General features: G+C 45.0%; 1 protein-coding gene across 4 annotated transcripts; it reads right to left on the bottom strand.

Moving 5' to 3' along the window:
• Positions 1-21,923: 21,923 nt before the first annotated feature.
• Positions 21,924-101,062, bottom strand: SPATA6 (spermatogenesis associated 6). Of its 4 annotated transcripts, XR_012220099.1 has the most exons (11): positions 100,874-101,062; positions 96,955-97,086; positions 88,733-88,796; positions 86,904-87,113; positions 86,576-86,663; positions 79,698-79,738; positions 52,698-52,873; positions 37,161-37,260; positions 28,879-28,946; positions 26,843-26,990; positions 23,506-23,639 (listed from the first exon to the last, which is right to left on the bottom strand). XR_012220099.1 is itself a non-coding variant. In XM_073544362.1 (10 exons), exons 3-10 carry the CDS (start codon positions 88,742-88,744, stop codon positions 23,444-23,446), a joined length of 891 nt encoding a protein of 296 aa, XP_073400463.1. In that variant the 5' UTR covers positions 88,745-88,796; positions 96,955-97,086; positions 100,901-101,060; the 3' UTR covers positions 21,924-23,443. The 4 variants fall into 4 exon arrangements, 3 of the variants coding, with proteins under 3 accessions (XP_073400463.1, XP_073400462.1, XP_073400464.1); XM_073544362.1 differs by lacking the exon at positions 26,843-26,990 and having other exon boundaries at positions 21,924-23,639; positions 100,901-101,060; XM_073544361.1 differs by lacking the exon at positions 26,843-26,990 and having other exon boundaries at positions 21,924-23,639; positions 100,874-101,059.
• Positions 101,063-112,615: the final 11,553 nt, after the last annotated feature.

Here is a 112,615-nt window from a genome sequence, read left to right as displayed (position 1 = left end):
AATAGTTCTTTAAAAATGTATCAATGTTTGGCATTTTTGCACCAGTTTAGAGCAGGTCTGCTGAAAGAGGCAAAACTGGGGATGAGCCAGGGCTGTATGACATGTGGTTATGCCCGCCCACCCATCCGATTATTTGAAAATAACGGTGTTTTGACTGGAGAAGCAGTTCTGGCAACATGCACGAGGGCTCATGCCACTAGGAAGATGTAGCGAATTCATCAAGTGGCATACACCTCTTGCTTCGAGAAAACTGATGTGCAAAGCGTCACTCTTAATGAATCTGCCCCTGTGTGTTCATTTACCCTCAAGTATCACTCTTTAGCCGTCTCTGTGGGCAGCTAAGCCTTGCCTACCTGGTAGATGCATAATTCGGTCACAGGAACGGGAAGTGCTACTCACCCCCACTTGCTAGCTAGATAACATGCAGGTATTTATTTCTGAGCCGATTTCCTCCTTCGTATCTGCAACGTCTGTGTGTGTGTGACCTCTACTAATGGGAAACAGGGTATTTTATGATTTTTGTAATACTTACAAGGGACAAGTCTGTGCTTAAGGTTCTGAACTCATGCTGGCCTTCGACCTAGCCTTGTCACCAACAACTTAACTCCTTGAAGACACAGCGCACCCTTTGCTCTTACTAGTGGCACTTTGGACTTCACCAATGTCACTCAGAGTAATGTGTCCATAAGCCCATTTTTACCATCATTACGTCATCATTTTTTTCTTGCATGAGAAAAAAAAAGATTGAGTTTTCTAGTTTTCTCAAGCTTCTCATAGCAACCAGTCATTGAAAAATGGTCAATAGATGAATGCACTCAGTAACATTACCACCTACCCCACATACACCTTGAACACCACGTCTATTCCCCCTTCCACCATTACCTTGCTTTTTCCCGCTCGTGTTGGATGTACCCTTCCCCTCTTTTAACCAGCTGTTTCCCAACCCTAGGCCCAAACCTGTCAGTCACCTGTCACTAAATTAAGAATCAGTATTTATTTGATGAGATAATGTGTCTGGATCACACTATTAGCACAAAGGACTATATGCTGAAGTGGCGTCTGGTCGTTGCACCACAGAATTAGCAGCACTACAGATTTATATGCAGGAAGGTCGATTTGACACAGGATTCTATCTATCTGAACTAGCTGAGAATAAACCGCCTAGCTAACTCTCAGAGTACTTGAAGCAGCCTCTCTCTGTTACACTCACAAAATGGCGCCGAACCAACTTGTCTGCTCTTTTTATGGCGAAGAACATGTGACTTTAGCAGCCAATGACACAAGCCCTTGTGTCTGGACAATGGATGGTTTCTGCACCCTGATTGGCTGCCAAAATCTCCACACATTGTTAACAAAATAAAAAAAAGAAATGCTCATCATACAGCACCACTATCCTAGCCAAAGTCCTAACAAAAGCGTTAGTGGAAACTTGATCATTTACCGAACTTTGGCCAAATTTTGCCGATTTTTAGGAAAATGCTCAGGATTCGGAACACAAATCCAAATGTGCTGCGTTTGTGCCGAATTTGAGATTGGCGAACGTTTCCCCAATAAGATTGCTCGTCTCTACTCACCAGTGTACCCTGCAATCAATTTTATATCAAAACCAAAGAAATGAGTTGGAATATGTGCAATGTATAGAAGCACATTCACACTGTGGCCATTCCACAGACCAAACCCAAGATAAAAATAAAATGAGCAAATACCACGTAGTAAGGAAATAAATAGTAATAGTACACGTAAATAACATAATGGGCTTAGTTAATGCAATTTTGATTTAAAAAAAATGTAAAAGCATCGGCTGGTATAAGTGGAATATGTAAGAGCATGTTCCCACTGTGGCCATTTCACAGCCAAGAAACAAAAATAAAATGAGCATATAACCTGTAGTAAGTAAATAAGTAAAAAGTAATAGTACAAGTACTGTAGATAACATAGGGGACTTAGTTAATACTATTTTGATTAAAAAAAGGTAAAAGTCATCCCACCGCGACAAGGTGACCCATCGGGACAGTCATATCTTCTAATATTAAAACCTCACTTTGTGTCAGTTGACCTCAATGTAGATAAAGGTATAGCAGGAAAGGGGTCCTTACGGTTCATACACCTGTCTAAACATTTCAACTATATAGCTTCCCATGGACAGGTGTCTGAACAGTCAGGCTTTAATTCTAGACACAGGATAGGACGGTCCCGGTTGGGTTACCTTGTCGCGGTGGGATGGCTTTTACACTTTCTTTTTATAAAAATAGTGTTAACTAAGTACCCTATGTTATTTACATGTACTATTACTATTTACTTACTATAGAGTACTTGCTTATTTTGAATTTTCTTGGGTTTAATCATATATATATATATATATATCAGAGTCCACCTAGCAACACCGACCTTTCTTTAAGGTACGCTGTCTGCATGTTATTTACATCTGGAAGTAGTAGCACAGCTATAGACTCTTAGCCCACATTTAAAATGATTACTTTTCTGTACAGATCTGATGTGTCAGTCATGAGAAATCTAGCATAGAAGACGATGGAAGATCAGGCAGGGGGTGTGTCAGTACAATTGAAGTGCTCATTCCAAATGCCCTGACACCCCCCCCCCAGTGCACTTCCTCCCTGATTTGCATCTTGTTTCTTTCTTAGATTTCTCATGACTGGCACATCGGATCAGTATAGTAATGGTATCGTTTTTATTGAGGGACAAGGGCCTATAAATTCTCATCACTGCTTCCCGAATAAAAACATAGCGACGTTCCCTTTAAGTCTCCATCTGTTGTGGATCGGGAGCCTGTATTTTGCAGATGTCTAAAGACCATTTATGTAGCCCTCTCTGGTGTAGTTGTTTTTTGTCCCTCCATATTTATGGTGCATTGAATCAACTGAATGAAACTTTGATCGTCCATAATAAAATTCATATCAGCCCTCTATCAAATGTACTATCAGCACGCTGTCAGCACGAGGTCTAAGGCACACCGCGGGAATTAACTATTTCATATCTAGTGTCAACTCTTATACTCCAGCAGAAAATAAAAAAAATCCATATAACCTTGAAAATTACCAACATATACATTTCTCTAGCGATAACCTGCAAAGCATTTTGGGTATGAAGAGGTAATTGCATCGGCCGTATGACTATGTTAGTAGGTGTTCGGGGCTGATTGCATTGGTGACCCCTCTGGCAGTAAAGGGACAATAGCATTTTACGGGCCAGTCTCTGAGTCTCAGCACAATCTGCATAAGGTTTTATTTGACCTTCATGTTGCTACCGGCTTGTGAATATAAGGATTGACCATGAAATATGGATTTTGTTTAACTTAACCCTAGCAGTGTAGGAGGATGGAAGTTGACGCTCGTTACCCTAAGTAGGTGGCAGCAGTGTTGGTTCCCCCACCAACAACGTGTATGTCTATTTTGTTCCGCCATGTTGGTGTTGACCTTGTTCAGACATTCCATCCCTTTTGTTTCTTAGGTTGCAGTTGTGTTTTTATTGCACTTGTCTTTGCTTTGTTGGGTGGTAGCTTGATGTGCGGAGAATACCCTTGACCGGTGGTCCTGGGTAGAATCTACAGAGGATAGATGAGTGATTCTAAGGAGGATACATGTGGATGTTGTTGAGAATTGTCGCACATGAGACACATGACCAGGGTGTTTTGCCTAATTCTTCCCCTGCTTGTAGTCAGTCACCAAAGGTTCATCACAGGTGTAAGACGCAAGACCAGAAACAATCAACAAGTAGTTTAGAGCAGAACCCCACATTTGCTAGACTGTTGGAGGGTAGGTTGCCTCCACGTTGTACGCATGGAAGACCATCCGCACATGAGGTGAAGCTCTCACCAAGAGATTGGTAATGGCTGTGGAGTGCAGCTGCCAAGGTAGAGTTGTCTGTTGACCGATGTGTATAGAACTGGAGTGAGAGGTCGGCACCATAAGAAAGAGACCGCTTGTATACTGTATGTGCAGAGAGTGGGGTGTCACATCCATTAAAGGGAACTTGGCACCACCTTTACCGCCTCTTTTACAGCTTTCGATTATGCTTTATGTATGTCCCCAATCCCCCCTGCATAGCAACAAGATGACCTTTTACTATATTGCCATATGGCGCGGTCCATGCAAGTAGTAAATCGTGGACAGGTCCACGTCATAAACCCAGAAGGTCTGTTGAGGCACTACCAGAGATCACTGTAGTACTATCTGTACTGAGTCTGGTGGAACAATTGGCTGAGCAGCTTGGGCTGGACTGTATAAAGGCTTGTGAAACCATACTAGGGAGTGCGAGTGAGTGACATAGGACCAGTTTGTTTGAAAGGCATCATCAACTTTGTGGGAGAAAGCCAAGTGATATCTATTTGCATATTGTATGCCACTTTTACATAAGCATCAGTCACTACATGATGTGTGCACGGTGTGGCACTATTATTTGTATGCTGTATGGAATTATGTGGGCACTATGGTCAGTGTCAGACTGGGGTACCATGGGCCCACCAGTAACCAACTCCAGGGCCTCACTTTTCAGCTACGTGCAAATGTGACATTATCCTCAATCAAATTTATATACCAATGAACTGGGTAGATTGTTAGATGAATAAGAAGTGCCGCCTTTATCAGTACATAGTGATTCAAGTATATTGTGCCAAGTACTGCTCTTATAAGAGGGTGGTGGCCACTCGTGCCCAGCGGCCCACTGGATTATTCTCCTGTTCTCCTGTGGGCCAGTCCACGCCTGACTATGGTAATGTTAAGACATGTAAAGCATGAGTATATATGAACAGATATAGCAACCGCCAACTTGTCTTCAACTGGACGTCATTATTAACGTAGGATGACCTCTCCCGGTTTATTTTTAATGGGCACCGTGCCATAGCGCTGCTGCTGAAATAAATACATATATGCGTACATCTCTTTAAACTGCAGCTTTTTCTTTACCCTTGATCACATTGGCAGCCTCAGGAATATAAATTAGTATGGAAACATCCATCGCGCCTTTGGTCTTGAATTTATTGGAACTTTTTAGGATTAATAAGGCTTCGTTTTGGCAAGGAAATCCACAAGTTGTTTAATATTTCATTTCATGCAAATATAGTTATCAAATGACACCGTCTTTCCAAATGGTCTCGGCTGAGTCCGTCGCTCACTGGGATACATGGAGTCAGACAGGAGGAAATTGCTGCGCGGTGCAAGTTATCGAAGCAGGACGTAATGTTCACAAACACTGGCAGCTGGAAAAATTATTCTCTCCGGTAGATGTTTCCAGGGTCTGTTAGAAAATGCCTTAATATTTTTTTTTTAATTTTAGGAAATTTTCTGTCTTTTTGGGATAACATGGTGTAAGTAACATGGCATTTCTATGTAGCCCGTACTGCAGACAGCGGCTGGCACTGATTAGTCTCTTAGAAAACACCATCACCGTCGAGAGCAGTGTTAGACTTTCCCACAAAATACATTCGAGTGATAAATGTATGATCACTAGAGGGGGTTGTGCTCATGTATGATCTCATGATCGGTGGAAATCCCAGTGATCAGACCACTAGTGATCATATAATGGATAGGTGATACATGTGCTGTATTTTATCGGAAAACCACTTTAAGCAGCTCTCAGGACTCTGGGAATCTTTGAGGAAAGAGGAATCCTGGGGGTGTAAACCACCCCCAATATATGGCATAATTTTTGCACATATTTAATGGATGTGATGACAATCTATGAATAAGCCCAAAATATGACTATTTGAATAAATGTTTGAATAAATCGGAAGTATACCGATAATTCCCGACCATCTGTTAGCACCACACCGGAATCCTGCTCTGACAGACAGGGTCTCTGGCGTGTCTCTGCACTCACCCATACTGCGGTCAGTTCCTCCCTTCCCCATGCTCTGCATGCTTCCAGCCGGTCCTCTAGCTATATCCTTAGGGCACGTGCGCGTGAACTCCCGCCCTCTTAAAGGGTCATCGTGTGCACTCGCTATTTCCTTCCCAACCAATAGCTGTGGGACATTAGGTATAAATTGCTTCCTCCCCACTGGGAGATGCCTGAGCAACCTTCCTATTTCAATCTAACTTGTGTAAGGTCACTGTAACGATAATGTAAAATATGATGTAAGATTCCCTTAATTATCACATTGCAGAATCTTCTATTCGCATACTGAGCTCTGTTATGTCAGTATGTGGGCTTGACCCCCCTGTTCTTTTCCCTTTGCCTGCATATTTCGGCTCACTGGCAGCCTGTAACCTGAGACAGCAGCCACTCACCCCCTTTTTCTTCCCCCACAGCTCACACACATGACCAGTGTAACCTAAATTACTAGTCCCTGGCTTCCTGCTTCCCAGCAGGGGGTCTCATTGTCTCCAACATGTGCAGCTACTCTCATAGACAATAATGAGAATCTAATCATTGGGTCATAAAATGCTGCAGGTTTCTGATAAAAATAATAAAGTTACATTTCTGCGGCTTGCGTCGACTAAGCTTCATAGCCCTGATTGTTTGGACCAGCCATAATGTTAAGTGAATAACAGTACAGACACAGAGGGCTAATAGATGCATAAAGCATGTGGGAACATGATGCAGGGAACCTGGTTATGGTAAAACTTTTGACTGTGTCACACAGGGATAGTTAGGTTAAAGTGTTGAGGCGGTAGGCCAGTCTGAATAAATGCGTTTTCATGGCACGCTTAAAATTGTAGGGATTGAGGACTAATCGTATTGACCTGGGAAGTGGATTCCAAAGAATTGGTGCAGCACATGTATAGTCTTGGAGACGGGAATGGGAGGTTCTGATTATTGAGGATGCCAACCTCAGGTCATCAGCAGAAAGGAGGGCACGGGTAGGGTGGTAGACTGAAAAGATTGAGATGTAGGGTGGCGCTGAGCCATGGAGAGCTTTGTGGGTGAGGGTAATAAGTTTGTACTGGATTCTGGAGTGGATGGGTAGCCAGTGTAATGACTGGCACAATGTAGAGGCATCAGTGTAACGATTGGTGAGGAATATGAATCTGGCTGCAGCATTCAAGACAGATTGGAGGGGGGAGAGTTTGGTAAGAGGAAGACTGATTAGAAGAGAGTTACAATAGTCTAGACGAGAATGAATAAGAGAAACAGTAAGAGTTTTTGCAGAATCAAAAGTAAGAAAAGGTCGAATTCTAGAAATGTTTTTGAGGTGCAGATAACAAGAGTGAGCCAGTGATCGGATGTGGGGGGGCGAATGAAAGTTCGGAGTCTAGTATGACCCCAAGTATGATTATTCCCATAGAGCACATCTGGGACGTCATTGGGCGGCAAATGCACAGGAAGCTGCCAGCAGAGGATGTTGATGATTTGACAAAGTACATTCAGCATGGCAGAACATTCCTCAGACGACCATTAATAATCACTGAAAGCAGCCGAATCTGTAAATGCGGGGATTTCTGGATGTGTAATTTAAGAGGGTAGAGTGTGTGGAAATGTATTTGGGAACACTGTATTTAGCGCTATTAGGAGTTTGTCTTAGTAAAGGGAAATGTAAAAATGAGAAGCCAAAAATATCCAGGGAGAGGAATTGTACATGGAAGAAGCAATTATGATGGTCTGGGCCAAACAGAGAAGAACAGAAAGTGATCCAAGAAGATGGCACCTGAGAGCCACCGTGTAAATGTTGGTTTTTGCCTTTGGATCTGATCAGTTTTGTATCTGCTCAAAGGATCTACAGAGAGATAACAGGTGAGACCACAACTCCCAGCATATCCATACCACTGCTCATACTCTTATATTACAAGGGTTAACTTCACTTGAAAACAGATCTCTGAGCTTGGATCTGTGTGTATGTGTACGAATGCATGCACTATGCAAACATGTCTACGTTCACGGCCGTGAGCTCCTTTATAAATTCTTACCCATGTAATTCGTTCTATTCCATAATAAAAAAATACAGACAATGCACAATCGTAATTCTGCAACTCTTCACAATGACCACTAGGTGGCAGAGTAAGATAAGAAGAAATTTGAATTCTAAAGTCTTAAAAACAGGAAAATAAATAAATTAAATGCTGGAATAAAGTATCAAAACTGGAATCTAAACGCACGGAATCTGGAGAAAAACGGAATATAATCATTAGGTGCTTAAAATATTTATTGTAAACTTAAAAAGTTAAATTATGTTTTGTACGCTTGTATAATTTATAATAAATCTTATTAAATTATTGACATTTTTCATGTCGATATTAATAAAATCATATCGGACTGTGGACATTGTGTCACCTTTTGCTGTTGAAAAGTTTCTATTTTAGCTGTATTATTAATTATTAGCATGCATGCTATATAAGACACCGCTCTAGCTATACTGTATAGATGGCATCTTGCACAGCTTTTGCTGCACCTGTAGATGGCGCTGTAACTACTGAACTTTCAGGTTCCACCAAGATCGGCTTCTGTTTTACAATCTGCAAAATATTTTTTTCAAAATGCCAGAAACGGTCACTGTGAACACTAGCCATTGCGTACTTCGAGAAAAGCGGACGATTTCTTCTACAAATATGAACATTCTTTCGCAGGGACTACGTGCGGTTTCGCAATATCAGACATGGACAACAGGGAGGGATTAGAGATTATTGAATTACCCTAAACTAGTTTTGGGCAGAGATGCTCAATTCAGCCTTCACCAAGACTCTGGTTTTGATTTGGCCTTACACGGTCACCCGAGGGGGCGATGCAAATCATTAATGTCAATGACCACATGAGACAAATCACTGCCTTCAGAGTCAAAACAAAGCCCTGTATGGAAGACCGGGGAGCTATGTTGTAATAAGGAGTCAGATGGTCTAGGTCAGGTGAACATAATCCATCTTATTTTAACCCCAGCGAATAATCAGGCAAAATGGTATCAAATCCTTGAAGGGAATCTGTCCTCCAGTTTTGGAAATGTAATATGAGAGCAGCATGATGTAGGGGGTGTGACCCCGATTCCAGTGATGTCTCACTTACTAGGCTTTGTTTTTCCATTTTAATTAAATCAGTGTTTTACCAACAGGAGATTATCACTACAGAACTAGGTTTCTCATGCTTCCTAGTCCAGCCACGCCCCCACCACTGATTGGCAGCTTTCTGTATGCAGAAAGCTACCAATCAGTGATGTGGGCGGGGTTATACAGAGCTCAGCATTCTGAGATCTGTAGCAGAGAATACTGCGATTCTATCACAACTGCTGTTAATTTATTTTTTTAAATCCTATTGTTGAGTGTCCACAGTTTGTATACAAACATGTCTCCATGGTTACAGACTACAAATCTATGTAGTCTAATCCTGGAATTATGTCATTCTCTACTCCCTTTATCTATTCTTCTTACTAACCTACAGATAGAACAAGAGGATTGGCTCTATTATCGGAACGGCATAATTTTGTATAGGAGCTTTACACAAAATGGTAGAACACTTACAATCAGGATTATATGGAAAATTTAAAAAAAAATGATGTAATGTTTATGTTTCAAAGAGAGGGGAAGGTGGCACTCTCTGTGCCATATAACACTTTTTCATTTAGCAATCCTTTAAAACATGGATGCAGGTACAAAGGATGGATGACAGCCATTTCGCACTCAATGGTGCTTTAACAGGTCTAAATACAGTCCTCCTTCTTTTGCACATGCATCCTCCTGCATCCATGTTTTAAAAGGATTGTTAAATAAAAAATTGTTTTATGGGACAGAGAGTGCCGCATTCCCCTCTCTTTGAAATTTCAAAAATGTCTTGAACACAAGATGAAGCCCCCCTAAAAAAGGTGTGTGCAGGTATTTTCTCATGTTGTGAGAGCCACGAATGGTGCCGGTTCGTTTCAGGACAACTTGCAGTAGAATGTCGGCCTCTAGCTCCTCCCCTTTCTCCATAGAACTTCATGAGCACTAACTGTCATCTTGCAATCTCTTATCTCAGAAGTTTTGAAATCTGTCTTCACCGAATACAAATTTTACCCATGAAACAAGAGTGAAAGATCAGCCCGGGATGAAAAAAAAAGATTTCTCTGATAAGATGTAATATAAAGTTGTCTACTTCCATGTGTACTATTGATAAAATAAAAATTAAAATGACGGTCACTAAGGTTTTAGCACCACTGAAAGAGAAAATATCACTGGTAACCCAGATGGAAGGGACCACGACTGTCACTTTTCCATTAACCTGAATGCACCATTGTCCCCAACCTTAAGTGAGATTACAATTATAATTTGCTGCTCTTCCCGTGGGCGGAAAGTTTTCCGCATTGTAAAGGTTAGTGGCATTAAACTTGGCAGCCCAGGTTATTTTCATATTTCACTAAACAAATCACATTCCCTGACAAAACGAGGAATAAATAGTCGAATGTCTCACTTGCCGCCTGACACTGGTAAAAAGTGGCTCAACGGGAAGAAATATAGAAGTCTTGATATCCCCATAAATAAAGCTTTGCTGTAACAGGAGCGCCTTTCACAGGCCGACTGCCCTTTCCATATAGACGTAGCATCCTTGAAATATTAATGTGTCGGCTGCGACATAATATAACGCTGTCCGGGAGGAACCTGGAATTTATAATGTATCGGGATTATATTTTAATACATGCCATGTTCATCGCTCTCACATCTTAAGGGGAAACGGTATATTATGTAGATGTAAGAAATAAGTCTTACTGCAGGTAGAAATTGTCTTTGATAAAAAATGTTATTAATTTCAAAGTAAATCCATAAAATGTATCTGGCTGGGGGAACTATAATTGGAACCAAAAGTAATGATGTAAAGGTTAAAACTACTTTGTTACAAATTTTCCTAAAAAATTCAAATTCACCAGAATCGGAATTCTTTGAGAATCAACTTGCAAAAATCCACTGATAAATATGGATTATACTCACCAGTAGAGTTGAGCGAATTTTTCAAAATTCGGTTCGGATTATGATCGCCGAATGACACTGGAGTCAATGGGAGTAGAAATGATCGAACATGTTCGGAAAAGATCAAAAAACATAAATTTGGCATAAATATGACAAATTCAGATTCAGCAATAATTTCCGAACAAATTCCCTCAACTCTACTCACCAGTCATAGGCTCATCCCTTCCAAGGACCCTAGTCCTCGTCCTCCACTCGCTTTGGATCAGTCGCCAATCTTCATCTTCCATTGCTGACTATGCTTCTTGCATAGTATGAAGTACGTTGTGAAGTATGTTGTGCCCCATGTAATCGTGTGGTCTATTGGCGTGCATCACGCTCCACATTCACACCTGAAGAAGATCAGGATACAAGACTGATTCGTAGCAAGTGGAAGACCGGGCAAGGAAGGTATATATGTCTTCAGGTCTGAAGTCACATTCAATTCCTAGCAATTTATTTTTCTGGACCAAATCGACTGAATTTCGGTAGATTTTCTCGTCTGTAGTCAAATTTCCAATTATTTTACAAATAATTACAAAAGAATCAACTCTATTGGCCAGAAATGAGACGGTTCCTGAAAACAGCCATCATTTGAAATGCCACCATGTAATACTCTACTGTAATATTTTAGTATAGCGTTTTCCCAAAGGTGGCAGGAGCCAGATCCCTGGCGATCAACTGATCGGCACACACAGTCATCCAAAGGGAGTTGTCTCTGACTAATCAACATCTGTAGAGCAAAGATCTAGCACACAAAAACATCACAAAAACTCTTAGCTCCTTATGTACAGCACTTTCTGAAGGATTTCTCTTCCAATAATTTGTGCTTCAGCCCTCTATTTTTAACTATAGGATAGTTATTATTGCCTACCATGATACAAATAGATTGGACCTATAGCTGCTGTCCCAACAAAGCCAACAAGCTAACATTTCACTCACATTCCTTCCCTCTCCCTTCTCCAATTGTAGTGACTGCTTGCTTGAAGCAGTGCAGAGGCTGCTGTAATCCCAGGGCTTTAGCAAGAATGTTTCCTCTACAAATACAAAAATTGATAACTTTGTCAGGTTAAGTTATGAGTTAATTTTTCATCCATCATAAAAAAAAACTTTTATAGGTAAAGTAAGTTATGCATTTACACTGCCCAATGCTGAAATGGATGAACTGTGCAGTCTGCAAGTGAATGAAGCCAACAACTAGCATACAGCACTCACTTTCTACATAAGAGGAACCCTTAAAATTCACTTAAATTTAGGTTTGAGAAAAATCTGATAAAGAATATTGCCTTGTAAAATGGAACGATTGGAGCCAAGTTTCAAGTGTCCTTCTCTGCTGTCAGCATAGAGCCCATGAAGATTGGACTTGAGTGCTCCACGTAGAAGATAACGGCCTTACCTCTTTGTGACTATACGCATAGTATGATAGAAGGTAAAGCAGTCATCTGTCAAGTGGTGGACTCAAGCTTCACCAAAAAACTCAATTGAATGAATGGATGGATGTATAGAATGAACACACAATAACAGAACCAAGTCTTCTACAGTGGAGAAGCTCTGTAATGCTAGATTACTGAGCCAAACGTAAGGATGATCTTCTCTGATGCGGGATCCATAGATAAGTAATGCCCTAGTTTTAGCTTAGATCGAGGTACGTATATAATATGTATGGATTCCCTTTAAAAGGAATCTGTCACCAAGCTTATGCTTCCAAATCTGAGGACTGTGTACAATAAGGACAAATACCCTGATTCCAGTAGTGTTATGGGCTCACCTGGTGAGGTGTATTTTTTACTCCATACATCAGGGTGAGCAGCAAGTGCCAGTACATAGGTATACTGGATAGCAGATGGATAATGACGGGAAGTACTAGTTACAGTTCACTTGATGTGCTGATTGTATAGGAATATCAGAGATGTTTAGGTAACTTGCTTGCAAAAATGAAGTTAAACACAAGGTTACAGATATGTTGAGGTTACCTGGTAACTTGCTTACAGAGGTGCGGTTTTTCATATGACTAGCAGAGTATCAAATGTGGATAATATCAAGATTGCGAATACGAGGTTAATATATGAGGATAACATAACTTGTCAATTCTTTTATGCCAATGAAATGACTGTTTATTCTGTCCGAGTCTACACATCAAAGCTGAAATGTGAGTTGCAGGAAACAGGGATGTCAACTGTAGTGGACTGAGTGGATTTTTATGCTTATAATGTGTATAAAAAAAACCTTCATTTTAAAGCTTTTGTGTAACAAACTTTCATAACACAAACTACACACATAGCGCTCTTAGTCCCGATGAGGCTGCTGTAATTTCTTTGAAAATTCAGGTAAGAATTGCTGTATAACCCTTTGAGTAAAATGAGCATTTCAAGAGTCTTGGCGAGATCCCAGCAGCAGAAAGGAGGACACTGAGGAGCTGTTAATCAGGTCCAATAGACGGAGATTCAACAGCAGCAGGGTGGAGGCACACTGAAGTGTTGAAAATTAGGCTAGGTGGGTGGAGATTGTTTTAAAAACTTCCAAACAGGATTATACAGCCATTCTGACATATATTTTCAAAGTAATTATACTGGTCTCTTTGGGTCTGAGAGATGTATTTAATATTGCATGGAGTTGGTTTGAAGAGATTTGGTAAGAGCCACTTTAAAGAAAATGCAATTTTTTAATTCAGTTTAAAAATAATAATAATAATAATAATAATAATACGATTACAAACAATAACTCACAAATGAATGGGTTTCAACAGATTAGGAACCAAAAGAAATACATATGGGGCTGACATTTTTGTAGCCATAACTTCATATTAAATGTAAGTGCTGCACAACCTAAATAGCAGGAATGAGCCATAAACTCCAGTGATTAATATCAGTGTTTTTAGTACAAACATCGGCAAACCCTACATGACGGATGGCCTTCTCTCTGCCGGGGCCGAGGCTTTCATTTAAAACATTCACGGCAAAGCTGCCCAATGAAACAATCTGTGTTTGATTTACTACAAATAAGATGTGCCGGAGCAATTTCTGTCCGAATTACATTTTAGGCCGACGAGAAGCCGTTTACATTACGGGAAGCCCAACAGCCGTCAGTGATATTACTGGCAAACTTTTTATTCTAATGTATGGCACCGGCTGGAGTATGTGCTCCATAGGGAGGGGGTAAATGTTTATCTGTGAGTAGGAACAAGAATATCTAACACATACAGAGAGTTAGACTTTTCATCAACTATTACGACTCAGATCCAAATCATATCAATTAGGTTTGAACCAAAATTTTCAGGCTATTTGGAATATTCAAACTCAAATTTTTTTTTTTTAATTTGCTCCACGCTAGTGATAACTTTTTAACCAATTCGTGGACCTACAAACATTCCAACAAAAAGGACGGCCTATAGGTTGCGAATCTCAATTTTTAGCTTAATTTGATTAGTTTAGAATCGATTCGCTCTTCCTTCTGAAGTTATCCCTTATCCAAAAGTATAGGTGATGGCTTGGGGTCCTACTATCGATCCAAAGGCTTTGAAGTGTACGATACAGAGTATGCACACCACCTTGGCTATTTCTGGCAATTCCACAGACAATGAATGAATGAACGGAACATTTCAGAGTCCCGTCTTCGGTAGCAGTGGGTATTACAGTAAGGTGCTGAATTTGAAAGTTAGGACCATCCTTTTAAAATGGGAAACTAGAGGATGCTGGCAGCTCTACTATCGCACTTCTAAAAGATAAACAGCTCCGATAATTATTGTGTTTTGATTTGAAAAACTAAATAAAACAATAGAAAGGGAAACATTTCACTCTCTTCTGTTCGATTTTACCATCTGGATGGGAAGAAAAGTAATCTCAATATTATCCCTAGGTAACCTAGACATTTGCATTAGAAATTTCAGTTTTGTTGGTGGAAAGTACGATGCAACAAACAATTACGGCTTATTACTGCGCTGAGTTCTGCTCCCGGAAACTATAATTATCCCTGCAGTTCTCAGCTGAATTTGTCTAAATCTGGCTATGAGCGCAGAATAGTAACTGGGTGTGTGTGTACTGGTTAACGAAGATTTGTTACTAAGACCTACGCTACCAGCTTATAAGACATAACCTCACACCAGGGCTGCCAAATTAACTTTTTATTTTTTCTTGACAACTTATTAAAAACTTGTGGACAGGCAATAGTTTTTATGGACACATTAGAAAACCATAATAAATTATTCCAATTATCAGAGATACATGTCAACAGCCCATAATTGTAAAATAAAGACATTTGCTGCATTCACTGTATTGATGATACTTACAGTCAAAATAATGTATACAAGGTTCTTAAGCTTAAAATAAAAATGGATCCCTTAAATTTTTTTTCTAACAGACAGGGCAAAAAGTGTCCTGTTTTTACGGACTGTCCTGGAGTTTCTAGACGGTTGGCAGCCCTGCCTCACACATTTAGATCAGTTCTCAGCAGTCTACAATGTTTTGGGTCCACTAATTTTTCTTATGTTTAATGAGAATCACCCAATAAAACTATATACCATATAACTTTGCAGGCTCCAATGTTGCTTTCTACCATTCGTTGCATTTTGAAGCTCCGCATACTTTTTTTTTTCTTTTTTGGTACACATTCATATGTAATGGAAAACAATAAGAGTCCTCATAAGCGTTACAGTGGGCCCAAATATATTTACACTTACATTATGCAATTGAAAGTTCAAGACCCTTTATGAGACCAAAGAGTAAAAGTTACAAAAGTTTTGAAAAAGAAAAATCACAAAATATAAAAATGTAAATCTATTTTTCCCCATCCATTGCATAAAAATATCTAAAGAAAAAAGACCAAACTAGTAAAATGTCACTTTATAAAAGAAAAAAACAGAATTGAAGGTAATCTCAACTGCACAAATAAATTATATGAAAAGCAACTAACAAGTCAAATGTACCCAAAAATTGTACCAATAAAAATTACATGGTAAATAAAAAACTACCGTATTTTTCGGACCATAAAACGCACTTAAAATTTTGGGGGAAAGTGGGGGTGCGTCTTATGGTCGCAATATACTCACTTCCGACCATGGCTGGAGGCTGGTGCGGGTGCCGCGGGGCTCTGTGGTGTGGTGGTGGTGGCAGCAGGCTGTGCTCCGGTGCAGGGGCAGCGGTTCTCTGTGCAGTGTGGGGGGCTCTGTCGGCGTTTCTTCAAAGCCCGGAGGCCCCCGCACATCCGTTGCTGGCTGCCGCCATGTTACGGTGGCCTCTGGGAACATGGACGCCGGGAAGATGGCTGCCGGTCCGGGGACGGCGCATGCTCAGGTTCAGATCTCGTGAGACGAGATTCAAATCTCGGCAACGAGATCTCGTCCTGAGATCTCGGGACGAGATCTGAACCTAAACATGGGCAGTCCCTGGACCGGCGGCCATGTTCCCGGAGGCCACCGCAATATGGCGACAGCCAGCAACGGATGTGCAGGGGCCTTCGGGCTTTGAAGAAATGCCAGCAGAGCCACTGCTCCTGCATCGGAGCACAGCTTGCCGCCACCACACCACAGTGCCCACCTGCCCCAGCACAGCCCAGCTTCCCCAGCACAGCCCACCTGCCCAAGCACAGCCCACCTGCCCCAGCACAGCCCACCTGCACCAGCACAACCCACCTGCCCCAGCACAGAGCCGCCGCCACCGCACCAGCCTGGACCACTGAATGAGCCCTGTGACCAATCCTCCACCTGTGCCGGATCGCTTCCCTGGTATGCTGAATTCGGACTGTAAGACGGACCCCCATTTGACACATTATTTTTTTCTCTATTTTCCTTCTGAAAATTTTGGCTGTGTCTTATGGTCCGCTGAGTCTTATAGTGCGAAAAATACGGTATAGCTACAGTGTTTCCCCGAAATTACGACAGGGCCTTATACTATTTTTTCCTCCGAGAGAAGGTGAAAGGGATTATTTTCAGGGGATGTTTTATTTGTTTTTTTATGAACAATTCACATTTATTCAACTATATACATGTCATCACACACTGCACAGACATACACATGTATATCCACACATACATATACACATGTATATACATACACACACTACACATACATACACACTGCATATACATACACACACTGCATATACATACATGTATATACATACACACACTGCACATTCATACACACTACACATACATACACACATGTATATACAACAGACACTGCACATACATACACATACATGTATATACATATACTGCAGATGCATTTACATGTATACACACACACTGTACATACCAGCCTCTCATTTTCACTTCCTCTGAATTCCCGCAGTTAAAGGACCTTTGGTGTCATCATGGTCACATGACTGTGATGTCACCAAAAGTCCTTAAACAGTCTAACCTCGGAATAGAAGCACCGGGTGCCCCTAAGAGAGTGGGGGCCCTGGGAAATTGCTTGGTTTGCCCTCCCTCCCCCTCAACGCTGACCTAGACTGTAACTAGGGCACATATTTCGAGCATACTCAAAAAATCCCATAAAATCATGCTGGGGCTTAGTTTTGAAATAGGTCTTATTTTCAGGAAAACACGGTAGTAGGACATAAAAAAATAAAACTAAATACATTTACTATCGCATTAACCAACTACAGACTAATACAGAAATGAAAAATTAAAAATGGTCTCGTCGGGAGGGAGGTAAATTACGGTCCACGCCATGAATCGAAGGGGGGATGGCTGTAGTTTGATCTCCTTGCATGCTCATCAGAATGGGTGGCCTAGAGGCAATGGATTCTGGGGAAGGTAAAGATACAGCGCAGTGATTTGATCTCTTTATGTAATAGACCAACAGAAAGATAGCTCTTAGTTGATGAACATTGCTTAGTCTTAGCGGTTAGGAGCTGTATCGTTTGGTCATGGGCTATATTTGTGAGGATGTAATAGTGAGTCAATGGACCTTGCACCTCATTTAAAACATATATCAAGAGTTGAAGCTGTTCAGCAGAGTGGCCCCTTCCATTCATGTAATTGATAGAAGTCTCAGCACCAACATTTACAACTTTTGGTCATCTTCTTTGTGAGTTTTGTAGCAACATGGAATAGCAATGACTACACATGTGGATGTTTTATAAGAGCACTGATGTTTAAGCATTACCTTTTAGAACATAGTAACATAGTTTTGAAGGCTGAAGGAAAACCTTATGTCCATCTAGTTCAGCCTATTTTTAGTGCAGCTGTTCTGCATTGTTGATCCTGGGGAAGGCAAAAAACCCACAGAGTAGAAGCCAATTTTCTCCATAGGGAAAAAATTCCTCCCCCTAAGCTGGGTCAACCATCTACCTATAATATTCTGTTATTCGTAACCTTCTATACTGTTACTCACAAGAAAAGCATCCATTCCTTTCTTACATTCATTCAGTGAGTTAGCCATCACCACTTCCTCAGGAAGAGAATTCCAGAGCCTCACTGCTCTTACTGTGAAGAACCCTCTTCTATGCTGGTGCAGAAATTGTCTTTCCTCCAAACGAAGAGAATGCCCCCTTGTTCTTGTCACAGTCCTTAGTACAAACAGTTCATTGGAGAGATCTCTGTATTGCCCTCTGATATACTTGTACATATATATTAGGTCTCTCCTAAGTCTTCTCTTTTCTAGAGTAAATAGACCTAATTTTGATAACCTTTCTGGGTATTGTAGTGAACCAACTCCATTTATCATACTTGTCAATTCTTCATGAAAGTCCAAGAGTCTCCAGCAAAATAGAAGACTCATCGACATCACGACACGACATCATGTAATATTTGTTTTATCACACGAAGATGGACAAATGTTGCATCTTTTCCTTTTTAGTCTTTTTCCGGTGCTGGTGGAGGCCATTGATTTCCGTTGTTGATGATGCTGCTGGATACGGTTTAATATGGCTGCTGCTCCTTCACTTCAGGGTTTTTCTTCCTAAAATAGATGGCATAACAAGGAACTTTCCTAATTCTTCCAGAGTCTTCGTTCATGCAGTTTATTGGCGTTCTGATCGGGGTTTATTTTGGCCGTAAAATAAATGCATTGTAGGCAGATACATCAAGAATGTTCTAAAATAAAACCATTGGCCACCGATTGGTTTTGTGCTTTCTTGTGTTCGTAGCTATTAGTTGATCTAGTGTATCAATTGCCCCTTTGGTGGAATCATAATCTAATATACGGCTTTTCGGCATCTCGACTACTTACTGCATTGCCATGGTGCATCGTGCTCATCGGGATGACCTTTCTTTGGGGGAATATAAGAAACCACTGTCGTATCTCCAGTAAAGTAATACGTTGAACTATGTGGATCTCTCTCTTATCAACGAGACCTTGCGGCAGTTCATTCTTGCTTTTTCTTAAAGTGCCCAGCATTGAAAATTTTCGTTTTAGCAACAGCTGCCCAAGTTGGTACGAGGTAAGAGTTTTGTCTCTAGTCTATAAGTCAAAACTGCAATGACTTGCATACCCAGATTCTTTTCAGGCTTTTTTCCTGACTGTTTAGAGCGTATGAACTGCTGCTGTCACAAAGTGTCCATATCTTGCTGCCGTACTTTGCTGGCTTACTCGATATATTGTTTGAACGGGCACTAGTCGTTCATCCACAGTGACATTTTCACCAGTATTGTATAATTTTGGAAGAATATCCATTTTTCCCAAACTTCTCGAATAGCGGCAAGTGATTGGAGACCTATCTGATGTTAGCAGGGGACAAATTACATGCCCGGTCAAAAGGCTGCAAGTTCCAAACTGCATTTTTGTTTTTCTACTGAATTGCTTGCATCAGAGCAATTGTCTGGGTATCGCGCCTCATCAAATTAGCGTCAAAATCATGATTTTCATAATTTCTTTCATCACTTATGTGGTCCTCATTTTCGACAACTTTCTCCAGTTGGACACCTTCTTCACAATCTGAGGCGTTGGCAAGCTTTCACAATTCAGCTTCACTCAATGGATGTCTTCGACACATTTTTATCCAACTTTCGAAATAATGGACACTCACGACTTCCACGACAACAAAACAATAGCGCTATATAGATAAACAATAATAAAATCACAGCAAACACTAAATAGTTTCGCAACTATAAGAGCTTATATACCACAGCAAAACAGACCTGCACAGACCTGTACTCAGGGCCCAACCATCTGCAGTAAATTGCAAATGTGTAGAGCGCACGGACCGGCAGGAACTGGAGGAATAAATAATCCACAACGATATTAAAAATCGTTAATGTGACTAAAAATATGGTGGGAGATCTGTATAAAACACTATCAAACTGACCCCAACTGTACATATGTATATCATTATTTCCATAAAAAAAAAAGTGAAAATAATAAAAATCCTGCAGCTTCACAAACTTTTTTTTGGGTTAAACAGACCCAAACAGTACAGCGGTGATAAGAGAGAAACAATATCTCTGTAAATTACAGGAAACATTTTTTATTAGATAAATTTATTAAAATACTGTACAAAAATTCAAAAGATGTACCGTGAGTAATACGTTTGAGGCTTAAATCCAGAATCTTCTGCGCAGTGCAAACTGTTTCTGGGAATGTCTTTGTGGTAGGTGTAATTTGGTTTCTTTCTATTCTCTGACATGACTGCTGTTTAATTACAATGGAAAACACTGCCCTAACAATAACAGGGATTCATACAGTGGGGAAAATCAATCACACTCCAACCTCTCCACCATGGCCAAGAACAAATAGTTGGTCTGGAGCGCCATGCAAAATTTCACCTCGTGGGGAAAGGATGATTCTGAGAAAGGTCAGGAATCAGCACAGAACTACACAGGAGGACCTGGTCAATAACCTGAAGAGAGCTGTGACCAGAGTCTCAAATATTACCATTACTAACACACTACGCCGTCATGACTTAAAATCCTGCAGGGCGCGCAAGGTCCCTCTGCTCACACCAGCACATGTCCAGGCCCGTTTGAAGTTCACCAATGACCATCTGGATGATCCAGAGGAGGCATGGGAGAAGGTTATGTGGTCAGATAAGACCAAAATAGAACTTTTTAGTATCAACTCCACTCGCCGTGTTTGTAGAAAGAAGGATTAGTACAACCCCAAGAACACCGTCCCAACCGTGAAGCATGGTGGGGGTAACATTATACTTTGGGGGTGCTTTTCTGCAATGGGGTCAGGACGACGGCAGTATATTGAAGGGAGGATGGATGGGGGTCATGTATCGTAAGATTTTGGTCAACAACCTCCTTCCCTCAGTAAGAGCATTGAAGATGGGTCGTGGCTGGGTCTTCCAGAATGACAATGACCTGAAACACACAGACAGGGCAACTAAAGAGTGGCTCCCTAAGAAGCATTTCAAGGTCCTGGAGTGGCCTAGCCGGACTCCAGACCTGAACCCAATAGAAAATCTTTGGAGGGAGATGAAACTCAGTGTTACCCAGCGACAGCCTCGAAACCTGAAAGATCTGGAGATCTGTATGGAGGAGTGGGCCAAAATCCCTGCTGCAGTGTGTGCAAACCTGGTCAAGAACTACAGGAAACGTCTGACCTCTGTAATTGCAAACAAAGAATTCTGTACCAAATATTAAGTTCTGTTTTTCTATTGTATCAAAAACTTATTTCATGCAAAATGTAAATTAATTATGTAATTATGTAAGAATCATACAGTGTGATTTTTTAAGATTCTGTCTCACACAGTTGAAGTATACCTACGATAAAAATGACAGACCTCTCCATTCTTGGTAGGTGGAAAAACTTACAAAAAAAGTAATGTGTTGGTGGAGAATGGTTGAACTTGATGGACCTAGGGTCTTTATCCAACCTATGTAACTATATATCAGATATTTATTTTCCCCACTGTACAAAGACTGCATATTTCAGTAGCTAAGCCAAACCCCTTCTATGTTTATATACTAACTACAGTAGACTAGGAGGCTGGCTTAGCTGATGAAATGAGCAGTCACCCAGCCCCTCCATACATTGAAGCATGATGTCTTGTGTTGAGCACCAGTCCAAAATCAACCGAGAGCCGGGGTTGAGTGACTACCTAACGATGGAGCACCTGGCCAAATTAAACTATATTAATAACACATATTATGTAAAGCGTATTTCTGCATATTTTCCTCATAAAACCTCTTTAAAAGTTTTATTATGTAATGTTGCTAGCTCCCCCGAAACATTTATTTACATATAGACAATTTTAAAAAGTATGTTATTGATACGTAAGGATATAAATATACGAGTGAAGAGGTACATAAAAACTAAAGGATGGAAAGTGGCGATTTCTCAGAACCCTGGACATACACACAAGTGCTATAATAGAAATGAACAAATCCATTCGCAGAGCCTTGGTTCAGTGGCTACAGTGGTCCATGTCCACCAGTCTGGAGCTTTGAAGAGGATTTTAAGTGTTTTTTCTGCACTGCTGGTAGAGATCAACATGAAGGATCCTGGATACACCAGGGTTGAAGCAATGCGGTTTTGATATTGACGAGTTTCGAAGTTATCAACTTCTTCATTAGGATACAGCCCCAAACTTGACTGGTTGGTACCAGCCTGGATGCTTAAGAACCGCTTCCTTCCTGCTGACATCCATGGCACCTCTTCTGGTTAATAGGCTTGGCGTGACGTTACAACAAGCCTACAAATCAGAAGAGGCGCCATGGATGCCGGCAGGAAGGAGGAGATTGACAAGGCTCCTCTGCTGTGGTCACGGTCTACTGACGTGATTGCTGGACCAGCACCCTCTAAATTAATTTGCTCATCTCTATGTATATCCATTATTTACCTGGATACAATAACTTTTATTATCGATAGGTCCAACATTTGGGTTTAAGCCCCCAAAAATCAGCAAGATCTACAAGCAATGGATCTGATGAAACCCAAAACTGGAACACTAAAATATTATGCAATAAATAAATGTGCGTTATAGACCCACTGGTTCAGTGGGAACCCTATGATTACTCTGAGATATGTATACAAATATACTGTACATCACAGTGATGTGGACCTTCTAGCAATCGGTGGAACTCTCAGCTCAGGGCTCCCAACCCCTCTTCACACACTAAAAGGTAAACCTTCTCTTTAAGGCCATCAAATGTGGTATGTTGCATAAAAGATCTCAAGACAAGTCATAATATCTAGCTTTGATCAAAGGAATTTCTATTAAAAAGAGGAAATCCAGCATAATACTTCTTTTGACAGGTTCTGGAGATGCGGACGTTATCACACTATTGATTTCATGAGCTTTGTGACAGGTTCCCAGTGATGGAGCAAAGGAGTTTAAGGGCTTTACTGAGCACTACGGGCCTATTTTACTTGGGTTGTTTCGACTGATAGCATAATCCGACCTGTCCCTGGGACACATCAGAAGTAATTAAGACGACTTTACCTGTAGAATTACAACTGAAGGAACTTACGCAGTGCCTACAGAAAAGTAAGACAGAAGTATGGCGAAAACAGATAGAACACGTATCAACGTCTAGCCTGGTAACCCCGTTTAGAAACATGTAGACCTTTTCTTTATATACATGTTCCATGTTTTCCCATAGAGGATGCTGGCTTTCTTAAAGCAACAACCTGAAGGTGCTTGACACTAGAATCTGAACCAAGAACGCTCCTGAGCATGAGTCACCTGTAGCACCCTTTAATTCACATAAGCTTCTTGGAGTGCTGTGACTTCCTATATGCGTTTGGGTCTACAGCATTTCTGTACATGTTCCTGTAGATTTTCTCCATGTTTTCCTCGAATATAATCCTAGAATTCTTTCCTTTGTATGTGGCTGCTTTATTGCACCACAATGCCCCATGGTCCAAGTGGACGGACTTCTCCTGCGGGAATGAGAGGCTGTGGATGAAAGATGGGAAGGATTACTCAGATTACTTCGATTCCATAAAATAATCATGAGAAAAATAAATACATTTTAGCTCATTTTAAATAATATTCCTACAAACAGAAATAAAGGCCTGCTGTTCTCTATAAGTAAATTACATTCATTAACGAAAATGTTTGGCTAGCTAGCAATTCCTTCCTAAAGTTCTGTACTCTAAAGCTGTTGGTTTTCCACCTCGATACACCAACAGTTCTACAGCCACTTGTCACACATGCGCAATGGGATCTTGTAAGCTCCTGTAGCAGATCTCTCCCTGTACAGTAACTGCGCACATGTGCTGTGGGATCCGCTATGCTTCTGCAGCAAATTTCTCTCTGTACAGTAACTGAGCCAATGTACTATGGGATCCATTATGCTTCTGTAGTAGATCTCTCTCTCTGTACAGTAACTGTGTGCATGTGCTGTGGGATCCGCTATCCTTCTGTAGCTGATCTCTCTGTGAACTAGCTCAGCACATGTGCTGTGGAATCAGCTATGCTTTTGCAGCAAATTTCTCTCTCTGTACAGTAACTAAGTGTATGTGCTGTGGGATCCACTATGCTTCTTTAGCAGATCTCTCTCCCTGTACAGTAACTAAGTGCATGTGCTGTGGGATCCGCTTTGCTTCTGTAGCAGCTCTCACTCTCCGTATAGTAACTCCACACATGCTGTGGGATCCCGCTATGCTTCTGTAGCCGATCTCTATCGCTGTGTACTAACTACACACATGCTGTGGGATCCCGCTATGCTTCTGTAGCAGATCTCTATCGCTGTGTAGTAACTCCGCACATGTGCAGTGGGATATGCTGCACTTTAGTAGCAGATTTCTCTCTCTGTGCAGTAACTGAGCGCACATGCTGTGGGATCCACTATGCTTCTGTACCATATCGCTCTGTGTAGTAACTCCAAATATGTGTGGTGGGATTCGCTATTCCTTTGAAGCCGATGTAACTCTGTGCATGTGCTGTGGGATCCGCTTTGCTTCTGTAGCAGATCTCTCTGCCTGTACAGTAACTCAGTGCATGCGCATTTTACTGGTGTCTTTGCAAAGGGCGCACATGTGTAGGGTAGAACACAGTGCTCGCTTAGTAGACCCATGGCTATCAGTAAGCATTGCACGGCCCGTGCTGACTGCCACAGCCTTGATTGTGAGCTAGGTTTAACTTGATTATTATGATATATAGCAAAATAAATTGGGAATTTTTTGCATTTTTTATTGCTGTGTACCCTGCCACCTTCTGCTTCATATGATGTTGAAGGAGCAACAGATATCAGTAAAGAAAAAAGACAGAGACAAGCCTAAAATCGGGAAGATGTGTAGAGCACATCTAGGATATGTACGTTCCCAGTCTACGCTGGCTTAGAAGGTGGGCACACAAGGTTTTTGAAGCGTACACGCTGTAGCTGAAATTTCTTTTTTAAAATTTCATTTCAGGGATAACCCAGTTCAGATCTATCTTCAGATTTCACAACAAAAACGGAATACATTATTAACTAGATCTATGAGGACAGAGGAGGCTGGTGTACTATCTTTGAAAATGTCAGAATGATATTATAAATATTCAAATTAAAATGAGCATTTTATGAATCTTACTAGAATGGGACTCGGGAAATACTAATTTTAATTTTAGGTGGAGGAACAGTCACAAATGATTTTATAGCCATTAGAAGTGAGTGGATCCATCTGCGGAAGATCAAGTTCGCGTCAAATGTCCTGACATTTGTGGTTACAATTAAAATTCAAACACTGTGATTCATTCAAATAAAAAAATTAGCCAGGTTGCCATTATGGCAATCATTTACCGCTTTTTTTTAACGATGTGCTGGCCCTAACACTCACCTTACCGCTCACCTCTCCGGCTGACCTGTTGCTCGCCTCAGTCCTCTTCTTTCCACCGTTGCGACTTCATCTCCAGTCTCTTCACAGGATGTCAAGACTTTTAGCCGCGATTGGGTCTTGGGGTTCACTGCGTGTGGTTATGGTCGCAATGTCGTGACATCATGATGTGCGCCACAACCTTACGAAGCGCAGTGACCAGGCTGGGAGTCCTGGCTTATAGTGAAGAGGATGGAGGTCTGGCAAAGAACTCGAGAATAGGAAGACCGGTCAGCTGGCAGCGAGCGGCGGAGTATCTGAGAGGTGAGGAATTAGCTGTTTTTTTAATATCTTACATTTAATATGCTACAAGGTCTCTCTAGACCCCCAAGGCCTAATAAGGAACATTCAATTTGCGGCAAACCAAATTTGTGGGGAAAATTCGACAGAGCTGGCAAATTCGAAACTAAATAATCTGCTTATCACCAATAGCCATTCTACATGGATTTTCAAAATAAGTACGTCATCAGTTCCAAGAGAGCTAGTAAAAAAAAAATGTTTGCAGCTCCTATTGTGAAAGATCCACCTTAATAAATGGTGGATTTGTACCCATGAAAGAATCGATTAACAGAAACTTTTTCAGTTTTTGTGTTCTGAACACACAAAGAGGATATATTACCGATGGCTGTATAATCCATTTCATAAGCTACATTTGGACTCGTAAAAAGATTATTTTAAAAATTAGGCAGGGAAACGTTCTAAAAGGATATTACAGCAATTACATTTTCTTATGTTTGTACATCGGCCTCCTTGAATCCAAGAGATCTAGTCAGTAGTGTATGCAGTTTGTGTTGAAAAATCTAGAGAAATCTGCTTAGGTTCACTAGCCTCTTAGAAGAAAACTTTTCAAGTCCACCTCGACATCGAACATCTTCTCCCACTTCCACCACTTCACCCTCCCAGCAGTCATATCAGGACCAAATAACCAGAACCAAATGAAGGAGGAATTATTGAAGTACACGGTTGAAGTTGGTAATATTTGGCTTCAGGAAGAGGACAACTCTTATGCTTCTCGAAGCTTCTTCTTCACATTCTCATCAACCAACCTGAATATATGGTTGGACTCTTTTAGGCTCAAATTATACTCATCTTCAGGGAGAAAAGATGATATTTGTAGAATGCGCAATAATGTGGGGTTGTCCTGGATTTTAGGACCTCGCACAGATTAAGGTCTATGTTCCTCGTTCCCATCGCTGGCCGATCTTTAAAAAGGAGTGCTCTGCTATCAATCATAACATATAAAGGGTTAAATTGATGGGATTGGAGTGAACTCTGATCCTGAGAGTCAACTGCATGTCTCACCCGCTGCAGATGTCCAGTCCTCATGTACGTTTATGTGGCGGTGCAAAAACTATCAAGCTATCATGGTGGGAAGTTGGTTTTTAAACGATCACATCCACTTTCAATTATGTCATGCCGGTTACACCAAAATTATTAAAATACTGTATATCTGAAAAAAAAAATGGATGAAGGGAAAAAAAAAAGTCTGTGAATGGTCTTCAGAAGCTCAAGAGGTCTGCTGGAGACCTTTTCCAAGTTTCCTAGAAGATCGGCCTGCAGGCAAATAATGTTTGCAGCTTCGCACTGAGCGCAGCTCTGCAGCATCCAACCTCCAGGTAATAAAATACATTTTTAGTACCAGTGGATTTAATTAAAAAGGAGTTGGTACCTAAATAGACTGTGCAAGCGGGAACAGCTCTCCGAGGACTGTTAATGTACTGTCCCACTACACAAAAAGTGTGCCCATGGGCGGACAGACTAGATAAAGAGAGAACGTGGCGGCGCGGCTGCTCAATTGCACGGCGCAGATTTGGCTCGGGGGTGGGGAGAACAGAGAGGGAGAGGGTTATTATTAGGCCTGTGTGTTAAATCAAGAGATGCAATTAATAGATGACTGAGAAAGCAGTAAATGAGAAAATCTAATGTAATATGGAAAAAATAGACCAAGGGGCAATGGTCACTGTCAGTAAAAGGGGTCCGGCAAGATCAACATCCCCATCGCATAGATGGGCATGCAGGTCTTTGAAATGTAAATCCATTGACCCCTTTATAGGATGCTACATTACTGAGGGATCAGTGTGAATGCAAATGAGTTATTAAGTGCTCTGAGCTTGATGGAGCACTTAAAGAGAAGAGCATCTGCCTCCCTAGGTTGTTTCCCTGCCCTATAATCGCTTCGCTATCTGGATTGATAGCTCACTGTCTTGAGTGACGTGAGGCAAAGAAATCAGACGATGAGCTACGAATCAAGCTAAAGAGGCTAGTGCTGGGTGGAGATACAGCCTAGGGAGGACGTGACTTCAAAAAAGTGCTCTGTCACACCCAGAGCACTTAACACATAATTTGCATATGAATTAAACCTCTGATTTCTCAGGAATGCAGCAACAGATAGAAGATAAAAAAAAGGTGTCAATGGATTTATACTTCAAAGATCTGCATGCCCAAATATGCTGTTGGGGGAGGGGGTGATCTTAGTGTCAAATTCCCTCTTTTGAAAAAAAAAAAAGCAAAAAAAAATTAAAATAATATGATCCATCCCCGCAGCCATAACATCATGTACGATCAAGTGATCGCTGACATCAGTGATCTCGTACTGTGTATACTAGCATTGGCTGCTGCTGTCACATGGCTGTCAGTGATGTCATCGCTGCATGTATGTAAGTAAAATCTGGAGATGAACGCAGGAGCAGCGGAATCTAAAACATTAAAAAAAATAATTATACTTAAAACACTCCTCCACCACTCCTTGTTTTCTTACAGCATTTAATATTACATTCTGATTATTTTTTTTATCAATGTGCCACTTTTGCGCTCAGTGATTGGCTGTAGTGGACAAAGAAATATATCAGAGGATTGCAGAGAGAAATTTTTTTTTTTAAGTGGGACCCCTCCTCTTTAATAGCAGTATGGTTTTACATGGAAATCATAAAACTGCGAGGCGATTAAAGGGGTATTTGGGCTCTAAGCACTTCAATATTGGTGACGTCACTTCTACCGATATCGGTCGGGTCCATATGCTCAATCAGCAGTGGTTGTGTCCCTTTCCTATTTTAACGAATACTACAGGTGTACAAGTGCATGATATCTTCTAATTAAGCACGTGACCTGTCAGGTTTCGGTAGATGTGACCTCACCCGCGTGGAAGTGATCGGAGCCGGAACAACCCTTTAACAAAAGATTTGAAAAAAAAATTTAAAAAAAATCGCAGACGCGCTGGGTTCCTGCCCTCTATCTGATACCGCACCTTCGCAGTAAAACCAGACCCAAAAGTTATCTCATTACAAAAAGGTCAGAAAACGCCAGCAACCGTCAAACCTTTAAAGTAAGTGAACCCTCACCTGTCCTGCAGTAACTCCTCATTCACTGCGTGGCTGTGATCTGGCTCCTTCCAGGACACATTCTTGTCCTGGTAACATAATTATAGGGTAAAACATACATAATATAAATGTAAAAAAAAAATAAATAAATTGTAAATATATATATTATATAAAGTTAAAAAAAAAAAAATATGTAATTTTTTTTTTAATGACTGATGATCACAGAACTGAGATGGTTATCGCTTGGCGCGAATATTTTTGTATATTAAAGCCGCTCTTCCTGGTAGAGAACATGTGGGCACAGTAGCAATGCAGATATGATCATAAGGCCCTTGACATACTATTTATCTCCCCAAAATGAGCTAGTATGCATGCAAAATAGGAGCATGTTCACACTGTGACCATTACACATACAAAACCTAAGACAGAATAAAAAAAAAATTAACACATACCCTGCTGTAAGTAAGTAAACATAATAGAGCATATAATAACAAATGTCAAAGGGTAGCAATTTGTACATTCTATTGACCTTTATTTAGGAGCGCCACCGATCTGCAGAATGATGGGGCCACCAAACTATAGTATGCGCCATTCACTGGCACCGCTGGTTGACCAACGTGTCTGTATAATCAAAGGGGAGACACAGCACTCGCTGGAGCATCAAAGACTCTTCCTTCTGCTGATCAGCGGTGGTCACAGGATCAAACCGGAAAATCCCTTTAAGGTCTCTTTCACACTTCAGTTTTTTGACGTCAGTCAAAATCCGCCACTTTTAGAAAAAAACGGATCCGCCCATATCTCTCTCTCTCCTCTTCCCGGACAGCGGTTCCTTTAAATTTTGCCCACATGCCGACTCCAGCGGATCCGTGCACATCACGGATCCATTGACGACCGTTTGGCCCACAACGGCGGCGGATCCGTTTTTAACAGCTCTGGCGGATTTGGCCTTCCATCAAGAAACGGAAATGTGAAACAGGCCTTAGTCACATGCACACACAGCGTATTTGCTGTGGATTTACCGCGCTGCAGGTAGAAAATCAGTAGTAGAGTTCAGCACCAACAGAGTAGATGACTTTTTTTTATAATCTCATTTACTGTACTCATTTTGGAAGTTTTCTATCTTGAAGTAGACAATGGGGTGCAGATTATAAAAATCCGTGCCTGGAATTCATTGCCAATTCCAACAAATGGAAAAATCTGCTACAAATGTGTGTTAAAAACTGCGTCACCTAGATTCACCCAAATTAGAGGTGGAAGATCGAAAAATCTGTGCGGTTTTTATTTCATTTTCAGGTATGTTCACATATGGCGGATAGACTGCAGACTATACATCCAGAAAAGGTAAGAAGAGGCTGCTCACCTTGTCTATCTGCTCTAATGTTGGAGATACCAGAAGTACTGAGGTAAAAGAGGCTGCCCACACTGCTGTCCACCCTTCTACCTGTTCTAATACTGGATATATCAGGAGTGCTGAGGTAAGAAGAGGCTGCTCACACGGCTGTCCACCCTTGTCTATCTGAACCTAATGCTGTAGATACCTGGGTTGTTGAGGTAAGAAGAGGCTGCTCACACTGCTGTCCCCCCTGTAATATCTGATCTAATACTGGAGCTGTCAGGGGTGTTGAAGTAACAAGAGGCTGCTTACACTGCTGTCCACATTGCCTATCTAATCTAATACTGGAGATATCAGGGGTGCTGAGGTAAGAAGAGGCTGCTCACACTGTTGTCCACCCTGTCTATCCAATCCAATACTGAAGATACCAGAGGTGCTAAGGTAAGAAAAGGTTGCTCAGACTGCTGTCCAGGCTGTCTATCTGATCTACAACTGGATATACTTGGGGTGCTGAGGTAAGAAGAGGCTGCTCACACTGCTTTGTACCCTATCTGATCTAATACTGGAGATATCAGGAGTGCTGAGGTAAGAAGAGGCTGCTCACACTGCTGGCCACCATGTACTTGTGAATGCTAAGCAGCTGTTGTGACGTAGAGATACCTTGATAGCACATAGTATAATCCATCTAGGTCACAGCAGCAGACTTTCCTACTGCACATGCTCATAGAATAATAATAGCATAAGTGCACAAGACAGGTTTCTGTCAGCATAACAAGGTGGTGGCCATTTTAATGTACTGTAGTGATTACCTCCCTAGAGACATGTGTGATTTGCTAATTAAAGGCATTTAGGAATGTATTTATTTTGACATTTGCTTCAGTTATTTTTTTCTATTGTCAGAGAAAACATTTAAGTCAGCAGCATATCAAATTATGCCTTGTTTGAATCCGCAGCAAAATCACTGACAGATAAGTATATAGTATAACTCAGATGGATTCTGCTGCAAACTTTCTCCCATTCACTTAAAACAATGCTTTACTGCAGCACTTCAAACAAAACAAAGCTCAAACAACGAGATATAAAAACACATTCATTAGTTCCGTAATTTTTTTTTTACTAACTAATAGAAGGGAGGTTTTAGCTTAAATTGAATGGTGGATTAAAGGAGCTTGACTGTATGTGCTGCGTCTACCTCCTGGTGAAATCTACAAGCTGTGATCAAGGTCTATCAGCGTGTTAGACGTGGAGATCAGTAATCAAAATCAGGTCAAGCTGCATCCACCGTGCAGAGAGCACAGCCAGCCTCACTACATGAGCAATGTATAATGGACATGTGGACCTGTAAATGCTGCAGTGCACTAATTATATGGTAAGTGTAGAGAGAAAGATCCTGAGAGGGGAAAATGATGAGAGTAATGTTCCCAGATCAGGGTAGAGATCTAGCGAGCGCTGAAATGTGACTGACCTGTCACTCACCATTAAGTTCTTATTAGAAATGAACAAATGTCCACTGGTAAGCCCTCAGCACATTAAGCTTTGCACTGGATGGCAGCCGCTTTCCTGCCTGAACGACGACGTGGCAGCCACCTTCCAGCCTGAACGACGCAACAGCCACCATCCTGCATGAACGACATGGAAGCCACCATCCTGCCTGAACGACGCCGCAGCCACCGTCCTCCCTCAACGACGCCGCAGCCACCGTCTTGCCTGAATGACGCCGCAGCCACTGTCCTCCCTCAACGACGCCGCAGCCACCGTCTTGCCTGAACGACGCCGCAGCCACCGTCTTGCCTGAACAACGCCGCAGCCACCGTCTTGCCTGAACGACGCCGCAGCCACCGTCCTGCCTGAACGACGCCGCAGCCACCGTCCTGCCTGAACGACGCCGCAGCCACCGTCCTGCCTGAACGACGCCGCAGCCACCGTCCTGCCTGAACGACGCAGCAGCCACCACACAGCTACCATTTTTGGCCATTGATATCATGCCAGTCGTTTTGTCATGTTGTCCTCTGAATGACATGGCATCATTCTGTGCTACATCATAACAATTTGTTCGCTGGGTAACATGACAAAAGTTCTGCTCTTCGTTACGAATCAGCCATTTTGAACCCCTCATACTAATGTAGCCATTTTGTGCTTTGGGTTACACAACAGACATTTTGTGTTATTGAGGACACGGCAGCCATTTGTTCTATGATTACATGGCAGCCATTTAGCCCCTGCTTAGTAATGTAGCCATTCTTTGCTATGCAGTCATATTGTACACTGGATAAAAACACAGACATTTATGACTATTCATTATACGGCAGCCATTTTGCACCTTACAATTGCAAGACGTATAGAATAGAAATATACGGTAGAATAATTTTATTAGCCAAATTTACAAACTTTCTTCAAGGGCAATGGGATCCATATCGATATTGTTCTTGGCTTTGCTGAAGCCGCCTTTTCAAATTCCATCAAAACATTTTCAGACAACGGTGACTGCTGCTACAGAATCTTCCAGGACTTCTTCTGAATCCACGCCTTGGTGGACTGTAAGGTATGCTTGAAATCACTGTCACGTTGGAAGGTACTTTGGGGCCCAGGGTTCAGCCCTAATACTTGATTGAATCCATCTTGCCTTACACACTCTGCATGATTTTAGTGCCAATGAAAACAAAGCAGCTCCACAGCATCACTGAATCACTGTCATCCTTCACTGTAGGCATCACTGAGCCACCGCCATCCTTCACTGTAGGCATCACCAAGTCACCATCGTGCTTCACTGTAAACATCACCGAACCACTGCCATGCTTCACTTTAGACATCACGAGCCTTCGGAATACTTCACAGTAGGCAGGATTTTTTTTCAGGTTCATTTTACCTTCTCCAGACATACCTCTCATGAAATGGGCCTGAGAATTTCTAGTTTTTCTTCATCGCTCCACAGTACAGAATCCCAAACTTTCTGCAACTTACTTACAAGTGTTACACACCTGTGTATCCCGGGCTCAGTTTCCTTCTCCTGGGTCTGTTGCCCTCTGCGGTGCTCTACCGCAGGTTTTGCATGTTGCCAAGAGTGGATCAATGACATCATCTCCCTAAATCTATTTAAGGCCCATTTAGACACACACCTGTTTCTTGGGATTGAGACTACCTCCATTACCTGCATTTATAACTTGCATTCATCCCTTCTGGGTTCCAGTCCTGCTGCTACTGAAATTCTTGTGTGTGCACTAAGTCCTTCTGTCAGGATTTGATTCCAGCAGCTCTTGTGCACCAGGCAGCAGCTCATTCCGCTCAGCTATTCAGGTTGCTGGACAGTTCCTTGATAAACCTGATACTAGTACCTGTGTGGTTCCTGATTGTCTCCACCTGATTGGCTCAACCCTGTGATCGCCCGATTCAACACCCTATTTAAACCTGGCACTGCACTTCTTTCTTTGCAAGGTTATTGAGCTACTAGTCTTTAGTCTAGTTTCTTTCCACCTGCTGTTTATCCTCCCAACTGTTGTTCAGTGTATTGACCTCTGGATAAATCCGGACTGTGTTACCTGCTTATCCTCTCAACTATACTGCGGATCTGTGTACCGACATCTGGCGATATCCTGACTATGTTACCTGCTTATCCTAAAGATTCTACTGCTGCTCCGTGTACTGACCTGTGGCTACTTCTTGATGATGCTACCTGCCAATGCTGCCCTAGTGTTTGCAATATCACTACTCCAACTCAGGTCAGTCCGTAACACCTTGCTTGCCACTTTCCTTCTCGATCGCTGCACCAATCCCTGGGGTCTGTTTGTCCACCCAGATCTAAGACCTAGAGGATCCACCTCACCAGGTGAGCCTAATATGATTTTAAGCCATTGGTGCCAACGTTTTTTTGTGCTTTTGGGTCAGTACAGAGGTGAAGTCTTGGAGAGTAGGCATGGAGACATTTAGCATGCGCCTTACAGTGTAAATTGAAACCTCAATGCTTGCTAAAATCACTTGCCTCCTCAGGAATCCGGTGGCAGCTAGCGACAGCTTCCTGCCACGTGTAGTGTAGCCGGTGATCCTATAACATTGAACTTGTTTATCTCTAGAAAGTCTCTCTCTCTTGCTTTATCTTCAGCCTAGTTTATGCAAGGATATCTCTTTTCTTAAACTTTTGAAACATTCCAGACTATTAGTGATTGGGAGGCCATTGCTCATGAAGAATTTATTTAATCTTACAGCACTTTACAGACATCATCACGGTCCACATTGGGGCTCACAATCTAGATTCCGTATCAGTATGTCTTTGGAGTATGGCAGGAAACTGAAGTACCAAGTGGAAACCCACACAAACACAGGGAAAACGAACTCCTTGCAGATGTTGTCCTAGATGGGATTTGAACACAGAGCCCCGGTGCTGCAAGACTACAATGCTAAAATCACTGAGCCACCGTGCTGCACATATGAATGCACTAAGAATCCTCATAAACGTTGTCAGAAGCCGGTGTCTGGCTGTGCATCACATTTACAGAAGGTTATAACAGCCAGAGGGGATCTACCAAGTACTAAAGATGCTTGTCACGAAATAGTTTAATAATGCAGGAGTCCGCAAAAGTGTCATTTTGTGGTGAATTTGGAGAAACCACTTCTATTAAATTGTGTTCATCTATTTACATTGGAAACCTAGTTTTCAGTGGCGGCTGAATAATTTTAACTCACAACTGCATGTTACTTGGCTGCCATTTGTGTTACAGAGTTCTTTCACCATTTATAAAAATGTATTAGAAAATTGATATTAAATACAAACTATGTGGCGATGGGTGAGCAGGTAACAAATACCAAGATGTCCTTTACCCATTAAAGTTGTGTATTTCATCTACAATCCCAACAATGAAAAATGTTTCTCGTCCTTGACGCACGCTTGGATTTCCATCATGTTATAGAATCAGAGAAAGGGGGAAAAAAAACGGTGATGTGAAGTAATGAGCCACAAATTGATGAATATTTTTAATTAAATGTTACTGAATTGAGAGAAGGAGAGAAAATTCCTGTGGGTTATCAATTTGAGAGAATCTAGGGAGGCCTTGGAATCGCTGGTGCTTGCCATTCACTGCTCATGCCTTTAAACTCCCATGGCAGCCGAACATTTGTAAAACTCAACATCAGAATCAAATTTCAAAGCTCAGCGAGCTCTCCTGCTAATATCTTCTTGTTAGACATCTGATCATTTGTACTGGTTAGCTGTAATTACCGGCTGCGCTCACAGATTTCGGATTTTTTTTGCTAAACTTTTTAGTCTTTGCTTTGTGTTACTGAGCCCCCACACTGCAAAGCGTAGGCTGGATTATCAGATGGGTACAGAGAAGTCTTCTGAATTCACTTTTGGAAAGAAGGCGTAGTGACACTGCGCTCCGTGTTCTCTGCCTGTGTGTCAATAAGGCTCCATTCCCAGTTCTTCTTGCTTTATGGTAATGCGGTGTGCAAATGATAGTGACCACTTAAAAAATAAATCAGGAATAAGGCAAAAGGTTTTTTTTTTTTTTTACATATGTGATGTGGCCGATCGCTGCAAGGGAAAAGGCGGAAGGTCGAGTCGCCGCCAGGGGAAAGGCGGAAGGCAGTATCGTCGCCAGAGGAAAGGCGGAGGGCTGCGAGACCACAAGGGGAAAGATGGAGGGCCGAGCATCGAAAGGGAAAAGGCAGAGGTACGAGATGCCGCAAGGGGAAAGGCGGAGGGCCGCGACGCCGCAAAGGAAAAAGCGGAGGGCCGGGACGCTGCAAGGGGAAAGGCGGAGGTTCGAGATGCCACAAGGGGAAAGGCAGAGGTTCGAGACGCCACAAGGGGAAAGGTGGAGGTCCAGGATGCTGCAAGGGGAAAGGCGGAGGTACGAGACACCGCAAGGGGAAAGGTGGAGGTCCGAGATGCCGCAAGGGGAAAGGCGGAGGTCTGAGACGCCGCAAGGGGAAAGGCAGAGGGACGGGACGCCTCAAGGGCAAAGGCGGAGGGCCAGGACGCCGCAAGGGGAAAGGCGGCGGATGTGGCGGGACGCCGCAAGGGCAAAGGCAGATGTGCTGGGACGCCGCAAGGGAAAAGGCAGATGTTCCGGGAAGCCCCAAGGAAAAAGGCAGAGGATCGACTGCTGCAAGTGGAGAAGTCGTACGATCATCTCATGTCAGCTATATCCTTAAAATATCAAACTAGTGCATGTACAACAACCAGCACCCATACTGATCTATTGTTTCAGCTCTGGCATTATAAGGATGTAGAAAGTTTCCATAGCTGGAAAGGCACGGCTGAGAATGACCAATTCACAGGTACACTGTGTATTGGTCATTCTCGGTAAAGTGAATAGAAGCTAAGCTGCAGTACCCGCTACACAGAGAATGGAGCTGTGCCCAAGATGTGACTAATTCACTAAGAGCTGTGCTATACTTTATAAACTTGCCGCATTTTATTCCAGAGCAGGTCAGTTTAATACTTGGACATCATACTTAGTAAACAATTTCTCTAGGGGGTATTCGCACAGTCACCATAATGTGCATTTACAGAGGACCTGATCACTTGTCATAAATATGTAATTTTTTTCCTGGTGTAAATGCGGCTGTTGTCCTGAATCTGGAGAGGTTTATCTTTTGTTCCTGCGATATGGCCCCCTATTCTCCATATGTAAACGTACTGTAATATTTTTATTTAATTGGGTGTCATCCTAAACACTATGTGCCTTTTCTTGAGGACCACGCCCCGTTGGCTAACGAGATAAGATTTACATACAGGGAAGAAGGGGCCATATCTCAGGAATGGAGAGGAGCAGGAACAAAAGAATAACATCACCGGATTCAGGAGAACATTTACACCAAATAAAGAAAGATTATATATTTCTGGCAACTGAAAGGTCCTCTTTAAGAGATACAGCACAGCGTATAATCATAGACTTTGGGTTACCTTTAAGTCAGAGATATTTGGCTTCTAAATGAATCATATAAATGAATCAGTAAATATCCAGAAACTCACATAATGTAGCCTCCTCTGGACACTGTGTGTACTTAATATACTTCTGACTCGTTCGTGCGTTTCCTTCCAATTAGCTGATGCTCGGAGATCGGTCTGGAACCTACAAGAATCAGATTTACAACGTATAATGATTATTCGATGCTACATTCCAAATTCTGCTAAATCACTGGAAACAGTCTACAAGCTTGTCGTCAAGCACTGCTCTAGCAGCTTAGCTAATTTCCTGTGATGCCAGAGGACGTATATTTCTTCCTATCGAGTACATGGTGTAAAAACTTCACTATCCAGAGCAAAATCAGCACAACAAGCTGTGTGCAAATACAGTCAGCTCTGGAGTAAAACGGTCAGGGTTCCACTGCTCCATGTGTCTTGTATGCAGTGAGTGACAACTCAGTCATCCAATCTAGTGCAGGGGCGTACTGTGCTGTCGATATTTTGATTGACAGCTCAGTCGTCCAATCTGGGACTGGGAGGTGCTGAGTTTCCTTCAGGTGTTCCCTGTTCCAAGTGATTACCCAACTACTTAGAAGTCCCAGATAGCTGACAGTCGTAACTTTCTGCTCAATGCGGTGTGTTCTCTGAACTCAGACATTCTGATCTTCTGTTGCCGGACCCTAGATTTGCCTATTGACTACCTGCTTGTATTACCCCTTTTGCCTTGACGTACTCGATCTTGAATTCTGACTCTGGACTGTGACCTGATTATTGCCTTTGTCTCTTCTCACTGTTAAAGACGTACCCTTCCGGCTCTTGACTGTAGACTCATTAACTACCCTGACTCACAACTTGTTGGCTAAAAATAACTTAGCATCATAAAAACATGGACAAGTCGGCCTTGTGCATGTGTCAGGCAGCAATGATGACTTCACACCAGGCCAGCCAATCAAACAAAACTGGGGATGCCAGTAGTTTGTCGTGTTGCAGAGATCCCGTCCGGCGGTCAGGAAACACCGACAGAGGCAGTTGGATCAGGGTCCTGCGAAATGATCACGAGATCACAGCTCAGCCTTCCTGTGGCTTTTATTCCACGACGCGTTTCGGGATCTTTTTCAAGAGTAATAACCACCTGTATTGAAAAGGACACTTGAAAAAAAAAAGATGCCAGTCCGGTGTCGAAACGCGTTGTGGAATAAAACTGAATTAAATAACTTTATTTCGGTAGCACAGCTTAAAACCGTTATTTGTCTCCTGGTGAAGTTCATACCCCAGCCCAGGGAAGCAGTAACCGATATGGAGCTCTTATAGGAGTTGCATCTTCACAACTCGCTCAGGTGAGCACATTACCTGTATCATTTTATAAAGGCATTACCCTATCTTGTGCGCTCTGCTTCCTTACAGTTTTTATCTATCATGGGATGGATAGCAGAGCACAGAAGAGGAAGGAGTAGAGTGAAAACTGAAATTCTAGATGGACTCTTAAGAGATGGAAACAGTGATCTAAAGTGAATGGAAGTAAAGCATATATACGAGAAGTGCAGGGTGTGATCAAGGGGTGCAGATGAATTATACAAATGTAAAATACAAGGGTTTAAACCAGGGACCCCAAAAATTGCATTTTGAGCAAGTTTCGTCATTAAGCAGTTACACCATCAATGGTGCATTACAGACCTATTTAGTCCAATGCAGCATAACGAAAATGATCACAAAATCTAGAAAAAGGTCCAGAAGTGACTTATCTAGTGACCACACTGATCCATCCTTACATCCACACTGCGCTGAATTTTCATTTTGGATAGCACTAAGGCAGTAAGTAACGATGTGTAATTCTCCGGATGACGCCACTAGGCTGCGCTGTCACCTCGCTAATAAAACAAACACATACGGAGTCAGCATCAGACGGGAAATAATTAGCCGTCCTTTACGGCACAATCTTAAAGCATGGAAATAAAAGGGATTAGAGTTAAAATGTGAAGTCGTAGAGTCATAAATTGTAGGCTCACGTTACGTAAATTCATCAAGACCGCTGCGCAAAAACACGCTCGCCCCAAGTGCTTAAGCCTTAAACCGTGGAAAACCTTGACGACTGTGCCTGCATATGCTCAACACTTACCCACATGGAAAATAAACTTTTCTTCAATCAGATAAAGAGAAAATGCAAATAAATTCGGAAAAACTGCCACTGTAATTAACGGAGAAGGAAACAAGTCACCAAATCCTATTGGTCAGGACTGATGTTTACAGCAAGGGCAAATTCTTTATTTGTCCTGGCTTTATTTAAAGGGAATCCATCAGCAGGTTTTTGCTACGTAATTTGACAGCAGCACGATCTGGGACAGAAATCCCGATTCCAGCAATGCATCACTGTCTCCTGTATGCAGCAGATGTGATAGAATCTTAGCTTTTTATCTGCTGCAGATCTAGCAGAGCTCTGAACGCTGAGCCCTGTATAACCCCGCCCCCAACACTGATTGGCTGCCTTCTGTGTACGCTGTATATTGAGAGAAAGCTGCTAATCAGTGGTAGGGTCGAGGTTGGACTAGGAGGCATGAGGCAGCGTATCTCCTAGTGATAAAACACTGATTGAATTGAAACAGCAATAAACAGTCCACTAAGTGACACATCGCTGGAATCAGGGTCTTTGCTCCTACATCATGCCGATATTGGGTAACACCAGTTTAGACCCCTTGCTTTTCCAAGCTGGCAACATATTTGCCATTTATCTCCCCCCACACACACACACCAAAAAAATAAATATTTTTCAGATGATGCCGTGACCAATTCTTCACTTGCAATCAGGTTTATTAGCAAAGTGACAAACTTTCTGTGGTTTGCAATAATCCACTGTAAATAGCTGGACACAACTAACATCACATGTGGATTCTCCAAAACCGCAACAAAAGGCCAAATTTACCGTAGGCCTACCGCTACTTAGCTACTGACGGTGCCGTGTCTCAGTCGCGTAAGGTCTTCCAACACATCGACCTTTGATAACTACACGCTGATCATTCTCAATCACTGTTCTGGTACCTTTATCGATATCAGACGTGACTTTAGAAGATCCTTTCCGGCGGTGCCGCTTCTCTGACCAATCAAACTTACAGTTTAATCAATGGCATAGGAAAATGAATAGACTTACCGAAGGTCAGAGGACACCGGCACCGGAGCCGAAGCCTCCGAGTCCGACATGCCTCTGACTATCACTGCTCATCAGGACAGCCCCCTGCAGATCTCTCCGACATACCAGATTGTGGGCAAGACATGGTCCTGACAACTTCACATGAACTTTGAACATCATAAAAACTTCTTGGAATCATTTGTGGATTGCTATTTTAGACATAAATGACTGTCACAGCTTCCCGATCTTTTCATGCAGATTCTTGTTTACTTACAGAAGCATCGGTGAGCGAATGGGGGAGTACATATGTATATGTATTCCTCCTCTAAAATGGTGCAAAATTTGCACAAAAATTTCAGGCGTACGTAAAATCACTCCACGAGTGCAGGAATGGAGGAGGTTGGACTACATTTACCCAGAAAAAATAGCAACTTCAGTGCTATGAAGTGGGACAGTATGTCTATTTGGGGTGCTTGCAAGGTGTCCATCCTCCTCCTGAAGGGATACAGATAATGTATTTTCCCTACAGGGGTTGTTCTGGATGTCACCTGCATGAAGTGTTTCCCATGCTGGAGGAGTCATCGTGACTCTGTATTGCTAATACAGGGTGGGCCATTTCTATGGATACACCTAAATAAAATGGGAGTGGTTGGTGATATCAACTTCCCGTTTGTGGCACATTAGTATATGGGAGGGGGGAAACTTTTCAAGATGGGTGGTGGTCATGGTGGCCATTTTGAAGTCGGCCATTTTGGATCCAACTTTTTTTTTTTTCCAATGGGAAGAGGGTCATGTGACACATCAAACTTATTGAGAATTTCACAAGAAAAACAATGGTGTGCTTGGTTTTAACGTGTCTTTTATTCTTTCATGAGTTATTTACAAGTTTATGACCATTTATAAAATGTGTTCAAAGTGCTGCCCATTGTGTTGGATTGTCAATGCAACCCTCTTCTCCCACTCTTGACACACTGATAGCAACACCGCAGAAGAAATGCTAGTCTAAGGGGGTCAGATTCCTTGCAGGAATGCTCGGACCTGACACCCATAATGTGGTGGTGCACCATCTTGCTGGAAAAACTCAGGGAACGTGCCATCTTCAGTGCATAAAGAGGGCAACACATCCTCATGGAGCAATTTCAGAGATCCGGTGTCATTGAGGTTTCCATTGATGAAGAATGACCCCACTATCTTTGTACCCCATACACCACACCATACCATCAATTATGGGTGTCAGGTCCGAGCATTCCTACATGAACAGTTTCCTGGAAAGTGGATTGGTCGTCGTGGGCCAGTTGAATGGCCACCAAGGTCTCCCGATCTGACCCCCTTAGACTTTTATCTTTGGAGTCATCTGAAGGCAACTGTCTATGCTGTGAAGATGCGAGATGTGCAGCATCTGAAACAACGGATACTGGAAGCCTGTGCTAGCATTTCTTCTGCGGTGTTGCTATCAGTGTGTCAAGAGTGGGAGAAGAGGGTTGCATTGACAATCCAACACAATGGGCAGCACTTTGAACACATTTTATTAGTGGTCATAAACTTGTAAATAACTCATGAAAGAATTAAGTTATGTTAAAACGAAGCACACCATTGTTTTTCTAATGAAATTCTCATTAAGTTTGATGTGTCACATGACCTGCTTCCCATTGGAAAAATAAAGTTGGATCAAAAATGGCCAACTTCAAAATGGCCGCCATGGTCACCACCCATCTTGAAAAGTTTTTCCCTCCCATATACTAATGTGCCACAAACAAGAAGTTGATATCACCAACCATTCCCATTTTATTTAGGTGTATCCATATAAATGACCCACTCTGTAGAATGAGAATCATGTAATACCACTTTTATCCAGTAGTGGCCACTGCAGGAGAAAAGTGCATCTGACTCGAGATTCTTGAAAACGATCACCAGGGATTTCAGCTTCCTGACCATGGGACAAATTTTTTTGTAAACGAGTGTTTGTTCAGATGGGACTATCCTTTTAAAGCCTATTTATACAACAAAATGTAGTAGTACTGTACTCATTTCACAGCTGTAGTATAAGAAATATCAGGGTAATTGGCATGTTTCCGTTTTCCACCCAGAGTTTGGGTAAGTTCCTCTCATACTTCAAAAAAAATACTCTAATTAGAGTTGGTGTAAATTGCTTTTCAAGACCCAGTCTATCAACCACGTGAGTAATCTGTGGCTGCTGAATGGGAACCCTGAGAACCGTCTATTACCTGATGGTATCCGTGGGTCCTATTTTAATTAGCGGGCCTGGTGTAATGTCATTGTTGCCGTGTCAGGAATGTCATGTCGTGCCAGGTCGGCTAATCAAAAGAAGAGCCCTCAGGGAAGTGTTGGTTCTCAGGACTCCTGTCCTGACGTGGCTCATGGACCAGGTCCTGCACACCAACTCTAACACCAATATATCAATTGATATGCAATTTAATTTTTTTCTTATGGGTTTACAAACTTACAGGAAGGACGTTGCTATCTATCTACTTGTTTTGCCCGGTGCCAATTTCAGCCAGCTAAGAGTGGTCACGGACCGCTCCTGCAGGCAATTCTGAGGCTTCCGATGAGGTCACGTCGACAGAGGAGCCGTTTCTCTTCTACTCTGTTGACAAGGCAAGACTTCCGATCTTATGCGGATTGATAGTCGGTTACTCGCTGCCTAATTGGGGAAAGTCCGCTATCCATCAGAATGATGTCGGCAGTAACGCCCTGTCAATTTTTAGCACCAAAAGGAAAAAATAAATAAAATTGTCCCAGTAAATGCCCTTTATTTTCACTTAGAATACAGTTAGGTCTATATATATTTGGACAGAGACATCATTTTTCTAATTTTGGTTCTAGACATTACCACAATGAATTTTAAACAAAACAATTCAGATGCAGTTGGAGTTCAGACTTTCAGCTTTCATTTGAGGGCATCCACATTAAAATTGGATGAAGGGTTTAGGAGTTTCAGCTCCTTAACATGTGCCACCCTGTTTTTAAAGGGACCAAAAGTAATTGGACAATTGACTCACGGACAGGTGTGGGCAATCCCTTCATTATGTCATTCTCAATTAAGCAGATAAAAGGCCTGGAGTTGATTTGAGGTGTGGTGCTTGCATTTGGAAGGTTTTGCTGTGAAGTAAACATGCGGTCAAAGGAGCTCTCCATGCAGGTGAAACAAGTCATCCTTAAGCTGCAAAAACAGAAAAACCCATCCGAGAAATTGCTACAACATTAGGAGTGGCAAAATCTACAGTTTGGTACATCCTGAGAAAGAAAGAAAGCACTGGTGAACTCATCAATGCAAAAAGACCTGGGCGCCCAAGGAAGACAACTGTGGTGGATGATCGCAGAATAATCTCCATGGTGAAGAGAAACCCCTTCACAACAGCCAACCAAGTGACCAACACTCTCCAGGAGGTAGGCGCATCAATATCCAAATCTACCATAAAGAGAAGACTGCATGAAAGTAAATACAGAGGGTTCACTGGACGGTGCAAGCCACTCATAAGCATCAAGAATCAAAAGGCTAGACTGGACTTTGCTAAAAAACATCTAAAAAAGCCAGCACAGTTCTGGAAGAACATTCTTTGTACAGATGAAACCAAGATCAACCTCTACCAGAATGATGGAAAGAGAAAAGTATGGTGAAGGCGTGGTACAGCTCATGATCCAAAGCATACCACATCATCTGTAAAACACGGCGGAGGCAGTGTGATGGCTTGGGCATGCAAGGCTGCCAGTGGCACTGGGTCACTAGTGTTTATTGATGATGTGACAGAGGACAGAAGCAGCCGAATGAATTCTGAGGTATTCAGAGCCATACTGTGTGCTCAGATCCAGCCAAATGCAGCCAAACTGATTGGTTGTCGTTTCGTACTACAGATGGACAATGACCCAAAACATAAAGCCAAAGAAACCTAGGAGTTTATTAAAGCAAAGAAGTGGAATATTCTTGAATGGCCAAGTCAGTCACCTGATCTCCACCCAATTGAGCATGCATTTCACTTGGTAAAGACTAAACTTCAGACAGGCCCACAAACAAACAGCAACTGAAAACCACCGCAGTGAAGGCCTGCAGAGCATCAAAAAGGAGGAAACACAGCATCTAGTGATGTCCATGAGTTCAAGACTTCAGTCAGTCATTGCCAACAAAGGGTTTTCAACCAAGTACTAGAAATGAACATTTTATTTACAACTATTTAATCTGTCCAATTACTTTTGGTCCCTTTAAAATCAGGGTGGCACATGTTAAGGAGCTGAAACTCCTAAACCCTTCATCTAATTTTAATGTGGATACCCTCAAATGAAAGCTGAAAGTCTCAACTTCAACTGCATCTGAATTGTTTTGTTTAAAATTCATTGTGGTAATGTCTAGAACCAAAATTAGAAAAATGTTTTCTCTGTCCAAATATATATGGACCTAACTGTATATGTGAGATTAAAAAAAATATTCTTGACCCACCCAAGAAGACAAGAACATGGCATCTGTGCATTGCCGCTATACAAAAAGCAATGGATCGAGACATAAAATCCAGTCATGTGAATAAGGTCCAGTATCGAAGGAGACAAGGGGAAAAAATGTCATTAGGAGAACCCTTTGCTCCGATTATATAGAAAAAGCCACTCCACTAGAGCGGTATTCATTGTCATACTTTCCATGTTCCTCGTCCCGAACAAACATTCTGCGGCTACACCGGTTTAAATTGTTTATTGATTTCAATAGATTGTATAAACACTTAGGAATTATTGCTCAGCGACCTGAAGAAAAAAAAAAAAAGCCAGATCAATGGGAGACCTTCTCATAATTCATTTCAAAGATGCTCTGTCAAGTGTGATCAACCGGCCCAGCTCTCCGGTGTGGCGGGGAGGCACGCTTCACCTCTGTTTGCATAGCGATAAAGACGCAAATAAAAGGGAAGAGACGAAAATAAAGAAAGCAAATAATCTTCTCTCTCAACAGAAAGATTTCTTGATTAGCTGGAGTGACAACGACGAGACTCTCTACGGGATTAAAGGCCGGTTACTACAAGCTGAAACACACACAAAAAAAAAAAATTAAAAAAAAAAATTCCAGAGAACGATTCACGCTCTGACGGTTTATCATTCGATACAAAGTCCTGTCTCAAATGTCAAACAATTATCTTTTTAAAACAAAGACATGCTGGCAACATCTGTGGGGACCGCGCCGAGAACGGAGGAAAAAAAAAGACAAGACACACAGAATCCCTGCAAATACATCACTCAACTTTTCCGGCTTCCCCAGAGGGTGCGCATATAGGAGGGAGAGAAATCACCGGACGGGACGGTCTGACTGCTTAGGTTATGAATAACGTAGTGTCTATGATATACAGAATTTACATTGAAGTAGTTCAAATATGTCGATATCTGATGTGAGTTGGGCGTTGTTTCTCACTCTCCAACAGGTGTCATGGAAGAGAAGGATGTGATCTGTCAAATATCGGTGGCATATCCTTTTGTTTTGCGGAAGATGAGCCGCTGTCTGACTAGTTCTCGTATAGAATACAAGAGGAATCAGTCGTGTCAAGTGTTGCAGTGTCAGGAGATATAGCCGTCGACCAAACAATCTAATGTGTATGGAAGCCCAAAGCCACCATCGTGACGTCTCATTGCAGTAAGATCCTGTATAACACGACCACTAGCCATTAGAGGAAGCTGAATGGCTGCAGGGTTCATATAACGTCTCACAAGCCCCGCGAAGACCCGTGACGGCAACAGAGAGAAGTGCAGGTTTTTGACCCTAGTAATATAGGGTGCAGAATTGTTCTGTTTTATTTTCATTGGATGATTGCACCTTACTGATGCTCCCCCACTCCCATGTTTTACTGATGCTCCACCACTCTCATGATTTACTGACCCTCCACCACTCCCATATTTTACTGACGCTCCAACACTCCCATGCTTTACTGACGCTCCACCACTCCCATGCTTTACTGACGCTCCACCACTCCCATATTTTACTGACGCTCCACCACTCCCATGCTTTACTGACCCTCCACCACTCCCATGCTTTACTGACCCTCCACCACTCCCATGCTTAATGACCCTCCACCACTCCAATGCGTTACTGACCCTCCACCACTCCCATACTTTACTGAACCTCCACCACTCCCATACTTTACTGACCCTCCACCACTCCCATACTTTACTGACCCTCCACCACTCCCATGCTTACTGACCCTCCACCACTCCCATGCTTACTGACCCGCCACCACTCCCATGCTTACTGACCCTCCACCACTCCCATGCTTACTGACCCTCCACCACTCCCATGCTTTACTGATGCTCTACCACTCCCATGCTTTACTGACCCTTCACCACTCCCCTGCTTACTGACTTTCCACCACTCCCATGCTTACTGACCTTCCACCACTCCCATGCTTACTGACCCCCCACCACTCCCATGCTTACTGACCCTCCACCACTCCCATGCTTACTGACCCTCCACCACTCCCATGCTTACTGACCCTCCACCATTCCCATGCTTACTGACCCTCCACCATTCCCATGCTTACTGACCCTCCACCACTCCCATGCTTACTGACGCTCCACCACTCCCTTTCTTCCTTACGTTCCACCACTCCCATGCCACCACTCCACAGGTCCCCTTCTCCGCATCCTGATGTTCTGCATCCAGAGCTGATGTTCTCACACAAACATGTGACTGTTGCACCTTATCACCGCCTAGAGAAGACATCACTGTTAAACATGGTGTTTGGCTGCAGCGGTAATTTTTCATGTTCGAAATGTGCATATATGTGTTGAAGGCTGTAAGGCTAGGATGCAGAGATTGGAACCTTTGCAGTAGCCTTTAGGACAGGCTACCTATATCAGATTAGAGGAGATATGACTGATAGAACCCCCACAGATCAGCTTATTAAAGGGGCAGCGGCATCCAGTGAGCGCTGCCATTATATGCGAGGCACAGCTCCTTACATTTTGAAGCGGCTGTCCCAGGTGCTGCAATGCATTGCTGCATAATCCCATTTAAGTGGGAGGAAGGATGACCGCAGAATCAGGGATCATCTGAAGTTACCATGGAAATGCATAAGTCTGCATAGGAGCTGACGACACAAAACATGAGGATTTTTTTAACTTAAATTTGGAATATTTGCAAAACAGCTTTATTACAGATGCTCCAGAGTAATAGTAATCAGTTGCCTTTACTGTTAGACGGGCTCCTGTCTGATTTTTGCACGCACAATACATGTATATATTTGGCTTCTTCTAAGGGGAAGAAATAAAAAAGTGAATTCTTTTTTCGTATGTCTAATTCCAGCAGGAAAGCTTGGCTCGCAAGGATCGTTGTTTGTTTAACAGCGTCCCACCCGTTGGAGGAGAGATCTGACTTCAGACTCTGTCATTAGAATTTTTATAGCTCTGTGCGGCTGGATGAACCGAAAGTCATTTTTTCTGACATCCAGATATGTCTTGGCAGCTTAAGTGAGGAAAAGTATGACAGGATAGTGCGGCACAGATCAGAGCGAGCGTGGTAAATAATACAAGGAATTAATAGCGGGGGGAAAAAGCAGATAATTTGTGTGTAAGTTTTAGTCAATGGATTAAAAAAAATGCAGATTATTTGTGCTCATTAAGGACAACTTGTCAGCGCGTTTTACATATGGGAGCAGTGGTATGGCTGTACAGGCGCTTGTCTTTCAATAAAATTGATACCTTTTTTGTAATTATAGGATGTACCAGTCATGAGAAATCTAGAATAGAAGCAATATGGAAATAAGGCTGGAAGTGCCCGGGGGGCGTCAGTGCAGCTGAACCGCTTACTCCATGAGCATCGATGCAACCCCTGTGCACTTCCAGCCTGATTTCCATATAGGTCCAAAAAGAGAAGGGAAGAGATGCTGGGGGGAGGGAGAAGACAGAAGATGCAGTGGGAGAGAGAAAACGCGGTGGGAGAGAGAAGACAAGACGCGGTGGGAGAGAAAAGAGGGAAGACAGAAGACACGGGGGGAGGGACAAGACAGAAGACACGGGGGAGGTAGAAGACAGAAGACACGGGGAGGGAGAAGACACGGGGGAGGGAGAAGACACGGGGGAGGGAGAAGACACGGGGGAGGGAGAAGACACGGGGGAGGGAGAAGACACGGGGGAGGGAGAAGACACGGGGGAGGGAGAAGACACGGGGGAGGGAGAAGACACGGGGAGGGAGAAGACACGGGGAGGGAGAAGACACGGGGAGGGAGAAGACACGGGGAGGGAGAAGACACGGGGAGGGAGAAGACACGGGGAGGGAGAAGACACGGGTGAGGGAGAAGACACGGGTGAGGGAGAAGACACGGGTGAGGGAGAAGACACGGGTGAGGGAGAAGACACGGGTGAGGGAGAAGACAGAAGACGCGGGGGAGGGTGAAGACAGAAGACACGGGGGGAGGGAGAAGACACGGGGGAGGGAGAAGACACGGGGGAGGGAGAAGACACGGGGGAGGGAGAAGACACGGGTGAGGGAGAAGACACGGGTGAGGGAGAAGACACGGGTGAGGGAGAAGACACGGGTGAGGGAGAAGACAGAAGACGCGGGGGAGGGTGAAGACAGAAGACACGGGGGGAGGGAGAAGACACGGGGGAGGGAGAAGACACGGGGGAGGGAGAAGACAGAAGACGCGGGGGAGGGTGAAGACAGAAGACATGGGGGAGGGAGAAGACGCGGGGGAGGGAGAAGACGCGGGGGAGGGAGAAGACGCGGGGGAGGGAGAAGACGCGGGGGAGGGAGAAGACGCGGGGGAGGGAGAAGACGCGGGGGAGGGAGAAGACGCGGGGGAGGGAGAAGACGCGGGGGAGGGAGAAGACGCGGGGGAGGGAGAAGACGCGGGGGAGGGAGGGAGAAGACAGAAGACGCGGGGGAGGGAGAAGACAGAAGACGCGGGGGAGGGAGAAGACAGAAGACGCGGGGGAGGGAGAAGACACGAGGGAGGGAGAAGACACGAGGGAGGGAGAAGACACGAGGGAGGGAGAAGACACGAGGGAGGGAGAAGACACGAGGGAGGGAGAAGACAGAAGACGCGGGGGAGGGAGAAGACACGAGGGAGGGAGAAGACACGGAGGAGGGAGAAGACACGGGGGAGGGAGAAGACACGGGGGAGGGAGAAGACACGGGGGAGGGAGAAGACACGGGGGAGGGAGAAGACACGGGGGAGGGAGAAGACACGGGGGAGGGAGAAGACACGGGGGAGGGAGAAGACAGAAGACTTGGGGGGAGAGAGAAGACAGACGATGCGGGGGAGGGAGAAGACAGAAGACGCGGGGGAGGGTGAAGACAGAAGACACGGGGGAGGGAGAAGACAGAAGACGCGAGGGAGGGAGAAGACGCGAGGGAGGGAGAAGACGCGAGGGAGGGAGAAGACGCGAGGGAGGGAGAAGACGCGAGGGAGGGAGAAGACGCGAGGGAGGGAGAAGACGCGAGGGAGGGAGAAGACGCGAGGGAGGGAGAAGACAGAGGACGCGAGGGAGGGAGAAGACAGAGGACGCGAGGGAGGGAGAAGACAGAGGACGCGGGGGAGGGAGAAGACAGAGGACGCGGGGGAGGGAGAAGACAGAGGACGCGGGGGAGGGAGAAGACACGAGGGAGGGAGAAGACACGGGGGAGGGAGAAGACACGGGGGAGGGAGAAGACACGGGGGAGGGAGAAGACACGGGGGAGGGAGAAGACACGGGGGAGGGTGAAGACAGAAGACTTGGGGGGAGAGAGAAGACAGACGATGAGGGGGAGGGAGAAGACAGAAGACGCGGGGGAGGGTGAAGACAGAAGACACGGGGGAGGGAGAAGACGCGGGGGAGGGAGAAGACGCGGGGGAGGGAGAAGACAGAAGACGCGAGGGAGGGAGAAGATGCGAGGGAGGGAGAAGACGCGAGGGAGGGAGAAGACGCGAGGGAGGGAGAAGACGCGAGGGAGGGAGAAGACGCGAAGACGCGAGGGAGGGAGAAGACAGAGGACGCGAGGGAGGGAGAAGACAGAGGACGCGAGGGAGGGAGAAGACAGAGGACGCGAGGGAGGGAGAAGACAGAGGATGCGAGGGAGGGAGAAGACAGAGGACGCGAGGGAGGGAGAAGACAGAGGACGCGAGGGAGGGAGAAGACAGAGGACGCGAGGGAGGGAGAAGACAGAGGACGCGAGGGAGGGAGAAGACAGAGGACGCGAGGGAGGGAGAAGACAGAGGACGCGAGGGAGGGAGAAGACAGAGGACGCGAGGGAGGGAGAAGACAGAGGACGCGGGGGAGGGAGAAGACAGAGGACGCGGGGGAGGGAGAAGACACGAGGGAGGGAGAAGACACGGGGGAGGGAGAAGACACGGGGGAGGGAGAAGACACGGGGGAGGGAGAAGACACGGGGGAGGGAGAAGACACGGGGGAGGGAGAAGACAGAAGACTTGGGGGGAGAGAGAAGACAGACGATGCGGGGGAGGGAGAAGATGCGGGGGGAGGGAGAAGACAGAAGTCATGGAGGGGGGAGAGAAGACAGACGATGCGTGGGAAGAGAAGACAGAAGACGCAGGGGAGAAAAGACAAGACTCGGGGAGAGAGAATACAGAGGGCTTGGGGGAGAGAGAAGACAGAAGACGCGGTGGGAGAGAGAAGACAGAAGACGCGGGGGCAGAGAGAAGACAGAAGTCATGGAGGGGGGAGAGAAGACACAGAGGGTTGAGAGAAGACACACAGTGGGGGGAGAGAAGACACAGAGGGGGGGAGAGAAAGGGGGACAGAAGACAGAGGAAGGGGGGAGAGAAGACAGACGGAGGGGGACAGGAGCCAGACAGGGGGGAACGAGGGGAAGATAGGGGGAATGGTGGGTGGGGTGAAAGAGACGAGGGGAGAGAGGAGGGGGTGGCGAAAGAGTGTGGAAGGCAGACAGCAGAATCACTGCCCAATAGCTAAGCTGTGTAACTATACATATGGCAGGTTTGTGTCTATGGAGCTCCTGTAAATCTGGTGCCAGCTGACACCTAACTATAAATACAGTGGTAGAAGTCATCTCTTATCTTCGCCATTTAACTGCCTGTGGCCTAGTCGTTAACTGCAACATTTTATTGTTCAGATGGTGGGGAGGAGGGCTCTGCCACACAATTGCAATACTCCATAATGTGGAGGGGGCTGTCATATGGGCAGGGGACCTACTGAAGGCCCTTGTGTCTACCATCCTCTTGCTTCTAGGAGCATGGAGATTACTTAAAAGAGTGTCGCCTCATGTTTTTAAATATGTAAAATTATAAAAAAAAAGAATGAAGGGATTTTTAATTCTAAAGTGTATGACTCGATGCCTAGGTTATCGATAAAGTTCTGCAATTCAGGGGTGTCCAGTACCCAAAGGAGAGCGAGCTTGTAAGCTTAAAAGTGCTGCTCTGAAGGAATCTGACCAGCTCAAGGGTCACATTGCTCCTCAGATACTTTGCCTATGTTTGAGGCATGGAAGAGCGCACAGTTCGGACTAGTCAAGGAACCAAACCACTGGTCTGCAATGTCAATCTTCAGGATGCACCATCTCCTAAAAAATCAGAAAGGCAGGAGACAGGGGAGTGGTGTACTCTTGAACTCAGAAGATGAGTACACTCCTTTAAATGACAATATACAGCAATAAAAAATATCAGAGGTTCAAATCCCATAAAAAGACTAAAAAAGGTGCAAAAAAAGAAGTTAGCATAAAAATAATAAAAATGTTCACATCATCTCCGTTTTCCCATTCCATAATTTAATAAATAAATAATAAAACATGCAAATAAAATAAGTGTTTATTTTATTGTATTATTTATGTATATATTTTTTATTATTTATATATAAATAAAATATACTGTATATGAATAAATAATAAAATAATGCTTATAAATAATAAAATATCTATAAAACAGATCTATCTCCTACAACCACACCTGTCCACATTGAACCACACACAATAAAAACAATAACATTTTATGCCTTTTATAAAGATGTAGCACAATTACACGAGTGACTATTCGTGTCTATGTCTGCAGGTATGGACACAGGTCGAAAAACGAGATAAGAAGTTTTTTTTTTTTTTTTTTTTTTTTTTAAAAGAAATTTCACTGTTTTTGAGGTCGAGGGACAACTTTTTCCTGTAGCAGAATGGCAGGCGCCCCACGCCTCTCTGCCTCTTCTTTGCTTCTGGCTATGACTGACAGCGGGTGACATCTACCATGAAAAGACGGAGATACAAATCTTTTCTTTCAGAAAATCTAAGCGCTCAGCAACTTTGTATATTGAACAATTAGGCAGCGATTCTGCTGACTGCCTTCCCGCAGACGTAGATGGGACAGCGCTCTACGAGATGGAGAGATTACATAAAAACAACACCTTGAGATTGATTTGATCGCAGCGTATCGGGAAGGGGGGGGAACCTGTGCCAGACGTTCAATGCAATTTTGCAAATAAAGTGATATAATAATTGAGCGAATATTCCCTGTTGTACAAATAAGAACTCGGCAAATACATGGAGACACGACGGTTACCTCTCTCTAAGGGACGATCTGTTCAGGACAGGACTGGGTGGGCGTCTTAGGATTGATGGCGGAGCGGAGCGAGACAGAAGTGATGGAGTTCTGTGCCACGGTGACTCTTGAAGCCTTTCGTCATTTACATCGTCCAAGGACGTCTGCAGGTCATCGATGTGCATCTTCTTGGAGTCCTATCAATATAAGTAGGAAAGAGGTGACAAATGATGGCTTATAAGAAATTTTTAAAGAAAAATCTACAATAAGCGCCCCCCATACACAATAGTCTAAGTTGGCCAAACGCATCAATGTTGCAGGATCGGCTCACAGTCTAATGTTTATGGGTGGTGTTTTTGTTGACGTGTCTTCTTGGACGCCTTTTATGTTAGTTTTGCCATTGCCTTATTTTCTAACTTCATATACAAGACTGTGGCAGCTTCGAAGCAGAAGCTGTCTGAAGAATGATCAGGTCACTCCTTTTAGCCACTTCACAACTTTCGAATCCCGAGATGGATGTGCATAGCAATGTCGACTTGACGTTGCTGTGCATTCTTTTTTTTTTTAGCATTTTTGTCAGGGGTGGCGGGTACTACGTAGAAGTCGCCTGAAGTAGACATGGCATGTCCATACCCCATCACGCATGTATGTGACACATTAAAGATTTTGTGTTTCTTGTATTCACTGTAACATTATGGTTTCTACATTGTAGTAAGTAGCAAAACAATGTGAAAAAAAGTGTAGTCTCCATAAATTTTTTGCCATTTTCCTCCAGAAGTAATTTGTGAAGTGCAAAAATAAAAAAAGTGACAAAAAAGCTAAATCTAGAAAATGGCAAATGGAAATTATCCATTTGTGAATCTAAAGCTGTCTGTTGTCAGTCACTTTCCCGTCCAAAAATAACTCATAACTCATCATTTCAGCGGTGGTCATCATGCCCGGTCACTACAGATACTATAGACCCACAGATGCAAGTAGAGTGATGGTCTTGTGTACGTGCTACTGCTTCATTCAGACGGACACTTTGGGATCCTCATTTTCTGGACCCCTGGGGGTCCCAGTGGTGAACCCCCGGTAATCACGCATTTATTACCTAATATATAGAAAAATGCATAGTGCCTACAGTGAAACATGGTGGAGGCCATGTCCTTATGTGGGGCTAAGATGCTGCCATCACTCCGTGCCCTCAAAAGACGTACACTTTTCCAACATGATCATGATCCAAAATACACATCTGTTGTATTTCTGAATAAGAACAGGGTGAAAGGGATTCAGTGGCCAAGTGTCTTCTGATTTTATCCCAACCAACACCTATGGAGAATTCTGAAGAGACAAGTTGTCATCACCCTCCATCCAGTATACAGGCTCTAAAAGTTGTGCAATGGAATAAGATAGATGTTGTAATATGTCGCCAAATGGTTCATTTCATGTCTAAAAGTCATCATGCAGTGCTTAAAAATCATGAAGTCACATAAAATACCAGTTGTAGTAATAGATGATGCAGGGCTTATTCATTTTTGCATGGACTCATTGGAGCAAAACAGAAGATTATGTAATGAAAGTTACATTATTAACTTTATTTTCCGGTAAGGGGTTAAAAAATGAAACTCAAGTCTTTCATTTCAGTGAAACATTACAATTTTACTTTTCAAAAGGGGTGTACTTGTGTATACTGATTATATATATATACATACACACACATATATATATATATATATATACACATATATACAAACACACACACACACACACACACACACATACATACATACATACATACATACATACACAGGTGCGTCTCACAAAATTAGAATATCATCAAAGAGTTAATTTATTTCAGTTCTTCAATACAAAAAGTGAAACTTATATGTTATATAGAGCCATTACACACAGAGTGATCTATTTCAAGTGTTTATTTCTGTTAATGCTGATGATTATGGCTTACAGCCAATGAAAACCCAAAAGTCATTATCTCAGTAAATTAGAATACTTTATAACATCAGCTTGAAAAATGATTTATAAAATCAGAAATGTTGGCCTCCTGAAATGTATGTTCAGTAAATGCTCTCAATACTTGGTTGGGCTCCTTTTGCATCAATTACTGCATCAATGCGGCGTGGCATGGAGGCGATCAGCCTGTGGCACTGCTGAGGGGTTAAGATACCGTTACACTAAGCGACGCTCCAGCGATCCCGACAACGATACGACCTGGTAAGGATCGCTGGTGCGTCGTTACATGGTCGTTAGTAAGCTGTCCTACAGGCAGATCGACTCAATGACGCAGCAACGATTCGGCGATCCGTATAACGACCTCGGCGGTCGTTGGTACCGTGTCACACAGCAGCTTTTCTGACGACTCCCGCCTGCGTCCCTGAGTTCTGGGTCGCCAACGAGATCACTCGTCGGCATCAAACACAAAAATGCATGCTGGCCAGCGGGACACCAGCAATCAAAAAATGGACCAGGACATTCGAGCACGATCAGCAAGATCGCAGCGGGTGCCCGGTCGCCGCTATGTGACACATGTAGCGAGATCGCTGGTGAGATCGCTGTTGCATCACAAAATCTGTGATGTTTCAGAGATCTCGCTAACGATCTCGCTATGTGAGACGGGGCCTTTATGGAAGCCCAGGTTGCTAGGATAGCAGCCTTCAGCTCATCTGCATTGTTGGGTCTGGTGTCTCTTATCTTCCTCTTGACAATACCCTATAGCTTCTCTATGGGGTTAAGGTCAGTTGAGTTTAAAGGGAATCTGTCACCCCATTTTAGCCCTATCAGCTGACGGCACCGCCATCAGGGGCTTATCTACAACATTCTGTAATGCTGTAGATAAGCCTCCGTTGTAACCTGAAAGACAAGAAAAAACAGTTAGATTATACTCACAGGGGGGCGCGATCAAGTGCAGTGGGTGTCGCGGTCCGGTCCGCCGCCTCCCATCTTAATACGATGCTGTCCTCCGTCTTACTTCTGCTGCGGCTCCAGCGCAGGCGTACTTTCTCTGCCCTGTTGAGGGCAGAGTAAAGTACTGCAGTGAGCAGGCGCCGGGAAAAGTCAGAGAGGTCTGGCGCCTGCGCACTGCAGCACTTTACTCTGCCCTAAACAGGGCAGAGAAAGTACGCCTGCGCTGGAGCCGCAGCAGAAGTAAGAAGGAGGAAGGCATCGTATGAAGATGGGAGGCGCCAGACGGAACCGCGACACCCATCAGACGGGACGCCTGGGTGAGTATAATCTAACGTGTTTTTCTTATCTTTCAGGTTACATCGGGGGCTTATCTACAGCATTACAGAATGCTGTAGATAAGCCCCTGATGGCAGTGCCGGAAGCTGATAGGGCAAAAATGGGGTGACAGGTTCCCTTTAAGGACAGGGTATGTATACATACTTACCCTGCATGTACACAGTTTTTTCCCCCTCAAATGTCATTGCCAAAAGAGAAAAAGAATAGCTGAAAATCAACATAAAACATAATCAAAAACCGCCTGAATCTTTTTGGCATAGCAACACATCACAACTCCGTGTGAATACCTATAGATGAAAAAAAAAAAAAATCAAGAGGAAAAAAAAAAAAATCAATGGCTTTAGGATGTGACTGAGCAAGACAGATGGACATTATGAGGAAAGAAATTTAGATTTCTGCGTGCTGATGAAAAAAAAAAAATCCATTAATCAAGCAGCATCAGCATATCGATATCTGGCATTTTGCAACTTGGGAGAAAACCTTATCTCCGTCAGGAAGTGGGCAATATTATGTTTATTGTTTAATCTTGGAGTTTTCTGGCCGCGGAGCTCATTCCAAACACGTTCTGCCTTTAATTTCAGAGCCGTGCTGGGTTTTCAGCTGCTAATAAAGGTAGATTTCAATCTCCCTTTAGTTTTGCTGGGAAGCTCAGCGGCTCTGGGCCATCCAGGGAGTGATGAATTAAAGACCAACCCGGGCTGTCTTGCGGAGCCAAAAAGTTCCTGCTGTTAATATAGCTTTATTCCTTTAAACAAATCAATTTTAATTAAAATCTCTATGATAAAACAGTCATGAATCACGAGGACGGTCCGAGGAAAGTAAATTGTATGGAGGGAAAGGGAAGAAAAAAAAAAAAAAAAAAAAAAAACACATTTCGAAGCCTTCTATGAGGTTATCGTTAACGGTGCGAAGCTTGAGGCAGTAAGACAAGAAAATTGGAAATTAAAATAATGGTGTCTACACTCTGAAACATCACCACGGCTAGAAATCCAGGCTGGGTTCTGTGTTACCATGGGGGCTACTATTCACACCAGTCCTCGTGTACGGTGACACGTGGGTGCAGGGCTCTAAATTCTCTAGATCAAAACACATGGATTTTTGTGAGTACTCACCGTAAAATCCTTTTCTCCGAGACGCTCATTGGGGGGCACAGGTACTGTGGGTGTATGCTACCGCCATCTGGAGGCTGACACTAGGCAAACAACACAAGGTTAGCTCCTCCCCCGCCGTATACACCCTCGCCCTGATTGCGGGCGGAAGCCAGTTTAGTGTAAAAGCAGTAGGAGAACAACAACAATCAGCCTTAATGCAATAAACCAGGGGTCCCCAACCGCCGGTCCACGGCCCAGCACCGGGCCGTTGCAGTGCCCTTGCCGGTCCGCGGACACAAGAGGAGCCGGGGGGCGGTACAACAGCTGATACTCACCCTGCATCCCGCGGCGGCTTCATCCAGCGCTGAGCGGTCACGTGCTACCGCTCATTTAAGGTCATGAATATGGATGCCACTCATCTCCCATATGCGTGGCGTCCATATTCATGCACCTTAATGAGCGGTAGCACGTGACCGCTCCGCACAGGAAGAAGCTGAAGCGCCGCGAGATGCAGGGACGTGCAGCGACAGGAAGGAAGTTCAGCGACAGCGACGTGAGGGTAAGTATGATGGGGAGGATGGGGGAGCCGAGCGGAGCCATATATACAAGGGAGGGAGAGTGGGAGCGGAGCCATATACACAGGGGAGGGAGAATGGGAGCGGAGCCATATATACTAGGGAGGGAGAATGGGAGCGGAGCCATATACACAGGGGAGGGAGAATGGGAGCGGAGCCATATATACAGGGGAGGGAGAATGGGAGCGGAGCCATATACACAGGGGAGGGAGAATGGGAGCGGAGCCATATATACTAGGGAGGGAGAATGGGAGCGGAGCCATATACACAGGGGAGGGAGAATGGGAGCGGAGCCATATATACAGGGGAGGGAGAATGGGAGTGGAGCCATATACACAGGGGAGGGAGAATGGGAGCGGAGCCATATATACAGGGGAGGGAGAATGGGAGCGGAGCCATATACACAGGGGAGGGAGAGTGGGAGCGGAGCCATATATACTAGGGAGGGAGAATGGGAGCGGAGCCATATACACAGGGGAGGGAGAATGGGAGCGGAGCCATATATACAGGGGAGGGAGAATGGGAGCGGAGCCATATACACAGGGGAGGGAGAATGGGAGCGGAGCCATATATACTAGGGAGGGAGAATGGGAGCGGAGCCATATACACAGGGGAGGGAGAATGGGAGCGGAGCCATATATACAGGGGAGGGAGAATGGGAGTGGAGCCATATACACAGGGGAGGGAGAATGGGAGCGGAGCCATATATACAGGGGAGGGAGAATGGGAGCGGAGCCATATATACAGGGGAGGGAGAATGGGAGCGGAGTCATATACACAGGGGAGGGAGAATGGGAGCGGAGCCATAAATACAAGGGAGGGAGAGTGGGAGCGGAGCCATAAATTCAAGGGAGGGAGAGTGGGAGCGGAGCCATGCATACAAGGGAGGGAGAGTGGGAGCGGAGCCATGCATACAAGGGAGGGAGAGTGGGAGCGGAGCCATAAATACAAGGGAGGGAGAGTGGGAGCGGAGCCATATATACAAAGGAGGGAGAGTGGAAGCAGAGCCATGTATACAGGGGAGGGAGAGTGGGAGCACAGCCATGCATACAAGGGAGGGAGAGTGGGAGCGGAGCCATGCATACAAGGGAGGGAGAGTGGGAACGGAGCCATGTATAAAAGGGAGGGAGAGTGGGAGCAGAGCCATAAATACAAGGGAGGGAGAGTGGGAGCGGAGCCATAAATACAAGGGAGGGAGAGTGGGAGCGGAGCCATATATACAAAGGAGGGAGAGTGGGAGCGGAGCCATAAATACAAGGGAGGGAGAGTGGGAGCGGAGCCATAAATACAAGGGAGGGAGCGGAGCCATAAATACAAGGGAGGGAGAGTGGGAGCGGAGCCATGCATACAAGGGAGGGAGAGTGGGAGCGGAGCCATAAATACAAGGGAGGGAGAGTGGGAGCGGAGCCATGCAAACAAGGGAGGGAGAGTGGGAGCAGAGCCATAAATACAAGGGAGGGAGAGTGGGAGCAGAGCCATATATACAAAGGAGGGAGAGTGGAAGCAGAGCCATGTATACAGGGGAGGGAGAGTGGGAGCACAGCCATGCATACAAGGGAGGGAGAGTGGGAGCGGAGCCATGCATACAAGGGAGGGAGAGTGGGAGCGGAGCCATAAATACAAGGGAGGGAGAGTGGGAGCGGAGCCATATATACAAAGGAGGGAGAGTGGAAGCAGAGCCATGTATACAGGATGGGAGGATGGGAGCAGAGCCATGTATACAGGATGGGACAGGGGAGTCATGCATACAACAGGGGGAGCCACACAGAGCTGGACAGGACTGGGGGAACCACACATACATTTTCTGATGATTAGAAAATAATCAGCATGTACAGAACTCCAGTACAATTTTTCTTAAGTGCTCAATGCTCCATTTCCTTGTAGGTTCCAATCATCATTAGCAGCGACGGTCATGAGTAGAAGTAGCCCAGTGCTCCCACTGAAACAAAGAAACAAGCCAGGTGCTCGCACTCATTCAAAACCTATGGTGAGTTGAGTCACATTATAAATGTTATAATTAAATGATAAGTATGCACTGCTAAACTACAACCGCGTCCATAGCCCCACCCCCTTATGACCAAAGCCCCGCCCCTGTCACACCTCTATCCCCGCCCTGCCGGGCCGTGGAAGAATGGTCTTGCTTGAAGCCAGTCCCTGGTGCAAAAAAGGTTGGGGACCACTGCAATAAACAATATGTCTGGCAAGGGACCACCCTGATATTAAGAAAAATAGACACATTAATTAAATAAACACGCGCCAACCGGCTGACAGGGTGGGTGCTGTGTCCCCCAATGAGCGTCTCGGAGAAAAGGATTTTATGGTGAGTACTCACAAAAATCCATGTTTCTCCTTCGTCTCATTGGGGGACACAGGTACTGTGGGACGTCCTAAAGCAGTCCCTGGGTGGGAGATTGACTCACCGATCTAAGCTGCATGCACCTCTTTTGTTCAAAGGTGCGCCACTGCTGCTTGGAGTATCCTTCTGCCCTGGCTCGCATCCGCCGAAGCCTGGGTATGGATACTGTAATGTTTAGTAAATGTGTGCAGGCTGGACCAGGTTGCTGCCTTGCATACCTGTTCCGCCGAGGCCTGATGCCGAAGCGCCCAAGAGGCGCCCATTGCCCGAGTAGAATGCGCTTTGATCCCTGCTGGAACTGACGCACCTCTGATATGATAGGCCTCCTGAATAGCTAAACGGATCCATCTGGCTATGGTCGCCTTTGAGGCAGCGAGCCCCTTCCTGCGCCCCTCAGGGAGCACGAACAGCGTATCCGTCTGGCGAAAAGGTGCCGTCCGCGACACGTACCTCCTGAGTGCTCTCACCAGGTCTAAGGTGTGAAGAGCTTTTTCTACGCGATGCACCGGTGCCGGACAGAATGAAGGCGAGACAATATCCTCATTGATGTGAAAAGAGGACACTACCTTCGGAAGAAAGGGGGGAGCTGGTCCAAGCACCACCTTATCCTTGTGGAAAACGAGAAAAGGTGCTCGGGAAGATCGGGCCGCCAACTCCGAAACTCGCCTAACGGAGGTAATGGCTACCAAAAATACCACCTTCCAAGAAAGGAACGATAAGGAAATATCCTGCAGCGGCTCGAAGGGCGCTTCCTGCAGAACGCTCAGGACCAAGTTAAGATACCAGGTGTCCATCGGCGCCTTATAGGGGGGGTACTATATGAGAGACTCCCTGGATGAAGGTCTTAACCTGCATTTTATTAGCAATCTTTCATTGAAACAGGATGGACAGCGCAGATATCTGTCTCCTAAGGGAGCTCGGGGCCAGCCCCGAGTCTAGGCCTGATTGAAGAAAGGCCAAGATGTTGGGAATAGAGAACGTCAGGGGCGAATGACCCCGCTCTCGACACCAAGTGAAGAAAATTTTCCAGGTGTGATGGTAAATTCTTGCGGAGGTTGGTTTCCTGGCGCTAACCATTGTGGCGACCACCTCACGCTCAAAACCTGCTTGAGTTAGAATCCAAGATTCAACGGCCATGCCGTCAAACACAGGGCCCCTGCGTTCGGGTGGAAGATCGATCCCTGGTGCAGTAGATCTGGGCGCTCTGGTAGTCGCCATGGGACGTCGGTGAGCAGCCGCACAAGATCTGCGTACCATGCCCGTCAGGGCCAGTCTGGTGCCAGCAGAATTGCTGGGACCCCCTCTGCTTTGATCTTCCTGATGACCCTCGGAAGCAATGGCAACGGAGGAAACAGGTATGGACGGCGAAACTGGTAACATGGTAAGACCAACGCATCCACCGCGAACGCTCGTGGGTCTCGTGACCGAGCGACGAACACAGGCACCTTGGCGTTCGTTCTGGACGCCATCAGGTACACATCCGGTGTTCCCCACCATTGGCAAATTTGCTGGAAGACCTCGGGGTGCAGGGCCCATTCCCCAGCTACGACCTCTTGTCGGCCGAGGAAGTCCACTGCCCAATTTTCTACGCATGGGATGTAGACTGCCGAAGTTATCGACTGGTTCTTCTCGTCCCAATGATGCACCTGTGCTATCTCGCGCATGGTTGCCCTGCTGCGTGTGCCCCCTGATGATTTACGTAAGCCACAGCTGTGGCGTTGTCTGACTGTATCCGGACGGGCCATCCTGCTAGGAGGTACTGGAAATGCTGCAGCGCCTGCCAGATCGCTCGTATTTCCAACAAGTTTATCAGAAGACGAGCTTCCTGTTGCGACCACTGGCCTTGTGCCGTGTGGTGGCGAAAAACCGCTCCCCAGCCAAGGAGACTGGCGTCGGTCGTGACCACTAGCCAGTGGTCTGGGGGAAACGGCTTCCCCTGAAGAAGGGAGGATCTGGTCGTCCACCATTCCAGCGACTGCCTGACCTGAGAGGATAGCCGGCACCGCTGATCGAGGGTGAACGGATTCTTGTCCGAGGCTGACAAGAGAGCGTGCTGCTGTAGGGGTCGAAGATGAAATTGAGCAAACGGAATTGCTTCCATTGCTGCCACCATCTTCCCCAGTATCCTCATCCCAAACCGAATGGTGTGAGGGACCGGCTGCTGGAGCTTCAGGACTCCCTGTCGGAGCGCTAGGGCCTTGTTTTGAGGGAGACTTACCAACCCTTGGGAGGTATCGAAGACCATTCCTAGAAAAACAATCCTCCGAGCTGGGACCAGAGATGATTTCTTCCTGTTGACCAACCAACCTAAGCGGGAGAGTGTATCCAGTGTAATGCTGACATTCTCCTTGCACGCCCGAAACGAGGGACCCTTCACCAAGAGGTCGTCCAAATATGGCAAGACGACTATGCCCCTCGAGTGTAAGACGGCCACCACGACTGCCATTACCTTCGTGAACACTCTGGGGGCGGTGGCTATCCCGAATGGGAGTGCTGCGAATTGAAAATGTCGCCCATTGATGGCGAACCGAAGAAACTTTTGATGCGGAGGAAAAATGAGAACGTGCAGGTAGGCATCCTGAATGTCGATCGAGGCTAAGTACTCTCCCTGCTCCATGGCTGCTATAACAGAACGGAGAGATTCCATCCTGAAATGTTTGACTCTGATGAACCTATTTAAGAGCTTCAGGTCCAAAACTGGTCTGATCGTCCTGTCTTTTTTGGGGACCGCGAACAGATTGAAATAAAAACCTTGAGCTTTTTTGTGCTCTGGTACGGGAACAATAACTCCGTTGTCTAGGAGTGAATCGATGGCCCCTAGCAATGCTTTCGCCCAAGACTCCACCTTGGGAAGTCGGGAGGGAAAAAACCGTGTTGGAGGGTACCTGATGAACTCTATCTTGTACCCTGAAGTCACCAGTTCTACCGCCCATAAGTCGTGTGCTACCTCGGCCCAGATATGGCAAAAAAGGAGCAGGCGGCCCCCCCACCCTGCTGCTGTCGCCTACCAAAGGCTCCGAGTCATTTGGCTGAGGGCCTCTGGGTCCTGGCTCCTCTCGACCTGGGCTGGCGAGCGCGCATCCTTCCCACCGGTATGGGTCTACATGAGATCTGTCGCTCCCTATCTTGGTTGAAGCGAGGTGGGCCAGTCGAACTGGCTGCTGCCATCCATCCGGTGTTGCGAAAAGCTCGAAACCGTGTCGGGACCTGACGAAAAGGCTGTTTCGCCTTTTGCTGCGGGAGGAAGCTACTTTTCCCTCCTGTCGCATCGGAGATGAGCCGATCCAACTTCTCCCCGAACAGGCGGCCTCCCTGATAGGGCAAGGAAGTCAAGGACTTCTTGGAAATTGAATCGGCTCACCAAGTTCTCAATCAGAGAGCTCTCCTAATGGCTATCACGTTAGCGGCCGCAAATGCTGCACAATTAGCTGCATCCAAAGACGCATTAATTAAGTAGTCTCCAGCCATAGCAATCTGACTTGCGACCTCAGACACCTCCACAGGTAGTCCTCTATCCTGCAAGGCGTTATTCAAAGACTCTGACCATGACATCATGGCCTTGGCTACCCACGTCCCCGCAAACGAAGGGGCGAGCGCCGAACCTGATGCCTCAAAAACTGATCGCGCCAAACCCTCTATGAGCCGATCCGTGGGGTCCTTAATGGACGAGCCGCTAGGCACCGACAACAAGGACTTCGAGGCCAGGCGTGATACTGGCGGGTCCACCACTGGGGATTCTGCTGATTTCTTACAGAGTTCCGGGGCAAATGGGTATCTCGCCTCTATAGGCTTCTGACCCGAGAAGCGCTTGTCTGGGCGTTCTCTGTGGCGCTGCACTATATTCTCAAATTCTGGGTGAGTGCCAAATACTCTATGCGGGTGCTTGACCCGCTTAAAGGCTACCTTATGGCTCGCGGCCAAGGTAGCATCATTTTCGATCCCCAGGGTTTGATTGACAGCTTCAATGAGGCTGTCCACTGTCTCCCGGCATCCCGGGGTATCTAGATCAAGTGGCTCGTTTGAGTCACGATCCAAACTCTGCCCGCTCCCGCTCGCTGGTGAAAGGGAGCGTGATGCTGAACTACCCGATGCCAAGGCACCGGATAAGCCGGGAGGCCTCGTATGGGTTCGTTTCCTTCGCCTCTGTCTGGCATGGGAACGGCCCCTGCAGGCCGGAGGTTCCTGTGAGGTGGAGGACCCTTCCCAGACAAGTGAGCCACTATCCTTGCCTCCCTTTGGGGCGTGAAGGGACTCGATCGCCTTTGTAAGCGAAGCCATAGACTGGGATAATGATAGCGCCCATTCCGGAGGATTCGTTTCTCTGGATTGAGTCACCGAGGGAGGATCCTGGGCGCGTTCAGAGTCGCAGGCCTCGCACACTTTGGTGCTCTGCGCTCTTGGAAACGAGGCCTTACAAGAAGTGCATGCAGCGTAGAGAAAAGTGTGCGTCTTCCCTTTCCTGGCCATATTGAGCCTGCTAGGCGTTTTATATATCCAAACCAAAAAATGCTTTTTTTTTTTCTATATTGGAGGGGAGGGGTGGGGGAGGAGAGGCCCCCTTGCTGTTTTAGCGGTCTCCGCAGCCTGCACTTACCCGACCTGTGCCCCCCGACTGCGTGCCCGACCTTCTGTATCTCCGTGGGGTAAGCCGACCTCTTCCCTGGTCGCGGCCTACCCCGCACTAAAGCCGGGGACTGGATTTATCCGGCGCCCGCCCAGCGCTCCAAGGGGCGGGCCACCGGAAGTGACGCATTGCGCCGAGGGCGGTACTTCCGCCGCGGCCTACACCGGCAAAAAGCCGGGGGCTCAATTCCCCCCGCGGCGCCGCAGCTGCGACGGCTACTGTCCACCGCCCCGCGGCGCCGCGTGACGCAGGGGCGGCGATGGTGCGCCGCGGCCTAACAGTGGCAAAAAAGCCGGGGGCTAAATTTTTCTCCCCCACCCGCGACGCCGAAGGCGCGCCGCGGTCTACCAGTGGCGGGAAAAAAAAAACGGGGGCTAAATTTTTCTCCCCCGCCCGCTGTGCCGTGAAATGCTGCGGCGCGCCGCGGCCCTAGGGGGACGCACACTGCTGCCTGCCACTGCTGCCCAGGAACCCCCGCATGCCCGTACCTTGAGTCACTGAACACAGGATCCAGGTAGGCCGCAGGGAGCGGGGGCTGGTGAGGGGATCCTGGACAGTGCAGGCACCCTAACTCCGTCCAGCTTCAGCCGAGGAGAGGGACCATCCGCCTCCTTGCAGCACCTTCGTCTTGCGTTGGTGGAGCAGTGGGGGACGCTCGGACCGTCTTGTGCCTCTGAATAGCCCATAGTTTCTCTACCAAGGGGTGGTCAGGGCTAGGTCCGGCATCATGTCCCACGTCGCAGGAAAGGATACGTGGAGACGACTCTCGCACATGCTCGCCAGTTGCTGGTTTGGGGAAATCGGACCCTTTCAATAGGATCCGTTGCCCCTGTCTCTTCTTCTTAGAAAAAATAAAGAAAATGAAATAAAAAAGTTCTGGGGAAAACGCCCAGATTTGTCCCACGACGCGGGAAAGGATACGTGGAGATGACACTCACACGTGCTCGCTCGTTGATGGTTTGGGGAAATCGGACCCTTTCAATAGGATCCGTTGCCCCTGTCTCTTCTTCTTAGAAAAAATAAAGAAAATAAAATAAAAAAGTTCTGGGGAAAACGCCCAGATTTGTCCCACGACGCGGGAAAGGATACGTGGAGACGACACTCACACGTGCTCGCCCGTTGATGGTTTGGGGAAATCGGACCCTTTCAATAGGATCCGTTGCCCCTGTCTAATCTTCATGGACAAAAAAAGTCTGGAGAAAAAGGACCAGATGTGTGCCTCCATAGACACTAAGCAAAAAACTGGCTTCCGCCCGCAATCAGGGCGAGGATGTATACGGCGGGGGAGGAGCTAACCTTGTGTTGTTTGCCTAGTGTCAGCATCCAGATGACGGTAGCATACACCCACAGTACCTGTGTCCCCCAATGAGACGAAGGAGAAATTGACAAATGCACATGAGGAAAAATTTGTAGGATTCAATTAACCCATTAACATTTTTTTTTTTTTTTTTAAGTCTAGGAGAAAACCGGAGAACCAGGAGAGAACACATGTTCCAGGCTTGGACTGGTGTCACGACTTTATTGTTGGGTGGCCAGGACCAGGGGCTCCTTCCCTGTCCCTAATGCTAGGGGCACCCTAGCTCACCCTGCTCCCCAGATTACTTCTGATGGTGAAGATGCCAGGGCCACGTACCTTGCATTGGCTCCTGAATCCGCCCTCAGTCTGCACCCATCCCCCACCGAGGGGAGTGGTAATGTACCATAATACACCAACCAAAACTAACAAGGTAATACGAGCTGGGGTAACAAAAAATACCCAAAGTACAAATATGCTCACACATATAACAGAGGGATGCACAGGGATGCACTGGGGATGGGGTTAAACCAAAGTAGGAGAACAAAGGGAATTATCGCACATTCAGAACCTAATAACAGTCATAGATAAATCCACCAAACGCCTTCTCCAACAACCTCCTCCAGCCATGCAGCATAAGCTAGCTTTGACAATCGGAGTGCTAGCCAGGGCCCAGATTAAATAAAAGATGGGAGTGGCTAACAGTGCACAGCTGAATGCCTTAATGTAGGAAAGCTTCCAGGAGCTCTCAACTGAGCAGATTAACCTCTGCACTGCCAAAAGAAACTTACACTCTTTAATATGAAGGTGAAGTGCTTCTTATCAGTGCAGGAGTAGGAGAAATCAGACACTGCGGTCTTCTGGCTCCTCTCTGTCGAAGTAAACCCAGGACAACTGGCCCACAGAAGAACAGGAGAATCCTCCGATGGGCCGCTGTGCAAGAGTGATCACCACCCATCTTATATGAGCAGTACTTGGCACAATATACTTGAATCACTATGCACACACAATGGCAGCATTTTATTCCTTAATCTACCCAGTTCATTTTTATATACATTTTGATTGAGGATAATGTCACATTTGCTTGTAGCTGAAAACTGGGGCCCTGGAGTTGGTTACTGGTGGGCCCTTGGCACCCCAGTCCAACACTCATCCCATCGCTTTATTCTAGCAAGCTTTAGTCAGCTTTCCTAATCTATTTCACTGCAGCCCAGCACACCTGCGGACATGAAAGAAGAGCAGAGGCCGGCCCTGCACAAACCATCAGAGTGCTCAGCTTAGTGGTCATTTACACATGCCACGGGACTAAGGCTAGTTTCACGCTAGCATATGGAGGAGCTGCGGATGGCTGCGGTCTTGCTCCGTGAAGCTCCGCCCCCGGTTGCACCTTTTCCGGTCAGCTCTGTCTCCATCGGCGTGCGTACCCCATCTGTAGCATTAGGTAAGCAGGCCATGCCGATGAATGCAGATGCCTCCGAATGCGTCTTTTTGACGGTGCGGCGAGCGCACCAAAATGCAACACGTTTCTACATTCAGTGATGGTTTGGGGAGCCATGTCACCTGCTGATGTAGTTCCGTTGTGTTTTATCGAGTCCAAAGTCAGCGCAGCCGTCTACCAGGAAATTTTAGAACTTTTCATGATTCCTTCTGCCGACAAGCTTTTTGGAGATGGAAATGTCATTCTCCAGCTGGACTTGGAACCTGTCCACACTGCCAAAATTACCAATACCTGGTTTACACACAACAGTATCACTGTGCTTGATTAGCAGCAAATTCGCCTGACCTTAACCCCATAGAGAATCTATGGAGTATTGTCAAGAGGAAGATGAGAGACACCAGACTGTTGTGAGTTCATTTTCCCCTTCATCACTGAGGCCGGAGGAATTCCCTCTTCTGGTAAGGAGAGGTAGTGAGTCTGATTATCAGACACCTGAGATTAATGATGATGACTGGCTGAGTGGAGTCACAGACTGGATATAAGGCTGCATACGCCCATTCCTCCCTGCGGGTGATTTCTCTGTGGTATCCTTGGAGTCCAGTCTGAATTCCTGCTCTGCTAAAGCTAAATTTTCCTCCTGGCTTTTTGCATTTGTGCCTTGCTTTGTTTTTTCTGGATTTCAGCCATTCCTTGCTGGGGTGAGCTGAACTCCTTGGCTCTGTCTTCTGAAAATACCAGAGTGCTGATTTAGTTTTGAAGCTTAGTTGCTTCAGGGTCTTTTTCCATTTCAGCTTGCTGGCCTATGTTTTTGATAGGGTTTTTTGCCGATTGCAGACAGCAGCTTTCCTTTTCTTTCCTGTTTAGATTAGATTGGGCCCCAACGTTTGCTCAGCCTATCTTTCTATCTGTGTCAGTGTTTTTTCATCTTGCTTCACCGTCATTATATGTTGGGGGCTGCCTTTTACTTTGGGGTCTGCTCTGGGGCAGTTTAGATTTCCCTTTCTATCTTTAGGCTATATAGTCCTCCGGCTGTGTTCGAGGGGTCTAGGGCACCGTAGGTACCCCCCCACGGCTACTGCTAGTTGTGTTGATAGGTTCAGGGGTCTGCAATCGGATAGTTGCCAGCTCCTCTGGTTTTCTGGACGTAGCTTCTATTTTTGTGTCTGCCTCCTACGGTCACTCAATCATAACACCAGACCCAACAATGCAGATGACCGGAAGGCTGCTATCAAAGCAACCTGGTCTTCCAAAACCCCTCAGCAGTGCCACAGGCTGATCGCCTCCATGCCACGCCACATTGATGCAGTATTTGATGCCAAAGGAGTCCCGACCAAGCATTGAGTGCATTTACTGAACATACATTTCAGTAGGCCAACATTTCGGATTTTAAAATCATTTTCCAAGCAGGTGTTATACAGTATTCTAATTTACTGAGATAATGACTTTTGGGTTTTCATTGGCTGTAAGCCATAATCAGCAACATTAACAGAAATAAACACGTGAAATACATCACTCTGTGTGTAATGGCTCTATATAATAGATGAGCTTCACTTTTTGTATTGAAAAACTGAAATTATACCTATTCGATGATATTCTAATTTTGTGAGATGCACCTGTATTTTGGCTTCATTTTCTTTTTTTTTTTTTTTATATTGCATCGTGGGAGATAAAAAGATGAAATAGTTGCATGCTAAGTGTTGTTCTGCACGACACTACCAAATACATGTGGTCTTTGTTGTCTCTAAATAAAACATATATTTTAGTGTTTAATTTTTGGCATCTATTTTTTTTTTACTTTTTTATTTTACACTTAACATTTTTTTTTGCAAGTTTTATTAGTCGCACAAGGGCACTTGAAGATATTATCCTTGGATCACCTAGATAATACAATACATACGTACTGTGGTGTATTACAACTGCCATTCAGTTGTTATTTGCTCAACTAGTGAGGTGGATTCTCTAACCTGTATATCAGGTGGAGCAGTACGGACTGAAGGCGATGATGCAGTGGAGCTGGACTTGCAGGGTAGCACGAGGTTCTATGAGGACCAGGATAGCAGGGCATGGAAGCTCAAAATACTGCTATGAGTTGCGTAAGGAACGCAATGCAATGCTCGGACTAGCCGTCGATTCTCCTGACCAGAGCGTGGCAGCATTTCTATGTAGCTATTACACTCGGGTCGGGAGCGCCAACGGCCAGTCCAAGCATTGCGTGGAGATCCTCATCCCACTAATACGGCTGTGACTCTTCCCTATAAATGTGTGACAGCACCAGAACAGCATAGCCAAATTAGCTGTCAGGTACTTTGATAGCAGTGATGAGTTGGTAAACATATAACTTGACACTGCACAGCTGAGAATACTTAGGCAGCACATAGCTGCCTGAGCCGACCTTGGGTGATGACATCAGAGAGGTTCTTGCCGAATTACTCCAGTACCCTGGCTCTGACAAGCACAAAGTGAGATGATTACAGGTGATGGAACTAGGGCTCGGCGTTAGATCTGGGACAGGTAACAGTATTCCCCCTTTTAGAAGGACTTTCCCAGAAGAGTCCGCAACAGAACAAAGGATAGGATTAGCATGAACTGTCCTAAGTAAAACTGGAACATCAATGTCCTTTTTTTAGCAATACAGAATCTTTATTTAGGACCATATCCCCTTCAGTCGATCAAGATTAAAAAAAACATGATCCTTTTTGCAGACAAGAATTGGATTTATATTATACTCCATGTCAGGAACAGAGGGGGAATCAGGAACCATATTGACAGTAGTAGAAGACAATGTGTTAATGACCAGCAAACATAGTAAGGAAATATGAAAAGCATTGGGAATCTTTATCGTGGAAGGTAAGTTGAAATGGAAAGTAACCAATCTTGAAATTGAGCGGTGAACTTAGGAGCTAGCATTTTAGATGTTTTTTGTGGAACGTCAACCTTAGCACTAGGAGAGATGTTGGGAATAGGACAACAATTATCAGCACTCTTTGTTTCTGTCGCAGCTGCTGTCAAATTGGATTGTACCTCAGTCCAGATGTCATGAAAGTCTGGAGAGACCTTAATCATTGTAGGACGTTGACCTTCTGATGCAAGAGGAAAAGGAAGATGAGGTTCACAACCGTAGTCTGTGACAAAAGGGAGATTTCCCAGAAGACCTAGAAAATGAATTGCAAATTCGGCCAAAGGAAGCAAATTCAGATAGGTATCTTGATATGAATTTTAGAGAAAATCCAGACAAATTGCTCCATGGACTAAATAATCCTTCGTTTGCCCATTGCTTTGGAGGTCATATGGAGAGACGTCTAAGTATAATTTTTAGATTCTTGAGGGCACCCTCCAAAACCTGAAATAAATTGAATACTATTGTCAGAAACTATACAATATGGAAGACAGAGGAACCAGAAAATTTCTTTGAACAATTGGAACAGTTCTGGAACACATGAATCCAGGTGACATAACAAAAGATGACATTTTGGAAAAACGGTCCACCACAACAGAGAAGGTAGAGACCCAAAGTGCCTCAGGTAGATCTGTAACAAAGACCATGGAAATCTCAGCCCAAGGTTCTTGTGGACTAGCTAAGGGCTAAAGAGGACAGGGGCTTTTGACATGAAGATTTGAAATGGGCACACTAAGGACAAGTTGTCGTGAACTGAGCTGATCTTTAGTGGAGGATAGGTTTAACCCCCAGGGATTTTTCACTGGGATCTCGAAATCCCCTGTTTGGCCTTGAATTTAAAACAGTCCATGCAATGGCGATTCTTTTGCACCACAATATAGACAAATTCTTTCAATCAGGAGATGGAATATTTCATCCAACAGCCAAATTGCATGGGTTACTGTATGGCCTCTAGAGGGAAAGATTTAGAAGACACTCTAAAAAACCATGTAGAGCACTAGAATCTTGATTTTTCTTCCATGACCTCTCTTTCAAACGGAAGTCTAAACCGGAAGGCAGAAAAAAAAACAGATGGTCAAAAGGAAAATGGAAATCTCTGACAGAAAGTTCATCCTTGATCCAACTTGAAAATGTCAACAAAGAAGATAGCCAGAAGAGCATTAATGTTCAATCTGAAGACGGGTCTTGGAATTATATGGCATAGCATCCCACAGTGTTTGTGTCTTGGATAAAATGGAGTATGAAGTAAGTTGGCTGCATGGACAGGATGCAATTAGTCAAATACTTTATGAAAGTCAGACAGGAAGGGAAGTATTGATTGCATCATAAAATGGTCTTTCACATAATGGTGCAGCTAAAGCCAGGGCATGTCTGGATGACAAAGAAGAAAAAACATGCCACTTTTGACCAATCAAAAAAATTTGTTGGGGAAATTTTGAACTAAGAACAAGCAAGCTTCAGGATCTCTATCAAAGCGGGCAAGAGTAAGTAAATGTGGAGATGTTCCCCAAGTCAACTATGTCTTGGTGCCCACCTCAAATAGGCGTATACGGCTAAAAGCTTTAATGTGACTCCATCTTCATCATGATAAATCAAAGGCCCCATAAGCACCAAGGCCCGAATCAGGGATTTGGGTTCAAGTCCCGACGAAGCCACTGAGTGTACACTAAAACCCTATGTGAACAAGACCTTAGAAGTTTCCTCCTTCTCAAAGAACACAGTATGTCACATACAGACTGGGACAGCGCAAATGCAGCTGCATCCCCCTCCTCCCTTTTTCTACTTTTTGTATAGCCCTAGGCTGACTTTTTAATCACTGAAGAAGTTCCTGAACCTTTCCGGAAAGCTTTCAGAGAGGTGAAGGTGTATTACAGGCTGCTGGTGAGGACAAAATATGCCATTTCCCTCTATTAAGATATATTACATAGATTAATACATTCGCATTTACTGCTGGTTTAAGTAAATAAAATAAAATGATAGGTATACTTAAAAGCACTCATGCAGAAACTCTTCACATAGAAATTCATTTAAATTCATCAGTCATTGTCATACACAGCATTTTAATAGCGAAGACTTGTATTATTCATCTGAAAACAAATGGACTGTGAAAGCATAAAAATGATCTGAGCAGAATATATATCTCCATTTTACTTGCAGTAATTAAAAACGCTACTAAAATTATCAAAAATTGTTTCCTGGATTGAAAACTCATCCATGAAGCTGAAAAACAAAATCTTGCAACCTCACATTACACTCAGTCATTACTATAGCCATACTCATGAAGCAGGGATCTGAAATGGTGCAGAGGCTGCTGTAATCACAAGACTTCTTCAGAAGCTTATACTCACTATCTTGTAACAGATCATTTTATAAAGGTATTTATGAGAACAAACATTTATGTATAGTGGCCTGAACCCTGGAACACTGTACTTCACACAGGAACAGTGTCTGGTCTGTACAATAGACTGCAGATTAGTCATATAAGATTGGACAGCATGGTGGCTCAGTGGTTAGCACTGCAATGCTGGGGACCGGGGTTCAAATACCACTAAGAAAAACATCTGCAAGTACTTTGCATGTTGTCCCCGGGTTTGCGTGGGTTTCCTCCGGGTTCTCCGGATTCCTCCCACACTCCAACGACATATTGATAGAGAGTTTAGACTGATGATATGTCTGTAAAGCGCTTTGGAATTAATGGCACTACATAAGCGAGTCAAATAAAGAAAAAACAATGTATGGAACTTTAGCAGAGGCTGCTGTAATCCCAGGACTGTATTATTTTTGAAGCTTATACTTACTGTCTTGTGACAGATTTTTTTTTTTAAGGTGTATATAGAAATATACATTTATTTATACTTTCCTGAAACCAGCACTACCCCACAGTGAGTTCACACAGGCACCGTGTCTTGTATGTATGTACAAGAGACTGCAGATCAGTCATATAACAGAAATCTGTTCGGAAACGTTGCAGAGGCTGCTGTAATCACAGGACTTTGATAGATTACAGGCTTGTATTTCTCCTTTGTCAGCTCTTTTTTTTTTTTAAAGGTGTATATAGAAACAAACATTTATCTACAGTTGCCTGAAACTTGCAACATCATCGTTCACACTGACACAGTGGCTTGTCTGTACAAGAGGCTATGCTTGTTACTGTAGCTCAGGCCCATTCAAGTGAATGGCCATGTATAGTTAATTCTAGTAACTTCGCTCCCCAGTGCTGGGAGGAAAATAACAAAAAAGTAATAACATCTTGCATATTATATATTTTTTCTTAAATAATGCACATCTTCAGCAAAACAGAGAACGCACCAAGCCCTTAGCCAATGAAGATGTCCCACATAAAGTGTGCAGATGGATAGAAATCAATTGGGAATGACAGAGAAAAAAAAAACATACAAGAATAAAGCAAAAAAAAAAAAAAATATCTGTCTCTGGGGAAAAATCGTATCCAGGCTACGTTTTGTACGAGTCAATATTGTGTAATAATGCAAATCATCTTCATCGTGGGCGGCTTGCTCCTTATTGATGTTCACAGGCTCCAGATCACTCACTCGGACTGTGGTGATCTTATCTTACGGTATAAACTGCATTGATCTGATGTGACCAGCGCAGACCGAGGGCGCCTGTAATAATAGAAGATTGTCAAGATGTGCCCGTTTAAAAGGTCCTTTTGCACAGGCCGGGGCCAATGCTGATGCAACGTGTGTGGCCATGAACGATTTTTAACCACTGCCGACCACAGCCACTTTTTGTTTTTGCATTTTCCTCTTTTTCTTCCAAAAGCCATATCTTTATTTCTCCATCGATATAGATGTATGAGGGTTTTTATTTTTTTTTTTTTTGCGGGATGAATCATAGAATCATAGAATCATAGAATCGTAGAGTTGGAAGGGACCTCCTGGGCCATCTGGTCCAACCCCCTGCTCAAAGCAGGATTCGCTAAATCATCCCAGTCAGATGTCTGTCCAGCCTCTGTTTGAAGACTTCCATTGAAGGAGAACTCACCACTTCTCGTGGCAGCCTGTTCCACTCATTGATCACTCTTACTGTCAAAAAGTTTTTTCTAATATCTAATCTGTGTCTCTTCCCATTCAGTTTCATCCCATTGCTTCTAGTCTTTCCTTGTGCAAATGAGAATAAAGTTGATCCTTCTACAATGTGACAGCCCTTTAGATATTTGTAGACAGCTATTAAGTCTCCTCTCAGTCTTCTCTTTTGCAAACTAAACATTCCCAAATCCTGCAACCTTTCCTCATAAGACAGGGTTTGCAGACCGGTCACCATTCTGGTCGCTCTTTTCTGAACTTGCTCCAGTTTGTTGATGTCTTTTTTAAAATGTGGTGCCCAAAACTGGACACAATATTCCAGATGAGGTCTGACCAAAGAGGAGTAGAGGGAAATAATGACTTCACGTGATCTAGACTGTATGCTTCTGTTAATACATCCTAGAATTGCATTTGCCTTTTTTGCTGCTGCATCACACTGTTGACTCATATTCAGTCTGTGATCTATTAGTATACCCAAGTCTTTTTCACATGTGCTGTCACTTAGCCCTATTCCTCCCATTCTGTATATGCTTTTTTCATTTTTATTGCCCAGATGTAGTACTTTGCATTTCTCCCTGTTAAAAACCATTCTGTTAGTTGCTGCCCACTTCTCCAGTTTATTTAAATCTTTTTGAATCCTCTCTCTCTCTTCTCTAGTATTAGCTATCCCTCCTAGCTTTGTGTCATCAGCAAATTTAATCAGTTTACCCTCAATTCCTTCATCTAAATCGTTGATAAAGATGTTGAACAATACAGGGCCCAGGACAGAGCCCTGTGGTACCCCACTTGAGACATTCTTCCAACTGGATGTGCAGCCATTTACGACCACTCTTTGGGTCCGATCACTAAGCCAGTTATGAATCCACCTAACAGTTGCCTTGTCCATTCCATACTTAGTCATTTTTTCAATAAGGATTGTATGAGAGACTTTGTCAAATGCTTTGCTGAAGTCAAGATATACTATATCTACAGCATTTCCTTGATCCACCCAATCAGTGATACCGTCATAGAAGGAAATTAAGTTAGTCTGACATGACTTATTAGTTAGAAACCCATGCTGACTCTGTTTAATCACTTCATTCTTATCCAGGTATTGACATACATGTTGTTTAATAATTTGTTCAAAGATCTTTCCTGGTATAGAAGTCAGACTCACCGGCCTATAGTTGCCTGGGTCCACCTTCTTCCCCTTTTTGAAGACAGGAACAACATTTGCTCTTCTCCAGTCTTCTGGCACTTCTCCTGTTCTCCAAGAATTTTCAAAGATTATGGAGAGGGGTTCAAAAATTTCTTCTGCTATCTCCTTCAGTACTCTGGGGTGTAATTCATCTGGACCTGGAGACTTGAATTCATTTAGGTTAGCTAAGTGTTTCCTCACTATCTTTCTGTTTATAGATATCCTGGATTCTTCTATTCCCTTAATAGGACAGTGAATAACAGTTGATGTTGCATTTCCTTTCTGAGAGAAAACAGATGCAAAATAGGAATTTAAAAGTTCAGCCTTCTCAACATCCTGTCTTACCATTTCATCATTTTCATCCTGTAAAAATCCTATAGCATCTTTGACTTTTCTTTTACTTTTGACATATCCCCAAAATCTTTTATTATTGCTTTTGACATCTCTTGCAAGCCTCAGTTCATTTTCAGCTTTAGATAATCTGATTTGTGCCCTGCAGGTTCTGCAGACAGCATTATATTCTTCTTTAGATATGCCTCCCTCTTTCCATTTTATAAACATTTTTTTCTTCCTTTTTAGCATGTGCTTAAGTTCTGTGTTCATCCATCCTGGTTTCCTTAAATGCTTCCTATTCTTCCCTCTTTTCGGAATTGTTAACAACTGTGCTTTGAGAATTTCATTTTTCAAGATTTCCCATCCTTCCTGGACATTTTTGTCTTTAAGGATATCCAGCCATTGGATCCCTCCAATTCTCTTTCTGAATCCCTTGATTTGTAGCTTTGAATGGCACTTTACCGTATACTGCCCTGAAAAAAAAAAAAATACAATTCCGCCATTGATGTCGTTCAATGCATGGTAAAGTGGACCAGGCAAAATGATTTTCCAGGTCAGTATGATTATGTCGATAGCAAACGTAACATTTTCTTTATTCTTGTTCTGCCCCGTAAGGGGCCGGGTATGGGGCGTTGTCCCGCAAGGGGCCGGGCAATGGGCACCACCCCACAAGGGGCCGGGTAAGAGACACCGCCCCGTAAAGGGCCGGGCAAAGGGCGCCGCCCTGTAAGGGACCGGGCAAGGGGCACAGCTCCGTAAGGGGACGGGCAAGGGGCACCGCCGCCGTAACCTACCAAACAAGACGCGTCACTCCGGAACCAGTTGGACAAGATGTGCCCCCCTGGAACCAGTAAGACCCCATACAAACCCAACCACAGGGTCATAGTTCTTCCACACAGAAGAAAAATGTAAAGCTCTTGGGCCCTGATTCAAAATTTATAACAGGACACTCACGTACCAAAAGCAATTTATAATACTGGAGTTTTCTTATGGGACACTGGGGGCCCCTTTGGCACTAGGGCTTGGGTGTGACTGCTACTTTTAGGCTGAGTTCACACGTGGCGTTTTTTTCGTGTTTCCGCGGCGGTTTTAACCGCGCGATTTTGCCGCGAAAAATAAGCATCCCATGCATTCCTATGGGATTCCGCAATGCTATGCTAATGCTGCAGTATTTACCGCGGCGGAATCGCTTCGCGGTAAAAAACGCAGCATGCTCATTAATTTTGCGGAATCGCGGCGATCCGCACCCATAGGAATGCATTGTTCTGCTTACTTTCCGCACGTGGCTGTGCACACCATGCGAAAAGTAAGCAGAACAATTGCGGATGGTACCCACGGTCCGGAGGAGAGGAGACTGTCCTCTGGGCTTTGGGTACCATATCCCTGTAAAAAATAGAATTTTTAAAATAAAAAATATTGTTATTCTCACCTTCCGACGTCCCGCGCAGCCTTCCCGCCTCTCTCCACGCTCCCGTTCACAGTAATCCTTTGCGAAAATGCCCGCGATGGCGTCCGTTCTCGCGGGATCGCGAAGTCTCGCGGTCATTCACGAGACGTCGCGATCCCGCGAGAACTTACGTCATCGCGGGCATTTTTGCAAAGGATTACTGGGAACGGCTGCGTGGGACATCGGAAGGTAAGAATAACACCATTTTTTATTTTTTTTTATTATTTTTTACATTTTATCTTTTACTACTGATGTTGCATAGGCGGCCTCAGTAGTAAAAAGTTGGTCACACTTGTCAAACACTATGTTTGACAAGTGTGACCAACCTGTCAATCAGTTCACCAAGCGATGCTACAGATCGCATTGGAAAACGCTAGCATTTTGCAAGCTAATTACGCTTGCAAAATGCTAGTTTTTCCGCGGGAATTTAAAATGCGATTTTCCCGCGGAATGGAATTCCGGAACTCTCGCGGTAATTTCCGCGAGAGTTCCGCTACGTGTGAACCCAGCCTTACTCTCTCAATAGCTATGAGCGACCCCTATCTCTGGTCACAGAGGAGGAGGAATTTCCAGAAGGAGCAATATGGAGTTTCAGTAGACGGACCCATTGCAGTTTGGCTGACTGCCGAAAAAAGTGTTGCCCTTGCTCAATTTTCCCTTGACACATTACAAACCAGAAGAAAAAAAACCCATGGCCAATACCAAGACCACAGACTGGTACATGCAGGATGCCATTATTGCCCAATATCAGCAGAGCCAAGCTGCAGCTTTTTCCTTCTTTCCCATATCTATTATGTTAAGTTTGTAGCAATTCAAAAGTAAAATTAATGGACGTCGTAAATCTTGCCTTTGACATTCCTTGGTGATTTCGACTGGACAGAAATAAGACGACGCCGAAGATCGAAGGTTAGAAAATTCTGTAGCGCGCACGAGAGTCTCTCCGCTAAACCCAGATCACAATGAAGTATGAGATCAGTCAGAAATCAATAACGAGGTACTTTACAAAATAATGGATGAAGCAAGTAGAAAATGGAATGAGCTTCCCTGAGAAATAATGCATGTCGGGCAGATTGGCAACATCCTAAACTCTTTTTTTGCTAATCAGTGCAGAGAATAGTAAAAGTGACACTAAAGCGAGGAAGTTACAAATTACCCACACAGAAAATCTGAAATGTGTCTGTCTAGTTCGGAAGGCGCATAAACCTGGAGAACAGTAATGTGCAGCCTCGCTAAGGAGCGGAGATGCAGAATAGACTAGAGAAACACTTAAAGGCAACACGTCATGTGCAAAAACGCGATTTACCTGCAGAAATGGGGGTCAATCTGCAGGTAAATAGCAGTAAAAATCTAAAAACAACGATCTTCTATCCTCCTGGGAGCCGCTCGCTTTCGGTATGGGAGCGGTTATAGTCACCGTTCACTATACGGAGAGCGGCCGCTCTATTCACTCCTCTCGACATTGATTGACAGCTCTTACTGTAATGGAATTTTGTAAGAAAAAAAAAAAAAAAGGGAAATCCTGTGATTAAAAAAAATAAGTTTCCAGCAGTATTTAATATTCTATTTTATATACATGTGTGACAGTCTTGTCATGTTCGGATATTCCGGAACCTATAAGGTCTGGCAGATATACTAGAACTATAACAGCTGCCCATTCTTAAAGAGGTTCTCCGCAGTACCAACTCATTAGAAGGGTCCCTGGATACAAATTTATATGGGGTGAAACTTTGCATTAGGTGTTCATTTCCCTGAAGCGACACAATCGGTCCTAGGGACGTGCCTCATGTACACTGTACCGGCCTGCTGCCATCGCCTCCTACAAGTTGAATCTGCTTTTGGGCCACCTACAGTCTAATATGTCTAGGAACTATCCTGATTCACATGCTCCGTAACTGGCCATCACTTTTTAATTTCCCAGTAGACTATTCCTCTTCATTAAGATTCTGCCAGCACTACAGGTGCTGCAACTTCTTTTCTCTCATTGGCATTAATGGCTTCTACCAAAATTTCAGTAATGTCTTCATGCAGGTTTGACAGACAGGAGAGCAGGAGCAGAGGGACAGAAATTTGCCACCACTGCTTGTAATCCGTCTCAGCATCTCAGCAGATAGAGATGGATTACACTTGACAACAGGCAGAGGAATGACATTTACACAAAAAGGCGATTTTTTTTTTCAGGCGTAAAACAACATTACCTATCAAATGTGATCAAACTGTCAGAACACAGAGGGACTAATTATGGTAAAGGAGCCGAGCTGCAATATCAATACAGAAAGAAAATCTGTCCTGAGCACTGAAGGATATGGGGGTCATTGCTCTTCTTGTTATATACATTCATTAGTTAATTGACGCAGAATTTTTTAAGCTTGGCGACAAAACCTTGAGGCTGGACTGACGAAAAAAAACAGAAGTCGTCGGATCCAAAAAAAACACATCAAGAGCCGATATTACAAAACCCTGAGAGAAATATTGACATTTGAAGATGACGTAAGGTACAAAGTACTTACCCTGCGACTCCGGGGTGTGATGTTGCCCAGCACAGAGGGATCTGCAAAGGAAACTCACTTTTGGTTATTCTGGTCCATATTTAATAAGGGAGTGGGATGTACAGACGGTATAACAAGAACACTCAGATCTGTACAGAGGAGCCACAAGACGAAGGCAGAACTCCTTAAAGGGAACCTGTCAGCAGGATTGTGCACAGTAACCTACAGACAGTGTCAGGTCGGCGCTGTTATACTGAATAAAATCATACCTGGGGTGATGAAATCTGTCTTGTGATTGCTGTTTAATCTTTATTTTCAGTTTTGAGTCAATGATATGCTCGTACTCCGGGGCGGCCTGTGTGTGTGTATGTGTATGTGGGGGGGTCTTCATGTGTGTGCTCTGATTAGGTATTCATCTGTATGGCTTCTGACAGATCTCTGATCCCTCACTGACCTGCCCTCTAGTTTACATAATGAATACTATATACAGTGCCTTGCGAAAGTATTCAACCCCCTGGAACTTTTCAACCTTTTCCCACATATCATGCTTCAAACATAAAGATACCAAATGTAAATTTTTGGTGAAGAATCAACAAGTGGGACACAATTGTGAAGTTGAATGAAATTTATTGGTCATTTTAAATTTTTATGGAAATTCAAAAACTGAAAAGTGGGGCGTGCAATATTATTCGGCCCCTTTAACTTAATACTTTGTTGCGCCACCTTTTGCTGCGATTACAGCTGCAAGTCGCTTGGGGTATGTCTCTATCAGTTTTGTAAATCGAGAGACTGAAATTCTTGCCCATTCTTCCTTGGCAAACAGCTCGAGCTCAGTGAGGTTGGATGGAGATCGTTTGTGAACAGCAGTTTTCAGCTCTTTCCACAGATTCTCGATTGGATTCAGGTCTGGACATTGACTTGGCCATTCTAACACCAGGATACGTTTATTTGTGAACCATTCCATTGTAGATTTAGCTTTATGTTTGGGATCATTGTCTTGTTGGAAGACAAATCTCCGTCCCAGTCTCCGGTCTTTTGCAGACTCCAACAGGTTTTCTTCAAGAATGGTTCTGTATTTGGCTCCATCCATCTTCCCATCAATTTTAACCATCTTCCCTGTCCCTGCTGAAGAAAAGCAGGCCCAAACCATGATGCTGCCACCACCATGTTTGACAGTGGGGAGGGTGTGTTCAGGGTGATGAGCTGTGTTGCCTTTACGCCAAACATATCGTTTGGCATTGTTGCCAAAAAGTTCGATTTTGGTTTCATCTGACCAGAGCACCTTCTTCCACATGTTTGGTGTGTCTCCCAGGTGGCTTGTTGCAAACTTTAAATGACACTTTTATGGATAACTTTGAGAAATGGCTTTCTTCTTGCCACTCTTCCATAAAGGTCAGATTTGTGCAGTGTACGACTGATTGTTGTCCTATGGACAGACTGTCCCACCTCAGCTGTAGATCTCTGCCGTTCATCCAGAGTGATCATGGGCCTCTTGGCTGCATCTCTGATCAGTCTTCTCCTTGTGTGAGATGAAAGTTTAGAGGGACGGCCGGGTCTTGGTAGATTTGTAGTGGTATGATACTCCTTCCATTTCAATATGATCGCTTGCACAGTGCTCCTTGGGATGTTTAACGTTTTGGAAATCATATTGTATCCAAATCCGGCTTTAAACTTCTCCACAACAGTATCACGGACCTGCCTGTTGTGTTCCTTGGTCATCATGATGCTCTCTGTGCATCAAACATAACCCGGAGACTATCACAGAGCAGGTGCATTTATACGGAGACTTGATTACACACAGGTGGATTATATTTATCATCATTAGTCACTTAGGACAACGTTGGATCATTCAGAGATCCACAATGAACTTCTGGAGTGAGTTTGCTGCACTGCAAGTAAAGGGTCTGAATACCGAATATACTCGTGTATAAGCCGAGATAGATTTTCAGCCCATTTTTTTGGGCTGAAAGTCCCCCCTCTCGGCTTATACACGAGTCATATACCGGGGGGGGATCGGCAGGGGAGGGGGAGCGGGGGTGTCAGATCATACTCACCCTTCTCTGCAGCTCCCCTGCTTGTTCTATGTTGTCGGCGCTGCTCTCTTCCTGCTTCAGCTGTCAAATGGTACCCGCTCATTAAATATGCGCATATTTAATGAGCGGGTACCATGTGACCGCTGAACCAGGAAGAGAGCAGCGCCGACAACATGGAACAACAAGCAGGGGAGCTGCAGAGACAAGCGCCAGGACCCGGTGAGTATGAACGCGGGGGGGGGGGGAGGCATAGTCACCTGTCCCTGCGCTCTGCTGTCTTGCGTCCTCTGCAGTAACAATCAGGTCAGAGGGCGCTATCGCTCTCTGCCTGCACAGTCACTGCAGAGCGCAACGCTGATGAGCAGGGGGCAGCGACTGAGGTGAGCATACAGGTTTTTGTTTTTTTTGTAAGGGAGGCAGCGGCAGCAGCAACATGATGGGGCCACTCAGTGTGCAGAAAAGCTGGGGCCACTCAGTGTGCAGAAAAGCTGGGGCCACTCAGTGTGCAGAAAAGCTGGGGCCACTCAGTGTGCAGAAAAGCTGGGGCCACTCAGTGTGCAGAAAAGCTGGGGCCACTCAGTGTGCAGAAAAGCTGGGGCCACTCAGTGTGCAGAAAAGCTGGGGCCACTCAGTGTGCAGAAAAGCTGGGGCCACTCAGTGTGCAGATAAGCTGGGGCCACTCACTGTGCAGATAAGCTGGGGCCACTCACTGTGCAGATAAGCTGGGGCCACTCACTGTGCAGATAAGCTGGGGCCACTCACTGTGCAGATAAGCTGGGGCCACTCACTGTGCAGATAAGCTGGGGCCACTCACTGTGCAGAAAAGCTGGGGCCACTCACTGTGCAGAAAAGCTGGGGCCACTCACTGTGCAGAAAAGCTGGGGCCACTCACTGTGCAGAAAAGCTGGGGCCACTCACTGTGCAGAAAAGCTGGGGCCACTCACTGTGCAGAAAAGCTGGGGCCACTCACTGTGCAGAAAAGCTGGGGCCACTCACTGTGCAGAAAAGCTGGGGCCACTCACTGTGCAGAAAAGCTGGGGCCACTCACTGTGCAGAAAAGCTGGGGCCACTCACTGTGCAGAAAAGCTGGGGCCACTCACTGTGCAGAAAAGCTGGGGCCACTCACTGTGCAGAAAAGCTGGGGCCACTCACTGTGCAGAAAAGCTGGGGCCACTCACTGTGCAGAAAAGCTGGGGCCACTCACTGTGCAGAAAAGCTGGGGCCACTCACTGTGCAGAAAAGCTGGGGCCACTCACTGTGCAGAAAAGCTGGGGCCACTCACTGTGCATAACTGGGGCCACTCACTGTGCAGAAAAGCTGGGGCCACTCACTGTGCAGAAAAGCTGGGGCCACTCACTGTGCAGAAAAGCTGGGGCCACTCACTGTGCAGAAAAGCTGGGGCCACTCACTGTGCATAACTGGGGCCACTCACTGTGCATAACTGGGGCCACTCACTGTGCATAACTGGGGCCACTCACTGTGCATAACTGGGGCCACTCACTGTGCATAACTGGGGCCACTCACTGTGCATAACTGGGGCCACTCACTGTGCATAACTGGGGCCACTCACTGTGCATAACTGGGGCCACTCACTGTGCAGAAAAGCTGGGGCCACTCACTGTGCAGAATAGCTGGGGCCACTCACTGTGCAGAAAAGCTGGGGCCACTCACTGTGCAGAAAAGCTGGGGCCACTCACTGTGCAGAAAAGCTGGGGCCACTCACTGTGCAGAAAAGCTGGGGCCACTCACTGTGCAGATAACTGGGGCCACTCACTGTGCAGATAACTGGGGCCACTCACTGTGCAGATAACTGGGGCCACTCACTGTGCAGATAACTGGGGCCACTCACTGTGCAGATAACTGGGGCCACTCACTGTGCAGATAACTGGGGCCACTCACTGTGCAGATAACTGGGGCCACTCACTGTGCAGATAACTGGGGCCACTCACTGTGCAGCAAAGCTGGGGCCACTCACTGAGCATAACTGGGGCCACTCACTGTGCAGATAACTGGAGCCACTCACTGTGCATCATAACTGGGGCCACACACTGCAGATAACTGAGGCCACTCACTGTGCACCCTCGGCTTATACACGAGTCAATAAGTTTTCCCAGTTTTTTGTGGCAAAAATAGGGGGGTCGGCTTATACTCGGATCGGCTTATACTCGAGTATATACGGTAATATTGCACGCCCCACTTTTCAGTTTTTGTATTTCCACAAAAATTTATAATAACCAATAAATTTCGTTCAACTTCACAATTGTGTCCCACTTGTTGTTGATTCTTCACCAAAAATTTACATTTGGTATCTTTATGTTTGAAGCATGATATGTGGGAAAAGGTTGAAAAGTTCCAGGGGGTCAAATACTTTCGCAAGGCACTGTAAATACTGGGAAAAAAAAAAACCCTTCTGCAGGCAGGCACCGGCCGTGGCATCTGCGCTGCAGGTATACTGTGTTTATAATTAATATTGCTGAGGTTATCCTTTAAAACAAAAATCCATTTGAAAATGGCGCCCGCCGCGCCTGCGCAGTAACAGCCATAGGTCTATATAGAGGTGATCCGATAGCTGCTACTGCGCAGGTGTGGCAGCACCATCTTGGAGGAGGAAATTTTTTTTCCCTCTAGCAACATGGCGCCGCCGCCGCAGTAGCAGCTATCGGATCGCCAATAGCTGCCCATTTTCAGACACATTTTTTTTCTGATGCATTTGTTTATAGCACAATATAAAAGAATGAACTACACATTACAAGTGATCAAGATGCAGCGCGGGTGCCGCCACCAGCCTCCTATAGGGAATATACTGTATATATAATATTCATCATGCAATCTAGGGGGCAGGTCAGTGAGGGATCAGTCATCTATCAGCAATCTGCATTATGAATAGCTAAGCAAAACAACCTTATTTTTTTTCTCCACATACAAAAAAAAAAAAAATGGCCAAACCCCTTGGATGTGGAGAAAATGGTCATCTGACTCTACCCTAAAAAAAAAAACAATATTATCCCATTAAAGGGCCTTTCCACACGACTTAGAAGACACAGCCAAACCATTTGTAGACCCACGTTGCAAGGTTTTTGATCCTTGTTACTGGAAAATATGAGAACTGACTAGCTTGGCCCATGCGAAATTTTCACACATTGGTCGTCGGGGGCGCAGGAAATTTCAGAAAAAGCAAGCTGGTGAAATGTAAATGTATTTCATGAGCTGATGAACGCAGACAGGTATTTATATATGTAGATTGGTAATACAATAAATTGGTTTGATAAGTAGAGGCCAAAAAATATCTTCCGGTTAAGGTGCCACCCGCAGGTCATTGTGTCTTTCTGCAGGTTTATGAAAATGAATGTTTAAACTGTATTTAGTGATAAAATCGTGGATGTGTGGTTTGTTTGGCTCTTTTCTTGCCGAAGGGAGCAAGTTTACCTTTCAAATAGTGAATCATTTGTATGTGTCGGGCGAAGTAATCAGCGAAAAAGCAGTGCATGTATACAAGTGTGTTTGCTTACGTGACTCACCTGCAGTGCAGTGTGCAATCCTCCAATGTGCCAGAAATAGGCTGGGCAAGCACTTGAGCAAGCTGGAAAGACCCCAAGGCAAATGTTTGGATTTGTTTGTGATGTCTGTAAGCAGTTTTGTGGTAGTGTGTTTTGGGGTAGTGTGCTGCTACCTGCAGGTAATTAGACCTTTCAAATGGTGGTATCATTTGTTTGTGTGGGTGGCGTACGAACGGCGCAAGTGTGCAATTCAATAGGCATTGCATGTATACAAATGTGTTTGCATATGTGCCTCACCTGCAGTGAAGTGTGCAATCCTCCAATTTGGCTAAAATAAGCTGTGCAAGCAGTTCGGCAAGCGGGAAAGCCCCCAAGGCAAATGTTTGGATTTGTTTGGGATGACTGTAAGCAGCTTTGGGGTAGTGTGCTGCCACCTGCAGGTAATTTGACTTTTCAAATGGTGTATCATTTGTTTGTCTGGGCATGTTTACAAATGTGTTTGCATATGTGCCTCACCTGCAGTGAAGTGTGCAATCCTCCAGTTTGATTAAATTAGGCTGGGCAAGCAGTTCTGCAAGCTGGAAAGCTCCCCAAGGCAAGTGTTAGGATTTGTTTGTAATGTCTGTAAGCAGCTTTGTGGTAGTGTGCTTTGGAGTACTGTGGTGCCACCTGCAGGTCATTTTTCCTTACAGCAGGTTTAAGAAAATCAATGTTTAACCTGTATTTTGTGATCAAATCGTGGATGTGTGGTTAGTTTGGCTGTTTTCTTGCTGAAGGGGGCAAGTTTACCTTTCAAATGGTGTATCACTTGTGTGTGTGTGAGTGCAGTATGAACGAGGATACAAAGTGATCACCGAAAAAAAGTGTTTAGAAATAATAGAATAGATTGGTTGGGCACGAGGCCTTTACACACATTTCAGTATGATTTTGTTTAAGTAGACAGCCCGTTAGCAAAAAATATTGTGCGGCGTATTTAACACCCATTTTTCTGCAGCGATTCCACAGGGATTTTATCACAGAATTCCCCCCTGTGCATTGCAGAGGGTAAAATCTGCACTGAAAATCCACAGAAGGAATAGTCACGCTGCAGAGAAGAGGTCACTTTATGCTGAAGTTTTACAAATGTCATATTACTGCCTGGATTTTCCGCAAGCAAATCCACGCTGCACAATGTTACCCTCCCGGTAACTGCACACGTTGCAAATCTGGTGCAGATATTCTGCAGCTTTTTTTTATGCAAATTCTGAGTGGATTTTTCAATGGTTTTACATCTATGCACTCACAATCCGTGCACAAAATCCGCCTTGTGGGCATTGATATACTGTATATAAATATTTTTCTTTAGTGGATGCACACTTGGGCTACTTACCAGCATGCAGCCTTGAAGGTTCCTCCGATCTGGAATTTTTGGCAGTACATGACAGCACGGATGTGTCAGGGGAAGAGCTCGTCTCTACCTGAAAGTAAAAAGGGTCTTGCAAAATAAAAGCAGAACCTACAGGGGGAGCGATGGTCAGAAACAGTGGCTGCTTTTATTTTACAGTTCTTCCTAGCCGTGGAAACGACTGACGTACAATCCTAATCCGAGATTTGGACGCGGATGCCAGATTAACAGGATATCAAGATAAAGATGACCGATTGCAGCTTGTGAGGTTTGGGGGGGTGTAAATAGAGGACAGCTTTCTCGGCGGACTTACGTGTCTGACTACAAATGGGGGCTTGCTGCCCGTTTCCTTCTTGAATTCGTAAGGTCCCAGGTGTAAGTGGGCCAGACGCTGCCTCGGATCCTCGGTGAGCTCACACATGCGTCTGTAGGTATATGGGGACGGGGAGCGAGATTTGGAGGAAATGGTCGGCTGCTCGTATCTCCTGGAGGTTCTGGATGAGCCACTCCTATGGCTGGAAAGCTGAGAAAGACAAAAATACAAGTCAGGGAAGGATGGACAGAAGCTACAGAGGCAGCATGTAAATGGCGGAGGTAGTGTGGCACACCACATCTGCTTTGTTATCAGTCATTATACAGGAGGAGGAGGAGGTGAGCTGTAATATCACCTATTGTGAATGGTGAATCCTGCATTATCTACTGTAAACAGAAGGGTTATCAGTCATTGTACAGGAGGGGGAGGTGAGCTGTGACATCACCTATCGTGAATGGTGGATTCTGAGTTACCTACTGTATATGGGCAGCACGGTGGCTCAGTGGTTAGCGCTGCAGCCTTGCAGCGCTGGAGTCCTGGGTTCGAATCCCACCAAGGACAACATCTGCAAGGAGTTTGTATGCTCTCCCCGTGTTTGCGTGGGTTTCCTCCAGGTACTCCGGTTTCCTCCCACACTCCAAAGACACACTGATAGGGAATTTAGATTGTGAGCCCCCATCAGGGACAGTGATGAAAATATGTGCAAACTGTAAAAGCGCTGCGGAATATGTTAGTGCTATATAAAAATAAAGATTATTATTATTATTATTATTATTATATAGTTATGCTATCAGTCATTGTAAAAGAGGAAGTGAGCTGTGACATCACCTACTGTGAATGGTGGATCCTGTGTTATCTAGTGTATATAGAGGTTTTATCAGTCACTGTACAGGAGGAGAGCTGTGACATCACCTATTGTGAATGGTGGATCTTGTGTTATCTAGTGTGTATAGAGGTGTTATCAATCTTGTACAGGAGGATGAGGAGGAGAGCTGTGATACCATCTATTGTAAATGGTGGATCCTGTTATCTACTGTATATAGAGGTGTTATCAGTCATTGTACAGGAGGAGGCGATTCACATATTGTGAATAGTGGATCCTGTGTTATCTACAGTATACAGATGTGTTATCAGTCATTGTATAGGAGGAGGCGAGCTGTGACATCACATATTGTGAATAGTGGATCCTGTGTTATCTACAGTATATAGATGTGTTATCAGTCATTGTATAGGAGGAGGTGAGCTGTGACATCACCTATTGCGAATGGTAGTTCCTAGCATCGACTGAGGCGTTTCTGTGTAGTCCTGTCTGCAAGGATAAGATTGCTAAAAAAAAGTCATCAGTAAAGAACAGGAAGTGTATGTTTTATACGAGGCCTAATGTCTAGCACAAAATGTTTTTTTTTTTAATATAGATAAGTGACATACAAAATTGTAAATAAGAAAAAAACATCGAAAAAAAAAACGCTCATAAAAATGTGATGTAAACAGTAGGTAATTTTCTGACTAAGATAGTTTTCTCGCATAAACACTACTCAGATCACACCAGAAATACTTTTCTGCGCTAACAACTGACCGATTCAATTACTTCGGCCGTCGCCGCCGTTTCAATGTCTCTGCAATAAAACCATTTACTGTTAATTAAAGTCTAATTGAGCTGTCTACTTTCTTTAGTACACAGAGATCTGTGGCAGTAAACCTGTTGGCGGAAATACAAAAAAAAAAAAAAAAGTCTGTTTCCTATGTAATGGAGCGGAGCGGTGGATTTGGTCCCTTTTCCATAATCCTCCGGTCATTAGACGCCGGAGCGGAGGAGCGAGAGCTCTAACCTGTTTTTGCATTCTCTGCCCGACGCCGGGTCACCGCTGCAAACATACGTTATCCGACAAATCCCTAGAGGGGGCACAAAAAAACAATAATTAAACATCAAGGTCTAGGAGAAAAGGCGATTACAGGTAAATGTCATGCCGTGTAACAAACTGGGGTTTAATTGTAAAGCTTTTCCCTTTGTAAAGCTCCAGACTTTAATAAAGATAATTAAAAAAGACGCGAGACTGGTAGGAAATGTCAAGCAGATAACATTTGCATTTCTGACGATTCAATTACAAATGATTACATTGCTTTGTACAACAATCATGATCTGACTTTTTATTCCGATGAGCGTTTTGTCAGGTTTGACGACTCTAAGCGGCGCTGCTAATAGTAATTAAAAAAAAAAAAAGATCAAATGTAGAAAATTAAAAAAAAAAAAATTTAAAAAAAAACCTTGAATATTTCACACTATAAAAGGCAAAAGACGGAATCAATAAAAAACAAAAATTATTATTAATGTCTGCAAGAAAAAAAATGTTTCATTTGTGAATTGATGACTAAATCAAAGACTCATGTTTTAATTTGTTTTTCTTTATAGGGATCATACAAAAGTCTCATAAGATCAATAACGATCCCCCTAGTCCTTTGCTGACAATCACTTCTTACAGGGTTTTCCAGTGGGAAAAGATACTTATGCAAAAAACAAAGAAAACATTCTAACTCCCGGGATCGGCGGTCTGCTGCACCACTGTTGTTCTGAGTGTCCCCACCAACGCACTGCAAGACATGACGTTCCGACCATCAGTTATCTGACCCTTCAAGCAATCAGTGGTCTCAGTGATCAGTCTAATTTGTTACTGTACACATCACCGAGCCGATGGGTAAAAAAATAGGTGAAAAGGGACAATCCCTTAACACAGTGGGAAGAGCTACTCATTACCTAAACTAGCCCTCTGCTCCAGCATTGCCACTCAGATAGAATGGAAGAAATCGTGACCACCAGTCACCTGGCCGCTGAGACCCCTCGCCCCCCCCCCCCAGTGTATAGCCTTCAGCCCCTTTACCCCTTCTCAGTGTATAGCCTCCAGCCCCTTTACCCCCCCAAGTGTATAGCCACCGGCCCCTTTACCCCCCCAAGTGTATAGCCTCCAGCCCCTTTACCCCCCCAAGTGTATAGCCTCCAGCCCCTTTACCCCCCCAAGTGTATAGCCTCCAGCCCCTTTACCCCCCCAAGTGTATAGCCTCCAGCCCCTTTACCCCCCCAAGTGTATAGCCTCCAGCCCCTTTACCCCCCCAAGTGTATAGCCTCCAGCCCCTTTACCCCCCAGTGTATAGCCTCCGGCCCCTTTACCCCCCCAGTGTATAGCCTCTGACCCCTTTACCCCCCCCCCCCCAGTGTATAGCCTCTGACCCCTTTACCCCCCCCCCCAGTGTATAGCCTCCGGCCCCTTTACCCCCCCAGTGTATAGCCTCCGGCCCCTTTACCCCCCCAGTGTATAGCCTCCGGCCCCTTTACCCCCCCAGTGTATAGCCTCCGGCCCCTTTACCCCCCCAGTGTATAGCCTCCGGCCCCTTTACCCCCCCAGTGTATAGCCTCCGGCCCCTTTACCCCCCCAGTGTATAGCCTCCGGCCCCTTTACCCCCCCAGTGTATAGCCTCCGGCCCCTTTACCCCCCCAGTGTATAGCCTCCGGCCCCTTTACCCCCCAGTGTATAGCCTCCGGACCCTTTACCCCCCCCAGTGTATAGCCTCCGGCCCCTTTACCCCCCCCAGTGTATAGCCTCCGGCCCCTTTACCCCCCCCAGTGTATAGCCTCCGGCCCCTTTACCCCCCCCAGTGTATAGCCTCCGGCCCCTTTACCCCCCCCCAGTGTATAGCCTCCGGCCCCTTTACCCCCCCAGTATATAGCCTCCGGCCCCTTTACCCCCCAGTGTATAGCCTCAGGCCCCTTTACCCCCCAGTGTATAGCCTCCGGCCCCTTTACCCCCCCAGTGTATAGCCTCCGGCCCCTTTACCCCCCCCAGTATATAGCCTCCGGCCCCTTTACCCCCCAGTGTATAGCCTCCGGCCCCTTTACCCCCCCCAGTGTATAGCCTCCGGCCCCTTTACCCCTCCCAGTGTATAGTCTCCTACCCCTTTACCCCCCCAGTGTATAGCCTCCGGCCCCTTTACTCCCACCAGTATATAGCCTCCAGCCCGTTTACCCCTCCCAGTGTATAGCCTCCGGCCCCTTTACCCCCCCCCAGTGTATAGCCTCCAGCCCCTTTACCACCCCCCCGGTGTATAACCTCCGGCCCCACGCCATTACTAACATGTGACAGAGTGGCCGGTGGTGCAGAGCTCACTGACACCAGCGCGGCCTTGGAATAGGAGTCACCGGGGTAACAAGTCCGTTCATGACATTTCTTCAACACCTGTGACTGATTACAGAAGTGGAAGGAAACGCAGCAACTCAGCCAGGATGTGGAGACCCCCCTAACGTTACAGAACCGTGTCACCGACTGCTGAGGAGCAGAGGGAAGAAAAGCCACCAACGCTGTGTTGACCCCATAACTGCAGAGTCCAGACCTCTTCTGGCATTAACATCAGCACAAATACTGCACCCCCGCCGGGAGCTTCATGGCCGTTGCAGCCACTACAGCCTTACATCACCAAGCACAATGCTGAGCGTCGGATGGAGTGGTGTAAAGCCGCCATTACTGGACTTTAGAGGAAATGTGTTCTGTGCAGTGATGGATCACACTTCTCTATGAGGCGTCTGATGGAGGAGTCTGGGTTTGGTGATTCCAGGAGAACGTTACCCACTGACTGCATTGCGCCGGCTGTACAGTTTCGTGGAGGATAATGCTATGGGCTGTTATTAGGGGGCGCCCTCGGCCTCCAGTGAAGGGAGACCTTAATTCTCCAGCTCAAAACTGTGGGCAATTGTAGCATCCAGCTTTGTGGGAACAGTTTGGGGGGGTAAGGGGTTAGACCCTTGTCTGTTCCCCATGGCTGTGACAAGTGTACAAGGTCCATACAGACATAATTGGGGGAGTTTAGTGGAAGAACATGACTGGCTGCACAGAACCCCAACCTCAGCCTCATCCAACACTATCAATATACATTGTGAGCCTGGCCTCCCCCCAATATCAGTGTCTGACCTCACAAATGTTCTTCTGGATGAAGGGGCAAAAACTCCCACAGATACCTCCAAAATTTTATAGAAAGTTTACCAAGAGCGGGAGCCGTTATATCTGCAAAAGGGACAGACTCTGTATTAATTTCTATGGATGCAGAAAAGGAGGTCAGAAAAGCTCCTGGAGGTGTAATATGGAGGGGGCACATACTTTTGTCCAAATAGTCTAGCAGCCAATCTGAAAAAGCTGAGCTGCAGTGTAAAGCATGTAACAGAAAGAGCAGAAGTCTGACCTCGGGTAACAATTACCTATACAGCCAGGTTGCATCTGCTGGTTATCGATGTGCATTAATGCAGCTAAAAAGCAGTATACCTTATAGTGACCGATAACTGCCCGTAGCCCCTATAGTAAAAACTCGATGTGGCCGCACGGAAGCACAATCCACCGGCGTACAGCATCGTATCTATTTGGTTCTTCCCTGCAACAACAAATCCGCTGAATGGCCGCTGGGCAACACTTCAGTGGCCGATGACAAATTGCCGCCTTTGTGCCTATCTGCTTTATCATGGAAATATTAAAGACAAATAAAGTGATATTAATATTAATATAAGGGAGGAAGTATTCCTTCAGCCCGCCGTCTGCAATGTCAGAGCATTCGCGGGGAAACTTTCTGTCTAATCCAGTAATAGGCAGGCGAGTCATAAATCTTGCATTTACTGATAATGACACATATATAACAGCATTTAGGTGAAGTGCCATTTTATTCAGTCAGAACTGTATTTATGAGCACTCGGAGCAATGGGACGCAGGCCAAAAAATCTTTTTCAAGGACTTTCCGCTTAGGACAAATTATGTCTCGAGCTGATCTTACAATGACAAGTAATTCGCCCAGGAAGGAAGAGCAAAAAAAAAAACGTGACGGCGGCGACCACTTCTTCGCCAGTTTAGAGCTGGGACAGACTTTTTCGTTTTTGCATCCTCTCCCCTATTAAGAATGCTTGTCTAGCTTTTTTTTCTTATTGCAAAATCCCAAAGTATAATTGTGCCGTCATTAACAATATGGCAATTAATTAAGGCACGATTTCAAATAAACTGCTGTCTCAGCCCCCTGTAATCCTTTCACAATTACCCCGAATCTGAGCCGATCGCAGGTCGTCCGCTGTCAATTATAGGATCTCATCCTCTTCTCACCTTCCTCTACCTCTCCTGCGCGGTCCGTCCTCCGATCGGCTCTTTTCCGGTTACTCACTAGCACGCAATCAATCTTTCTGGATGGGACGTACGTCAGTGACGTGAATGAGCCGCGCATGGTCACGTGGGGTGCAAGGAACATTGATTGACATAATAAGAAAAAGTATATACTCATCCATGTGCTCCTCTGCTCCCCGACAGTCTCAGTTTGTCTTCCACTGTAGTTGGCGCTTGACAACTGCAGTCAATCAATGCGCCCCCTGATTGGCTGCAGTGGTCAAGCTCTGACCATGTCAGAAGAGAACGAGATGGGGAACAAGGTCAATCAGAAAGAGGGGCGGCATGGAATCTAAAGGCGAGACGATGTCCCCTTTTTTTTTTTTTTTAGCCATAATGTGGTCATATGTAAAAGTTAAAGAAAGGTGTGAAAAACCCCGTTAAGGACTCTTCAGCCTTGTTCCATTGGAATCACATTTGCAGTTTTTGGTGCAGATAGTTTGCATCACCCTTGTTCCTAGTTAAAAAAAAATAATAATAAATAATATATATATATATATATATATATATATATATATATATATATATATATATATACACATACACACACACAAACTTATTTGGTTTTTCTGCTTTCATAAACCTCCAAGCTATCAGAATATAAAATTAATTTCATCCATAATATAAACGCAATAAAGAGAAAGAAAAAAATTGAAGTGCAAAAATTGCTGGGTTATTTTGTCACAGCACCTGCCACAAAAAAATGCAATAAAGAGAAAAAAACGTAGTATCCACCCCATTAACCCCTTAACGACCGCCGATACGCCTTTTAACGGCGGTAATTAAGGGTACTAAAACCACAGCGCCGTTAATTCACGGCGCTGTGATTTAAGTGAATAGCGCCCCCCAGTGTCGGATTTTCTCCGGGGTCTCGGCTGCCAGGGGTAGCCGAGACCCCAGAGAACATGAATCGATCGGTTTTTACCGACCCCCGCTTTTGCGATCGCCGTTATTAACCCTATAACGGCGACCGCAAAAAAAAAAAAAAAGCCGCGATTTTACATTTAATTTCTCTTTCCTCTGATGTGATCGCACATCAGAGGAGAGAGAAATAGGGTCCCCGATCCCCCCCCGGTACCTCTCCGTGGCCCTCTGTCCCCTCCCGGTGGTCCCACGTCCCGCCGGCATCCTCCGATGGGCGCCGCCATCTTGAAAATGGCGGGCGCATGCGCAGTGCGCCCGCCGGGAATCTGCCGGCTCCGGCTGGCAGATTCCATTCATTATTTTGATCACTATGATAAACGATCATAGTGATCAAAATAAAAAAAAATAGTACATAACCCCCCCGTTTATCACTCCCTTATATAGGCCAATATAATGGAATAAAGAAAATATTTTTTTTTTCAGTTTTCCATTAGGGTTAGGGTAGGGTTAGGGTTAGGGCTAGGGTTAGGGTTGGGCTAGGGTTAGGGTTGGGCTAGGGTAGGGTTAGGGTTGGGCTAGGGTTAGGGCTAGGGTTAGGGTTGTGCTAGGGCTAGGGCTCGGGTCACGACTAGGGTTAGAATTAGGGTTAGGGCGAACTAGAATTAGGGTTAGAATTAGGGATTAGGGTTGGGATTAGGGTTAGGGGTGTGTTGGGGTTAGGGTTGGAGCAAGAATTGAGGGGTTTCCACTATTTGCCAACTTTGGGGGTCTAAAAAAATCACTTTTGTGGAAATAAAAAAAGACTTTTTATTTTCACGGCTCTACGTTATAAACTTCTGTGAAGCACTTGAAGGTTCAAAGTGCTCACCACACATCTAGATAAGTTCCTTAATGGGTCTAGTTTCCAAAATGGGGTCACTTGTGGGGGGTTTCCACTGTTTAGGCCCATCAGGGGCTCTGCAAGCGCAACATGATGCCCGCAGACCATTCCATCAAAGTATGCATTCCAAAATGGCACTCCTTCCCTTCCGAGCTCTCCCATGCGCCCAAACAGTGGTTCCCCCCCACATATGGGGTATCTGCGTACTCAGGACAAATCACATAACAACTGTGCGGGTATGATTTCTCCTGTTACCCTTGTAAAAATAAAAATTTGGGGGCGAAAAGATCATTTTTGTGGAAAAAAAATGGATTTTTTATTTTCACGGCTCTACGTTATAAACTTCTGTGAAGCACTTGAAGGTTCAAAGTGCTCACCACACATCTAGATAAGTTCCTTAATGGGTCTAGTTTCCAAAATGGGGTCACTTGTGGGGGGTTTCCACTGTTTAGGCCCATCAGGGGCTCTGCAAGCGCAACATGATGCCCGCAGACCATTCCATCAAAGTCTGCATTCCAAAATGGCACTCCTTCCCTTCCGAGCTCTCCCATGCGCCCAAACAGTGGTTCCCCCCCACATATGGGGTATCGTCGTACTCAGGACAAATCGCATAACAACTGTGCGGGTATGATTTCTCCTGTTACCCTTGTAAAAATAAAAATTTTGGGGCGAAAAGATCATCTTTGTGGAAAAAAATAGATTTCTTATTTTCACGGCTCTACGTTATAAACTTCTGTGAAGCCCTTGGGGGTTCAAAGTGCTCACCACACATCTAGATAAGTTCCTTAATGGGTCTAGTTTCCAAAATGGGGTCACTTGATGGAGGTTTCCACTGTTTAGGCACATTAAGGGCTCTCCGAACGCAACATGGCATCCGATCTCAATTCCAGCCAATTCTGCGTTGAAAAAGTCAAACGGCGCTCCATCCCTTGCGAGCTCTGCCGTGTGCTGAAATAGTGGTTTACCCCCACATATAGGGTATCGGCGTATTCAGGAGAAATTGTACAACAAATTTTGTGGTTGATTTTCTCTTTTAACACTTGTGAAAATAAAAAAAATTGGTTCTGAAGTAAATTTTTTGCAAAAAAAAGTTAAATATTAATTTTTTCCTTCCACATTGCTTTAGTTCCTGTGAAGCACTTAAAGGGTTAATAAACTTCTTGAATGTGGTTTTGAGCACCTTGAGGGGTCTAGTGTTTAGAATGGTGCCACTTTTGGGTATTTTCTGTCATGTACACCCCTCAAAATGACTTTAAATATGATGTGGTCCCTAAAAAAAATGGTTTTGTAAATTTTGTTGTAAAAATGAGAAATCGCTGGTCAATTTTTATCCCTTATAACTTCCTAACAAAAAAAAATTTTGCTTCCAAAATTGTGCTGATGTAAAGTAGACATGTGGGAAATGTTATTAATTAAGAAATTTGTGTGACACATCTCTCTGATTTGAGGGCATAAAAATTTAAATTTTTAAAATTGCAAAATTTTCAAAATTTTCGCCATATTTCCATTTTTTTCATAAATAAACACAAGACTTATCGAAGAAATTTTACCACTAATATGAAGTACAATATGTCACGAAAAAACAGTCTTAGAATCAGCGGGATCCATTAAAGCGTTCCAGAGTTATAACCTCATAAAGGGACAGTGGTCAGAATTGTAAAAATTGGCCTGGTCATTAAGCTGCAAACTGGCTCTGTCGCTAAGGGGTTAAAAACTACATCTTGTCACTCATTAAACAAGCCCCACTAAAGAAACAAAAATAAAAAATGGGGCTCAGAATATGGTGGAACAGACCATACTTTTTTCTTAACTATCTGACGTTTTTTTAAAAAAAGAAAAAAAAAACAGCAATAAAAACAATACTCGACAATTTTTATTGCACAAAATAATGTTGGAATTCACTTTTTTTTCACCATTTCACAGCACAAGGAATAATTTTCCCAGCAAAAGTATTGTAAAATGAACGACGATAACTCATTAACGCAATTCTTGATACGTCTATCTCAATGGGCAAATAAAAAAAAAAAAATATGGCTCTTGGCAGATGGAAAGGAAAATAAAAAAAATGACAGCACAAAAGCAAAAAATATGTCGGGAAGGGGTTAAAAAAAGTAAGAAATGCACTTACTGGTGGTGTGATTGGTGGAGGAGGCAGAGATCAGCGCTCTGCTCGCACAGGGCCGTTCTGCAGCTTGTCACACAGAGGACACCGCAGACTCTGTTGCTGAAGCCGTTTCCATGGAGGGGACACCGCGCCACGCTGCAGATCATAAAAGTGGAGAAAACTACTGAGCAAACTTTGGTGTTACTCCACTCCATTGCTCCACTGCACGGAGCTTGGATTACAACTATGCTGTGTGCACTTCACCAGCACCGGACACTTAAAGGGATGCGCTCATTCTATAAACTGATGGCATATCGACAGAATATGCTATAACGGGATGATGGGTCTCGCAAGGGTTTGTTATTCACTATTCATGGGCTAGGGGATAACGTCCCAATTGCAGGGACCCTTGAAGAGCCTCGTCTGAAATGAGGAAAGGTCGGGCATGCACACGTCCGCTGCACTCATTTTCCATGGGTCCTCCGGAAAAAATTGAGTCCAATGCTCAGCCCTCTGAGCTATTTGTTAGAGCAGGATAACAAAAACTGAGTTGACCCTACCCTATCTTACAGAGGACCTGTCACCAGATCAAAAGTGATCAGTTTTTTTTGTTCTTATTTTATTCCCGTTGCTCCCCTAAGTTTTCAGTTTTTCGTTTTATTTAAATCCGCCATTTTGGTCCAGAGATATGGGCCTTTTTTATTTTAATTATTTTGTGCTAAATTTCATGGTCTTTACAATGAGGCGTGGCTCACATGGTAATTATGCAGAGCAGGCTTAAGACACGCCCCTGAGGTACTTTGTGAGCCACATCCCTTTGCTAAAGACCAATGGAAGAAGCAGTAAATAAAATGGCCCATATCTTTGGAACCGTATGGCAGATTAAAAAAATAAACAATACTCAGGGGTGCAGCAGGAATAAAATAAGGCTATGTGCACACGCTGCGGTTCTGCTGCGGTTTTGGCCGCAGCAGTTCTGCAGACAGTGTACAGTAGCATGTTATCCTATGGGATTTACAATCTGCTGTGCACATGCTGCGGATTTTTAACTGCGGAAAAGCTGCGGTTTTGAATCCGCAGAAAGAAATGACATGTCACTTCTTTTCTGCGGATTCCGCTGCGGTTTACCATCTCCCCATTGTAGAGGTGATAAACCGCAGGCCAATCCGCAGCGTGTGCACATAGCCTAAGAACAAAAACTGGCCCCTTTTGATCAGGTGGCAGGTCCTCTGTAAGAAAATGGGTCTGTGAGGCGCCTTTAGAACCTATCACATGATGGGTGCAGTGTAGTAGTTTCCACTTTACACGTCCGGGGCTCTAGGAGTAAGGTAGTTTTTTTTTTACTGTTTTCTTTTTTTTTCTTTTTTGCATATGATCATCAGCGTGCCATGTTTTTCTCATATACAGAAAAAAAAGTTTCAAAGCTTCTTCTATCCTTGAGCAAAAAAAAAAAAGGATAATATTCCAATGACACATGGATGGCATCCGTGTACTGTCCAGTTTTTTCAAGGACCATAGACTTGAATGGGCGAGTTGATCCATGACTCTTCATTGATCATGACTCATGATTTTGCAGATACTCGATCCGCAAAAAAAAAAAGAAAAAACACGGACATGTTGGAAACGTCAAACTAGCATGTAGGAAAAACACAGAGAGTATGTGACTCACTGTCATCTGACTGAGGCCTAAAGGCGAGTCCAAATTAAAACTACCACATGTATAGGAGATTTTTGGTGGACCTCCCTGTGTGACCACAGCATTCAGCATTTTTTTTCCTGCATCCCTCTGCATTTTATTTTAGAAGCCTACTACACAGTTCTTTAAGCAAAAAAAAATTCACAAAAAAATATTGTGCGATTTTGCAATGCATTTTACGCTGTAGAGGCCTAGTACACATATAAAGATGCAAGACCAGTGCTAGCACATAGTGAATCCGGCAAGTGTCGGGGCCCGTGGCCCGTGGTTTCAACTTATGACATTTGATTTACAAGTGTGCACGGTGCGTAGGGAGTGGGCGTGATGTATGGAGCAGGGGCGCTGCGTGCAAGGAGTGTGGGCGTTGCACGAATGGGTAGGGAGCTGCGTATAGGGAGCAGGGGCGCTGCGTGTGGGGAAAAGGGTGCTGCGTATAGGGAGCGGGGATGCTGCATGTAGGGAGAAGGGTGCTGCGTATAGGGAGCGGGGACGCTGCGTGTAAGTAGTGTGGGCGCTGCACGAATGGGTAGGGAGCTGCGTATAGGGAGCAGGGGCGCTGCGTGTGGGGAAAAGGGTGCTGCGTATAGGGAGCGGAGATGCTGCGTGTAAGTAGTGTGGGCGCTCCACGAATGGGTAGGGAGCTGCGTATAGGGAGCAGGGGCGCTGCGTGTGGGGAAAAGGGTGCTGCGTATAGGGAGCGGGGATGCTGCATGTAGGGAGAAGGGTGCTGCGTATAGGGAGCGGGGACACTGCGTGTAAGTAGTGTGGGCGCTGCACGAATGGGTAGGGAGCTGCGTATAGGGAGCAGGGGCGCTGTGTGTGGGGAAAAGGGTGCTGCGTATAGGGAGCGGGGATGCTGCATGTAGGGAGAAGGGTGCTGCGTATAGGGAGCGGGGACGCTGCGTGTAGTGTGGGCGCTGCACGAATGGGTAGGGAGCTGCGTATAGGGAGCAGGGGCGCTGCGTGTGGGGAAAAGGGTGCTGCGTATAGGGAGCGGAGATGCTGCGTGTAAGTAGCGTGGGCGCTGCACGAATGGGTAGGGAGCTGCGTATAGGGAGCAGGGGCGCTGCGTGTGGGGAAAAGGGTGCTGCGTATAGGGAGCGGAGATGCTGCGTGTAAGTAGTGTGGGCGCTGCACGAATGGGTAGGGAGCTGCGTATAGGGAGCAGGGGCGCTGCGTGTGGGGAAAGGGTGCTGCGTATAGGGAGCGGGGATGCTGCATGTAGGGAGAAGGGTGCTGCGTATAGGGAGCGGGGACACTGCGTGTAAGTAGTGTGGGCGCTGCACGAATGGGTAGGGAGCTGCGTATAGGGAGCAGGGGCGCTGTGTGTGGGGAAAAGGGTGCTGCGTATAGGGAGCGGGGATGCTGCATGTAGGGAGAAGGGTGCTGCGTATAGGGAGCGGGGACGCTGCGTGTAGTGTGGGCGCTGCACGAATGGGTAGGGAGCTGCGTATAGGGAGCAGGGGCGCTGCGTGTGGGGAAAAGGGTGCTGCGTATAGGGAGCGGGGATGCTGCATGTAGGGAGAAGGGTGCTGCGAATAGGGAGCATGGGCGCTGCGTGCAAGGAGAAGGGTGCTGTATATAGGGAGCAGGAGCTCCAAAGAAGAGTTATACCATAGGTGTCTAACAAACAACAAAATAACTCAATATTTATCCCATACGGTGAACGCCAAAGCAGAAGAAATCTTGAAATGACAGAGTGGTCACTTTGTTTCCTTCCAAAAAAAAAAAAAGAATAAGATTATCATAACATTGTATGGACTTCAAAATACTAAAGATAAAATCTACAGTTCGTACTGTAAAAAACAAGCCCTGACACAAATCTACCTGCTGAAATGGAAAAAAAAAAAAGTTATACCTCCTGGAAGACGGGGAGGAAAAAAAAGAAAAATCGGATGCAAAAACGGACCCTAGGACTCCAAAGGGCCCCATAACCCTGGCCGTACGCCAGCTTGTGCCTAACTTATCAGTCAGCTCATAAAGTAATTTACTGACATGAACCAGAAAACCGCCTGACACCTCCGGAGCTGCGCTCAGTGTGACTCCGATGTCCCAAGCCATTTTTTTACTGATCACTATAGTGCAGTTTGTGGGGGGGGGGGGGCAGAATAGGATCAATATTTTATGCACAAAGCAGTAGTAAGTGTTGTGGAACTACAAGTCCCAGGACGCCATTCAGATAATATAATGACATAGACACAATCTCAGCCATTAACTACAGATTAATGAATTAAATGAAAGGCTCACGGTAATGATAACAAGTGCCTGCTTTACCCCGGGACTCCGCAGCGATCCGTTCACTTCGACCGTTGAGGCCCGAATCCCCGTCCTGTGTTTGTGGGCGGAGCCGCCACACGGGGCTCAACCCTCGGATGTTACATCACTCGCGTCCCCGGCTTCACGTTGTCACAGGCCTCCCACACAGCACACAGTAGCAGTGCTGCCGCCGCCGCCGCCGCCGCCGCCGCCGCCGCCGCCGCCAGGAAGACTATCTAGTAACAGCCAGGGATGAAGGATCGGCCATCATAGAGAAAACGGTGGGACGATACAGACAATTCTTTATTTTTGCCATTACATTAAACTGCAGTAGTTAATAATTGTCTCTGACCGTGTTATCTGTACTTGGAGAAAACTACCCGCTGACCAATTTGCCCGACATTACTACAACCCAGCTTTCCCAGGAACTTATATATATATAATTTATTTCTATAGCGCCGACATATTCCGCAGCGTTTACATTTCAGAGGGGATTTGTACAGACAATAGACATTACAGCATAACAATAATCACATACAGTAGATTATAACAAATACCAAGAGGAGTGAGGGCCCTGCTCACAAGCTTACAGTCTGAGGAAAGAGGTAGACACGAAAGGTGGGTGATAACAGTTGCCCTGATTGTATGGACCAGCCATAATGTTAAGTGTGTAACAGTACAGACACAGAGGGCTAATGGATGCATAAAGCATGTGGGAACATGATGCGGGGAACCTGGTTATGGTAAAACTTTTGGCTGTGCCACACAGGGATAGATTAGGTTAATGCGTGGAGGCGATAGGCCAGTCTGAATAAGTGCGTTTTCAGGGCACGCTTAAAATTGTGGGGATTGGGGACTAATCGTATTGACCTGGGAAGTGCATTCCAAAGAATTGGCGCAGCACGTGTAAAGTCTTGGAGACGGGAGTGGGAGGTTCTGATTATTGAGGATACTAACCTCAGGTCATCAGCAGAACGGAGGGTGCGGGTAGGGTGGTATACTGAAACAAGGGAGGAGATGTAGGGTGGTGCTGAGCTATGGAGGGCTTTGTGGGTGAGGGTAATAAGTTTATACTGAATTCTGGAGTGGACGGGTAGCCAGTGTAATGACTGGCACAAGGTAGAGGCATCGGTGTAACGATTGGTGAGGAATATGATCCTGGCTGCAGCATTTAAGACAGATTGGAGAGGGGAGAGTTTGGTAAGAGGGAGACCGATTAGAAGAGAGTTACAATAGTCGAGACGAGAATGAATAAGAGAAACAGTAAGAGTTTTTGCAGAGTCAAAGGTAAGAAAAGGTCGAATTGTAGAAATGTTTTTGAGGTGCAGATAACAAGAGCGAGCCAGTGATCGAATGTGGGGGGCAAAGGAAAGCTCGGAGTCAAGTATGACCCCAAGACAGCGGGCATGTTGCTGGGGAGTAAGGCCGGAGTCACACTGGCGAGGAATACGGGAGAGTGAGAGGCGCTAAAAGCACGCATTAGACACGGACCAATGATTCTCTATGGGGTCCCTCGCACCAGCCGTAAATTTCTCCTCAGTATCCTACGCTCCGTGCCACTCGCAGCATGCTGCGATTGTCAGCGTACTACGCCCGTAGTACGCCAATGCAAGTCTATGGGTGCGCAAAAAATACGCATTACACACGGACCACACATGTGACTTGCGAGAAATACGCACCAGGTGTCTTTAGAAACCCTGTCATAGGGCTCCATTATATGTCCATTTTGCAAGCCTGCGAGAAAATCTCGCCATACGGATGCTTACATGCGCAAAATACGCGACCACACCTTGATTACGGATGACATACGGAGCACTGTTTAGGGGTCTGTCATCCGTATTACGCATGTAAAATACTGACCGTATTTTGCGCAGGTTAATGTGACTCCAGCCTAATAGTGGAGCCACACACAGAAATGGCAATGTCGGGTATAGGTACATTAGTAGAGGGAGGAAACACCAGGAGTTCAGTCTTTGACAGGTTCAGTTTCAGATATAGTGAGGACATGATGTTAGATACAGCGTTTAGACAATCGCCGGTGTTTTCTAGAAAGGCTGGCGTGATCTCAGGAGAAGAAGCGTATAATTGGGCGCCATCAGCGAATAGAGATGGTACTGGAAGCCAAATCTACTGATTGACCAATATTGGCAGTGTACAAGGAGAAGAGGAGGGGGCCCAACAGTAAGGGGAAGATATGGGGAGGAGGAGCCAGCAAAAGATACAGTAAAGGAGCGGTGTGTGTGTGTATATATATATATATATATATATATATACTGTTTGGCATTTTTTTAACTAATAAGTGCAATTTAAATGATTTTTTTTTTACTTTTTGATCCATTAGAATGAATAAAAATCTTGCAGATTTCACACAAGTCACTTCACCCAATACAAGACTCATACCTGTTCTGTACAGTAAAGCCACGTGGACTTAGGCGGTAAACCCGGGCGCCCATGATCCAGCGCAAGCGTCTGTTGAACGCAAGTGAATCCGCATGTGTTCACTGAACCGTGCGGATTCACTGCGTCCAATACATTCTGTGGCATTTCTGCAAGAGAAATTGACATGCTGCGGTTTGGAAAGACGCACTGCATGTCAGTGTCTGCTGGCGTTTCTTGAAATCCCATCCACTATGCTATAACATCTGGCCGCTGTGGGTTTGACGTTGCACAAGTACACAGCGTCAAACCCACAGCAGTTCCTGATCGTGGGCACATAAATTGTCTCAGACTCACTGACACTCATTGTACAGGAGGAGGAGGTGAGATGTGACATCACCTATTGTGAATGATGGATCCTGTGTTATCTACTGTATATGAAAGCGTCATCAGTCATTGTACAGGAGGAGGTGAGCTAAGATATCGAGCTGTGATATCACCTATTGTGAATAGGGAATACTGTTACATCTACTGTATATAGTGGTGTTCTCAGTCATTGTACAGGAGGAAGAGGTGAGCTGTGACATCACTCATTGTGAATGCTGGATCCTGTGTTTTCTACTGTATAAAAAAAATTCCAAAGGTATGAACTGGGATACAACCTGGCGTGCATGCAGCGTGTAAGCGCATGTTCACACTGGCCCCTGAACCGAAGAAAACAAGGACTGAAACATAATGATTAAATGCGATGCAGTAAATAAACAGTAGTGCATAAAAAAAATATACTGTATTTAGTTAGCATGTTTTTTGGTTAAAAAAAAAAGCAAAAGCCGTCCCACCACTCCACAGTGACTGTAATTGGGACAGTCTTAACTCTAATATTTAAAAACCTTACCGTTTGTCAAGTGACATGCAGATAAGGTCTGAGAAGGACTGGGCCCAACTAGTGGACACACAGACAAAGGAGACCACATCAATATAGAGGTGTTAGTCATTGTACAGGAGGAGGTGGGCTGTGACATCACCCAATGTGAATGCTGGATCCTGTGTTAACACCTCTATATACAGTAGATAACACAGGATCCAGCATTCACAATAAGTGATGTCACAGCTCACCTCTTCCCCCTGTACGATGACTGAAAACACCTCTATATACAGTACACAAGACAGGATTCACCATTCACAGTAGGTGATGTCACAACTCACCTCCTCCTGTATAATGACTGATAACACTATTATATACAGTAGATATCAGTGATTGTACCAGAGGGTGAGGAGGTGAGTTGATATCACTTATTGTGAATGGTGGATCTGTATTAGCTACTTTCTATAGAGATGTTATTAGTTATTGTACAGGTGGAGGAGGTGAGATGTGACATCACCTATTGTGGACTGTCAGTCATTGTACAGAAAGAGGTGAGCTGTGATATCACTTATTGTGAATAGTGGATCCTATGTTATCTACTGTACAGTATATAGAGGTGTCAGTCATTGTACAGAAGGAGGTGAGCTGTGATATCACCTATTGTGAATGGTGGATCCTGTGTTATAAACTATATATAGAGGCTTTACCAGTCATTGTACAGGAGAAGGAGGAAGTGAGCTGTGACATCACCTAAGCTCGATTTCTCATCACTGCCACTTCAGATTACTGCGAAATGAGTATTGTTTTATAACTATTGTTGTACCAGGACCTACACGACCGTTCAAAAGTTTAGGGTCACTCAGAAATTTCCTTATTTTTAAAAGTAAAGCACAGATTTTTACAATGAAGCTAACATTAAATGATTCAGAAATACTCTCTATACGTTAATGTGGTAAATGACTATTCTAGCTGCAAACGTCTGGTTTGTAATGCAATGCAATATCTTCATAGGTGTATAGAGGCCCATTTCCAACAACCATCACCCAAGTGTTCTAATGGTACTTTGTGTTTGCTAACTGTGTAAGAAGGCTAATGGATGGTTAGAATACCCTTGAAAACCCTTGTGCAAGAATGTTAGCACAGCTGAAAACAGTTTGGCTGATTAGAGAAGCTATAAACCTGACCTTTTGAGCTAGTTGAGAATCTGAAAAATTGCATTTTTTGGTTCCATTAAACTCTCAAAATGGCCATAAAAAAAGAACTTTCATGTGAAACTCGACAGTCTATTCTTGTTCTTAGAAATGAAGGCTATTCCATGCAAGAAATTGCCAAGAAACCTGAAGATTTCCTACAACGGTGTGTACTACTCCCTTCAGAGGAGAGCACAAACAGGCTCTAACCAGAGTAGAAAGAGAAGTGGGAGGCCCCGCTGCACAACTGAGCAACAAGACAAGTACATTAGAGTCTGTAGTTTGAGAAATTGATGCCTCACAGGTCCTCAACTGGCGGCTTCATTAAATAGTACACGCAAAATGCCAGTGTCAACGTCTACAGTGAAGAGGCGACTCCTGGATGCTGGCCTTCAGGGCAGAGTGGCAAAGAAAAAGCCATATCTGAGACTGGCTAATAAAAGGAAATGATTAAAATGGGCAAAAGAACACAGACATTGGACAGAGGAAGATTGGAAAAAAGTGTTATGGACAGACGAATCCAAGTTTGAGGTGTTTGGATCACACAGAAGAACATTTGTGAGATGCAGAACAACTGAAAAGATGCCGTAAGAGTGCTTGACGCCATCTGTCAAGCATGGTGGAGGTAATGTGATGGTCTGGGGTTGCTTTGGTGCTGGCAAAGTGGGAGATTTGTACAAGGTAAAAGGGATTTTGAATAAGGAAGGCTATCACTCCATTTTGCAATGCCATGCACTGTGGACAGCGCTTGATTGGAGCCAATTTCATCCTACAACAGGACAATTACCCAAAGCAACCTCCAAATTATGCGACTATTTAGAATACCAGCTGCCTGCTTCTTCCCTATCTAGTGGAGTGGCCAGCGCAGTCACCAGATCTCAACCCCATTGAGCTGTTGTGGGAGCAGCTTGACCGTATGGTGCGCAAAAAGTGCCCATCAAGCCAAACCAACTTGTGGGAGAGGCTTCTGGAAGCATGGGGTGAAATTTCTCCAGATTACCTCCGCAAATTAACTGCTAGAATGCCAAAGGTCTGCAATGCTGGAATTGCTGCAAAGGGAGAATTCTTTGACGAAAGCAAAGTTTGAAGGAGAAAATTATTATTTCAAATAAAAATCTCTTTTTCGAACCTTATCAGTGTCTGGACTAGATTTTAACTTCATTTGGCAACTCATTTGATTAATAAAAGTTTTAGTTTTCATGGAAAACACAAAATTATCTGTGTGACTCCAAACTTTGAAGGGTAGCGTATGCTGTCATACAATTGGATTCATTAGTAAAATCGTCCTGCCAGGATCCCTTTAAGCATTTACCACGCACACAGCAATGGGTCCGGTGTAAATGTTACTTTGTGGATTTCTGTACTGTTGCTGAAAGGCCATCTGTTTGCTTGAAATGAAGGTCCAGCTTCAGCGTACATGAAACATTGTTTTATACTCTGCATCCAGACGCTATAGGATAAATCGCAGCCGGAGCGGAGGAGAAGCCAATCCGCAGAAGGTCTCAGCCACAGAAATTGGTTAACACATGACATTTCAGAAGCTACACTGTAGTTGATCTTTAAGTCCTGTCATTTAAGATGTCCTTTATAAGAACTTTTAGCCGCCGGTAGCCGCGCTAAGGTCAGGCTGCCAAGATTTACAAATTAAATATCGACGAAGCCGACTTGAGATGCAGAAGTATTTGGAGATCTTACATTCTGTCACTGGAGAATAAATATACTTTGGTCTTCACGCGTTCCTTTTGTTTTGGAAGAGAATGGGAGACCTGATTAGGAAAAAACAAGGTCACTGAGTAAAAAAAAAAGGCTTATACTCGAGGTTTTATGTGCTGACGGTACAGAAAATATATCCGAAAATCAAGTCTGGATGTTGTATATAATTCACAGTAAAATCAAGGGCAGAAGAGAGGCTGAAAAACTATGGACATCTCCTAAAAAAAAAAAAATGTCACTAGAGAATGAGATGCGCTAATTAGAGTTGAGCGACTTTTGGTTTTTTAGGGTCGCGTTTCGTTTCGTGAAACCCAACTTTTCCAAAAGTCGGGTCGAGCAAGATCGTCCGATTATAGGGAAAAGTCGGGGTCGTCCCGAAACACGAAACCCAATGTAAGTCAATGGGGAATAAAAGTCGGCAGTGAGAGGAGGACAGGAAACACACCTACAGTGCCCATTTGAATGCCAAAAGCATCAATTCTTCTTACTTAAGCTTGTCAACCTTAATTAACTTCATAATATAAGTTACGCACTGAAAAATGGGGGTTATTTGGCTAAATTTGTGGGGGGGGAGGGCTGGCTGCAGGTTTTCATGTGCCCTGGGCGAAAGAGCGCCCCTTTAACACATACCACAACTCATCATGCTCCGATACGGCAGATAAATAGCGGTATAGTACAATGAAAAATACCTCACTTTTTACATCTCATGACGAGGCCCATCTATTTCTCCATACAGAATCATTGGTCCCATATAATGTTTGAAACAGTATATGATGAGCTCCACATAATGCTACAGTATATGTTGGCCCCCATGGATGAAGCTCCACTGTCTTATGGGCCCAAATAATGCTCCAAACATAATGGGCCCCATTTCTAATGCTCTAGTGTATAATGGGCCCTGTAAATGCTGCTCCAGTGTCTGATGTCCACCTTTGGAATGTTCCAGTGTATGGTGGGCCCCATCTATCATTCTCCAGAGTATAGTGCTCCCCAAAAATTGCTGTCCCAACATTGAAAACAATCAAATAAGTCTCCTCGCTAGGGAATCCCTGTACTTGTCTGGACAGGTGCTGTAGCTTGCTTAACAGCTCGCCAGCCGTTCTCACGCCCAGTATGGATTGCACGTGATTGCACAAAGGTTAGAAAGGGTACCGTATCCCTGGATAACATGTATGGATAGCGTACACATTCAAAATATATGTCTATACAGCATGAGGCAGGCTCAGACGGTGTTAGGCCCAGTATGGATTGCACGTCATTGCACAAAGGTTAGAAAGGGTACCGTATCCCTGGATAACATGTATGGATAGCGTACACATTCAAAATATATGTCTATACAGCATGAGGCAGGCTCAGACGGTGTTAGGCCCAGTATGGATTGCACGTCATTGCACAAAGGTTAGAAAGGGTACCGTATCCCCGGATAACATGTATGGATAGTGTACACATTCAAAATATATGTCTATACAGCATGAGGCAGGCTCAGACGGTGTTAGGCCCAGTATGGATTGCACGTGATTGCACAAAGGTTAGAAAGGGTACCGTATCCCTGGATAACATGTATGGATAGCGTACACATTCAAAATATATGTCTATACAGCATGAGGCAGGCTCAGACGGTGTTAGGCCCAGTATGGATTGCACGCCATTGCACAAAGGTTAGAAAGGGTACCGTATCCCCGGATAACATGTATGGATAGCGTACACATTCAAAATATATGTCTATACAGCATGAGGCAGGCTCAGACGGTGTTAGGCCCAGTATGGATTGCACGTGATTGCACAAAGGTTAGAAAGGGTACCGTATCCCTGGATAACATGTATGGATAGCGTACACATTCAAAATATATGTCTATACAGCATGAGGCAGGCTCAGACGGTGTTAGGCCCAGTATGGATTGCACGTGATTGCACAAAGGTTAGAAAGGGTACCGTATCCCTGGATAACATGTATGGATAGTGTACACATTCAAAATATATGTCTATACAGCATGAGGCAGGCTCAGACGGTGTTAGGCCCAGTATGGATTGCACGTGATTGCACAAAGGTTAGAAAGGGTACCGTATCCCTGGATAACATGTATGGATAGCGTACACATTCAAAATATATGTCTATACAGCATGAGGCAGGCTCAGACTGTGTTAGGCCCAGTATGGATTGCACGTCATTGCACAAAGGTTAGAAAGGGTACCGTATCCCTGGATAACATGTATGGATAGCGTACACATTCAAAATATATGTCTATACAGCATGAGGCAGGCTCAGACGGTGTTAGGCCCAGTATGGATTGCACGTGATTGCACAAAGGTTAGAAAGGGTACCGTATCCCTGGATAACATGTATGGATAGCGTACACATTCAAAATATATGTCTCAGGAGGCAGGCTCAGACGGTGTCAGGCACAGTATGGATTTGACGGCCCAGATTACACAGCGGAGGAGCAGGGAGAGGTAAAGATTGCAAATGCTGGGGCCCTGCCCAAGCAAGGGGGGCCCACTCTTGGGCGTCGGTACTGGCACTGGGCCCCTCATAGTACAGCAGTGTGTCTGACGGCGGGTGTGCACCACCACCGTCAGAGACACTTGATTGCACTATGAGGGACCCTGTGCCAGTGCCCGCGCCCAAGAGTCGGCCTACCCACCTGTCCAGGGCAACGGCACTCGCACGGTGTCGTGCGGTAGGTGGTGACCCCGGCCATGGGGGGGGAGGCAGCACAGTTAGGGAGTTTTAGAAAGTGGCATATGTTGATGTTGGACATTCAGCTGATGCAAAAGGCGAAATAGGTGAAGTACCAGGAAGAGGTGGACCAAAGCAAGCCATTTTTCTGTCACCCTATGTGTCATCAGGGGAAGGTGGGACAAAATCCTTGGAAACCCATGCGTGGTTCATTTTAATGAAGGTTAGATCATCCACATTTTGGGTTGACAGACGGGTCCTTTTTTCTGTCAGGATTGATCCAGCTGCACTGAAGACTCTTTCCGATAGCACACTTGCAGCTGGGCAAGCGAGCTCCTGTAAGGCATATTGGGCCAATTCAGGCCAGGTGTCCAGTTTAGCGGCCCAATAGTCAAAGGGGAATGACCTGTGTGGGAGAACATCGATATGGGAGGAAAAGTAGTTTGTAACCATAGTTGACAACTGCTGTCTCCTGTCACTTTCCATCGATGCAGTATTACCAGTTGTTTGAGCGGTATTTGAAAAATCAGTCCACAACATTGCCATGAAACCCCTGTCTCCAACGCCACTTCTGCTGTGTGCACCACGAACACCTCTGCCAAGCTGCCCCCGGCCCGTACGGCTCGTGTGAGAACCATCACCGCTGCTGTGTGCTGGGAATGCTTCAAGCAACCGATTTACCAGAGTTGCTTGTTTATTAGCCAATATTAGGTCAAGGTTCTCCTGTGGCATGATGTTTTGTAATTTGCCTTTATAGCGTGGATCCAGGATGCTGGCCAACCAGTAGTCGTCATCGTTCATCATTTTGGCAATGCGGGGGTCCCTTTTTAGGATCCGCAAGGCATAATCTGACATGTGGGCCAATGTTCCCGGTGTCAATGATGCACTGCGAGTGCTGGGTGGAGGAGCACTTTCTGGCAAATCCACATCCCTCCAGTCACGCACAAACCCTGTACCAGACCTTGCCACGCCAACATTTTCACTTGCCCCACGAGATGCATCCTCCTCCCCTAAGTAATCATCCCCATCATCCTCCTCCTCCTCCTCCTCTTCTTCCTCCACCTCGTCCAGGAGAGGTCCCTGAGCAGACAATGGCTGAATGTCATCAAGGATTCCCTCCTCCTCTTCCTCCTCATCAACATTGGCTGCAGACGCCTGCTCCTTAAGGTGCGTCAAAGTTTGCATGAGCAGACGCATAAGTGGGATGCTCATGCTTAGGATGGCGTCGTCTGCGCTTACCAGCCGTGTGCATTCCTCAAAACACTGAAGGACTTTACAAAGGTCTTTCAGCTTCGACCACTGCACGCCTGTCAACTCCATGTCTGCTCTCAAAGTGCCTGGCCGTGTATCCTCCCACAAATGCATTATGGCCTGCCTCTGCTCGCACAGCCGCTCCACCATGTGCAGGGTGGAGTTCCACCTTGTTGCAATGTCGATAATGAGGCGGTGGTTGGGAAGGTGGAGCAATCGCTGCAGCTTCTGCATACGAACGGAGTGTACAGGCGACCGGCGGATGTGCGGGCACAGTCTTCGCACCTTCTGGAGCAGGGCTGTTAACTCGGGATAATTTTTGAGGAAGCACTGCACCACCAGGTTCAAGGTGTGAGCCAAGCAAGGTATGTGGCTGAGTTTTGAAAGGGCTATGGCTGCCACAAAATTACGGCCGTTATCACTAACTACCTTGCCTGCCTCAAGATGTACACTGCCCAGCCATGACTCAGTTTGTCTCTTCAGGTACTCGGCCAGCACCTCGGCGGTGTGTCTGTCGCCCAAACACATCATCTGTAACACAGCCTGCTGACGCTTTCCACTAGCTGCTCGATAGGGGGACACATCGTGTGCAACAGTGGCAGCTGCAGATGGAGTGCTCGTACGACTGCGCTCTGTGGACGAGCTTTCGCTTCTGGAGGAGGAGGAGGAGGAGGAGGAGGGTCGAACGCCTACAGCCAACTGTTTCCTATACCGTGGGCTAGGCAGCACTGTCCCACCACCGCTGTCCCCTGTGGACCCTGCATCCACCACATTAACCCAGTGCGCAGTGATGGACACGTAACGGCCCTGGCCATGCCGACTGGACCATGCATCAGTTGTGAGGTGCACCTTTCCGCTCACTGACTGCTTGAGTGCATGGACAATGCGGTCTTTCACATGATGGTGGAGGGCTGGGATGGCTTTGTGAGAGAAGAAGTGGCGACTGGGTAGGTCATAGCGTGGTACTGCATAGGCCATGAGTTCGCGGAAAGCTGTGCTTTCCACCAACCGAAAGGGCATCATCTCAAACGAGATTAGTTTGGCAATGTGGGCGTTCAAACCCAGTGTACGCGGATGAGAGACTGAGTACTTTCTTGACCTACTCATAGTGTCTGGGAGGGTGAGCTGGACTTGAGAGCTGCATATGGTGGAAGTAGCGGTGGACAGGGCGGACTGAGAGAGGGTTGATGATGGTGATGGAGTTGGTGTTCTTTCTGATGGCCTAGAATCAGTCTTTCGTTGATATAACAGTGGGATTCCCTGACTGCTGTGGCCTTGCAACGACACCTCAACATTTGCTGCTGTGCTAACCGGTGGGCTTACAGTGGGGGAAACAATGTAGCGTTGCTGACTACCTTCGTTGTGATCAGTTGCACATGTGGCACTTGAGGTTTGGTGTTGTGTCCACGCTTGCAAGTGCATGCTGGTTAAATGTCTAAGCATGCAACTGGTATTCAAATTTTTCAGATTTTTCCCTCGGTTAAAGGTCTTTGCGCACTTCTTACAGATAACCTTGGCCTGATCATGAGGATTTTGTTCAAAAAAGTGCCACACTGCACTCTTCCTACTTTTGCAGACATTTTGCGGCCTAGCACGCTGTGATCTTTTGACCCTCTGGACAAGCTGTCCAGCAACTCTTTTGATGTTTGGAACCTGTCTTT

Source organism: Dendrobates tinctorius, unplaced genomic scaffold (assembly GCF_039654945.1).
Source record: "Dendrobates tinctorius isolate UK_male_01 unplaced genomic scaffold, ASM3965494v1 ptg000138l, whole genome shotgun sequence".
In the NCBI taxonomy this organism is placed as follows: domain Eukaryota; kingdom Metazoa; phylum Chordata; class Amphibia; order Anura; family Dendrobatidae; genus Dendrobates; species Dendrobates tinctorius.
The sequence above is the reverse complement of the archived record's forward strand: the minus strand, read 5'-3'. Positions and strand labels throughout refer to the sequence as shown.

Coding starts and splice junctions, on each gene's coding strand:
- SPATA6 (XM_073544363.1), bottom strand. Junction 86,664..86,903: donor CCCCATTTGTAGTCAGACAC/GTAAGTCCGCCG, acceptor TTTTACTTTCAG/GTAGAGACGAGCTCTTCCCC. Junction 37,261..52,697: donor AGATCGTCCCTTAGAGAGAG/GTAACCGTCGTG, acceptor TGATTCTTGTAG/GTTCCAGACCGATCTCCGAG.